Here is a 107,826-nt window from a genome sequence, read left to right on the forward strand (position 1 = left end):
GTGCCCCGTCTCACCTTGGGAATCAAAATCCCATCCTTAAAGACCAAGTGGCGAACTTCAGGGCCCCATCTGTGGGGAGCCCTTCCCAGCCCTGGCTGCAGGATGTACGAGGGAAATCAACCCTCAGAAGTTTGTCCCCCCACCCCCTTTGTGACACCCCCTACGAATGCTCAGTTTTGAATGCCTTGGACCCTTATCTGCCTTAAAGGACAAAACTAAACTGTGTCCCAGTGCCCATCAGGGGGCAGCAGCCACCCACAGTGTGATGCTGTGTCCCCCTCCGGGAGGACAGCAGCACGGTGAACCCTTTCTACCCCAGCTGTTTCCCACCCAACCCCCACCCCCATTCCTATCTGGGAGGTCACAGGGTTCTTCAATCAGAAATATTTGCTCATCCATCTAGCCTGGACACACGCGGTGTTCTTTATTAAATAGCAGGAGTTGTGGTACCCTGCAACGTGGCTTCCGGGGAAATAAACTGCTGGCTTCTAGCTCATCCATCACCGTGCAGGAGCCTGGGAAGGCAATCAGAGAGCCTGGGCTGCTCGTAGGCAGCCTTTCCCACCCTTCCAGCTCTGCCTACCCCAGCCCCTCCGCCGCAAGCCAAACTTCCTATAATACCAAATGGTTCTTGTTCTTAGCACTGCTCACAACTGCAGTTAATTACTGTGCCGTTGTGACTGTGTGATTAGCTGTTAAATGTCTGCCTGCCTCCAAAGGCACTCAACTTCCTAAACTCAGGGCTGGAGTCCACCTCATTCATCCTTGTATCCTCAGCACCTAGCACAGGGTGGGCATCCAATCAATATTTCTTCAAAGAGATTGAATGAACTAATGAAAGAGTGAAGATGATTTTGCCCCCTCAGTCCCCCAAAGAGGGAAATTTGGCACAGGAGGAGGCCTGCACGAGGATCTACCTGCACTTCTGGGGAAGCAGTAAGGAGACAAGATGGGAGGCTGAGATCGAAGGCTTGGCCCTTTCTGAAGTCAAGGGGCTGAGGTCATTCTTGCTGAAATCAAAGAGGTGTCAGATGGGGCCAGTGTTGTGGTATGGTGGGTAAAGCCACTGCCTACAACGCCAGCATCCCATATGGGCACCAGTTTGTGTCCTGTCTGCTCCTTTTCTGATCCAGCTCCCAGCCAATGGCCTGGGAAAAGCAGCAGAAGGTGGTCAAAGTGTTGAAGTGCCTGCCACCCATGTAGGAGACCTGAGTGAAGTTCTTGGCTCCTGGTTTCATCCTGACCCAGTCAGCCAGTGGATGGAAGATCTCTCTGTCTCTCCCTGCTCTCTCTCTCTCTTTTCAACTCTGACTTTCAAGAAAGTAAAAAAAAAAAAAAAAACTTTTTAAAAATGTTGGAGCCAGTGAACCCTGTGTTGTATTTCTTGTCTCCCCACCCCCACTCTGTTCCTTCTCCGCCCCATTTGGAGCTTTCAAACAGAAAGAGGGGGAGTTGGGGGGCTTGGACTGCTCTGCTGGGAGGTGTGTGCATGAAGCCAAAGACCTTTTGTTGGGGGGAAGTGAGAGAGCAGCTGGCAAGGATCAGAGCGAGGAGGAGATGGCAGAGAGGAGCTGAGTGTGAGCAGAGGCAGGTGAGAGGCAGACGGAAGGGGAGGCGAGAAAGAAAGGGAGCAGTTTCTCAGAGCAGTAAGCCACGCTTGCTCAACACAAAGCTGGGGAGACCACTACGGCCACTATGACAGCGGTGAGAAATGCCTGCAATTAGGAGGCTGGCAGTTTCCTGGGTCTCAGCCCAGAGTGACGATGCAGCAAGAATTTCTGAGCTCTGCTAAGCCAGGTGATGGAAGAGCCACGGTCAGAACCACTCCGGCCCCATCCCTCAACTGTGCCTGCACCACTCTCTTCTCTGCGCCATTTCTCTCCCCTGCTATGCCTCTCCCTCTCCCCCAAACATTGCCAATTCCTCTCCTTCCTCTGAGGTCCCAGGCCCCTGGTTGCTCCTCTCAGCCAAGACAGATCATCAGTAATGCTTGAATTCTTCCCCTTGTGCCTTGTTCTGGTCTGGGCCAGTCTGGTCTGGCCAAGGGCCACAGCCTGTCTGGGCTCCCTAACCTCCCTTCTCTAAACCCTGCTAGCTGGGGGGCAGGCAGAGTTAGATGAAAAGCACTTGGGTTTCTGTTTTTCCACTTTAAGCCTAGTGTGTGTGCCCTGGCAGGTGCTCGTGTACTGAGCAGGACATCTGCCAAAGTGCCGTCAAATTTTCATTTTCAAACCTCATCTACCACCCTGTTTTTGTGCCACTCTGAAGCAACGCACTTTAGCCAGATGATAAATGCACGCTCCAGAGCTCAGAGCCAAATGCTCAGGAGAGGCAGGGGTCAGAGCGCCTGCTGGCTGGATGTGTTCTTGGGCGTCTGCACTGTGCGTTCTGCGCTGGGAGCCAGGCTGGAGCTGGGGTTAGGGCTGGGGCAGGCTTTCTCCAGGGAGGATTTGCACCTGCAGGAGATGAGAGTTCTGAAGCAGAAGCAGGTGGTTGTGAGCCCAACCTTGAAGACGCCCCTTGGTAGGTAAAGAAGGTAGCTTCCTCCTTGTGAATCCCAAATCGTGGGGACATGGCAGGGGTCCCTTTTGCATGGGCATCATTTAGTACTAACTAGTCCCGAGCCAGCTGTCCACCAGGATCTGAGTCTCAGGCATGTCAGCAATTCTACCTATAGCTCAGTTTCTGTCTCAGCTCTCCCAGCTGCGTTCTGTCCCTTGAAAAGTCACTTCCTAGAGAGTCAGAGTGTCTTCTGGGGTCTCCAGGGCCCAGGCTCCCAGGACCCTCCCTCCTCCTCATCCCAGCCACAGACACAGATGCCTGGACCTTGTAGAAGGTTCCTAAAGTCTGAAGGGGCACCCCCACTCCCCATCCCAAAGGCTTCTCTTATCCAGTTCTATTGGTGTCACTGCTGCTGTTGTCCCATTTAAGCTTTTCCAAGAAGGTCAGAATGTTCTCCTCTGAAAATATTTTATTGATAAATTAACTCTGAATGCGTTCACCACCACCACCCCTACCCAACTGCTGTCAAGGCTGCTAGGTGGGCCATGGGGCATAGACCCTTTCCTGGGGAAGGTCCCTGGGAGGACAGGGAGTCTCACTCACACAGGTGTGGGATTCCTTGGCATGGCACAGGTGGGTATGGGCCCTGAGGTGGGTCCCCAGGGCTTCTGGGGACAGCCCCTCTGACTCAGCACCGAAACAGGGAGAGGTGGTCGGGAGTGGAGCACCTTGGGGCTTTATTGCTGGTGAATGCCAAGGACAGCAGGACACCTGCCAGCCTGGAATCGCAGCTGAAGGCGTCCGCACCCAGGGCTCCAGAGAGGGTGGCACTGGTTCCCAATCAACAGAGCCTGGCTGCTGACCTGCCCGCCCATGGGGCCCCCATAGGGAAGGTGACGGGAGAGAGGCATCTGAGCCAGGCAGGACTGGGAGAGAGTTACAGTGTGCAGGTCTCAGGCCGAGCAGGAGCCCAAGAGGGATGCTGGGTGGGGCAGCCAGGGAGGCGGCTGCCCTTCACAGGTCTATGGTGTCACTGCCCATGCTCAGCTCGTCGATCTGTCGGCAGGCGTCCAGGAACTGCTCCCGCAGCAAGGCCTCCTCAGCCTGCAGCTCGGCCGCAGGCTCTGGGGAGTTGCAGGAGGGCGGGGACAGGGCCTGGTAGGATCCTGAGGCGGGGAGGCTGGGGCTGCTTCCTGAGGCCCGCGGAGGGCCGAGGGCGCAGACCAGTGGGCACCTCGGGGGCCTGTCGGGGCAGGAGCACAGCAGCATGGACGAGCTGTCCCGCGAGAGTCCGCACAGGGAGCCAGAGGAGGCGCTGCTGCCCGGGGGCCAAGCCCCTGGGGAGGGGAGCTCCGGGGGTACCGGCGAGCCGGGGTCCTCCTCCAACCTCCCACTGGGCCCAGTCCGGATCTTCGCTCCCAGCGAGGCGGTGCGGTAGAGGCCGAGCCCAGGCAGGGCGTCCCCGAAGGCAGGGCCCTGGAGGAGGCCGGGAGCGAGCAGGGCCTCGCTGCAAAGGGCCTCCTCGATGCTGCGCCGCAGGTTGATTGGGGAGGGCGGGCGGAAGTCCACGGTGGCATCGCTGCAGGGGGAGGAGGCCGGGGATGGGCCCGGGTTGACCGCTGCGCCCTCGAAGCCCCGGCAGCCTGCGCCCTGGATCAGGAGATCTGGGCCCGGTCCTGCCAGCGCGCACAGCTGCAGCAGTTCCGCTTCGCCACGCGCAATGGCACTGCCCAGGGGCTCCTTATCTGGGGGCCCAGGGATCCAACCTCCGGGCAGCAGGGGCGCCGCGTGGCCAGGGGACAGGCGGAAGAGCTTGGCCCAGCAGCGTGGCGGCACTCTGGGGTTGCAGAGCGCCGGGTAGAGGCCCAGCAGCGCCAGCGGGAGCGCAACGCCCACCTCGCCCAGGCGCAGGCCTAGCTGGAAGGCCCACCAGGACCAGGGCCCCTCCAGGCCAGACTGGCCGCCATAGCCCAGGGCGTGAAGCACCTCATAGCCCTGCAGGGCCCCGCTCAGCAGTCCGAAGGTGCCAGCCACTGGGGCGGTGCGTGCCGCGCGCCGCCAGGACTCCCGCGGGGCGAAAGGGCTGCGCGCCTGTGGGAGAGGGGTGGCGCCCTTGAAGCCAGAGCCTCCCAGGGGCGCCCCAGCCCGGCGCCGCCGCCTGCCCCGCCAGCAGGAGAGCGCCAGGAGGAGCCCCGACAGCAACGCGGCGAGGAAGGCGTGCAGCCCGCGAGAGGCGAGGCGCAGGGGCCGAAGAGGGCGGTGCGCAGCGCTCCCCAGGGCTGCGGCGGCTGCCAGGCCCAGCCCAAGGAGCAGCAAGGCGGCCAGGCCGGCCGGGCACCGCGGCGGGCGCGGCCGGGCCAGCAGCAGGCAGGCCAGCCCCAGGCCGGCGGCCAGGCAGGGCAGCGGCAGGTCCTGCAGCAGTAGCCAGGCGAGCGCGGGCAGCCGCTCCCGGTGCCCGTAGGCGTCGTAGAAGAGAGGGAAGGCCCGCGTGGTCCCGGCCAAGAGCAGCAGCAGGTCCAGCAGCGCCAGGCAGGGGGCGCCAGGTGGGCAGCGCCAGGGCAGGAGGGCCAGGGCCAGCAATGCCAACAGGACCACCAGGCCGAAGAGCGCACCTACCCCGTACACGTGGGCCTCCCAGGCCAGCCCCCAGCGAGCCCTGGCCTCGGCCCAGTTGGCCTCCAAGGTCAGGAAGAAGAGGGGCAGCGTGGCGGCAGGAGGCTGCCCGTCGCGATCAGGCAGATCCCCCAGGCTGCAAGGCTCTGGTGCACACTCTGGCTGCAGCGAAGGGCTCCCCGGGCTGCCGGGAGAGGGGTCCTCTGGGCCAGAGGTGGGGGTGCTGGGGTCTGTGGGTTAAAAAAAAAAAAAAACACTTGGCTGAGACAGCTGTGCAGACCCCCTTGCCCTCCCCACAGCCAGGGCCTGGAGCACCAGTCAGAGGGTCTGCCAAGTACCCTGGCCCCTCAGGCCCTCCCTGCGTGATCCACCTGACCCCTGGGGCCTCTCACCTCTCCCTCCCCAGGAGGTTTCAGTTCTCACATGGCCCCTCCCCTACACCTGCTTTCTTTACTCAGTTTCTGTTTCTGCTGAGAAATCACAGACCTCCCCAACTAACCCCCCCCACCACCACCACCAGAAAGGCCGCTTTATGAGAACAGGCAGGCCTCTTCGCTTTGTGCACTTCCGAGTCTTCTGCCTCTGATGGTTCCTGGCCCACAGTTAGCACTGAGCAGACACTCATAGAGTAAGTGTCCCCACTGTGCCCGAGTCTCTGCAAAGGCAAAGTTGTCCAAGATCCACACTTGTCCAAGGTCACACGCTTATAACTAGAACCCAGACCCGAGCACCAGTCTGATCCCCTTTCCCTACCCCCAGAGCTCTTCCTAATGCTAGTTTGCTTACCTTTGTTCTGCATCCAACCCCCACCTCGGTGCTAAGTGCACCTCTGCCCTTGGTCAGCTGTTCCAGCCACCCCATGTCCCTGGCGTGCGCGCACGCACACACACACACACAGCAGGGGGAGCAGCCAAATACTCCTGTCCCAAGCACCCTGAGTACACACGCTGCATACTCACTGGCCTTCCCGCCCGCTACTCCCATCAGCCTATATACAGCTGTGGACCCCATCCTGCCTCCGTCTCACTTTAAGGTTCTGAAGATAGATGCTGCTTTGATTTGACACCCTGTCCCCCTTTCACAGAAGGGGGGACCCCCTGGGGGGCTCCCAGGCTGCCTTTAAAGCCCCAGGGAGAAAGAACTGGGGACACGGTGGTAGGACAAATTGTTGCCACCTGATTAAGTGAGCCCCTCAGGTTCTCTGGGATTTGCTAACTCAGGTCTCCCCATCTGTTAACATCTTCCTATACCCCTTGGTGAAAGAGACAGTATGGACTAAGTTCCCTAATTCTACTCTCCTGGAGCCAGAGAGGTTAGTTAGACCAAGGCTTCTCCCTGGGACCAGACAGCAAGGGAAGGTGCTAAAAGCTGAACCTCTCCCTCCCCTCACCCAGCAGGCTCAGCAAGACTGGGAAGAAAGGGTGATGGCAAAGGAGGATGAGACTACATGGCATTGAAGGGGAGGTGGACAGGAGACAGCAGCGGGACGAGCAGCGAGGGCCTCCTGACGGTCAGACTCCTGCCCCAACAGCCTGTGCCCCGGCCATGCTCCAGCCACGCCTCGGCTGGACAACACACAAAAAGCCTTGGAGCACTGCCACCCCTACACAGTGCCAGCTCAGGCTGCGGACATGCAAAATGCAATCATTCGGAGAACAAGAGAAAAGGCGTGAGGGGGCCGAAGGGAGGGGAAGGTGATGGGATTGAGCAACTGCAGAGGGCAGAGAGGGAGCAGCCAGAACTTAAGCCTACACAGCTCGCTGCTGACTGTGAACAACACCCTGGGCCCTGTTCCATCGCCTTCCTCAGATCTGACATGGGGACTTGTAGGATAAATGGGAAGCGAGAAGCTCCGCCCAGTGAATGGGAAGCTCCGCCCAGTGCGTGATCATGACCATGGCTGGTGTCGTTCCTGCAGGCCAGTGTTCACCGCTGACCACTCATCAGTTCCTCTTGTCTGACGGCAACCCCTTCTGACCTCAGATTTGATCTTGAATGAATGAATTAAAGGCTTAGTGCATCCTAACTTGCTTAGAAAGACCACAGTTAGACAAATGCGTGGACAGCGGCACTTCGTGTTGATTCACTTTAAGAATTCTGTTTATAGAACACCATCCTGATGGCCTAGCCGGCACTGAAGACCCCCTACCACTGGTTAAATGAGAGGCGGTTCAGCTGGGAGCACATGGCGTCAGAGGATTAATCCACATCCTCCCTCACCCCTCATTCTCTGGCGCCCTTACCCCACCCACTTCTCCGCTTGGTCTCTCTTCTGCCTTTGTGTGCAGAGATGCACGAAGACCCCGCCCTGCCTCCCCCCTACCCCCATCCCTGATCCTTGCTCACCCTCCGCCCTCATCCCTTCTCACCCAGGGGCCCCAGGAAACCCTGTCTCTCAGCTCTGTCCCCAAGCACTAGAGCAAATTTCAACACCCCTAGGAATCCAGAAAAAGGATTAAAAACCAGAAAACAGGCAAAGTATAGGAAGAGCTCATCTGCCAGGGAGTGCGCTCTGAATGACGGGCACTGCGTGGGGACAGCTGTGCGTGGGGACAGGCGGGTGAAAACCCAGCTTACTGCCTTGGAAGGGTACCCTTGATCTCCCGTCCCATCTCCCCATTGGAGGCTTTTGCAGAAAGTTTATGGCTTCCCCCAGAAGACAGTGATCTTCTGGTCCCCCTTTCCCAGGATGCCTCCCCTGAGCAGGCCTCCCCTCCAGGGAGGTCCCACCCTAGCCTGCGGCCCCCTCTTGACCTCAGGGCCGAGGGAGGAGACGGGATGTCAGCGTGAGTAATTGGCGAGGCTGGAGCTGGCTGGGGAGGGGCAGGGGAGAGGCCAGCTCGATTCATGGAAAAGTCAGGCCTGATTATCCACCAGCTGCTCAGATCAAAGGGCTGGCCTATCACGGCTCCACTCTGGATGCTGGAAGCTGCAGCGAGTTTAGTGGCCCCGCCCTATCCCTCTCCCCACCCCCACCACCAGGACCATGGAGGACTGGTACTCATTGGAAGGGTGAAATTCAAAACTTCTAACAAGTGGCACAGGTGGCAGCCATGCAGGACAGAGGCTGGTCATGGTGCTCAGAGAGTGGAGCTAACTCTCAGAGGACGAAGGGCAAGTGGGTGTCACCAAGGGCGAAGAAAGCCCCTCAATGTTCTATGCCCTGAATGGCAATTGTGGTGAGAAGAGGCTGGATGTAGGCTCTGCCCAATGCAAGGAAGCCCTAGGAGTTGAACACTAACAAGATTAGAAAAGCCCAGAAGGGTACGTGGAACCGAAATACTCTCTTTGGTCTCCAACAGCTTGACAGTACTCCAAACTCTTCTCTCTCTCTCTCTCTTTCTCTCCTCCCCCCCCCCCTTCTCTCTTTCTCTCTCTCCTTCTCTCCAGGAAACCCATAGCCCTCTGGGGTTTATCCAAGATGAACAACAGCCAGGAAGAGGCTGGGTTCCTGCAGCCACCAGCTAGGAGGGGGAGCGAGGGCGGAGCTGCCAGCCCTAGCTGTGGGCTGCCTGATACTGTCCAGACTCATTAAACCTGCCTGGCCAGCGCTGTCACCAAGGCCGACAGACCGCCAGCCAGCATCCTCCCCCCCGGAGGCACAGAGCCTGCCCCCATGGCAGCAGCTCCTGCCCTGCTGCACCCTGGGGTAACCAGGGGGACAGAGACTCCACACCCACCTGATGGGTGTGGAGGGGAGGGGTGCAGTGACCCATGCTGGGGTGAGCCAGAAAGTCAGGTGCTGTGTTATGTCTGGAGCTGGAAGAAGCTGGGGGACCAGTTGTTTCCACAGCTGGGCCTGGTGGAGAGGGGGCTGGGAGATTTGCAGCCCCAGTAAACCCTTTGCAGACCAGAGCTGCACATGGGAGTCCCTCCCCATGGCTCCCTTGGCCTCATCTACCAGAACCTCTCCCTGGGCACCCGTGGCCTCTGCCAGGCAAGTTTTGTGTCATCCCAGTGCCCAGGGCTGGGGCGAGGTGTCTGCAAAGGTAGGGTCTAGAAGTATATTTGGAGCACAGTGCAGGAGAGAAGCAAGGTCATCGAGTACTTAATGAGCTTCTACTTTGTGCCCAGCTTCATGTCAAGAGCTCGCATTATCTGGAAGCTTTACATGAACTCAATAAAATGAGTAATATTATTAAACCCTGGTGTGACAAGAGAATTTCGGCTCAGAGAGGTAACGTAACCTACCCCAGGGCACCCAGCTGGTACATAAGTGACTTGGCTCTCAAAGCCCAGGTCCTTTCCCTCTGCACCAGCGGTTCGTCTGTGTGCATGTTCTGAGCGGCCCCCTTGAACGAAGGTGGCATCTGTCTGCTCCAGGTTCTGCTTCCATGTCTTGTAGATGAGGGCCCCAGCTCTGCCCACATCTGACAGCATGTCAGCTTAGATCAGACAGCACAGGAGAGGGCTCCCAGGCCGCGGGAGGGGAGAAGGGCCAGGCCGCTGGGAGTTGGGGGTGGGGTTATCACGGAGACTGGAAATCATGAAGGAGTTCCTGTGTCTGTTTGCCCTGATCCATCTGTCTCCATCCTGCTCTGCCTGTGACTGCGAAACTCTCCGAGGCCCTCTGCTTAACCCTGTGTGGGACCTTACCCAGCAACACTTGTTCTCAGGCCAATGACATATGTCTCCATAGGGATGATGAAGAGTATGGTGGCTATGGTTACAGAAGGAACCGTAAGAGTCCCAGAACACTGACGAGGGACTAGCATGGAGTAAGTGCTCAATAAATCATTGTCAGACTCAAATGGATTGGATACCTACCTGGTGATGTTGCTCCTACTGAGGCAGAGCTTAGGGAAACAGCTGGGTCCAGCAGGCTTGGGCCTGAGAGCTCTCTCTGCAAAGGGGATGGGGGCGGGGACAGAGTGGCGCCAAAGAACCCTGCAGAGAGAGCACACAGTCAGGTGCCATCCTACCAGCCAGGCTTGGCCTCTGGGGTTTTAGAGAAAATCCTGCTCTTCCCTGTAGAAGTCACAGTCCCTGGAATTGTCCTCACATGCTCAGGTCCACTATGAGCTAAGCTACAAGTGTGGAACCAGACTCAGTACAGCAGAGAGAATGCTTCCGTGTGGACCAGCAGCTCCTGGCCCAGAGGCTGGGAGAGGCAACGCAGGCCTCCCCTGAGCCAAGACAGAAAGGGAGGTGCTGGTTCGGTCCCCAGCACAGCGCCTAGCATGGAGAGATCTTCCACAAACACTTGCTGCAATGAACTAAACACTCACCTGGAGAGCTGGAGGCAGAGCTGGGGGCTGTTGTGGCACCTGGGGGGCTGGAGCCTGAGAAATTCCGGAGCGGAGACAGAGTGGTGCCAAAGAACCCTGCAAAAGGAGCCCATGCCCAAGCTGCAACCTAGCAGCCAGCGGCGCCCAGCAGGGGCTCTCCTAGGAGGGGCAGGTACTCACCAAAGGGTCCCAGGCGCCCAGCAATCTCCGCCAGGCTGGCCCGCAGGCTGGGCAGCAGGGGCAGCGTCCGGTGCCCCAGCGTAGGGGCTGCACCTGCTCTCAGCGCCACATCAAACTTCAGCTCCAGCTCGCTCTGCTGGGGCCTGGGGGCACTGGATGGAGGCGCTGCAGCCGTCAGAGCAGTGTCCCAGGTCACAGTACCCGTCCTGGGCTGATAGGGAGCAGTGGGCCGGTCGGTGGGCCCAGAGACGCGGGACGTGGACTCCAGAGGTAGGGACGAGGCCCAGGGTGTAGCACTGCCTTCGGCAGAGCCCCACTCTGGAGGGGAGTTCCCTGGGGAGCCCACGAGCAGGTCCCAACGAGGATCGGTCCTCAGCCCACTGGCTACCTCTTCCCCTGGCTCCCGGCCTGGCCCAGGAGAGAGAGGCTGGGTCTCTGTGACAGGGCTCCCCCAGACAGCAGCAGGGCCCCGAAGATGGAATTTGAAGTTAAGTCCCAGGTTGAGAGACAGCACAGAGGCCTCACTCTGCGGTGGCGGGGTCAGAGTGGTGAGAGGGGCCACGGGGACAGAGGAGGCAGGCTGGGGGCCCACAGGGACAGCAAGCAGGACCCAGTAGAACAGCCCCAGCCCCAGACAGCCACGCCTTGCCATGGCCCCACCTGGCCTAGGGTGGCCTGGGTGGGCAGGGGGCTTGGTTCTTCAGCACCTCTTGGGCACCCAGGTCCTGGAGGAAGGAGAGGCCCTGTGAGCTCAGGCTGTTGCCACTCACCCTCTTGGGGGTCCCAGGATCAGACACCCCAGACAGCGCTTCTGTTGGCAGAGAAGCAGGTGCTGAGAGCAGGATGCAAAGTGCTGTGCCCCAGGGGAGAGACAGAGGGCTCTTCCTGACAGCTCCTTCCTGTACTTTCAGGCTCCTGCCCAATCCTGGCCCCACCTGCTCACCAGGAGGCTAGGCTCTGCCCGCAACCAAGGTCCCCCACCTTTCACGAGGAGCAGAGAGGATGGACTTGGGCTCCCAGACTCAGGCACCTTCCTCCCCACTCCCCACCCCCTCTTCTGCCCAGCCTTCCCTCCTCCCTACTGTGTGCCAACAAGCACCCTAAGGAAACACAGCTGCAAGCCAGCAAACAACCCTCCTGCCGGAGTCTCCCGCTCTAACAGGCCTGAGTGATATGGCAGAGCCAGAGAGGCCTCCCAGGCCCTGCCCAGAGAAACTGGGCCCCTCCACCGGCAGAAGCTCCCTCCCCCTCTTTCCCCAGGACCCTAGAAGTATTGGGGGGAGGGGCAGCTTGGTGATTTCTGGCTCCCTGGGGAGGAAGGGCAGGCTGATCAGACTTGGGGTGGCTGCAGCAGCCTGCCACTGCTCCCCAGGACTTGCCCTTCATGGGCACATCTGGTGGGGATGGGAGGCTGGGCCGGGGCACACGTGCACCCGGTACCCTTTCATCACACACGCACGCAGCCACACCTAGCGCCCGCCGCACACTCACCCTTCACACACCCCTGCACACATAGTCCGCCCTGCTGAGCGCCCTCCCTCCCCCATGGGTCCCGACCCCACGAGCTCTATGAGCTGCCACCTCCTCGGTCTCTCTTGCCATGCAGACACACACACACACACACACACCCCTACACACATGCACACACTCTGTGTAGACGCACAGCACGCACACACCCCTCGCGGGCACATATGCACACACACCCCCCGGCCGGCTCCTCTCGCACGCTGGGCTCCTCGGCCAAGTCCCTCGAGGAGGGGCGGTCGCGGCGGCCCAGGCACCCACCTGGGCAACGCCACGCGCAGTCTCGCCGGTTCTCCCCGCTGCACCCAGCGCCCGCACTGGCGATGGAGCCCTGCGCTCCCGACGCCCGCTCGCCTCGTCCAGCCACTGCCGCCCCTGCCCGCCCCCGGCCCGGTCCGCGGCCCGCAGCGCTCACACCAGGCGGGCGGCCGGCCCCGCGCTCTGCGCTCCGCGCTCCCTCCCCGCGGCGGCGCCGCCTCCTGGCTCCGAGCCTGGCTCCCCGGCGAAGCAGCCCGCGCCGGGCTCCGCGGCAGCCGCGCTCTCGCGGCCCTCCCTCCGCTCCCTCGCTCCCTCGCCCGCTCGCTCCCGCGCCCTCCCTCCTCCCACCCAGCCCGTCGCCGCCCGCGGGCCGCCCCACACCCGGGGACGGCGGCCGCACGCGCGCTCAGTCACCCGGCGCTGTCGCGGGCGCCTGGGGCTCAGCTGGCGCGCCTTCCCCGGGGGAACACACCCGCGCCAGAGCACCGCGCGCGCACACGCGTGTACAAACACACCCCTTCCCGGGGAAACACACCCTCGCCAGAGCACCGCGCTCACGTACCTTTGTGCACACACACACATGCCTTCCTTAGGATACAAGTTGACTCCAAGAGCATCATGTGCCCACACATATGTACGGGCACATACACAACCTGTGCCAGCATGGCTCCCAGGGCAATAAGGGACTTCCGTTCAAGATCTTATCACAATAGGCTCTTCTCCATCCCTTATCACGTTAGTCCTCACCACAACCCTGTGTGTGTCTCCATTTTACAGATGGGTAAGTTAAGACTCAGAAAATGTGCGTAAGACAGCACAGCTTGGTCGAGCGTTGGGTCCAGGCTCTCTGCTTGCCCTCTCCACCAGCTGTCAGTTTTCAACAGCTGCACAGCAAACACCCCCGTGCCTCCAGTGCCTGGCAGGTGAACTGCCAGATGCCAGCCCCTGTTGTAACATTACTTTTTTCCTAAAATGATCTCTCGGAAGCACTTAGAGTTGCAGAGCTGTCTGTCAGAAAGAGTGGGGAGCTAAGCTGCTGGGGGGGGGGGGGGCGGGGGATGGCAACTTCTGTGCCGCGAGAGAGGAGGGAAAGGCAAAACCAGAGACTGCACTGTGTGGCCAGGACTGGGGGGCCCCCGCTAAGGGATCGGGGGTCACTGTGGCTACTTCTTGGGCTCTGCCCCATGGTAGCAGTGAATGCCTTATGTGGCATTTCTCATTCATGCTGCTTTGAGTTCCAAATTCCTACACGGTTTCTTCCAAAAAGCTAGTGTTTAAAGTATCAGGCCCGGCGCTCTGCATGTAGTTGGTAAAGTTGCAGTGCCAACATCCCATATTGGCATCGGTTCGAGTCCCAGCTGCTCCATTTCCGATCCAGCTCTCTGCTATGGCCTGGGAAAGCAGAAGATGCCCCAAGTCCTTGGGCCCCTGCACCAACGTGGGAGACCCGGAAGAAGCTCCTGGCTCCTGGCTTCAGCTCCGGCTCGCGGCCATCTGGGGAATGAACCAGAGGATGGAAGACCTCTCTCTCTGCCTCTGCCTCTTTGTAATTCTGCCTTTCAAATAAATAAATAAATACATATTTTAAAAGTATCAGTAGAACATACAGCATAAAATGGAGGCTCCCTACATCATTTAAAGCTTCTTCTGGAAACCCAGACAGCTGCCCTACTGTGTGCGACCCCCATGATGGGTGCTGTATCAGTCTTCTTACTTAGTCCTCCTACAAGCCACAGAAAGAGGGAAATTGTCATCACCAAGTTGCGGCCCTGGATGTGACCCAGCTATCCCCTCCCTCCTGCCCTGGAAGGAGGGGGCGCTGCTCAAGTACCTGGGGCAGGTTCTGTCTCAGTTACCCAGTGCTAGCAGACTTTGCCCATGGCGCATGCTCAGGGACCACTTGATAAAATGAACAAGGAGGAGTAGTTCTGAGGCCCGCGCACGAGCAATGGGTGGCCTTTCAGAAAGGCATCCGGGCCTCACTCCCAGGTCCCAGAATCCCAACCCCCAGTTAGTAAGATCACATCTGTCCCCCAACGGAGCCCCTCTCTGTGTCATCAACAGGATTTACTCTGGGTCCCTAAACAAAACCCTGCAAAGGGTAACCCCTGGGTGCACCCTGAGGGGTTGCTAAAGGATTCACCCCCACACCCCACCTGCTGGGGGCTGCCTGGGGACTGCATGCTGGGAGTCGATCTCTGGTTTTCTCTCATATACTTAATAAAAGCTATCCTACTGGGGACATTTTCTTTGAATCTTCCTCATCGAAAGGCTCATTTCCTGCTAATCATGTTCACTTAAAGACTTCTAGATGGGAATACAGAAATAAACAGATCCCAGTACATTAAAATAGCAATCCTGCATGACCAAGTGGCGTTATTCCCAGGAATTATATTTTCAAAAATATATTGAAAAGGGAAGCTGGGGTTATGAGTCAAGATGGTGATTGAATGCCTACATCTAATTTCACTCTCACCCAAAATGCCACTAAAGCGTCAGTAAAAAGATTTTAAAATGAAGAGACAAACCTGCAAGGGTAGAGAGACAAGGAAAAGGGACAATAGCGACAGAATTTTTGAGACAGGGTGGCAGGCAGTCATGCAGTTACTAAGTTATGAGCCCCTAGGTAAAAGGCATCTCAAATTAGCAGTGGGGAAAACCGAAAGCCAGCTTCATGTACACTGCGGGGTTCTCAGGAGGCATAGACATTGGCTGTCCAAGGCACACCTGGAGCCGTGGGACTGTCCTTACCAGTGAACTGAGGACCAAGACGAAACGCAGGTGCATCCCTGGATTTCTTCCCTCATCCTTCCCGTGTGCCAGCCAGGATCTAAAGGATCTTTCCCTGAAAAAGGTTCCATAGTAGGCATCTGGTTTGGGGAAGCTGCAGGCACCGTTGTAAACAGAGATACCACGCAGACAACAAGAGGATTAAAGGGCGTGTCACAGAGAATGCTGAATGCAGAGATCCGAGCTTCTCCCAAGCCCGGGCTTTCAAAGTGGTGAGAGCAGGACCATTGCTCTCCAGGCTGGAGACTGGAAGATTCCACCCTGGGGCATTCACCAGCCCACGAGGAAAGATCTAGATACTGGTAGAGGGGAGCCTCTTAAAACATCTCAGCTCCATCACCCCACAGTGGCAAACCTAACCCAGGAGCTCAGAGCTTCTGACCACCTCTTACCCCTCAACCTTACTCAAAAAGGTTTCTAACACAGAAGAAAGACACAAAACAATCAAAAAAGTAACTCGCCGGAAACAGGCTAGGCAGAGGGAAGGCACTACCAAGACCATGGTGATGTTCTCAGAGACGTGAGAAGATATAGCATCTGTGAGCCAACAAGAAGTCAGAGAAAGCAGATCGTGAGACCAGCGGCGGCAGCCGCAGCCGCAGCCATCATGTCCTGGGAAATGGAAGCGTGACAGCAGAAACAAAAGTAGCAGGAAGATTAGAAGACGAAGTTGATTGAGTCTCCGGAGAAAGTAAAGCAACACACTACGGGAAAATACAGGAGACATAATCGCATTAGGGGATGATTCCAGGAGTTCAACGTCAAAATAACAGAAAGAAAGAAAACACACACACACACACACACACACAGAGAGAGAGAGAGAGAGAGAGAGAGATGAATACGGAAAGGAGGAAATAATTCATTAACTAATCCAAGGACATCTTCCAGAACAGAAGAAAGTTGCCAGATCACAAGGTGGGCCTACCAAACCCCAGAGCTGTAGATGACAATACAGCCTCATGGGCAACTTAAAGAGGAGAGTCTAGAAGCTTCCAAAAAGTTTTTTTTTTTTTTTTTTAAGAATTATTTTAGGCCGGCGCCGCGGCTCACTAGGCTAATCCTCTGCCTTGCGGCGCCGGCACACAGGGTTCTAGTCCCGGTCGCGTGCGGGATTCTGTCCCGGTTGCCCCTCTTCCAGCCCAGCTCTCTGCTGTGGCCAGGGAGTGCAGTGGATGATGGCCCAAGTCCTTGGGCCCTGCACCCACATGGGAGACCAGGAGAAGTACCTGGCTCCTGCCATCAGATCAGCGCGGTGCGCTGGCCGCGGTGCGCTGGCTGCAGCGTGCCGGCCGCAGCGGCCATTGAAGGGTGAACGAACGGCAAAAGGAAGACCTTTCTGTCTCTCTCTCTCTCTCACTGTCCACTCTGCCTGTCCAAAAAAAAAAAAAAAAGAATTATTTTATTTATTTGAAAGAGTTACAGAGAGAGGTAGAGCCAGAGAGAGAGAGAGAGGTCTTCCATCCACTGGTTCACTCTCCAATTGGCCACAATGGCTAGAGCTGCGCCAATCTGAAGCCAGGAACTTCTTCCGGGTCTCCCACATGGGTGCAGGGGCCCAAGGACTTGGGTCATCTTCCACTGCTTTCCCAGGCCATAGCAGAGAGCTGGATTGGAAATGGAGCAGCTGGAACTCGAACCGGCATCCATATGGGATGCTGGCACTGCAGCTGGAGGTTTTACCTACTACGCCACAGCGCCAGCCCCTCCAGAAAGTTTTTTAAAGTATTGAAGTTTATATATCCAGGACTGGTGCTGTGGCAAATGGGTTAACACCCTGGCCTGAAGTGCCGGCATCCCATATGGGCGCCGGTTCTAGTCCCAGCTGCTCCTCTTGCCATCAGCTCTCTGCTATGGCCTGGGAAAGCAGTAGAAGATGGCCCAAGTCCTTGGGCCCCTGCACCCACGTGGGAGACCCAGAAGAAGCTCCTGGCTCCTGGCTTCGGATCGATGCAGTTCTGGCCATTGCGGCCATTTAGGGAGTGAACCAGCAGATGGAAGACCTCTCTATCTCTACCTCTCTCTGTAACTCTGCATTTCAAATACATAAAATAAATCTTTAAAAAAGAAAAAAGAAGAAGTTTATATATTCCCAGCAATAACTTTCTATATACAAGGTGAGGGTGAGAATCCTGTGCAATATTGGCAATGTGCGGGGGCAGGCATGCGATGCACTGGTTGAGTTGCCACCTGGGACGTCTCCGTCCCATATAAGCGTGCCTGGTTTCAGCTCCGGCTCCTCTCTCTCCAATCCAACTTCCTGCTAATGTGCACCCTGGCAGGCAGCAGGTGATGGCTCCAGTTCTTGAGTTCCTGCCACCCATGTGGATAGAGTCCTGAGCTCCTGGCTTCCCCGTGGCCCAGCCCCAGTTGTTGCAGGCATTTGGGGAGTGAACCAGTGGGCGGAAGATCTCTCTCTCTCTCTCTCTGTGCGTGTGTGTCTTTATCTCTGTCTTTCAAATAAATGAAAAAATGTATATATGTGCAAAATGCATTAAAGAAAGATGTTTATCAATAAGTGAAAAGAACTTAGGTGAAAAAAAAATCCTAGAACTTTCTTGAGCGAGATCAAAGAGGCCTTGATCAAATGGAGAACAACTCTTGTTTCCTGATAGAGGCTCTCAATATTTTATAAGGTCCTTGATTCTCTCCAACTTCACTTATATTTCTAGTGCTAGTCCAATTATAATATCATCATTATTTTTCTAAAATTAAAAATAAGTATTCTAACGCTCATTTGTAAGAATAACAGGCAACATACTTAATGGTCTTTTGAAAAAGAAGAATGGGGCTGGCGCCGTGGCTCACTTGGTTAATCCTCCACCTGCAGCGCCGGCATCCCATATGGGCGCTGGGTTCTAGTCCCGGCTGTTCCTCTTCCAGTCCAGCTCTCTGCTCTGGCCTGGGATAGCAGTGGAGGATGGCCCAAGTGTTTAGGCCCCTGCAGCCTCATGGGAGACCAGGAGGAAGCACCTGGCTCCTGGCTTCAGATCGGCTTAGCTCCAGTCGTAACAGCCATTTGTGGGGTGAACCAATGGAAGGAAGACCTTTCTCTCTGTCTCTCTCTCTCACTGTCCAACTCTATCTGTCAAAAGAAAAAGAAGAATGGCAAATGGGATGGATGGCCCAGATCTGCTCCTTTGACAGTATATATTCACTCATTTACATAAATGCTAACCTGTTGGACAAAGCTACAGCATTCGTTGTTTAACTGTGATCTGGCACAAGAGCCAGTGGATAGGAGGGAGCAGCACTGCTCAAGCCACTGCCCCAGTTCCTCGCTCTCTCCATGGAGCTGTCTCTGCACCTGTGCTCCCCTCCTCCTTACCGCCAACTGCTCCCACAGCTCAACTGTCACAGCTCTTGTCAGGACTGCGTGACCTCTAGGTCGCCAAGTCCAGTGGGCTTTGAGTCATCTTCCTTCCCCTTGTTGAAACAGCAGGCACCACTGATCACTGCATTAGTCAGGGTTCTCCAGAGAAATCGGACTAATAGAATATAATAGATGTATAGAGGCAGATTTAATATGAGAGACTGACTCACACAGGATGGAGGCTGCGAAGTCCCACAGTCTGCTGCCTGCAAGCTGGAGACCTGGGCAAGCTCCTGGTGTAGATTTATTCCAACACCGAAGGCTGAGGACCAGGGATAGAAGTCCGCATCTGAGTCCAAAGGCCGGGGACACAGGAGCACTGATGTCCCAGGGCAGGACACGGTCCCAGCTCAGAAAATGCACTGTCCGCCTTTTTGTTCTGTTTTTCAAAGGACTGAATGATGAGAGCAATCTTGTTGACTCAGTTCACTGATTCAAATGCTAATGTCTTCCTCAAACACCCTTCCAGACACATCCAGAAATAATGTTTACCAGCGATCTGGGTACCCCTTAGCCCAGTCAAGTTAACACTAAGAAGGAGCCATCAAAGAAGAATGTACTTTTCTCTGAAGGGAGAAGAGAACTTCAACTTTGCTTATGGTCCTGTCTAAACACTGATGGAGATTGTGGACTCCAAAGGCTTCCATAGCCTTGGCAGCTCATGTCAAGAGCCTGACATCATACATAGAGTGTCAATTGTTAAATCAGCAACAGGAGCCACTGCACTTACTACCCAAGCAGGACCTCTGTCTTTAATGAGTTGTACTATGAAAATTAACTGTAAAACGTGTTCTCAAACAGTTCATTACACCTTGTGTGTGGGGGGGTGCAAATTGTTGAAATCTTTACTTACTATAGAGTTGGTCTTCTGTATATAAAGTTAATTAAAAATGAATCTTAAAAAAGAATGGGATGGGAGAGGGAGGAGGAGGTGGGATGGAAGTGGAGGGAGGAGGGCGGATATGGGAAAAGAACCACTATATTCCTAAAGTTGTGCTTAAGAAATTTATATTCATTTAATAAAAGGTTTCTTTAAAAAATGTTAGCATAAAAAGAATCTTCGCAATCACTGTCCACTCACGAGGACTCTGCAATTTCTTGCCTCGCCACTGCTGCTTTGCCTCCTCTACCTGTATCCTCCCCAGTAAGTTCATCTAGTAGCCAGCACCAGCTCTGGCCTCCAAGCTGCAGACTCACATTGTCCAGCAACATCTAACAGATGTGACTACCTCGTCACATCCAAAATAGATTTCTTGGGGCCGGCACTGCAGCGTACCTGCAGCACCAGCAACACATATGGGCACCGGTTCGGGTCCCGGCTGCCCTACTTTTTTTTTTTTTTTTTTTTTTTACAGGCAGAGTGGACAGTGAGAGAGAGAGACAGAGAGAAAGGTCTTCCTTTGCCGTTGGTTCATCCTCCAATGGCTGCCGCGGCCAGCGCACCGCGCTGATCCGATGGCAGGAGCCAGGTGCTTCTCCTGGTCTCCCATGCAGGTGCAGGGCCCAGGGACCTGGGCCATCGTCCACTGTACTCCCTGGCCACAGTAGAGAGCTGGACTGGAAGAGGAGCAACTGGGACAGAATCCGGTGCCCCAACCACAGGGACTAGAACCTGGTGTGCCGGCACCGCAGACGGAGGATTAGCCTATTGAGCTGTGGCGCCGGCCCCAAATCTTTTTTAAGGAACACTGCAACTGTGACTTCTTAAGAGAGAATGGTTCTGTTTACCCCATGACTCCTACTCCTCTCTTGGCCAATGGATAGAACAGAGTGCTTACTTGTGTCTTCCAGACTGACGGGGAAAGATAGTCTCCCCTTTTCTTTCTTGCACTTAAACTACCAAGAGAAGTTCCAATTTCCTACTTAGCAGGGGAAATGGGAAACTCATCACAAGCCACACCATGTTCCGGAAGTCACGTCTTAGCAGAGGACGCTTGTCCGCCGAGAGAGAAATAGAGACGATGACAGAAGGACAGACATCAGACACAACTGGCCCAAACACACACGGCTGTTCATCAAAGTCCTGTTTTCTTAGCTGACCCGAGCTCCGTTCCTTGCAATTAAATTGGCACTAACAATAATCGCCAGTCTTGGGCCGGCGCCGCGGCTCACTAGGCTAATCCTCCGCCTTGCGGCGCCGGCACACCGGGTTCTAGTCCCGGTCGGGGCGCCGGATTCTGTCCCGGTTGCCCCTCTTCCAGCCGAGCTCTCTGCTGTGGCCAGGGAGTGCAGTGGAGGATGGCCCAGGTGCTTGGGCCCTGCACCCCATGGGAGACCAGGAGAAGTACCTGGCTCCTGCCATTGGATCAGCGCGGTGCGCCGGCCGCAGCGCGCCGGCTGCAGCGGCCATTGGAGGGTGAACCAACGGCAAAAGGAAGACCTTTCTCTCTGTCTCTCTCTCTGTCCACTCTGCCTGTCAAAAAATAAAAATAAATAAATAAATAAATAAATAAAATTTAAAAAAAGTAAAAAAAAATAATCGCCAGTCTTTGTTGAGTATTGGGTTTGTATGGAACACTGTTTTAAGTATTTCATAGGTAGTAATGAATTTAATCTTCATAACGTCATCCTATGTGACTGTTAGATGTGGAAACTGAGGCACAGGGGTCAGGTGACTCGTCTAAGGTTTCAAATTAGGAAGCAGCAGAATCAGGCTGTGGGCCCAGACAGTGCAGCTCCAGGCCCTGTAGAAATGAGAGTACCATTGATTGCAGACACACAATGGCCAAGACAGGTGTAGAAAAGCATCCGACTTCATGGGTTCAAAGAAAGAACATCGAACCACATCATTTTCACCTGTCAAGTGGCGAAATGTTTTTTCCTCCTCTGATAAAACTTAGTGCTAGCAAATGTGTAGTGAAATGGGCATTCCCAAAAATGTGGCTTGGGCAGGTTAAAATGGCACAAGTGTTATGAGTATGATTTTTCTTTTAAAGTTCATTCCTCTGGCTGCAATAATTTCTCTCACAGGCATTAATTCCTTGTCACAAATCATATATTGAGGGAACATGCATGTGTATGCATATTTGTGTCAGCAGTGTGTGTAATAAAAGATTACTGGACATGACTTCGTGGTCTAGCAATGGGGGGTTAGCTAAACAAACGCTACACATCCCTAGCACAACTGTTGCAAATAAAGTTTTAAAGGTTGCAAGGAAATGAACAAAATAGTTATGTAACAATGTTAAATTTTCAAATCACATAGGGCTAAAACATCAGCCAAAGAAAGAAAAAGAGAGAAGTAAGACAGAAGAAAAAAAATTATATATATACACACATGGGCCAGCTAAGCCACCACCTGCAATGCCAGCATCCCATATGGGAGAACCAAGTTCCAGCTGCTTCACTTCCAATCAAACTCCTTGCTGATGCACCTGGGAAAAACAGCAGATGATGGCCCAAGTGTTTGGGCCACTGACACCCACGTGGAAGACCCGGATGAAGCTCCAGGCTCCTGGTTTCAGCCTGGCTCAGCTCTGGCCATGTGGCCATTTAGGGAGTGAGCCAGTGGATAAAAGATCTCTCTCTCTCTCTCTCTCTCTCTCTCTCTCTCTCTGCCTTTTTAAAATCTTTTTCTAAAGCCAATATATAATAATATCACAATTACATATGTATATATAATATACATGCCTAGAAAGAAGACAGAAAGGAAACACACACCACAATCAGCAGTGCTTAGCTTAGGTCACTACGATCACAGATGGCTTTTACTGTCTCCCTTACATTTTCTGCGGCTCCTAATTTTCCAGTCTAATCATCAATTTCTTTCTTTTTGAACATGCAATGATATTCTACCTGGGTTTGTGCTTTTAACTCACACAAATGGCACTGGGCAATTGGTTTCATTCTGTTTCCGTTACCTTTCACCCAATACTAGAAAGATGTTTTAATGGACTTTGTTTTTTACAGCAGCTTTAGGCTCACTACAAAATTGAGCAGACAGTACAGAGATTGCTCATAAGCCCCATGCCCCCCTCACCTTCCCTGGTATCAGCGTCCCCATCACAGGGCCCATTTGTTAGAACTGATGAGCCAATGTTGACATATCATTACCACCCACAGTCACACCTGGCGTTAGGGTTCTCGCTGGTGTGTGCGTTTTCTGGGTTTGGACAGATGTATAGCGACACCTGTCCACTGTCACTGTATCCTGTGGGATTGCTCATCCCCTCTGAAATCCTCTGCCCTTTCACCCCTCCCTCCCCTCTTGATTCCGACTACCACGCATCATTTTACGGGCTTCGCTAGTTTTGCCTTTTCTAGAAGGTCATCGAGTTGGAACCCTACAGATATAGGCTTTCCACATTGCTTATTTCAGTCAGAAGCATTGCACTTAAGGTACCTTTTTATGCTTGAGAGATATTTTCTTTTTAAATATGAATAATATATCTGGGGGTACCGGTTTGTTTACCCATTCACCTACTGCAGGACGCTTTGGTTGCTTCTCAAGTTGTTCAGTTATGAATAAATCTGCTGTAATATTTGATGTAAACAACTATGTGAGGACCAGCACCGTGGCACAGCAGGTTAAGCTGCCACCTGCAAAGCCAGCATCCCCTATGAGCACCAGTTGGAATCCCAGCTGCTCCACTTCTGATCCAGCTCCCTACTAATGGGCCTGGCAAAGCAGTGGAAGACGCCCAAGTGCTTGGGCCCCTGTCACCCACCTGGGAGAGCCACCTGGAGTTCCAGGATCCTGGCTTCAGCCTGGCCCAGCCCTGACTTTCCTGGCCCTTGGAGAAGTGAACCAATGGACGGAAGATTCTCTCTCTCTCTCTCCTCTCTCTCTCTCTCTCTGTAACTCTGCCTTTCAAATAAATAAATTATTAAAAAAGAAAAAAACCTAAGTGCTGGTTTTTGTGTGGACCTAAGTTTCAACTCGTTTGAGTAAGTACTAAGGCACATGATTGCTGGATTGTGCAGTAGGACAACGTGTCATTTTATAAGAAATCTCCAAATTGTCTTCCAAAGAGGCGGCACATTTCACATTCCCATCAGCAACGCTGAGAGAGTTCCTGTTGGGTCTGGCATTGTGGCGTAGTGGGTTAAGCTGCTGCCTGCGATATCAGCATCCCCTATGGCCACTTGTTCGAGTCCCAGATGCTCCACTTCTGATCCAGCTCCCTGCTAATGCACCTGGGAGAGCAGCAGAAGATGGCCCAAGTGCTTGGGTCCCTGTCAGCCACGTGGGAGACCTGGATGGAGTTCCAGGCTCCTGGCTTTGGCCTGGCCCAGCCCTAGCCATGCTGGTGTTATAGAACAGTGGGTTAAACTGCCACTTGCAACACCGGTATCCCATATCAGAGAGCCAGTTCAAGTCCCAGCTGCTCTGCTTTGGATCCAGGTTCAGCAGAAGATGACCTGAGTGCTTGGGACCCTGCCACCCATGTGGGAGACCCAGGAGGAGTTCCTTTCATAGCTTCAGCCTGTCCCAGCCCTGGCTGTTGCAGCCATTTGGGGAGTGAACCAGATAATGGAAGATCTCTCTTCCTCTCCGCCTGTCATTCTGCCTTTCAAATAATAAAGAAAAATTAAAGACAAGTTTATTTTTCTGTAAACAATTGAAATCCATAGTTTTTTCCATAACATGCATTTTCCATGAGCTTTTTGAAGGCTCCTAATGTATCTTCTCTGATCTATCTTTTCAGATATTTTGCCCACTTTTAAATTGGGTTTTTCACTTTCTTATTATTGAGGATTTTAGGATTATTTAAGGATTCTGTGTATATTTTGGATAAAAGTCTTTTATCAGATGTACCCTTTGAAAAAATTTTTTTCCAGTCTTGAGGTATACATAGATTACTTTTTTTTTTTTTTTTTTTGAAAGGCAGAGCTATAGAACAAGAGAGGGATGGACAGAAAGAGATCTCCCATCCCAGTTCACACCCCAGATGGCTGCATCAGGTGGGGCTGGATCAGACCGAAGCCAGGAGCCAGGAGCTTCTTCCTGGTCTCCCACATGGATGCAGGGGCTTAAGGACTTGGGCCATCCTCCACTGCTTTCCCAGGTGCATTAACAGGGAGCTGGATTGGGAGTGGAGCAGCTGGGACTTGACGTTAGAACCCGTAAGGGAAGCTGGCACAGCAGGGAAGTCTTAAACCTCTACACCACAGAGCCAGCCCCCATAGACTACTTTAAAAAAAACTATTAGCCGGCGCCACGGCTCACTAGGCTAATCCTCCGCCTTGCGGCGCCGGCACCCTGGGTTCTAGTCCTGGTCGGGGCGCTGGATTCTGTCCCGGTTGCTCCTCTTCCAGGCCAGCTCTCTGCTGTGGCCCGGGAGTGCAGTGGAGAAGGCCCAAATCCTTGGGCCCTGCACCCCATGGGAGACCAGGAGAAGTACCTGGTTCCTGCCATTGGATCAGCGCGGTGTGCCGGCTGCAGCACGCCGGCCGCAGCGGCCATTGGAGGGTGAACCAACGGCAAAAGAAAGACCTTTCTCTCTCTCTCTCTCACTGTCCACTCTGCCTGTAAAATAAATAAATAAATAAATAAATAAATAAATAAAACTATTTATTTACTTGAGAGAGAGAGAGAGAAGGAGGAAGAGAGAATCTTCCATCCACTGGTTCACTCCATGAATGGCCAGAATAGCCAGGTCTGAGCCATTTTCTGCTGCTTTCCCAGGCATAGCAGCCGGCGGCTGGACTGGTGGCGAAGCAGCTGGAGCTCAAACAGGCGCTCCCATATGGGATGCAGCGTCGCGAGCTGTAGCTTAAACGCCTTTGCTGCAATACCAGCCTTCATGGGTTACTTTTCAAACTGAAAAAAGTACTAATCAGAATGCAAGAGGAGTCATCCAGGTGTTTGTCCCAACACCTTAGTGCTGCCATCTAAGAATCATGTGATCGGGGCCTGCGCTGTGGCACAGCAGATTAATGCCCTGGCCTGAAGCACTGGCATCCCATATGGGTGCCGGTTCTAGTCCCAGCTGCTCCACTTCCCATCCCGCTCTCTGCTCTGGCCTGGGAAAGCAGTAGAAAATGGCCCAAATCCTTGGGCCCCTGCACCCGCATGAGAGACCTGGAGGAAGCTCCTGGCTCCTGACTTCGGATCAGCACAGCTCCAGCCATTGCAGCCAGTTGGGTAGTGAACCAACAGATGGAAGACTTCTCTCTCTGTCTTTCCTTCTCTCTCTGTGTAGCTCTGACTTTCAGATAAATAAATAAATCTTAAAAAAAAAAAAAAAAAAAGAATCGTGTGATCTTCCTGAGTGCCAGCCTAAGATCCCCTCCCCCAGCCAGTGGCCTTGGCCGACCCCTCCCCGGCAGCCTTCCATGTCTAGCCTGCCTGCGCTCAGCCATCTCTCCCATCCTCCCTCCCGCCCACCCCACCACCATATTCCAAGGCTTTCTGTCCCTTCCCGGAGGCACAGAGTGAGGTCACATTCCAAGGGTGTTCCCATGGGACTTGTGCACCAGCCACCAGGGTAGAATTTGGGGGAAGACCACTGAAGAGATTAGCAAGAGACAGGTCTGGGATGGGGCTCCTCAGCCCAGCCTTATGGGGCTGTTGGTTCCCAGGCTGGGCATAACAGCCACCCTGGCACTCAGAGGCCAGCGCCAGCAGTGACTGTGAGCTCTCTCCAGGAGCGATGAAGTGGGGGCGATCAGAAACAGAGGAGTGAGGGAAGGGGGTTAGTGGCACAGAGCTGGGAACCAAGGCTCCCTAACCCGCTCTGGTCCCCAGTCTCTCTCCGCAGCTGCCACTGGCTCTCAGGGCTGGGGGCTGGCACACTGGCTTCCTAGTTTTCATCTCTCTGTGTCTTAAGTTCTTGGGTCTTCTGGGTAGACAGGTCAAGGGTCAGGAGGTCTCCTGCCCAGATGTCTTTGTAATGAAAAGAACAGCAATGGTGTGGTCATCTTTTAGTGAGACAGCTGCTCCCGGGACCTGCTTTGGCGGTCTCTAGCTACTTGCTTCTTCAGCTGTTAGGCTTAACTCGACCTTAATTGTTCTCCAGTGTGTCAGGTTCCTCGTTTGCAAAATCGTCCCCCCCTCGCAGAGTTGCTGTGACCATGAACTGAGTCAACAGCGCCACACGTGGGAACACTGTGCTTGTTCGTCACCATCATTACTGTGGTGCTAGGACTGCATGGGGCGAAAAATAAAGCCCCTCGGTGGACCAGATATGGGGCAGTGAGCAGAAGAGATCGATGGAGGATACCGGGAGATGATGGAGACAAGTAAGAGACGAACGTGGCTAGGAGGCTTCTTAGGGCCGGTGTTGTGAGGCAGGGGGTTAAGCCACAGCTTGAGATGCCAACATCCCATACCAGAGCACTAATTTGAGTCCCAGCTTCTCCACTTCTGGTCCAGCTCCCTGCTAATGTGCCTGGAAAAGCAGTGGAAGATGGATTGGTGCTTGGGCCCCTGAACGTAGAAGACCCAGAAGAAGCTCCTGCCTCCTGGATTCAGGCTGGCCCAGCCCCAGCCACTGCAGCCATCTGGGGGAGTGAACCAGCGGATGGACATTCCCTTTCTCTCTGTCTTTCCCTCCGTCTCTGTAACTCTGATTTTTGAAATAAATAAATCAATCTTAATGGAAAAGAAAGAAGAGTGAGTTCATACCAGAGGCTGGGCTGCAGGGAAGGCCACAGAGAGAGGTGGCGGGCAGGGGCTGAACCACCATCTGCAAGACTGATCCTTTGGGGGTGGATATTTGGTGCAGCAACAGTTAAAATGTGAGTTGGGGGGCCAGCGCCGAAGCGCACTATGGTTAATCCTCCTCCTGCAGCGCCGGCTTCCCATATGGGCGCCAGTTCTAGTCCTGGTTGCTCCTCTTCCAGTCCAGCTCTCTGCTGTGACCTGGGATAGCAGTAGAAGATGGCCCATGTCCTTGGGTCCCTGCACCTGCATGGGAGAACAGGAAGAAGCACCTGGCTCCTGGCTTCAGATCGGCACAGCTTTGGCCACTGCAGCCAATTGGGGGAGTAAACCAACGGAAGGAAGACCTTTCTCTCTGTCTCTCTCACTGTCTGTAACGCTACCTGTCCAAAAAAAAAAAAAAAAAAAAAAAAAAAAAAAAAAGTGACTTGGGAGGAGCGCGCATCCCATATGAGAGTGTCTGGGTTCAAGTCTACAGCTCCGATAAGGCCCCCAGCTCAGCTCTGCAGGCCTCCCTTCTCCCTTCTCCCTGCAGCCAGGCAGAAACCTCATGGCAATCTCTGGTCTCCCCGCGCAGCCCTCCTCCCTGTCTCCCCGATATCGAAGACCTCTGTTAGTCTACCTCATCAGGGAAAGGGGTTGGGCTGGGGGAGAGCTGCGGCAGGCGATGCGGTAGGGAGCAGTTTGAGCAGAGGCCCTGGGAGAGAAGAGAAGCCCTTCAGGACGCCCCCAGTTCCTTTCCTCGCTCCCTCCCACCCCCGCCCCTCTCCCGGGCAGTAGGTAGGCAGTTTGTCCAGCGTCTGGCAGCCTGGCTACGGGGACCCGCGGCTCGCAGTCTGTGGTTGTTCCTGGTCGCGCCTGCAGGGGGCGCTGCAGGAACTCCATTTGCTCCCCAGTCCAGGGTTCGGGCAAACCAGGAATACGGGTGCCGCGTAGGCGCCACTTCTCAGGCCACACTCGCCGTCTTGCAAGGGTGAAGTAAGCCATGCACCGAACGCCAAAGGCCGCCGCGCTAGTCAGGAGCGTGAAGTCGCCGTACTGGGCTCAGGGCCTGCCCCCGCGTGAGGCAGTGAGACCAGCCCACGTCTTCCCTGGGCCAGGCTGCGGAGCCACGTCTGCCGGCGCCCAGGCCTGCGGCACGCGGAGGTGAGGCCTGCATGGAAGCAGCAGTGACCCCAGGGGCGAGGTGAGCACGGGTTCATCCCGAGGGGCCAGGATCCTGGGGCCTGGGAAGCGGCCGCTGCCCCCACCCCAGCCCTCGCTGGCTAGCGGCCAAGGTGGAGCCGCAAGGGCGGACAGAGCACCCGGTAAGGGCATGCACGCTGCAGATCCCCACCGCCGAACTCGCGCGCAGAACCTGAGAGGGACGCGAGTGGGCGTCCAGGGCCTCGGGGGCCCGCGTGCGCCGCGTGGGGGGCGGGGCTGCAGCCTCCCTAGCCCCAGCTGCATGTGCAGGCTGGCAAATGATGTCTGCCGAACTCGCGGGTGTAAGCAGAACCCTGCGAAGGGGAGAGCAGCGGGCTTAGCCACTCCCACCTGTGTCTTCTCGAAACCAGCCAGCCAGGGGGTCCCTGGAAGCTTCCCTGTGCTAGGCCAGGAGACCTGGGGGTCCTTCCAGACTGCAACAGGGAATGCAGGAGGCCAGTAAGGGACAAACTCCTCGGGCCACCCCCTCTCCCTCGCCTCCTCTGCCGTGGGCCTCCTCCTCTGGCTATACCCCATGCCAGGGCCGGGTGAGGATAGGGGCGGAACTCAGGGAGCTCGCAAGTTCAACGGCCTTGTGCGGCAAAAGGGACTTGGTGCATGATTAGTGGAAGGGGTTTGGGATTAGGCGATCACCCTGGCTTATCTGGTGAGCCCCGGAGCTGACTCTGTGAACTTACAGCTTAAGTCACAGAGTGTGAGTTCGAGTCCAGGCTGTTCCACTCCCGGTCCAGCACCTGGGAAAGCAACAGGGGATGGTCCTCATACCTGGGCCCCTGACACCCATGTGGGAGACCCAGATGGAGTTCTTGGGATCCTGGCTTCCATCTGGCCCAGCCCTGGCTGTTGCAGGCATTTGGGGAGTGAATCAGAAGATGGAACCTCTCTCTCTCTCTCTCTCCCTCTCCCTCTCCCTCTCCCTCTCCCTCTCCCTCTCCCTCTCCCTCTCTTTGCGGTTGGTTCTCCTCTCTGTCACTCTACCTTTCAAATAAATAAATGAATCTTTTTTAAAAATCGCCAGGGCCCTTGCAAAGGAGGCAGGAGGGTCAGACTCAGAGCAGATGTCAGAAGGCAGGGAGATTTGGAGACAGCACAGGGCTGGCTTGGAGGGGGCTCCAAGGGGGGCTCTAGGAGCTGGCGGGGGCAAGAGGAGGGGTTCTCCCAGGGGGCCCTTGAAGGAATGCAGCCAGGGACCCACTCCTGGCCTCAGAGCAGCCAGCCAATAAATGGGTGCTGTTGTAAGGTACAGCAGCCACAGGACACCCTGGGCCGGCGCCTGCTGGGGGGCAGCTGTGGGGCAGGGACGGACTGAGCCTGTGATGCGAGGGGGGAGGGGTGGGCGCAGAGTGCTCAGTCTGTGACCTCACCCTTGGCCGGCCACAGCTGCCTGTCAGCACGCGGTTCTATGCCTGACTGGGCCAGAAAGGGAGCCCTGTGGAGCCAGTCCTGAGGCAATGGTGGGGGTGTGGCCAAGGGGGCTGGGGCCAGGGGAGGGGGCCCCTCTGCCCTAGGGTGGCGATGGACACAGGAGTGGAGGGAGGCGGCTGGCAGAGGGGCGGCCAAGGTGCCCTGGCCCCTAGGGCCCCTGGCAGATAGGTTCTCCCCTTCCTCTCTCCTGCTGGACACGAGACACCCCGCTCCCTGTTTCCCTTCCCGGGCTCTCCTGGGAGAGCAGAAGCAGCAGGGACCTGATGGTAAGGACAGCCTCCCAGCCTCAGCCCTGCTCCTGGGCCTCTCTGAGCCTGTCCTCCCCCTCCCCCTCCCCCACCCCAGAGATGAGCATGGTAGTCGCTCCCACTTCATGAGGCTGTATAAAACGACTCAGCCAGCCTCCACGTCCTCACATTATTGTGCTAAACATGCTGTCTTGGTCACAAACTTCAAGTGGGTCCCTGCTCCAGGGAGCAGGGCTCCTCCCTGCAACAGCTGTCCAGTCTGCACCCTCAGCACTGGGTGTACCGGGGACGCCCGCGTGTCCCGGGTCTTCATCCACTCATTCATTCACCTAGCAAGTAGTCATGCTGTTTGAGGGGGTAAAGTCAGATGCGGGCAAACAGATGGTGCACACGTAAATGATAAAGCAGGGAAAGGGGGTGCCAGGAGGGGAGTGAGAGGGGCTTGCTCTTCTGTGGGGGCAAGGCAGGGAGGGAAGAGACCAGGGAACGGGGGGGGGGGCAGCAGGCCATGCTGGGGCGGGGGGCGGACACAGATGAAGCTGGCATGGTGGGAGCATTTGAGGCCAGCAAGGCCAGCATGGGAAAGAGCTGGCAACAAGGTCTGAGCCAGCAGGGGGTAGGGGTGGACCTTGGAGTGTGGTGACTTTTGCATCAGCACCAAGGAGACTCTGGCTTACATATTAAAAGCATCGGAGCACAGCAGGTTAAAGCCCTGGCCTGAAGCGCCAGCATCTCATATGGGCACCGGTTCGAGTCCCAGCTGCTCCTCTTCTGATCCAGCTCTCTGCTATGGCCTGGGAAAGCAGTAAAAGATGGCCCAAGTCCTTGGGCCTCTGCACCCATGTGGGAGACCCAGAAGAAGCTCCTGGCTCCTGGCTTTGGATCGGCAGAGCTCCAGCCATTGCCGCCAATTGGGGAGTGAACCAGCGGATGGAAGACCTCTCTCTGTGTCTCTACCTCTCCTGTAACTCATCTTTCAAATAAATAAAATAAATATTTTTTAAAAAAGCATCAACCTGGGCAGGTATTCTTAAATGTTTATTTATCTTTATTTGAAAGGCAGAGTGGCACAGAGGGACAAAGAGATCTTCTATCCGCTGGTTCACTCCCTCAAATGCTTGCAACAGCCAGGGCTGGGCAAGCTGAAGCCAGGAGCCAAGAGCTCCATCCTGGTCTTCCGCAAGGGTGGCGGGGACCCCAGTGCCCAAGCCGTCACCTGCTGCCTCCCAGGGTGAGCACTAGGAGACAGCTGGATTGGAGGCAGAGGAGCCGGGACAAGGGACAGGAACCAGGCAGTCTGTTAAGGGATGCAGGATCCCCAGCTCCACTTCCCATCCCACAGACAAGGAAATCGCCCTGGCTGCTGTGTTGTGAAAACTCCGGAGGGAGGCAACCAGGGAGGCTGGGAAAACAGGGCCCAGGCAAGAGGCAGTGGAGGAAGTGGTGAGGCCGAGGACAAGGCGTGAAGGCAGTGCCGGCTGATGGACTGCAGGTGGAGTGTGAGAGAAACGCAAGATTTCGGTTTGGTTTAATCATGGCGATTTGAGGGGTGGAGCTGCTATCTTTTGGGATGGGGCAGATTTAAGGAGTGAGCAGACCTCTGCTGCCTTTGGACTTGGCCCCACGGCTCTTGCTCCCCAGGCCTTCATACCTGAAGCACACAGGGGCTCTCTGGGGGCCAGGTGTGGAACTAGGGGTGTACAGGCTCATAGCCACGTGAGCCAACTCCTGGGCGAGCCAGCCCTCTCCTCCCTCTGTTTGTATGCACATCTTTGGTCTGTCCTTCGGGAGCACCCAACCTCCCGTGCACGGGGTCGCAATTCCAGTTACTGGCGACGTTCAAAGTGAGACGGGGAGCAGGCAGGGAGATGAGGTCTCCGGGAGTAGAGATTAGACACTTGAACCTGAATCCTCGGCACCTGCCCCTTGCCCCACCGGAAGTGCTTCTCTCCTGCCCATAACTCGAGAGAGGGAATTCTCCCCTGCGGCTGGGCTGCCGCCTTGAGTCCTCCACGGAGGGCGCCCCTGCCCCTGGTGTCAACGGGGTCATGGGCCCTGCAGAATGTTCCTTAGAGCTTGGTGGGCCTGTGGCCGAGGGGAAGCCCCGTGTGAGGTGGGGAGGGGGGCTCTCGGCAGGTTGGAGGAGACCTGCGGGCATCGGGCAGGTCCGGTTCCGGCCGGCTGGCGAGCTGGGTCTTCCCGTCCCTGGTGGACGGGTGTGCGTTACTGCCGGGTGGGGTTGCTGGGCGGGGACGCGCCCCGCACCGCAGCGGGGACGCCGCCCTAAACGGCGAGCAGAACATCGAGCGGTCCGGGCAGCGGCCCCTCTCTCCTTTCCGAGGGATGGTCTTCCCGCCGCACCCCCTTGTCGTTCGGAAGCCGAATTCTGGCTGACCAGCGAGCGGTTGCCAAGCGCAGGGCTTGCAGCGGCGACTGCCTGTTGCCTAGGAGACTGCGCCCCTGTGCGTCCCCAGGGTCCCGCGGGTCGGCGGGGTCGGGCGCCATCTGCTGGAGGCGGCTGGGACCCGCGCGCCCCGCCTGCAAAGGGAACGCCCTCGACCCCGGCCCGCTCTCCGCCAGCGTAAAAGCCCCGGGTTTGCTCAGAGGCGGGGACTGGAGTCGGGCGCGCTGTGGGCATCGCCGAGGGCTGGGAGCCACGGCCTTCGTCCCAGGGGAGGAGACAGCACCCAGAGTGGATGTGCTGGCGTGCGGGGTCTGCAGGAAGCCCTTCCCCGGGATTGATTTCCCGAAGCTGCGAAGCCGCAGTGCAGACGCGCGATGAGCGTCCCACGAGCCGATTCCGAGGGCGCGGGCGCGAGGGTTTACAGCTGGGGGGTGTGGGCGACCTGCCCGGTGGCAGCCAGGTCCTTACCAACATCTCCTCCGACTCTGTCGCCCCTGGAGCCCCGAGGGAGCATTCCTCCCAGCTGCCCCAGTCCTCAGGCACGCCTCCAGGGAGCTGAAGCTCATCCTGGCCCCGGGGCAGAGGAGGGAGAAGCTGGAGGCACCTGCCTTGGTTGGCCAGGCGTCCTGGCGAAGCAGCACCCGCCCTGAGCGCTTGTCCCGAAAGCTGACATGCTGCCTCTGAGGCTGGGGGTGGGAAGCTATAGGGTTGGCTGTGGCCGGGGTGCTCCCCACCCCTGTGTAGGATCGCAGGTGGAGAGGCCGGGGTATAGGGCCGGGGCAAGGCTGGTCCCCCACCCCCACCGCGTGCCAGGCTCATGTGCCAGGCTGGGACAAAGCTGACTGGGGAGCCAGACACCATCTGTTCTGCTCAGCTGCTGGGCTGAGGGGTGGGGCAGGGTTTCGAGGACTCCTGGGTCCCGGACCCCACCCAGCTTCTCTCCTGAGCTGGGCTGTTAGGAGAGTTAACAGGAAGAACTAGCGGCACCCACCCTGAGAACCATGGGTTTCAGGAGGGGCCGGCACTGTGGCATAGCAGGTAAAGCCATGGCCTGCAGCACTGGCATCCCATACGGGCACCAGTTCGTGTGTCCGTTGCTCCACTTCTGATGTAGCTCCCCGCTAATGTGCCTGAGAAAGGAGCGGAGGATGGCCCAAGTGCTTGGGACCGTGCATCTGTGTGGGAGACTTGGATGAAGCTCCTTACTCCTGGCTTTGGCCTGGCCCAGCCCAGGCCATTGCTGCAGAGTGGAACAGGGGATGGAAGATCTCTCTCTCTCTCTCTGTAACTCTGCCTTTCAAATCAATAAATCTTAAAAAATAAAAAAGCCCAGGAGTGGTTTGCTGGGCTGGGGCCTGAGTGTGTAGGGAGCACGAAGCTTCTGCCTGCTGCTCCTTTCTCTCTGCCTGCATCCCCTAAGTCTAAACTCTCCTCAGCCGGCGGCAGATGGGGTGTGGGGAGAACTGGAGCTACAGCTGCCTAATAAAAGGGGGGAGGGGTCTGTGTGCAAGGCTGGGGTGGGGCAGAGAGGCGGAGGAGCTGGGAGTTGGGCCCTTACAGGCCACAGGTATCCTGAACAAATAAAGCCCAGCTACAGCTCCCACAGCTGGGACCGGGCTGCACTGGGTGACTGTGCCGAGGACAGAGGGAGGGTGCACCGGGCCCCACAAACCTCAGACTGCAGGTGCACACACAATGCCATGCCAACTGCATGTGACCCGGGTCTGTCCCACAGCCAGCCCTGGGTGGCCTCTGGACGTCCACCTGATGTGGCCTTTCCACCTGCAGCGTCTGTCCCCTCGTCCCACCCGGGCCTCAGCCACTGTGGCTGACCTGCCACCCCGAGTGAGCACGTACTCGCTGGGTCCAGACTTTTATGTGCATTAATCCCCAGCGCCATTCACCTGGGCAAGGGGAGGGCAGAGAGAGCGCAGGTTCCTCTGAGCACCTAGAACCTTCCATATGTTCTTTCCTCTCCAGATGGGGCCGTGGCATAGGAGCTGCATCATTTGAAATTCTTTCCTTAGGACACACACCCGATTTTTCTCTGAAACAGTGATTCTCAAACTTTGATATCAGAAGCCGGGACCAAGTTAGAGGCCTGAAGCCATCCCAGCATCAGTGAGCCGGGGGCCTCTGTGTGTTCTTAGCTCTGCAGGTGGCCTGGACTGGGCACTGGGCAAACCCCACGCGAATGCTAACATACCTCAAGCAGTGGCCAGGTCACTGATTTGCAAGGTAAGCCATTCTGTTGGCCAGCACCACTAATTAGTTCCCAAAGGAAAATTCTCTGGCCCACTCACTCACACTTCAATCAGAGGCACTTGCCATTCATCTAAAAACCTGCAGATCTTTTCCTTGTCAACCGCCGGTCATGCTGCTCCCTGTTTGGTGTTTGCCATTGAGTGGACAGGACAACCAGGTAACGTGCACTCACTTTGGGTCCCCCCTCCTGGGACCTGGGTACCCTCTTCCCCCCAAGCTGGGTCACTGTGGACTGGCAGGTGCTCACTGAGACCACAGACTCCAGGGTCCCAAGGCCTCTGGGGAAGCTCCCGAGCCACACCCATGCCAGTAGCTTTGAGTTGACCATGTCCTGCTGTCCACCTCGTCACAAAGCTGGAAAATACCATGTGAAAGGCTGGCCCTGCCCAAGTGCCCTTCCCCCACCCCATCAGATGGAACCTGGGGGAGGGCAGCTATGGGCACAGAGCCAACAGGGGGCGTGACACTCCCTCAGGAATCGTGGGTGTCTCCAGATCTCCATTAGCCATCTCCACTTCCTGCCTGCCTCCCAGGCCAACTGCCTTGCTCGGCAGACGGTTCCATGCCCATGCCCAGCCACCACAGAGGCACAGGACAGCAGCGTGACTGTCCCAAGAGCCCTGGACACCAGCAGGTATGCGGCAGCCCAAGGGGTGGAGCTGTCTGCGCCTGCAGGGCTTGGGGCCCGAACTGCATCTCAAGGGTGGGAGCTCACCCACAGCCGTGCCCAGCTGATACCACCACACTGCACTTCCACCCATGCCCGGGGCTACGCCAGCCAGCACTGCAAGGTGCGGTGGTACCCTCTGGCAGCCATCCGGGAGGGCCCTGACGATGGTGGTCCTACAGCCTTGCTGGCCCCCTGCTGTGACACTGCCCAGCTGGGGGAGCTGCCAGTGTGGGCACAGGCCCACCATGCAGCTGCACCTCCGCAAGTTCCTGACCTCCTTAGTCTCCCGCTGGGAAGGCTGGGCCAAGCACCTCCGGCCTGGCTCTGATGGGGGCCAGCCGTTCAGTGGCCAAGGGACACAGACAGGTTGGCGGACGCGTTGAGACCTGCTTGATTTATTCCGATTATTTAATATACAATGATGCAACTGTGACCCCAAAGTGTGCAAAGTTAAAGCCTTCAACTGCAGCTGAGAGGAGAGGGCGGGACCGGTGCCCTGGGGATGGTGGCGAGTCAGGAAGCCAGGCAGCCTCCTCCCCAGGGCCAGGGACAGGGCAGGGCAGGGGAAGGGGGCAGAGACCTCCCCCTAGCCTGGTCAGGAGCCCGGAAGTGCCCCCACGGCGTAGCGGGCAGGGCCAGGAGAGCACCATTTCCTGGGGCGGGGCAGGGAGGGAGGTGCCCTACGGGAGAAGCCAGGAGGCCCCAGGCGCAGGAGCCGGGCCAGCGCAGGCTGCAGCGAGAAAGACCTGAGACAGGCACAGGGCCCTGACAGCCCGCCCGGCAGGGCCCCCACACCCCGGGGGGCGCCTAGGGGGAGAGCCCCTCAGGGCCGCCTTCCTCTCGCCCGGGAAAGGAGCTGGGGAACCCGTAGTGCAAATCTGTGGACCGCTCAGCCGTGGAGGGAGGCCGCGCTGGAAGGGGGGCCCGGGGGCACGCCCCCGCCCCCGCCCCGGCCTCCGCCGCTGTCCTCAGTACAGCCGCTTCTCGTAACTGTGGGGACAAGGCAAGAGGTGGCCCAGAGTGGGCGTTTGGACCCTGCCACCTTCCCCTAAAGCCCTCACCCAGGGTCCCATGGAAACAGGTGGGGCAGAGCTGCTGAGCCGCTGCCTCGCAGGCCACAGGGCCAGGAGGAAGGCAGTGAGCTGGCCCTGGGCTGCTGGGCCTCCCCGGAGAACCGAGCCAGGGCCACCACCACCACACCTGAGCCGACAGGGCTGGGGCCCGGGAAGGCACAGCCCACGAAGTAGCTCACACCAGGAGCCAAACCTCTGTCGCCCGCATCGCCACCCCGAGGCGCCCAGGCCACTGGTGGTTGATGGGGCCATCGCAGGCCTCTGACCACAGGCACCTCCCTGCACCGGGTAGAGGAGGCACTGCTGGCTGCCTCCACGTGGTGCTGGGGATGCAGGCCTAGGAGGGCCCAGTCCCAGGGCCCACGTCCCAGGGTTGTCCCTGGCTCCGTCCCCACCCCAGCACCCACCCCTCCCAGCCCAGGCCCCGCCCGGACTGCCCCTGCTCTACTCTAAGCTTGGCCCGGGCAGCGCGGTTACTTACACGGCAGAAAGGTATAGCTACGGGAGGGCGGGGCAGAAAGAGACACAGGTTAGACGCCCGCCTAGGCCTGGGGAGCTGGGACACATGCCTGCCACTACTGCTGCCAGCTGGCACTGCCCCCGCCCACGGTCGCCCCAGCACCGGCCCTAGTATCCGTCTCTCTGCTCTTCTCCCTCTAGGGGGCTCCTGCCCCTATCATGTGCCCTGCCTGGCCGGGGCCACCATCAGCAAGAGTCCAGCGCCACCAGTCCCCTGCCACCAGCCACCAGCCACCAGCCACCAAGCTTCCTGAGCGGAGGGGAGGGGCCTGTCTGCACTGGGCGGCCACAGAGTGGGCTGGGAGCGGAGGGAGAGGGTGACGTCCATGGGGTCCCTGGAACCTCAGCCTGGCCTCTGGCCCCGGGTGCCACCTGCCTGGCCCAGGGCCAGCCCTTAATGCCAGCGGCCGCCACACTTACGAGTGCAGGCCGTGCACGCCGCCCTCGATCTGGGCTGACATGGTCCGCTTCTCGAATTTGAGCTCTCCTGAGTACATCATGGACCTGCAGGTGGTGCAGGGGGGGCGGGAGGGGAACAGGTCAGGGGCACCTGGGCTGGGGAAAGAGAGACAGGATGGAGCCGGGCACCGCCTCCCCTCCGCCCCGGCCCCCGCCAGGCCTGGCACGCACCGCAGGACGGACAGGCTCCGGGCCCCGATATCCTGGCAGCCATGTTGGATCCCGGCAATGAGGTAGGGCACGAACTTCTGGATGGAGCCTTTGTCCTGGACGGAGCCTGACACACCCTGCGCGATCTTCACCTTGTCGCCCTCGCTGCGCGGAGTGGGGGGAGACTCAGCCTCACAGCCCCAGGCTCGCGAGACCCCTCCCCACTGCTGGGTGTGGGGGGTGCCAGCAGAGGGGCGACCACGCAGAAGGGCCTTGGCATCGGGGGGGGGCCCAGGTCTGGTCCTGGCTCTCCCCCCTTCGCCCTGGATCTCGGTTGCCAGGCGAGCATGGGGCGTCCTCTGGGGAGGGGGTTTGGGTGGAGGCTGGCGGGGGGTGGGGCGTGGGAAGGGCCGGCACCTGAAGTAGCGCTTCTGGCTGCTGCTGCTTTTCTCCATGGCGTCCAGCGAGCCCATGCCCCGGTACTTCTTGAGCCTCACGCCATCCGAGAAGAAGTACTCGCCGGGAGCCTCGGTGGTGGCCGCCAGCAGGGAACCCATCATCACTGCAGCGTCCGGAGGTGGGCGGGGGGAGGTCAGCGTCACCTGCCCCTGCCAGCTCCCAGCCCTCCCTCCCCCGCCCCACCATGTGCCCCGCCCCTCACCTGTGGACGCTCCAAGGGCCAGGGCCTTGACCACGTGGCCCACGGTCTGGATGCCACCATCAGCTATGACGGGCACACCGAAGCGCCGTGCGTACTCAGCCACCTTGTACACCGCAGTGCCCTGCGGCCGCCCGCAGGCCATCACTGGGGGAGGAGGGGGCACACGGGGTCAGCCCTTTCTCCTTGCCTGCCTCCACTCTGGGTGGCGCGCCTGTCAGCTGCCGGCCGGCCAGGGACACCAGGGAACTGGGCCACTCCACCAGCAGCAGCACTGCACAGGATTCGGGGGGGTGGGGGGCTCTGGGCACAGCACCAGCCGGCGGCCCCAGCCTCACTGACACAAGCCCAGCTCTGAAGCATCCATCCGTTTGCATCTCCTTAAATGTAACCGTTGAACCCTGGGACTTCAGGGTCTAACAGGGGGTTATTCTTTTTTTTTTTTTTTTTTTTTTAAGATTTATTTATTTTACTTGAAAGAGTTACACAGAGAGAGGAGAGGCAGAGAGAGAGAGAGGTCTTCCATCTGCTGATTCAGTCCCCAACTGACCATAACGGCTGGAGCTGCGCCAATCCAAAGCCAGGAGCCAGGAGTTCCTTCGGGTCTCCCACATGGGTGCAGGGGCCCAAGGACCTGGGCCATCTTCCACTGCTTTCCCAGGCCACAGCAGAGAGCCGGATAGGACGTGGAGCAGCCAGGACTGGAACCGGTGCCCATGTGGGATGCCAGCACTGCAGGCGGTGGCTTTACCCTCTACGCCACAGCGCCAGGCCCCTAACAGGGGGTCCTAAAGCACCAGCACTCACCAAGGAATGGCCTTGGGCTGGACACCTGAGAGAAGGGGCCTGGTGTTTTCATCTCGGCCACACCCCCAGGCCGAGAACACACAGCAGGTACTCAACACACAGCTGTTACGGGGTGAGAGGGCCCGCCCGTCACCACAGCGGCCAGCAAAGGAGAAGGAAGCTTAAGCAGCCAAGGCTTATGGCCCAGGTCACCTGGGAAAGCAGAAGACGGCCCAAGTGCTTGGGCCCCTGCCACCCACGTGGGAGATGAAGCCCCCGGCTCTGGCTTGGTCCAGTGCTGCTGTTAGGACCACTTAGGGAGTGAAGCGGCAGCTAGATCTCTCTCTGTCTCTCCCTCTCTCTCTGTTGCTCTGCCTTTCATATAAATCAATCTTAATAAAAATAAAGCAGCACCCCTGAAGACCAAAAGGGGAGATGCTTCCGGTGTGGAAGGCCCAGCGGGCCCCTCTGTGTTCTAGATAAATGACCTGGCCAAGAGGGCCCAGTTGTGTGCCCTCAGGCCACGCCAGGACCCAAATGCCCCAGGTCAGACCCCAGCACTGTTCCACCATGCGCTGGTCTCCTCCACCCCCCAGCCTCAGGAGCATGCCTGCGAGAGGTCTGTGTGAGTGGAGCCCCCTCCCCACTACTGCAGAACATGGTGCTGTGGGTGTCAAGTATCTCTTAACCGAACCCAAACCCTGAGCCAGCTTCCAACAAGTCACACCAATCAGACTGGGAGAAGCAGGCTGCCACACACCCCAAGCCCACCATCCCCTGACCCACCTGCTCCCGTTTCACCCCCACTTGGCAGGTGGGACACAGCCTGGGCCTGGGCCACCCCTGAGCCCACCACCTCAGGAAGGCGCCTGGCGTGTGCAGAAGAGCAAGGCCCCGCGCGCAGCCTCCCATCCTCCTCCCGACACCCACCTTCCTGGGTGATACAGATGGAGCCGCAGCCCATGCCCACGCGCAGTCCGTCCACACCGGCGTCAATCAGGTTCTTGGCCTGGGCTGCTGTCACCACTGGGGGTGAGAGGCAGAGGACGTGTGTGAGCCCCCTGCCAGGCGCTTCCTGGGACCCTAGTCCAGCCCCCACCCTCTCCTATAGATGACCAAGGACACGGAGCAGGAGCAGGAGGGACCCGCACTCACCGTTCCCCCCAATCACCTGCAGGTGGGGGTACTTCTGCTTGATGTAGTGCACCATGGCGATCTGATACACGGAGTTCCCCTGGGAGGAGTCCTGGGGAGGGCACAGAAAGCTTGGGCTTAGATGCTGAGTCTGCATGGGGCTGGGGGTCGGGGGGGCTTGAGCAGAGGGACCCCTGGGATCACAGAAGAAACATTCTAAGAATGTGCATTCTCAGGACCAGTGCTGTGGCACAGTATATTAAGCCTCTGCCTATGGCACCGGCATCCCATATGGGCACCGGTTCGAGTCCCGGCTGCTCCACTTCCGATCCAGCTCCCTGCTACGGCCTGGGAAAGTAGCGGAGGGAAGCTTTAGGTCCATGCCACCCACGTGGGAGACCCAGATGGAGTTCCTGGCTCCTGGCTTTCTCCTGGCCCAATTCATTTAGGGGATGAACTAGCAGATGGACGATCTCTCTGTCACTCTTAAATAAAAAGAAAAGAAATCTTTAAAAAAAAATGCCCTTTTTTCTAGAAAGGCACTTGCCAACTCTAAGCTAATTCTCAAAGGGGCCTGCTTCCCCCCCCAAAGGTTAAACACCACAAATGTACAGACTGAGCCTCCCAGCAAGGAGACCCTGCCTGGGGTATGTCCTTTCCCACCACCTCCCTAACCCAATCAAATAACTTAATCCGGGTAAGCCTAGGGGCCCTCATCTGACAACAGGGAATGCCTGTTGCTAGGATCTGAGCTAGCTGCATCGGTGCCTGGCAAGTGGGTGGGTCCGGGTGCATGGGAGCCACCACCATCAGGGTCCCATCAGGAGTGAGGAAGCTCCTAGGGGGACCCAGGTTATCCCTGGGACCCTCCCAGTCCTGGCATGGCATGCTGTGCCCCAGAGCGGCAAGGGAGGGTCACAGGTTTAATGAGAGGCACCGGGGACTGTGTCTGTGGGACTGTGGCCTCCTCACCAGCACTATGACATCGGCCCCTGCCTGGGTGAGCAGGTCCAGGCGGTACTTGTCATCCTCACGGGTGCCCACAGCAGCCCCGCACAGCAGCTGCTTGTGGGAGTCCTTGGAGGCCAGAGGGTAGTCGCGGTTCTTCTTCAGGTCGGTGCGGGCAATGATGGCCACGAGCTCGTCCCGATCATTCACGATAGGCAGCTTCCCTGGTGGTAAGCGCAGGGGTGAGATGAAGGGGCAGGTGGCAGGGTAGGACCAGACCAGGGATTCTTTTTTTTTTTTTTTTTTTTTTTTTTTTTTTTTATTTTTGATAGGCAGAGTGGACAGTGAGAGAGAGAGACAGAGAGAGAAAGGTCTTCCTTTGCCGTTGGTTCACCCTCCAATGGCCGCCGCTGCAGCCGGCGCACCGCGCTGATCCGATGGCAGGAGCCAGGATCCAGGTGCTTTTTCCTGGTCTCCCATGGGGTGCAGGGCCCAAGCACCTGGGCCATCCTCCACTGCACTCCCTGGCCATAGCAGAGAGCTGGCCTGGAAGAGGGGCAACCGGGACAGAATCCGGCGCCCCGACCGGGACTAGAACCCGGTGTGCCGGCGCCGCAAGGTGGAGGATTAGCCTATTGAGCCACGGCGCCGGCTCAGACCAGGGATTCTACTCAAGTACCCAAAGCAGCCACTAGGTGGCAGCACCACCCAGGAAGTGTTCCCGGGGACCTGGACATCTTCCCAAGGAACAGGAAGCAAAGGCACCTCCCAGCCAAGCAGGTTCCTAGAGCCCTTCCTGCCCTGTGGCCTGGCCAGGCTGGGAGGGGCCGCCGCGGAGCACTAGCCGCCTTTCACCTGCTGGGCCACGGGCCACAGTGGTCAAAACTCCCTGTCAGAGCACAGCAGGAACACAGGGCCCGCTCAGGATGAACACCAAGAACCCTCTGTAGAGTATGAACTAGGGAAGCCTCCCCAGGGTAGCCCACGGGCACCCAGGAAACATTACATACACAGCCCCAATGACCCACTGCAAGACTTCCCTGAGCCTTTAATAAGCGAGTGCACCCTTCTTTAAGCAAGAAGAGACAAAGGGTGGGGCCGGCATTGGGGGACAGCAGGAAAAGTCGCCGCCTGCGATGCTGGCTGCTCCACTTCCAATCCAGCTCCCTGCTAATGGCTGGGAAAAGCAGCAGAAGATGGCCCAAGTGTTTGGGCCCCTGCACCCATGTGGGAGACCTGGAAGAAGCTCCTGGCTCCTGGCTTCGGCCTGGCCCAGCCTTGGCCACTGTGAGCATTTGGGGAGTGAACCAGCAGATGGAAGATCTCTCTCTTTCTCTCTGTAACACTGCCCTTCAAATAAATAAATCTAGGACGAGGCCTCCGGGAGTCACTTTCCAGCTTCCCCGGGCTTCTCAGACCCTGGGCCAGGCCCTGAGAGGCTGCCGGGACAGCCTGGGTGGCCATGCAGAAACTGGGGCTCTTGCGGACCAGAGCTCAGGCTGGGGTTGAATTCTCCGCCTGCTGCAGGTACCTTTCTTGCTTCGCTGCAGGATCTCATTTGCCTCTTTCAAGGTCACGCCCGCCGGAGCCACCACCAGCTCGATCCGCGGAGTCATCACCTGTGGGGCCAGGGAGATCGGCCTGCAGGTTGGCAGGGGAGAGGGAAGGAGCCGGGCCTCCCTCTGGTCCCTGGCCACAGGCCGTGCACCGTCCTCGCCGTGCCCCAGCCTGGCGGCTACCTCACTGAGGAGCGTGGTGTGATCCTTCTCCGCGAGGAAGTCGATGTCGCGAGAGGTGACGATGCCCACCAACTTGCTGCCCATGGCGCCCGTCTCGGTTACGGGGATGCCGGAGAAGCCGTGCCGGATCTTGGCCTCCAGCACGTCGCCCACGGTGTGAGAGGGGCTCAGCACCACCGGGTCTGTGATGAAGCCCTGTTCGAACTTCTGCAGGCAGACGGGCACACAAGAGGCTGGCAAGGGAGTCCGGAGCATGGGGCTGCCTGGCTGCAGGGGACAGACGGGGGCCTGCAGGTACCACCCAGGGAGCCAGGCGCTCGGTGGGCAGAGGGGCCCAGGGGAAAGGGAGAACTTGGCCCTGTGCCCCCCATGGTTAGGGTGGGCAGTCAAGAGCCCACCGCCACCACCAAAGAAGGCATCGGCCCACAGGGCTAGGGGAGGGGCTGCCCCTGGCATCTTCCTGGAGCTGGGCCTGGTACTTGCCTTGACCTTGCGCACTTCGTTGGCCTGGAACTCTGGGGTGCAATTGTGGTGGATGAAACCGATGCCTCCCATCAGCTGTGGCAGAAGGGAAGTGAGGTCAGAGCAGGGGCCCCCGGCCCTCTTCAGCCCCGCCCCTGGGTCCCACCCACCCAGGCGCAGGACTCACAGCCATGGCGATGGCCATGTCAGCCTCGGTCACGGTGTCCATGGGGGAGGAGATGAGTGGCGTCTTCAGCGTGATCTTCCGAGTCAGGGCTGAAGTCAGGTCCTGGGGACGGAGCACGGTTGATCACACGCCAGTCACCCGGACATCCGGCAGCCAAAGAGGCCGATGGGGTCCCTGCCAGCCTCACTCAGCCCACACTACTGGGACAGGGAGATGCCAGAGGGGCCAGCGCCATGGCACAGCAAGCTAAGCTGCCACATGCAACGCAAGTAGCCCACATCAGAGAGTCCTGGCTGCTCCGCTTCCGATCCAGCTTCCTACTAGTGTTGTCTGGGAAGGCAGCAGAAGATGGAGCAGGTATCTGGACCCCTGCCACTGCGTAAGAGACCTGGATGGGGCTCCTGGCTTCAGCCTGGACCAGCCTGGGCTGTTGCGGCCATTTGGGGAGTGAACCAGAGCATGGAAGACCTCTCTCTCTCTGATATCACTATCTTCTCCAAAAAAAAATTAAAAAATGACAGAGACAAGATGCATGGGTAGGATGTGTTCAGTCAGGGTGAGGCTGTAAGGGAAACCCCGGGCAGCAGGTGGTGACGGGAGTGGGGAGAGGCATGGGAGGGAGTCTGTTTCCTGGACGCCCAGGAAGGCCGATGTGATGCCACAGTGGTAGCCGTCACACCCGACCCAGGTGACAGTCTAAAGCAAACACGCTAAAAACACCTATAAAAGGACCTCGGCTATGTGTCTAAGGTGCACATCAACCATAAGTGAATTTCACGTTTTGATCGGGTCTCGGGGGCCAGTGCTGTGGCATAGCGGGTAAAGCCACCACCTGCAGTGCCAGCATCCCATATGGGCGCGGGTTTGAGTCCCGGCTGCTCCACTTCCGATCCAGTTCTCTGCTGTAGACTGGGAAAGCAGCAGACGACGGCCCAAGTCCTCTCCTAAGTGGTAATTCTATAGATAGACCTCTCTCCTTCTCTCCATATGTACACTTTTTAGTAGACTAGAATTTATGCATATCTATGTTTATGTATATATAAAGAGAAATAAATACATACAAATATTTTTTAAAAAAGAAAAAAGATGGCCCAAGTCCTTGGACCTCTGTACCCACGTTGGAGACCTAGAGGAAGCTCTAGGCTCCTGGCTTCGGATTTGCCCAGCTCCGGACATTGCGGCCATCTGGGAAGTAAACCAGCAGATGGAGGACTTCCCCCCCCCTCTCTCTGTAACTCTAACTTTCAAATAAATAGATAAATCTTAAAAAAAAAAAAAAAGGGCCGGCGCCATGGCTCAATAGGCTAATCCTCCACCTTGCGGCGCCGGCACACCGGGTTCTAGTCCCGGTCGGGGCGCCGGATTCTGTCCCGGTTGCCCCTCTTCCAGGCCAGCTCTCTGCTATGGCCAGGGAGTGCAGTGGAGGATGGCCCAGGTGCTTGGGCCCTGCACCCCATGGGAGACCAGGAAAAGCACCTGGATCCTGGCTCCTGCCATCGGATCAGCGCGGTGCGCCGGCTGCAGCGGCGGCCATTGGAGGGTGAACCAACGGCAAAAGGAAGACCTTTCTCTCTCTGTCTCTCTCTCACTGTCCACTCTGCCTGTCAAAAAAAAAAAAAAAAAAAAAAAAAAGACTTGGGTGTCATCCCCAAGATGACCTCATGATGTGTATGCAAATATTCCAATACCCAAAAAAGTCTGACATCAGAACACTCTGGTCCCAGGCATTTTGCTAGGGGTCATCTGTCCAGGAATGGCGCATCTGGTCAGATCACTGACCCCTCTCAGATTCAGACTGACAGCTGCCAATAACCCTAGCCTCCAAAACACTCGGCCGCACCCCTTATACATGATTTTTGAGGTTCACAGGCCCCTTCAGTCTATCACAGACCCAGGCTCAGAACCCTCACCCTACAGCCTAGAAAATGTTATCTTCTTCTCTCCCTTCATGCCTCAGAAGAGCCACAGCCTTTTTTTTTCTTTTTTAAGATTTATGTATTTATTCATTTGAAAGGGCAGAAGCATAGAGGGAGAGATGGAGGAACATTTTCTGTGTTTACTCCCCAAATGGCCACAATAGTCGGGTCTGGGCCAGGCTGAAGCCAGGAACTCCATCTAGGTCTCCCATATGGGTGGTAGGGGCCCAAGGAATCAGGTCAACAGCTGCTGCTTTCCCATGTGCATTAGCAGGAAGCTGGATCAGAAGCAGAGTAGGGGGCCAGCGCTGTGGCGCAGCTGGTTAATGCTCTGGCCTGAAGCGCTGGCATCCCATATGGGCGCTGGTTCTAGTCCCGACTGCTCGTCTTCTGATACAGCTCTCTGCTATGGCCTGGGAAGGCAGTAGAAGACAGCCCAAGTCCTTGGGCCCCTGCACCCACGTGGGAGTCCCGGAGGAAGCTCCTGGCTTTGGATCGGCACAGCTCTGGCTATTGTGACCAATTGGGAAGTGAACCATTGATGGAAGACCTCTCTCTCCTCTCTCTCTCTCTCTCTCTCTGTAATTCTGACTTTCAAATAAATAAATAAATCTTAAGGAAAAAAAAAAAAGAAGAAGAAGCAGAGTAGCCAGGACCTAAACTGGTGCTTTGATATGGGGTGCTGGTATCACAAAGTGGTGGCTTAGCCCACCGCATCACAACATCAGCTCCCGCAGCCTTCTATGAAGGCCATAGACAAGGAGACCCTGGACAGCTGGGCAGGTCTTTTCTACTCTTCTCTTGCTAACAGCCAGCTCAGGGTCTGGCACACAGCTCTAACTACTGCTGAACTGAACAGCTGCAGCAGGCAGGCAGGCAGTCTGGCAGTTAAAACACCAATGACAACAACCGCACCCCGCATCAGAGTCTTTGGGCTCCATTTCTGGCTCTGGCTCCTGACTCCAGCTTCCTGCTGAAGCAGACCCTGGGGGGCAGTGGTGATGGCTCCAGTAATTGGGTTCTCGCCACTCACATGGGAGACCTAGGCTGAGTTACCACCTTTGGACTAGCGCAGCCCCAGCTGTTGTGGGCATTGGGGGAGTGAATCAGTGGATGAGATATCTTTCTCTCTCTCTCTCTCTCTCTCTCTCTCTCTCCACCCCACTGTCTAATTAATTAATATTAAAAAGAAAAACTGAACAGCTGAACCAAGAAAGCTTCCTGGTTGCTGTCATAAAGGGCCATGTTCAGAAGAGCCTGAATTTTCCCTAAAACTCACGCTGGGTCACCTCTGGCTGTGCACCGGCTGCACACAAGCTTCCCCGGCACACTCAAGCCCGCTGGCCTTCCGTGAGAATCAGACCAGAATAAACAGCCACGAGGACAGCAGGAGCAAAGGAATGACATTTTTTTTTTTTTTGACAGGCAGAGTGGACAGTGAGAGAGAGACAGAGAGAGAAAGGTCTTCCTTTTGCCGTTGGTTCACCCTCCAATGGCCGCCGCGGCTGGCGTGCTGCGGCCGGCGCACCGCGTTGATCCGATGGCAGGAGCCAGGTACTTCTCCTGGTCTCCCAGGGGTGCAGGGCCCAAGCACCTGGGCCATCCTCCACTGCACTCCCTGGCCACAGCAGAGAGCTGGCCTGGAAGAGGGGCAACCAGGACAGAATCCAGTGCCCCGACCGGGACTAGAACCTGGTGTGCCGGTGCCACAAGGCGGAGGATTAGCCTAGTGAGCCGCGGCTCCGGCTAGGAATGACATTTTTGAACATGTCTATGAATTCATCACAGACCCATCCAACTTCCTGTCGAAGTGACTTCCACTGTCGTAATGACCCATACCCTTGGCATCTGTGAGTGGCTCAGACATGCATGGTCATTGGTCTGGCTCATTTGCTGAGCCCCTTCTGGACAGCAAAGCCCTGCACTTCCTTGGACTCGGCCCAAAACCGACTCCTTCCAGATCTCTTGGTAGTGCTTGGGCACTGTGGATCCGGGAACAAGTCTGCCCACTGGATTCAAAGTCTCAGGATTTTACTGGCTTCCACGGCATCCTTGCTCAGCATTCTCAACATCAGCCAGTCCTTACAGCTGACATCATGAGGAGCCACAGCCAAGCGCCTCCTCCCAGGCCTTTCCCACCCCACCCCCCACCCCCGCCCAGAGCACCCTCTGGTCATGCCCCCAGGCCGGAGCCCCCTGAGAGCCCACAGCAGCCTCTGTCCCATCAGGCACAACCCTTTGCAATGCTCCGCTTTCTCTGGCAGCCACAAGCAGTCTGCACCACACCCCGGAGAAGACTCCCCCTGCTCTGCCCGCAGCAAGTCCGCCCCCCAACAGCGCCTCTGCCACCCCCCACAGCGCCTCTGCCACCACCACCCACCCCCCCAGCACCCCTGCCCTAGAGCAAGGAAGAGGTACTCACCACCTCGTCAGCTATGAAGTCGATGAAGCCGGGGAGGATCAGGAAGTCGCTGTAAAGACAGACACATGTGCGTTACTGGCAGGGAGATGGCCGCAAAGGGGGCAGCATTGGGTGAGGGGGTGGTGGGGAGGCAGAGGAGCAGCAGGGGCCAGGGGCCCCCTGATGCCTGCTGCTGCCCCATCAAGGCAAACCCCCTTTGCCTGGCAGACTCCAGCCCAGACAGCCAGAGCCCAAGACAATGGGTCCATGGCCCTCGGGGGCCACCAAGGCAGGTGGCCCGAGATGCTCACTGCCTTCAGGGCTCAGACCTTGCCAAGGGATACCAAAGTCTCCACATGGCCACACACGGCACACACAGTGCCTGCCCTGAAAAACTTCTCAGTCTTGATGCAGGAGACACTCTGTGAACACGAACAGGGCCGGAGAACAACTCGGTAGCATAATATATAACACGAACGTGACCCAGCACAAGCCAAGCTGCCCGCCCAGGCACAGGGCTGCTGAGTCACAGAGGGTTCAGAAGAGCATGCAGGGGACCCCAGGGGGCTGAGTGCAGGGCACACTCCGACCGGGCAGGCTCTGGGATCGGAAAAGCCAACAGACGCGGCCGGGATGGCAAAGGGGAGCATTAGGGCACAGAGGACCCCAGCCAATGCTAGGGTGCGCCACGGCCACAGTGAAGCCCGGTGGGGGAGTGCAGGCCTTCATGGGGTATGTCCAGATAAAATACCACAGCCCGAGGCCCAGCAGGCTCAGCATGCCTGGACAGACACGCCCAAAAGCAAATGACCCACACTCAGGGAACACGCTGAACCCGGCTATGCAAAGCAGCAGTCCCCCCCACCCCCACCCCCAGTGCAGGAAAGAAAACCCACAGAGAAGATGAGACTGGGATCGTTCATTTGCCCCAAGGCCTAGAGAAGCTCCTCTGAGTGCCCCTGGACAGTTTCCAGTAGGGACTCAGCGTGAAAGACAGCAAACGTCCCTCTCCCATCACCAAAGACACAGAACTGCAGCTGCCCCTGCTTTTTGCAACCCTCCTCTGCAGACAGCCAGGCTCCTGCAGCTCCCTCGGAAACGCCGGAGCCTGGGCCTCTGGGCACTGCCTAGGGGTCGGTGTACCCCACAGCTAGGATCGGGCAGGCGGAGCGCAGCAGGGGGTCCTGTCTGGTGCTCAGGAAAACTGCCCGCAGGCTCCAGCCAGGCCGGGATGGCAGCGCCCGGCAGGGATGCTCTCTGCCCCAGTCCGGGGTTCCGGGGCTCCTTCCTGGCAGGCACATAGTGCTGCAGCCAGGCCCGCACAACTGGCCCAGGGCCCACGGAAAAGGCAAAGCGAGCCAGAGGTAGGTCTCCATCCTCCTTCCAAACTCCACGCGGGTGGGCTTGCAGCTGGCAGGCAGAGAAGGCTCCGGCCTGGGAGACGCAGTACCAACCTGTGAGCAGGCAGGGGCACAGCGGAAGGAGGGCTGGACAGGCTGGGGGTGGGGAGTCCTGCCAAGCGCCCACTGGGCCTCTCTTAGGGGACCACACTCCAGCAGCCACCTCGGCGGGGAGCTCCAAGGGCTTCCGCTGCCTTCCAGGTGCGGCTGGCAATGGGAGGGCGTCTCGGACCAAGGTCTGGGAAAGTCTCCCCAGAACTCCCACGTCTCTGGTTCCCACCCATCCCAGGGCCCCTCCATGTGGCCAAATGCCCACGAGAAGAGGCAGGCACAGGCCAGATCCGGCTCCGGCCCAGAAACGGGTCACAGCACCGAGAGCCGCGATGTCGCTGTGCCACGTCTGTCCCTCGCTCGGGCCTCCTTCCTTCTCCTCCCCAGCAAACCCCCTCCCGCCCCAGCCTGCGGCCGCTCGCATTGGGCCGGGAACGCGGGCGTCAGCCAGGGGGAGCCGCGCACGTGCAGGGCCGGCTGGGGTCGCGGTGCGGCGGAGGCGCGCGCGGAGCCAGGTGGGGCCGCGCACCGCGCTTACTTGTAGGTGAGGCCGTCGGCGCTGGCGAAGAGCTGCTGCGCGGTGAGCCCATCCTCGGGCACGTAGCCGGTGCCGCCGCTGATCAGGTAGTCCGCCATGCTGCTGGGAGCCGCCGAGACCCGACATAAACACCGCGCGGGCAGCCCCGCCGCTGCCGCTCTCGGTGCTGCTGCTGCTGCTGCCGCCGCCGCCGCTGCTGACGCCGCGCCGCGGCCACGCTGCCGCCGCCGCGGGCCGGGCGGGCCGGGGGCGGGGGCTGCGGCAGCGGCGGGGCGGCCGGGGCGCCGCCCTCTCCGCCCGCCCCTCCCTCGGGAGGCCGCCGCCTCCGCCCCGCGCCGCACAAAGGGCCCGGCCGAGCCCTGCGCGCGGCAGCACGCACGCCCCAGGCCTCCCGCAGCGGCGCCGCGACCCCGCGACCTGGCCCGGGGCACGCCCCCCCTCGGCAGCTCCCACCTCACGCCTCCCAGCCTGGGACACCCCAGGCCACTGAGCCCCCCTGTTGCCCTCGTCCTCACACGGGGGTGGGAGCGTGTGTGTGGGGGGGTGCCTCTGACATGGTTTGCGCTTCCTCAGCACCGGCTCCCGCACCCTGGTGCAGATCCTGACCCAGGCCCGCACACCTGAGACAGGGGTCAGGGCTCCCAGGAGGCTGGGGCTGAACAGACGCCCGCGACCCCAGCCTTGAACATCACTGCCAGGGCACAGGAATTCTTCACAAGGACACTTCTTGACCTTTGGGTGGCCTTGGAACCCGATGCAGTTTGCAAATGGTCTTAAATGCTCACATTTACCCCATGATCTGTGCATTGCCAGTTAGGGTTCCGCCTGTGGCTCTGGTGGGGTGGTGGAGGGGCGAGACCTCAACCTGGTGTGGTGTGGGCGCCAGGGGCTGTGGCCCTGGTGGGGGGGGGGGGCACACAGGCCTGGCTTGGACAAGCAAGTGTGCATACCAATGAGGACAGAGACTAGGGAACTTTTGAAAATTTCCCAAAGCAGAAGTTGGGTGGCCCTGGGTGCCCAGCAAAACCCAGATTTTTCAGTGGGGCTGAGAGTGAGATTAGGTGCCAGTGGATTCAAAACAGGAGGGAGAAAGGTAGGGTGGCCCCGGGGGCGGAGCCTCCCTGCTGTGGGACCAGTGCTGCCTCTGACCAACAGCTGGCCTGGGACTCCCACCTAGACCCCGCAGCTTCCTCACTGCCCTGTGGCTTCCAGTAAGGGGAGAAATGAGGCGGGCAGGGCACGGGGCTCTCCCTGCGTGGTGGTGGTGGCTCTGTGGCAGGAGCGCCCTGCCTCCCAGCCCAGGGGACCCTGAGTTTGTTTGCCTCCCAGTGCTGTGGTGGCAGCCAGGCCTAGGGGAGGTTCCGGGCTCCCTGGGATGCCCAGCCTCCCTGCCAGGAAAACAGACTGTTCCATCTGTGTGCAGAGGGGAGGGAAGGTTCCCACAGAGCCAGGGCCAAGAGGCCAAGGGTGAGACTCACGGCTGTTGCCCTTGCCCTCACGGTGGGGGGCAGACACTTCTGAGACCTCAGAGCGAATGCAGGCCCAGGAGGGGTCAGCACTTACAGCTCATCCAGGGAGTCCCAGGCCCACTGGGGCAGGGGAGTGTGCTGAGGGGGACCAGCTGGAACAAAAGGCCTTGGCCATGCAGAGCTGTGCCCAGGGCACCTTTCTGGCTGTAGGGCAGGGCCATCATGCCAACCGCAGGCCCAGAGCACAAGCTGCCCTCTGGTCTCTTTAGGAACCTAAGGGACCTGCTCTGCGTCACTGTGCTGCAGGGACAGCACGCGTCAGGCCCCACCAGGGCTGGGGCCCAGGAGAGCCACTGGCCTCTTTGCCCTTCCAGGTGGCCTTTATGTGACATCTGCCCCAGCCTACAGCACTGAGACCCAGGGGAGGAAGCTGCCAGGCCCACTGTGGGGAGGGTCACTTGCCCAGGGATAACCCACTTTATGGCCTGACCCCCGTCCCCTCCCCGCCCTTCCCCAGCCACTCCTGCTTTGACCTGTGTCGGGGCTCCTCATTACTCTAAGCTGCTGGGCTCAGCCCTGGGTTAGGCTGTCCTTTTCCAGTGGCTCTGTTAATCCCTCCCCCCACCTCCGCCTGCCACCCCACCCCCAGCTTCCCTCCTCCCTCTTCCTGATCGTCCCCAGCTGCTTCCTCCGTGGGGAGGAGACTCAGAGGCAAGCAGGGGCCTGGGCCCCAGGAAGGGCTGTGGGTCCCCTGGGATTCCCCCACCTGGCAGCTGCCAGGGGAGGGAAGCAGCTCTAAGCTCCTTCCTCAGCAACAGTGGGCAGCTGGGCCCCCGAGGTCCAGACAGGGAGCCAAGAGGTCGCTGTCTGCTCTGGGGCCGTTTGAAGCAGATTTCAGAACACTTTCGAGGAGGGAGAAAAGGTAATGCGCAGAGTAGCACTGTTGAGCTGTGTGGGGAGCCCGGCTTGCTCACGACACAACCAGAGAGCACCCACACTGGACGCAAACCCAGGGCTTCACATCAAGCCCCCTCTTCTCACAGCCCACGTTGGTGGAGGCCGGGGGAAGTGTAGCCAGAGGGTTTTGAATCTCATTATACCACCTGGCTGGGGCTCAGGCATTCACCTGCTCCTCTAAGTGGAGGATGGGGGGGGGGTGTGACCCCATGATGCAGAAGTACAGTCTGGGGAAGGGATGCTCCTGCCTAGTCTTGGCTGGGGCTCTGAGTGACAACTTCTGCAATTCTGTACCCGCTCTAACTGCCCCCCATCAAACCCCAGGCGCCCCAGCCTGCCCCCACCCTTCCTGGGGCCCTGAACCCCAGTGGCTGGATTTCTAGCAGAGGAGGAGTGACAGGGATTGCCCAAGCTTGAGTCCATTCTAGAGGGGCAGGCTGGCACACAGCGGGAGGGGGCCAGACTACACCTTGCAGCCCCTTAAGCCGGTAAAAGTTCTTACATAAGCGGCCACCCCTGGGGCTAATTCCCCAGACCACCCCCCCATACACCCCACCCCAGCTACCAGGTCACCTCCCCAAGCTGCCAAGCACCAGCAGATGGGGCAGAGAAAGGAGTCCAAATCCTCTGGGCCGGAAATACAGTGGGATTGCATTTCAAGCTGCGATGCAATCCAGAGATTAGCGCGGGCTCCTTTTCAGCCAGTTTCCTGGGGCCCAGCTCACCCCCCACCACACACACACTCTGCCTCCGACCCCCTCATGGCCTTCCACACTCCAGCATGGAGTCTTGAGTCTTTGGAGAGACCCTGAGGTGAGCTGCACCTGCAGCTTCATCAGCCCTCAACGCGTGGTGAGGGCAGAGCAGTTCCATTTGGACACCTACACCTGCCTGGAGGGCGACAGAAGACAGTTCTATGAGGACACAGCCACGGAGGAGGCCGCTAATGGGACAGGGCTCCAGCAAGCCCCGTGTGAACACCCCGCGCGCGGCAGCCGCTCGCGACGGATGTCGTCGAGGGCGGAGGCGAAGTTCCCTCCAGGGCTAAGATTTCAGGCGGCGATTTAACGTCCTGCTCCCTCTCCCTGCCACCGGGGGCACGACGCCCGCCTGCCTCCCCAACTCCAGACCCAGGTGCGTGGCGGCTGGAAGTTAGTTAGCGGGTGAGGCGGAAAGAGGGGGAGGCTGTGCGGGCCTGCCCCTCCCTGCCCCCGCCGGCCGCCTGGTTCACGGAGTCGCCGCGCCCTCCTAGGCCGCCCGCCCCGGATGCGCCCCGCGCGCTCTGCCCTGGGCGTCACCTCTCGGGCTCGTAGCCCGCTTGCAGCAGGCGGGCGCTGTACCGCTGCGCCGCCGTCTCGTGTCCCGGGTGCTGCCGGGCTCCGGGCTCCGGAACAGCGGCGGCTCCGCCTCCCTGCAGCGGCGGCTCCGCCGGCGGCGGGAGCGGCCCCTCCATGCGGAGGCCGCGGCGCAGGGCCGGCCGCAGCCTCTCCGCCTGGAGGCTCCCGGGCCCCGGCTCGGGCGGTAAAGCGCAGCCCGGACGGGTCCCGGGGCGGGGGCGGGGCCGGGGGGGCGGGGCCTGCGGCCGGGGGCGGAGCCGGAGAGGGGCCGGAGCGCGGCGGGTGGGGGCACCGGCGGTGGGTTGGGCCCCGGCCTCGGCACTGGGCTCTCCCGGGCCCCTCGGCGCGGCGCCCCACGCACGCCCCGCCTGCCTCCCCCGTCCCCGGTCGGCGCGGGCTTGTCGGGGATTGCAGTAGATGCTGGTGGGTGTATCGTTGCTGGGCGGAACTGGAAAGGACCCCCGCCCTGCGCTCGCCGTCCGGTGCTCCTGGACTGCTCTGAGGAAAGCCTCCAGGGAACCGGAGTGCGGAGGAGCCGCAGGGGCCGGGTTTCCCTCGCTCCCGTGTGGGTCCTGGCGCGCCTCCTACCGGCCGGCCGCAGACCTCCGTGCCCGCGCGAGACAGGTGGGGCTGCTGTTCGTGCCCCGCACCTGCCCGACGGACTCCACCTCGAACGCAAGGCCAACGGACTGCACACAAGCCCCGAGGAGGGAGCGGGCAAGCCTGCCAACTGCTTCAAGAAAAGAGCCCAGTCTTGCCTCACTCGGGGAACCCCGAGAAAAGGGAGCGCACGATGCCCACACCTATCCACGTCCCGACGAGGACGCACACCTTTCCTGGTGCCGTCATTAGCAGCGTCCGGAGTACCTGAGCACCTGGCCCTCCCCTCGGGCTGCTTATTTGAGGCGACAGAGTGGATGGGAGAGAAGCAGCTTGACAAGGCTTTTTGAAATTCTGGCGCTGTGGTGGAGCGGGTAAAGCCGCAGCCTGCAGTGCCGGCATCCCATATGGACGCTGGTTCGATCCCGGCTGCTCCACTTCCGATCCAGCTCTCTGCTGTGGCCTGGGAAAGCAGTGGAAGATGGCCCACGTCCTTGGGCTCCTGCACCCACATGGGAAACCCGGAAGAAGCTCCTGGCTTCGGATCAGCGCTGCTTGGGCCATTGCAGCTGACTGGGGAGTGAACCAGTGGATGGAAGACCTCTCTCTCTCTCTGCCTCTCCTTCTCTCTGTGTGTAACTCTTTCAAGCAAATAAATCTTTTTTTTTTTTTTAATTTTTTGACGGGCAGAGTGGATAGTGAGAGAGAGAGAGACAGGGAGAAAGGTCTTCCTTTGCCGTTGGTTCACCCTCCAATGGCCGCCACGGCCAGGGCGCTGCGGCCGGCGCACCGCGCTGATCCAATGGCAGGAGCCAGGTACTTCTCCTGGTCTCCCATGGGGTGCAGGGCCCAAGTACTTGGGCCATCCTCCACTGCACTCCCAGGCCACAGCAGAGAGCTGGCCTGGAAGAGGGGCAACCGGGACAGAATCCGGCGCCCCGACTGGGACTAGAACCCGGTGTACCGGCGCCGCAAGGCGGAGGATTAGCCTAGTGAGCCGCGGCGCCGGCCTCAAGCAAATAAATCTTTAAAAACAACCAAAAACCGAGGGAGCAAACGGTAAACACGGACGGACTGGAGGCAGAGTGGTGGCTCAGACTTCTCAGCGGCTGTTTCACAAAGGAAATGAATTTATGCAACAGTGAGATCTCAGACTTTATCTTTCGCGGTGCCTTTTCCTGTGCTCACAGCAAGCTGTTCCCAGCACCAGGAGTAAGCAGCCTATCCAGCTCCCTGGAGGCTTTACAGACGAGGTTTTGTGTAACAAGGTCATTACCATGTCTCTGGAAAGGCAAAGGTAGACTGATCTAACGTTTTTGTGGTCCCAGCCCACAAAATGCACGGGCACGCAGGCTTATGGCTGTGGATAGGAGAAGTAGACAAGGCAGGCCAGGACCAAGAGGAGCAGTTGGGAGGTTATAGGTCCAAGTCTGGGCTTTTCACCGTCCAATCTCCCATGTCACCATTGCTCTGAACTTCCATTGCCTCATCTTTCAAATGGGGTTCATAATATCTAGCTTACACCGCGGCTCTGTGATCAGCGAGGTGACACACGGACAATTCCTGGCTCCTAGAAAGCTCTTTAAAAAGAAGCAAGGATTCTTGTAAAGCTAAGAGAGCTACAGCTAAGTTCTGTATTCCTGACTCACAGCTTTTAAGAAACGTGGCCATTCCTATGACATCTCCTTTTCAACAAGTGTTTATTGGGTACTTCCCTTGTGCCCACTAGATGCTGGGAGTTCCGTGGGGAACACAATGGCCATTGTCTCTGCCACCCTGGGCCTACAAGTCCAGTGGGGGCAGAGAGACAAACAGGCAACCAGGGTGAGTAGGGCTGGGACACAGAGGAAGTCCATCCACACAGTCCGGACGCCTGGGCAGGGCAGAGCCTGCCAGATGTTCTGAGACATGAATTGAGACCACTTCTAAGGCTCGCAGACGTAGGCAGAGTAGGTGGCAAGCACACATCTGTAAGCAGTGGGCCCCAGGAGTGACCGAGACCTGGCACTCACTGCAGAGTGGCTCTGTCTTATCTCCAGAGCTTGTTGGCTACAAATGAGATTTGCTAGGCAACTATTCATTACAACAGTCACATTGCGTGGGATAGCCTGAGGGGCTGGGCCTCTGCCATGAAGGGATTGCACCTGCAGTAGCATCTGGACCCATGATCTTCTGCGGGACATGTGGCAGTATCTGGAGATGTTTTGACCATTGTGTCCAGGGGGGCCTGGGCTGTATTCCTGGCAACTGGTAGCGAGAGGCTAGGGACATGCTTGAACAGTCTCCAGTGGAGAGAAGGGCCCATCCCAGCGAGGAACTGTCCAGCCCCAAACGTCGGTAGTGCTGAGATTGGGAAATCCCGGTGCAGAGGCATGGTGGGAGAAACGGGAACTAAAGCAACATTCCCTGATCGCCGGGCAGCTGGCAAGGCAATAGACTCTTCCAATCCTTGTGCGAGAAAGAAGCTGTGTGTCTTCGTGGGCATCAGTTTCCTTGTCTGAAAATTCAGAGTCGGGTCAGCTGATACAAGTCCTCTCCAGCTGCCAACATGGTGTTGTAACAAAGTGCTGTGTTGTTTAGTGCAAGGACTGAACTGTGTAAATAAGGACATAGGAGTCCAATACACTTACAGAGTTAGGATGCAGTTAGCACAGGGCTGGAAGACTGTTGGGGGCGGGGGGTGGCCAGGTGCTTGTCCGACAGCACTTGTCTACTTCGGCTTCCTGGAGTCAAGTGCTGCCTATGTTCATCCGAAATAGGAGGAGCACTTGGGACAGCAAGCACTGTGCGAGGTGTCTGGGGTGCGAAGGAGGAGTAAGCACAGCTCTTGCCCTGCAGTCACCCATGATGTGGGAGAAGTGAAAATAACAAGGAACGGAGTGGGCCAGGGAGGAGAAGACCAGCATGAATGGTGTCTGTGGACGCGAGGATAGCCACTCAGCATGTTCTTCATTCCTCACTGCCCTCGGTGTGTATGGCTATTTCCCAAGCAAGGAAATGGAGGCTCAGAAAGCTTAAGCACTTGCCTACAGTCGTGGAGTGGCGATTGGTGGGGCCCAGGAGAGACCCTCAGCCTATTTACTCCAACACCTGAGACTTTCTTAACAACTCACGGAGGCCAGCATGGTGGTGCAGTGGGCTGAGCACCGCGTGGGTCACCTGCATCCCCAAACCAGAGTGCTGGTTCAAGTTTCAGTTACTCTGCTTCCACGCCAGCGTCCTGCTAATGCGCTTTGGAAGCAGCCGATGATGGCTCATCCACCCGAGTCCCTACCACCCGCGCGGGGGACCTAGATGGGGGTTCCTGGCTCCTAGGTCCTGGCTTCAGCCTGGCCCAGCCCCAACTGTTGGGGCCATTTGGGAGTGAACCAGTGGATGGAAGATCTCTCTCCCCCTGTCTATGTCTCTGTCTCTCTCTTAGTGTCACTCTATCTTTAAAGTAAATTAATTAATTTAAAATAAAATAAAAAACACCCTCACACTGCCTGGTAGTGCCAAAGAAGGGCACAAGTCCATAGATCTGGATGTTGAAGGAGGGAGACAGACTCAGCTGGGGGAAGACAAGACAGTCTAATAACCCGTCTCTCCTCTTGCAACCCTCAGAACCTGACACCATCCAGCAGAGAACCTAATACCACTCACAGCCTGTGGCAGTGGCCTTCAAAACGGGGTTATTTTGTGATTCAGATTTTGATCTGAGTAGGTATCACTGGAAGTAAGTGGGCGTGGGTGTGGAAATACTTTTGTTGTGGGTTACAGATATTGTCATGAAATTTCTGCAGCAAACATGACAGGGGCCCTCCCTCGCTCAAGGGTGTTGCTCGAAGTCTGATGTGGGAGGAGAGTGAATTGACCTCCTGGGAACAGACAGGAATTATACCCCCATAGAAGTACAGCTGAAGGGCCGCCTGCAGTGCTGGCATCCCATATGGGCGCTGGTTCGAGTCCTGGCAGCTCCACTTCTGATCCAGCTCTCTGCTATGGCCTGGAAAAGCAGTGGAGGATGGCCCAAGTCCTTGGGCCCCTGCACCTGTGTGGGAGACCCAGAAGAAGTTCCCGGTTTCAGATAAGCGCAGCTCTGGCCATTGCAGCCATCTGGAGAGTGAACCAGCGGATGGAAGACCTCTCTCTCTCTCTCTCTCTCTCTCTCTCTCTCTCTGTGTGTGTGTGTGTGTCTCTCTCTCTCTCTCTGCCTCTGCCCCTCTATAACTCTGCCTTTCAAATAAATAAATAGATCTTTTTTTAAAAAATATATAACTGAAAGCTAAAGGTAGCTATTACAGCTCCTGTTTGCACTTTTAATGCTGATTGGTTTAAGATGACAACCTGTAACAGGGCGTCAGGTGCAACAAGGCATTCAAAGAGGCCCAGCTGGAGGAACGGAACACGAAAAGCCAAATACCTGGTTCCCAACTGGAGGCAACCTTGCCCCTCAAGGGTCATTCGGCCATGTCTGGGGACATCTTTCGGGTGGCATCTGGTACACTGATGGAGGCCATGGGCACTGCTGAACATCCCCCCAAACAGAGTCATCCCTACAAGAGAGCTAGCCACCTTTTCCAACGTGTCGGCCATGGTGAGGCTGAGACATCCTACCAGAGTAAGCTCGTGCTCACTGGGTAGTGCCCACTAGGAGTGTTCAGGAGTTGAAAGAAGAGACCAACACTCTCAGCCAGTGGAGTCGGGGAGGCTCTGTAGAGGTGAACAGAGTAGGGTGAGTCCTGGAGGGTTCTGGAATGGTGGGCCCTGGGGAGGATGTCCCCGGGAGGGAACAGGGCACTGGCAAACGTTGGGAGCAGCCAGCCAGCCTTCCTGGAGAGGAAGTCAAGCACAGCGCACTTGAGAGAGGAGCCTGTGACTGTCCCTACTGGGGCGAGACCAAGACCTTGGTCTTTGCGCAGTGTGATCCGGGTGCTGAACACCCTGGCAACCATCAGAGGCATCACTCAGACCTAAGTAAGCCTCCTCTTGCCCCAAGGCAGGCTGTGCTGCTCTGGACACCCACCACACACACGCACACACACACACACACACTTCTCACACACGAAGCGGGGCGGGGGGAGGCGGGTAGTAAAGGCAGTTGTGTGATAAAGGCACAGATGCCTCGTCAGTGTGGCACCTGGGTTAAGACGAATCTGCTGGTGCCACAGACACGTGGCAGCATCTGGCCAGCCAAGGCTCAGGCTCTGGGAATGCAGGGGCCAGAACTGTGGGTGCAGGAAATGGGGTGAAAACTCTCTCACCGGGTGCAGCTCGTCCCTGAGACTGGGGCAAACTTGGCCAAGGCAGGTGCACATCTGAGAAGGTGCCTGGGGAGCTATGTCCAGCTTCAGGTCCCGCCAGCCCGCCCTGAGTCACTGTGGCATCTCTCCGCTCCATTCCACATACTGGGACCCTCGAGTGCCATCAGAAAAGGAGGAGAGGAGACAAGGACAGAGGAAAGGAAAAGCGATGGAGGGATTTTAGACCAGAGAGGATGCAGGACATGGGATTGAGGGAAAGAAGCAGGTGGATCGTTAGGGCTGTGCTGCACTGTCCCAGGCAAGGAGCCATCTGCCTGGAGCAGACTCCAAGGGGGGGGTGGTGGTGAGAGCAGGTGAGAGGAGCCACAGACAGAACCCCAAACCCAGGTCCCCTCCCATCCCTGCCAGCCACTCACGTCCAAGTGATGGGGGCGGATGGGAGCAAGAGGCACCCAGGCCCCAGCCCACGCCTCTTCCGCCTCTCCTCCTATGCCCACCCTGTCCTGTAGGCCCCCAGGCTTTGTCCCAGCTGTGTGTGCTTTCGCATCTTTGTGTGGAGGAGATGGAGTGGGGGGGGGCTGGTCCCCAGAGCATCCAGGCAGAGACCACAGCAACCCTCTCCACCCACGCCCCAACATCCTCGGAGCTGGATCCCCACTGAGATGCCCTTCCTCACCCCCCACCCCCGGCCAGGGGCAAAGGCGCACTGAGAGTCTGCCCTCTCCCCATCGCTTGCTTTCATTTCCAACATTTGCCGCAAAAGAAAAATGTAAGCAATGTGCAAGCTGCACTTTTCTCTGCCCTGGAGCAGCTGATATTACCAGAGCCACAACAAACCCCGGCCTTCACCCCAGCCCACTCCCGTCCCTCGCCGAGGGCTAGGAAGCCCAGGGCCGCTGGGCGCTGGAGCTCAGTGTGGCCCCGGCAAGCAGGCAGGCCCTACCCTGGCCACAGCATGGCTCACCTGGGGATTTGCTGTGTGGGTGCCTCTCCATCCCCAGCGAGCCAGGAGGGCAGGGAGGGGAAGAAGTGCCCACAGGTCCAGGTCTGGGAGGACAAGGGCGTCCCAAGTTCAGGAAGAGAGCCACCCTCCCTCCTGCCCGCCTAAGCCCCTGCCTCCTGCCAGGTCCCGGGGCTAAGCAGGCCACTGCTATTTAGAACAGAGGGCAAGGGACAGAGAGAACTGGGGCTCCCCAGGTGGCAGAGAGAGAGGAGGGCCACAGGCAGTGGGGAGGTCGTCTGGGCCACCCCCCGCCACTAGCCCCCAGCCTCCCTCTGCCTCCAGCTTGGTCTCCTGCTTGCCTGGTTGACAGCAGCACCTGCTCCCGCCCCTGGGCCTGCCCCTAAGGCGACCTCCACCCCATGAAGGCACAGAGGGGGACCCGAGGACCCAGGCCAGGGGAGATGTTTTAGGGGGTACAAGAAGTGCCCCTCCCCCCAGACCCCATGGGGGACCTCACTCTGCCCAGCATGGCTATGGAACCTGGACACATGGCAGCCTCAGAATGTGTGTGTGTGGTGTGTGCTGTATGTGTGGTGCGTTTGTGACATGTGCATAGTATGTGTAGTGTGTATGTTTTGTGATGTGTGTGACGTGTATATTTGTGTGTGTGGTGTGTATGTGTGAATGTGTGTATGTGGTGTGTGCTATATGTGTGGTGCATTTGTGACATGTGCATAGTATGTGTAGTGTGTATGTTTTGTGATGTGTGTGACGTGTATATTTGTGTGTGTGGTGTGTATACGTGTTGTTTGGTGTGTGTTGTATGTGTGGTGTGTGTTATGTGTGTTATATATGTTGTGTGTGATATGCATGTGTGTTGTATGTGGTGTGGGGGTGTGGTGGATGTGTGTGGTGTGTGTGACATGCGATGTGTATATTTGCATGTGTAGGGTGTATATGTGTTGTTTGGTGTGTGTGTTGCACGTGTGGTACATGTTATATGTGATGTATGTATTGTATGGGGTGTGTGGTGGTCGTGCGTGGTGTGTGGTATGTGTTACATGTGATGTATATTGTGTAGTGTATGTGTCTCTGTGGTGTGTGGTGGTCATGTGTGGTCTGTGGTTTGTGTTACATGTGATGTGTATTGTGTGGTGTGTGTGTGACTGTGGGGTGGTGGTGGTCGTGTGTGGTGTGTGGTATGTGTTACATGAGATGTGTATTGTGTGCTGTGTGTGTGACTGCGGGGTGGTGTGAGCATGCATGGTGTGTGGTATGTGTTACATGAGATGTGTATTGTGTGGTGTGTGTGTGACTGTGGGGTGGTGGTGGTCGTGCGTGGTGTGTGGTATGTGTTACATGAGATGTGTATTGTGTGGTATGTGTGTGACTGTGGGGTGGCGTGAGCATGCATGGTGTGTGGTATGTGTTACATGAGATGTTATTGTGTGCTGTGTGTGTGTCTGTGGGGTGTGTGGTGGACGTGTGGCTCTGTGTATGGGATGCTGGTGTTGCAGGCTTAGCCCATGGCACTGCAATGCTGGCCCCAGGAATATTAATTTTATAAATGAGGAAACTGAGTGAAAAAGGACGAACCCACATTCACAAATTGCAAAATAATTCACATTCATAATTTCCAGCATTCTCAAGTGCACCGCTCAGTGGTTTGCAAGGTTATACAAGGTTCCCAAGGTTATACAACCATCAGCAGTGTCTACTTCCGGAACGCTGCCCCACCCCAACAGAAACCCCACAGCCACCTGCAGCACTCCCCATTCCTGCCCCCGCGGACACCCCCCCCCCCCGCCCCCGCAGGTGGCTGTCTCCTTTCTTTCTCATTGAATTTGCCTATCCGGGACTTTTCATACAAATGCAATCCAGCAATATGTGACCTTTTACGTCTGGCTTTTCACTTCCTTTACATGTTTTATTTACGTGCAGTAAAAGTCACACTTGGATATACAGTTCTGAGTTTCCATGATGTGTGGGGTCGGTAACAGAGATCCGGAAGCATCCCCAGGGCCTCATTGCGCCCTCCCCCAGCCAGTCCCTGCACCCCCTACTGTGCTGGCTGCTCCTAGAACTCTCTTTCCAGAGAGGCCTACAAATGGCACCGCAGGAGATGCAGCTTGGGGTCTCCTGCACTCAGCACAAAGTGCTTGCAATTCATCCCGGTGCCTCCTTTTTCTTACTGAGCCAGGTGCATTTTATGGACCCCCCCCCATAGGCTATTTATTCCCCCCACCCCCACCTGAAGGGCATCTGGGAGCTGTTATGAATAAAGGCAGAGTAATAGACAAAGAGAGGGAGAGACAAAGAGAGAGAGAGAGGTCTTCCTTCCACTGATTCACTCCCCAAATGGCCACAATGGCTGGAGCTGAGCTGATCTGAAATCTGGAGCCAGGTCCTCCACGCTAGTCTAGGGGCCCAAGCACTAGGGCCCCCTTCCACTGCTTTCCCAAGCCATTCGCAAGGAGCTGGATCAGAAACAGAGCAGCCAGGACTCCAACCGGTGTCCCTAAGGGATGCGGGTACGGCAGGCGGCGACTTAGCCCACCACGCCACAGCGCCGGCCCTGCAAGTCCACCTTACCTCAGAGCACACGGCCCATCAGGACGGCCGAGGACAGCAGCGAAGCTCAGTTCACAGCGGCTTAAAGTAACAAAGGTTTGCTCTCAGTTACTGTGTGTGTCCATTATGGGTGAGATGGAATCACTACCAAGCTTGGGTGCAGCCGCATCGGGAACCTCAGCACCGGCGGCGATAGAGGGGAAGACAGCTCTACAGCTCCCGGAGGCGAGAGGCGCTCCAGCCAGGGAGGGACGCCGCCCTCCGCTCGCCTCTCGCTGGCCACCACCAGCTCACAGCTACACCCAAAAGCACCAGGACCAGGAAGCAGAAAGCAGGGGGAATTCAGTGACTAGCTCTGGTGTCTCCCCCTCCCCTCCCCTCCCTTTCCCTCTCCCCTCCCCTCCTTTTTCCCCTCCCCTCCCCTCCCCTCCCTTCCTCTTCCCTTCCCTTTCCCCCTCCCCTTCCCCTCCCCTCCCTTCCCCCTCCCCTCCCCTCCCTTTCCCTCTCCCCCTCCTCTCCCCTCCCTTCCCCCTCCCCTCCCTTCCCCTCCCTTTCCCCCTCCCCTCCCTTCCCCCTCCCCTTCTCTCCCCTCCTTTTCCCCCTCCCCTACCCTCCCTTTTCCCCTCCCCTCCCCTCCCCTCCCTTTCCCCCCTCCTCTACCGCACCCTCCCTTTCCCTCCCCTCCCCTCCCTTTCCCCCTCCCCTCCCTTCCCCTCACCTTCTTTTCCCCCTCCCCTCCCTTCCCCTCACCTCCTTTTCCTCCTCCCCTCCCTTCCCCTCACCTCCTTTTCCCCCTCCCCTCCCCTCCCCTCCCCTTCCCCCTCCCCTCCCTCTCCCCCTCCCCTCACCTCCCTTTCCCCCTCCCTTCTCTCTCCCCTCCCCCTCCCCCTTCTTTTTTTTTTTTTAAATAAGATTTATTTATTAATGTGAAAGGCAGAGAGAGAGAGAGAGAGAGAGAGAGAGAAAGAGATCTTTACCCACTGGTTCACTCTTTAAATAGTTGCAAAACCCATTGGAGCCAGGAGCCAGCCTCCCACGCAGGTGCAGGGGCCCAGGGACTTCGGCCATCTTCCACTGCTTTCCCAGGCCACCAGCAGAGAGCTGGATCAGAAGTGGAGCAGCCAGGCCTCAAACTGGTGCCCATGTGGGATGCCAGCACTGCAGGCGGTGGCTTAGCCTACTATGCCACAGCACTGACCCAGTTATTGTTTTTATTACATGTGCATGCACGATTTGTACAGATGAAGTGTGAACTCCATATGAATATAAAAGTAAAAATTCATAATTAAAACAATGATGAAGGAGACGAATCTAGAGAAACTAAGATCTACTGCCAAAGAACCTTAAGCAAATTAAAAGTTACTTTAAAAGTTTTGATTTTTATATTGTACTTCTGGTTTTAATTCTTGGATTTGTAATTAGTTTCTGTGCGATGGTCCAGTGGTTAATAAAATTCAATTAAATCTGTAAACATTCACTAAGCTTTTGCAGAACAAGTTGGTAGGGCAGGAGCTGTGGCACAGTAAGTTAAGCCGCTGCTTGCATCCCATGTCGGAGCACTAGTTCAAGGTCTCAGTTGCTCCACTCCCAGTCCAGCTCCGTGCGAATGCACCTGAGAAAGCAGTGAAAAAGTGGCTCAAGTGCTCGGACCCCTGCCGTCCACACAGGAGACCTGGATGGAGTTCTTAGCTCCTGGCTTCAGCTGGATCCAGATCTGGCTGTTGTAGCCATTTGGGGAGTGGAACCGTAGATGGAAGAGCTCTCTCTGCCTCTCCCTCTCCCTCTCTAACTCTGCCTTTCAAATAAATAAGTCTTTTTTTTTTTTTTTTAATGGCTTGGGAGAGGAAGAATAGAGAAGGGTTGGTTGATTAATGAGTAGTAAAATAGGAGGATTAAGGTCTATTGTTCTGTAGCACAGTGGGGTGACTACAGTGAACAATAATTACTGTGCATTTCAAAATGGCAAAGAAAGAGGATTTTAACTGTCTCCAACAGAAATAAATTGGAAGTGATGGAGATGATAATGACCCTGATTTGATCATCACACTTGGCACACATGTGTGGAAACATCACACTGTACCCCATGAATCCGTACAATTATTTTGTGTCAATTAAAAATCAAAGTAAAAAATTACTTAAAATGATTAGTATTTTCACTTTCAAAAAAAAAAAACCCACCAAATTGGCTTGGGGCTGAAACAAGGCTGCCCCCTGCTGGCGCTTTCCAGTACTGCAGTGACTCCTTAGGCGGACTCCCGGGGTGAACCCCGCCTTCTCTTTCCTTCGGGGTGGCTGTGGGTGAGCGGCGCACAGGCGGGCGGAGGACCGCGACCCTCAGTGTCCTGGGCTTTCAGAGGCCTTGCTGCTACTGTTCGAGGGAAGAGATCACATCTGCCCCTTCCCAATAATGCCTTATATTGGTAGGGCACTATATGAGGGTACTTCAAAAAGTTCATGGAATATTGAATGAATTGAATTGAATATGAGATGCCGGCCTCGCAGGCAGCAGTTCAGCCTAAGGCACCATAACACCTGCCCCTACTTTTATTTCCAAAATACCCTATTTCCTATGTTCTGGGCCAGCGATTCCCCAGCCCAGCAGCTCATTAAGACGTCCCGGGTGTTTTGTAAACAACTCCTGTGCCTGGCGCCTTTCAGAACGGGGACCTCGCAATCCGCGCGCAGGGACCCCGGGAGGCAGGGTCGGGCTCCCTGGCGGCCCCGGGCGGTTCTGAAGCCGAGCGGCTTCCTCGACGCCTGCTGCCTGAAGCCGCGTCTCGAACCCCTCTTGGGGTGGGGGTGGGGGGCTCGGCAGCCGTGTGATAGGCGGGGAAACCAGGCACGGAAAGAAAGCGGGAACCGCGAGAGACCCCAGCCCCGCAATTCCCAAAGTGGCCGCAGAGGCGCCGCAAGTGCGGACGGCGAATCCAGGAGGGGCGCCGCAGTTCACCGTTACCCCAGTAGATGGCGCTGCTCTCCTTCCAATGACGCCATACCTCCCCAAACTGGGTCGTGGCGGAGCTGATTTTAAAGTTGGGGAGGCAGGCAGGACACTCCCACTAGTAACAATCAAACGTAGCTGCTGCTTCTTTTCAATGCATGTGCATTTTCCCTTAAACCGCTCAGCTGTTAGTACAGAAATACTTACTGGTTCTTTGAACCTAACCACTTACTACGGGTACGTTTATGGTATTTTTTGAAAAATAAGGTACTGACTCCCTAAGGGCACCTTTGTGATGCCAGGGCCACACAATGGAGATGCAGAGGTGGAAAGTGAGTGTGACCACTTGCTCACCCCTGGGCCTGGCCACTGAACCATCCTCTGAACTGGGCTCCGTACTGTGTCCTCCGTTGATGTCACACCCTACCTGTGGAGTTAGGGATCCGCCTGGAAGCAGAAGAGCGGATGTAAATTAGACATCACTCTCAGGACCACAACTCGTTATGACCTCTGTTCTGATCCTCAGCTTCCTTGTCCACAAAGCAGGAGTAGCAAAATCGATAATACAGGGTTGTCAGGAAATTTATTATTATTTGAAGGACAGAGAGATAGAGAGAGGGCGAGATAGAGAAAGAGACCTTCCACTGCTGGTTCACTCCCCAAATGACTGCAATAGCCATGTTTGGGCCAGGTTGAAGCCAAGAGCCTGGAGCTCCGCCTGGGTCTCCCACACGGGCGCAGGCACCCAAGCACCCAGGCCGTCTTCTGCTGCTTTCCCAGAAGCATTAGCAGGGAGCAGGTTAGGAGCAAGAGCCCCAGGAACTGAAACTCATGCCAGCATCGCAAGCAGCTTAACCCGCTGACCCCTGTCATGACGATCAGGCGACGGGAAAATCGGGCAGGACCTGGAACAGAGCAGGGGCTCGGTTAGTGTTTGGTCTCTCCCTTTTCTTCTCTCATTTCCAAGAACGACCTGGAGATACAGGGACACACGAGTGTGACAGAAGTGCAAAGCTCACACACATATCCAGTGGTGTGCCTGTGTCCAGTCCTCAACCTCAAGCACATTCTTGCAAACACACCCTCATCTCCATCACCATCATCACCATCATCACCATCACCATCATCACCATCATCACTATCACCATCATCACCATCATAATTACCGTCACCGTCACCGTCACCATCGCAGCATCTTGGCTGGTTAAACCAGCACAGAACAATGAAGCAAATGAAATTTGTCCTTGGCCGGCGCCGCGGCTCACTAGGCTAATCCTCCGCCTGCAGCACTGGCATACCGGGTTCTAGTCCCGGTCGGGGCGCCGGATTCTGTCCCTGTTGCCCCTCTTCCAGGCCAGCCCTCTGCTGTGGCCAGGGAGTGCAGTGGAGGATGGCCCAGGTGCTTGGGCCCTGCACCCCATGGGAGACCAGGAGAAGCACCTGGCTCCTGCCATCGAATCAGCGCGGTGCACCGGCCGCGGCAGCCATTGGAGGGTGAACCAACGGCAAAAGAAGACCTTTCTCTCTGTCTCTCTCTCTCACTGTCCACTCTGCCTGTCAAAAAGAAAGGAAGAAAGGAAGAAAGAATTTCGTCCTTGAACGGGCCCCCCCTTCTGCGTGTGTCCTCCATGAACTGCTACCTTGACTGAGACCCTGCAGCCCCGCAGTGACGCGTGGATCGAGCGAGTCCACGCCGGCTTCCTTTCCAGGCTGTCCATCACTTCAGCATCAATTCAGCCATGGGACCGAGGGGTACACAAGACGCAGGGATGTTCCCCGCTGCATCCCAGCACACACACAACCCCTGCCATTGGTTCTTTGTTTTTGTTTTTAAAGTTTTGTTTATTTGAGAGAGAGAGAGAGCGCGCGCGCGTGCGTCCGAGAGAGCACCCTCATCCGCTGATCACTCCCCAAATGCCTGCAACAGCCAGGGCCGGGCCAGAGCCAGAAGCAAACAATCCTGGTCTCCCACAGGGGTGGTAACGACCCAGCTAAGTGAGGGGTCACTTGGAGCCTCCCAAGGGCGGTGTTGGCAGAGGGCGGAGTCAGGAGCCCAGTTTCTCTGATATTGGATGTGGGCGCCTGGCCCCTGCCATTGGTTCTTAGCAACACCAACCCCAGAACACACTCTCACGCCCCTCAGGGGGATGGCCTGGGTTTTCACCTTCGGATGTTGTTTCTATGGGCTTATAAAAATCAGCCTTTCTCTGAAACAGGTAAATCTTATGACTCATCCGGCAGGTGGTTGAACTCAGGATTGGCTAACGAGCAGGAAGTGGAGAAGGTTCGGTCTCCCTACTTATTCATCTCATAGATATCCAGTGAGCATCCACTACGTGCCAGGCACAGGGGCACGGGCGTGACTGGGAGCCCATCACCGCCCTGGAGGCCTGCGATCCAAGGAAGGACCCAGACAGCAAACAGGCAATGACAAAGCCCCGGTGACGCGTGTTGAAACGAGAAGAAGGCAAAGGGGTCGCGGGCACGCAAAGGAGACACCAAGGGCCAGTAAGCACTTCCTGGAGCGAGTGGCCACTAGACTGACACTGGAAGCAGGGAGGAGTTAGGCCCTGAGCAGGAGGGGCACATTTCAAGGGGAGAAGACAGCACAGGAAAAAGTCCAGGGAGGAAAGCGCATGCTGCGGGGCCGGCACTGTGGTGTAGAGGGTAAAGCCACCGCTGCCTGCAGTGCCGGCATCTCATATGGGCTCCGGTTCAAGTCCCAGCTACTCCACTTCCAGTCCAGCTCTATGCTATGGCCTGGGAAAGCAGTGGAAGATGACCCAAGTCCTTGGGCCCCAGCACCTGTGTGGGAGACCTGGAAGAAGCTCCTGGCTCCTGGCTTCAGATCAGCTCAGCTCTAGCTATTGGCAGTCATTTGGGGAGTGAACCAGAGGATGGAAAACATCTCTCTCTCCTTCTCTCTCTGCCTCTGCCTCTCTGTAATGCTGCCTTTCAAATAAAATAAATAAATCTTAAAAAAAAAAAAAAGAAAGAAAAGAAAACGCATGGTGCGTGAGACTCAGGTGCATGTCTCAACGAAGCAAAGGATTAGGAGATGGATATGACTTCTTTTTTTAAGATTTATTTATTCGAAAGGCAGAGCAAATGAGAGAGACAGAGAGAGGTCTTCCATCTGCTGATTCACTCCCCAAATGCCTGCAACAGCCAGGTCTGGGCCAAGTTGAAGGCAGAAGCCTGGAACCCAGTTTGGGTCTCCCCCTTGGGTGGCAGGGCCCAAGCACTGGAACCATTACCGGCTGTCTTCCCAGGCACTTTAGCAGGAACTTGGGTTGGAAGTGGAGCAGCTGGGACTTGAACCAGTGGCAGCTTGATCTGCGGCATAACAATGCAAGGGGTTTTCAAGTCCAAAATTTGGCAAAATGTATTTTTTAAGTGAGCCGTTTTTTTTTAAACCTTGAAAGACATTTAGGTTTTTTTTTTTTAAGATTTATTTATTTATTTATTTGAAAGGCAGAGAGAGAGAGAGAGAACAAGAGAGAGGGAGCTTCCATCCACTGGTTCACTCCCCAACTGGATGCAACAGCCAAGGCTGGGCCAGGCCAAGCCAGCAACTTCATCTGTGTCTCCCAGATAGGTAGCAGGAGCCCAAGGACTTGGGCTATCCTCCACTACCTTCCCAGGCACATTAGCAGGGAGCTGGATTGGAAGTGGAGTGGCCGGGACTCGAACCTGTGCTCCTGTGGGATGCCAGTGTTGCAAGTGGTTGCTTCACCAGCTGTGCCACAATGTTTTCAGTTTGTATTTATTTCCATATCAACTAGTTACAGAGCTGTCCTCTTGTTGCTGCTGTGTGGTCGTGGAGGTAGGACCCTGCCCACGAGGGCCAGCTGCCCTGACCACACCCCGGCTTTCTCAGCCCTGCAGTGGGCAGCTAGTGGAAACACACCAGGACCGGTTGGGTTGTTGGCTGTCATATGTCCTCACCGGCGACATGCTTCGGATTCCAGCAGCCCTGGTGAGAAAGTCAGCTTGCTGAGGCTGTCCGGTCAGAGGTCAGGCCACCTGGGAAGGCAGCTCCGCCTCTGCTCTGGGTTTGCCGGGAGATTCCTCTCATCAGAATCTTAAGTGTGGGGAAATATGTGTTTCTCAGCTGCGGGTTGAACACCAGAATTCTTTAAAAAAAAAAAAAAAAGAAAAAAGGATTGGTTTATTTATTTGAAAGGCAGAGTTACAGAGAGAGGAAGACAGAGAGAGAGAGCGAGAGAGCAATATCTTACATTTGGAGGTTCACTCCCCAGATGGCTACAACAGCCAGGACTGGGCCAGGCTGAACCCAGGAGCCTCCCACGGGGGTGCAGGGGCCCAAGTCCTTGGGCCATCTTCTACTTCCTTTCTAGGTGCGTAAGCAGGGAGCCGGATCAGAAGTGGAGCAGCCAGGACTCGAGCCGGCACTCATTTGGGATGCTGGCATTGCAGGCAGTGGCTTATTCCGCTGTGCCACACCACTGGCCCAGAAAGCCAGTGTTACTATGCTTACTACCGAGTGTCCATGTGGAGACACAGGGTCCTGGCCAGTTTTGATGCCCACTCCCTGAGACCTCAACCTCACTACCTTTTTAGAAACTATTCGATGCAACATGAACACTAAGTGACATATAAAGATGCATTAAAAGTTTAAAACAAGTATTAAAGCAAGACGGGGAGGATAGAAACGCTCCCGCTGGGACACTGCTTCAGGGGAGCTTGGCAGTGGCTGCTCAGTGCCTGGCCCTGTCACCGGGGCCAGCCCCACGTACGTCCCAGCTCTGGGGAAAGACTCAGCCACTGGCGCCCTCCCTGCCCCGCCCAGCCCGGCTTTGCTGACCTCATGGGCGCGGGCGGAGGCTGAGCTGTTGAGGGATCTCTCATCTCCTTCCTGCCCACTGACTTCCCTGTCACAGCCGCGGGTCCCTGCAGCGTGCCGATGGTCACCTTTCCCACAGCACTGCCTCCTCCCCACTCTGTGGGAACCCGACCAGGCTCCAGCACCTCAAGGGCTGTGTGATTCTCACTGGCTCTGGGTCTTCCTAGGGCTTTTTCCAGGGCCACAGCAGCAGCCAGCACAGGTTGAGGTGCTGTCACCCTCAGGAAGGTGCAGCAGCCGCTTCCTGGTCTTCTGGGACCTGCCCTGTATGCTGAGGACAATCTACAGCAAGCCCCCACTAAGACCTGAGAGGAGGGGGGCTTTCACGGTGATTGGGAGACTCCCTGTCTGCAGGACAGGACAGAGCCGGTGCCGCCCGCATCCCCCTCCCCAAGTCACCTGCTAAGGCTCCATGAGCAGGGACTCCAGCCTCTCCCTGATTCGAGGTCGGAGGGTAGAGGTGAGGACAGACCCCTTGCAGCAGCCCAGGGCGGTGTCCCACGGAGCCAGCCTGGTGGAGGGCTCAGGGCTGCTATGCGGCACCTGGCCCCTCGCCTGCTTGCGCACATACGCCGGCCACCACTGGTGCGGGCTGACCCCAGGTGAGTGCACCTGCCCGGATCTCCTCACCTCCCTGACGCAAACCTACTGTCATCCAGGCATCACAGAGGGATGCTGCCCCCCACCCTGCAACCCCCCGCCCCGACCTTGGGACCTTCCATAAAAACAATGACTTCTTTGACTTTTTGCTTAGAGGGAGGGAGTCTCCGAGGCTCTCTTCCGGTCTCAAGAAGCCACGGCAAGGGTTTGAACACAGACAGTCTGGCATCCTTAACTGGGCTTGGATCGCAGTTTCGTCCTTTTTTGAGCTGTTACCCTAGGTGAGTTCTTCTCAGAGGCCAGTTTCCTGGTGTAGCCATTATTACTGCGCAGTTCTTAGGATTTCTGTGAAAGTTAAAGGGGAACCTGGGGCCGGCACCATGGTGTATTGGGGGACCTGCAGTGCCGGCATCCCATATGGGCACCTGTCGCTCCCCCTCTTCGTGGAGGAACGACACAGGACCCTGCGCTGTTCTTTCGTCTGCTCGGCCCTCCCCGGGTTTGCTGCTGGTTCTTCCTGGGTTGGCTACCGTCCCTTCCACCTCTGTGGAAGGGCAGTTCCCCCTGGCCACATTCCCCACTTCCGCAGGGGAGCGGCACACCACCGGCCGGTTCTCTCGGGGGCTGCACAGGTGTTCCCCTTAGATGTTCCCCTTAGATGTTCCTGGTGCATGCCGTCTCTCTCCTCCTTTATAGTCCTCCTCCGCCAATCCTAACTCGGCTGCCCACACGCCGAGTACGCTGCTCTCCTCCAATCAGGAGCAAGTCCTACAGTTTATTGGTTGAACTGGAGGCAGCTGTGCGGAAGCTGTTTACTTCTCTCCCAGCGCCATATTGTGGGAGAGCAGATGCATAGAATAAGTCTTAATTCCAGTAACTTAGTCTAGTCCGAGTTGCTCCCCACAGATCCCCCTTTCTTTTTATTTTTTGGCGTTGATACGCGCCTGTCTTCGGTGCCCCGCGGCACACACTCTGCTCTGCTTGCTAGAGTTGCCACAGGTTCTTACAAGTCCTATCAATCAGGCAAACCGAATCCGGGTCCTCTCTTCGCCATATTGTGAGGAGGTTTATAGGCGCTGATGCGTGCCTGTGTTCGGTGCCCCGCAGCGCATGCTCTGCTCTGCCTGCAGGGGCTTACAAGCCCTAACAATCAGGCAAACCAAATCCAGGCCTTCTCATTGCCGTATTGTGGGGGAGACTTATTAGTGTTGGTTCGTGCCTATCTTCGGTGACCTGCAGCTCATACTCTGGTCGAGCTGCTTGCTGGTGCTTACCGCCTTAATCAGGCAGACCGAATCCAAGCTCTCTCATTGCCATGTTGTGGGGTGACTTATTGGTGTTGATAATGTGCCTGTCTTCGGTGACCTGCGGCGCATAAGCTGCTAGCCGCCCGCAGGTGCTCATCGCCTCACTTAATCAGGCAGACCGAATCCAAGCTCTCACATTGCAGTGTTGTAGGAGGCCTTTCTATTTCTCTATCTCCGGGCATTCCTATCTCTCCCATTTTACTTCTATCTCCCAGCATTCTTATTTCTCTCATTTTATTTCTAAACTTCTATTTCTCTTATCCCTGCAGCTTCCCGGCGCCTCGCCCTGCCGGCAGCTCCGCCCCGAGGCTGCTTCTCGGCGCCTTGCCGGCTCTGAGCCGCTTCAGCCCGCGCCTCTCTCATCTGCGCAGCTTCCCGGCTTTGCGCGGCTTGGCTTCGCGCGCTCCGAGGTCTCCACACCCTTCGCGTCTGCACCACGGCCTACGCCAGCCCCGTTCCCTATCTATTCACGCCCCGTGCTCTCTCTGCACGCGGCGGCCTCCGCGAGTAACACAGCGTAGCTTACGTGTCCGCCACTAGCATTCAATCTAAGTTCCCCGGGCTAGCCTGGCGAATTCAACCCAGCATACGTCTCCGCCCCACGATCTGGCTTCCCGTCCTTTGCTCCCCGGGCTAATCAGACGGATCCCAATCTCGCTTACGTTTCAGCTTCTGGTTTCAACTTTTCACCCCCCATTCCCGGGCTAACTTGAGAATCCCAAAGTGGCTTTCGTTTCAGCCTCGGCCTGCCCCCCGCGGCTTCAATTTCCCTAACACTTTTCTCCACCCGGTATGCTTCCCTAAGTTTTCTTCCAACAATATTCCTCCCTCATTTCTCCTGGCCTCTCCCCACAGTCCGCGTCCGAGTCTGTTTGTTCTAGCTTTCACTTTCGCTTTCGACCTTAGAGATTTCTCCCAGCTTCCCCCCGTAGTCCGTATCTGAATCTATGCCTAGGCTTTCAATAGCTTCTTCCGGCACCCTTTTCGTCCGGCTTTTCCCTAGGCTGTTTGCTAGTCTCTCTCTTCGATATTTTCCCAGTTCTTCCCGTTTCTTCCCTCCTAAGTTTGCTATCCGTTCTAGGTTTCCTATCCGAGTCACGGCACCACTATGTCGCTCCCCCTCTTCGTGGAGGAACGACACAGGACCCTGCGCTGTTCTTTCGTCTGCTTGGCCCTCCCCGGGTTTGCTGCTGGTTCTTCCTGGGTTGGCTACCGTCCCTTCCACCTCCGTGGAAGGGCAGTTCCCCCTGGCCACATTCCCCACTTCCGCAGGGGAGCGGCACACCACCGGCCGGTTCTCTCGGGGGCTGCACAGGTGTTCCCCTTAGATGTTCCCCTTAGATGTTCCTGGTGCATGCCGTCTCTCTCCTCCTTTATAGTCCTCCTCCGCCAATCCTAACTCGGCTGCCCACACGCCGAGTACGCTGCTCTCCTCCAATCAGGAGCAAGTCCTACAGTTTATTGGTTGAACTGGAGGCAGCTGTGCAGAAGCTGTTTACTTCTCTCCCAGCGCCATATTGTGGGAGAGCAGATGCATAGAATAAGTCTTAATTCCAGTAACTTAGTCTAGTCCGAGTTGCTCCCCACAGGCACCGGTTCTAGTCCGGCTGCTCCTCTTCCAATCCAGCTCTCTGCTATGGCCCAGGGAAGCAGTAGAAGATGGCCCAAGTCCTTGGGCCCCTGCACCTGCATGGGAGACCTGGAAGAAGCTCCTGGCTCCTGGTTTCAGATCAACACAGTCCCAGCCGTTGTGGTCATCTGGGGAGTGAACTAATGAATGGAAGACCTCTCTCTCTCTCTCTCTCTCTCTCTTCCTCAGCCTCTCTGTAATTCTGCCTTCAAATAAAATAAATAAATCTCCTTAGATGGTGCCTGGAATGAGGTATGACCTCAGCATGCCATTTCCAAAATGTGAGAGATACATAGAGTACACACACACACACACACACACAGAGAGAGAGAGAGAGAGAAGGAGAGAGGAAAAGAGAAAGAGAGATGGACCTTCTGTCTGCTGGTTCACTCCTCAAATGGCAGCAACATCTAAAGCTGGGCCAAGTGGAAGCCAGGAGCCAAGGACTCCATCCAGGTCTCCCATGGGGGTGGCAGGGGCCCAAGTCCTTGCTCCATCCTCCACTGCCTTCCTCAGGCGTATTAGCCAGGAGCTGGTTCAGAAGTGAAGAAGCCGGATACGCACACCAGCACACTGATACAGGACGCGGGCATCCCAGGCAGGGTTAATCCGCCGCACTGCACCGCTGGCCCCTAAAATGTGCTTTCCTGGGACAACTCTGCTAGGATTGAGAGCGACGCAGCAGGTGAGGCTCTGAGGCTCCACCTGATGCCGTGTTCTGCGGAAGAACCGACAGCTCCGTGCACAGGAAGCCACGTGCAGGCTGAGCTACACAGCACCGTAGCTTAGCACACACGCTCGGGGGCCATGCTGCCTGGGCTTGGATCCCAGCTCCCTGAATTAGCGGCAAGTTCCTTAATGTCTCTGCGCCTCAACTATAAGATGGGACCGGACAGTCCCCACGCCCTCCGGTAGCTGGGAGGCTTTAAGAAACCAGCCCACGGAGAACAGTGCTGGCACAGCGGAAGGGGCGCATGCACGTTAGCTACCACCCCTCCCAACCTGCGGTGAGCTTCGGGGCAGCCCCACCCCTTTCCTTTGCCGTTCTACTCCAAGTTCACCCTGTTCCGGAAGCTCTCCGTGACTGATCTGCATTTTCTGTCCATGGCACAGTACCCCAGTGCCCGCACCCTGCTTTCCTGTACGGACAATTTAACCAACTTCGCTCCAACCCCGTAACCTCAACACAGAGGGAAGCTTACGACAGTCAGTGAGTCGTCTCGTGACACGGTGACTCAGTTACGCACTCAGCATCCGCTCATCGAATATTTGTTGTCCATGTCCTGTGTGCCAGGCACCACGTTCCACGGGGCTTCCCCTAGAGCCCCACGTGGAAGAACCAGGTGGAAGGTGATGGACTGAAACATCTCTCTTCCTGTCTCCTAGCACCTACTTTTCCTTCCTTCCTTCCTTCTTTCCTTCCTTCCTTTCTTGCTTCCTTCCTTCCTTTTTAATTTATTTTTATTTACTTGAAAGAGTTACAGAGAGAGGTCAAGACAGAGAGAGAGAGAGAAGTCTTCCATCCGCTGGTTCACTCCCCAGTTGACCACAACGGCCAGAGCTGTGCTGATCTGAAGCCAGGAGCCAGGAGCTTCTTCCGGGTCTCCCACGTGGATGCAGGGGCCCAAGCACTTGGGCCATCTACTGCTTCCCCAGACCATAGCAGAGAGCTAGATTGGAAGAGGAGCAGCGGGGACTCGAACCGGAGCCCATATGAGATGCCGGTGCTTGAGGCCAGGGCTTTAACCCGCTGCTGCACCACAGTGCCGGCCCCAGAACCTGCTTTCCATCTTCAGACTCCGCGGAAGGGTGATGCTTTTTCAATAGTTCAAGGTTCTTAAAGAACCCCGAGAAATTGCACACCAGATACCTAGCAGTGTAGGGATTCCCTTCATCTGCTTAACCCAGCCACTGGGGACAGGAACCCACAAAGAGGCTCAGTGGGGAGCTGTGAACACCAGAAACTACCTGTTGGCATATTTATATCCCCCCCCCCCGGGGGGGGGGGTTCAATTCCAGGAAATATTAAGGGCTAGATAATAGGATAGTTTCCTAACACAAAATCTAAAACATGACAAATATTTCTTTAAATACATAGCAGGTCTTAAAGGAAAGGGAAAAAAAAGGAAGCGAAATCTACAACAGAGAAAGCTAAGGCAGCCAGCAGCCTGAGGCCAGAGCTTCCGTCAGGGCTCTGAAGCTGGGGATGTGGCTCATCTTGATAACCTTGGCCCCGGGCCCTCACGGCTGTCCTCTCCAGAAAGGACTGGGCCAGGAGACGTGTGTCTGGCAGCAAGAAGACGTCTCTGCACCTGAGGTTGGGCCTGTGCCAGCGGGAACACAGGGCAGCCTCTGCCCGTGTCGGGGGTGGGCCCCCCTGCCCCGCCCCTTCCCTCCCTGGCACTCAGAGGAAACAGTAACAGAAGTTGCGAGTGCATTGGTACATCCCTGCAGAAGTCTTGCCCAAGGTTTCTCTGCAGGGGCTGCCTGCCTCTCAACCCAGGCTTTGTAGGGTCTCCCACACCAAAAGGATAGATGACGGTGTTGTGGGTAGCAGGTGAAACTGCTGTTTGCTACGCCGGTATCCCATAGCACCTGTTAGAGTCCCAGCAGCTCCACTTGCTATCCAGCCCCCTGCTGGATTAAAGCAAAGCTGGGGAAGCAAAGGTGATGGCCCAAGTATTTGGGTCCCTGCCACCCATGTAGGAGACCAAGATGGACTTGGCTTCCCTCTCCCCCTCCCTCTCTTTCTGTAACTCTGCCTTTCAAATAAATAAATTTTTAAAATAATAAGGACAGAAAGTGAAAGCTCAAATACACAAAAATGAACAAAATCAGACAAGGCAAAAAGTCTGTGTGAGCAGGCATCCGCATACCCAACAAACAGCGCGTGGGCTCCATTCCATCCTCCCGTGATGGAATGTTTAGGTCCAGTGTAGCACACAAGACTTTCAAAGATGTTTAGAGAAAAATAAGAAGCAACAGAAAACACAGGAAAGAAACCATATCCCATGAAAAGCAACGCGGGAGGGATATGGTCCTCGGCTTACTCCTTTCTGCCCGGCAGGCCGCAGGGGAAGCGTGGTCAGTCTCGTCCCACCACGGTCCCGCTGTGCCATAGCGCCGGCCCCATCACAAGCTTTTCTAAGTGAAATATTAAAATGGGCAAATCCCAGGCCAGCATTGTGGTATAACAGGTAAAGCCAGCACACGTGATACCATCATTCTTTATGGGAGCTGGTTCCTGTCCCGGCTGCTCCGCTTCTGATCTAGCTCCCTGCTAATGACCTGGGAAAAATCAGAGGAAGATGGCCCAAATGCTTGAGCCCCTGCACCCACATGGGAGACCCAGGTGAAGCCCTTGGCTTTAGCCAAAGCCAAGCTGCTGTGGCCTCTTGGGGAGTGAACCAGTGGATGGAAGATCTGTCTGTCTCTCCCTCACTAACTCTGACTTTAAAATAAATAAAAATAAAATCTTTAAAAAAAATAGTAGGCAATCCCTGGAGACAGAAGATAGGTTGCTGGTTGCCGAAGAGAGAGGGCAATGGGGAAATGATGCTGGTGGGTATGGGGTTTCCTGGGGGTGATGATTTGTTCTCAAATCAGAGGTAACAGTTACACAAGCCTGTGAATATTAGAGCCGTTGAGTGGTTCTTTTCAAGAAGTCTTTATTTATTTGAAGGTAAAATGACAGAAAGATAAAGATCTTCCATCTGCTGGTTCACTTCCCAAATGGCCACAACAGCTGGGGATGGGCAAGGCCCAAGCCAGGAACCAGGAACTCCATCCAGGTCTCCGATGTGAGTGGCAGGGGCCCAAGTACTTAGGCCATCTTCTGCTGCTCTCCCAGGCACATTAGCAGGGAGCTGGATCAGAAACTGAGCAGCCAGAACTCCAACCGGCACTCCAAAATTGGATGCTAGTAGGCAGAGCTTAACCCACAGCGCCTCAATGATGGACCCTTGTTCTTTTTTTAAAAAAGGCAGGGGGCAGCTCTGTGGCACAGCAGGTTAAGGCCCCGGCCTGCAACGCCAGCATCCCATATGGGTGACGGTTCGTATCCCGGCTGCTCCACTTCTGATCCAGCTCTCTCCTAGGGCCTGAGAAAGCAGTGGAAGATGGCCCAAGCCCTTGAACCACTGCACCCACATGGGAGACCCAGAAGAAGCTCCTGGCTCCTGGTTTCGGATCAGTGCAGCTCCAGCCATTGTGGCCATCTGGGGAGTGAACCAGCGGATGGAAGGCCTCTCTCTCTCTGTGTAACTCTGTCTTTCAAAAAAAAAAAAAAAAAAACTTAAAAAAAAAGACTTGAAGGCACAGTGACAGAAAGACAGGCAGAGATCCACCTTCCAGCTACTGGTTCACTTCCCAAATGTCTGCAACAGCCAGATCTGGACCAGGCCGAAGCCAGGAGCCCAGAACTCCATCCTGATCTCTCACAAGGGGGGCAGGGACCTAAGGACTTGGGCCATCTCGTGGTGCCTTCCCAGGAACATTATCAGGGAGCTGGATCAGAACTGCAGCAGCCGGGACTCGAACCAGTGCTGCAACATGGGATGCTCACATCCGGAGCAGCAGGGTAACCCACTTTGCAACACCCACTCCTCCAAGGGAAAGAAAAAGTAACAAAATGAACTAAAACCCCTGGTAAGCACTTAAGGTCAGGCAGGGGGCAGACATAAAGTTGAACAAGTCTTCAGTTGGAGGAGAGCAGATACTGATGGCTGTTGATGAAATCTTCGTATCAAAATGTGAAGGGTCCCTTTCTCCCTTCCCTTCCCGAACAATTCCGCCTTCAGGCCCTCGGGGAGCACCAGGTCTGTTGCCGAGGGGCCAGAATGGAAGATCTCGTTCATTCACTGCTGTATCTTCAGGGTCTTGAGAAAAGTTCAATGAATATTGGATGAATGGAGGACTCTTGTACTCTGTCACTTCCATCTGGGCCCTGATCAAATGTCCTTTCTCAGGGAGGCCTTCCTGCCTGTCCTGTATAAAGCAATACCCGATATCGCGTCCGTCTCCCGATTCCCTTATGTGGCTGCACGTTTTCTTCATGGTCCTCGCCGCCACCAGCCTATCTTATGCTGAGTATCTTATGCTGAGTATCCCCCCACCCCAAATGTAGCCCTTGAGAACGAGAACATGACCTATCTTACCAATAACTGTGTACCTAAATCCAGACTGCTCAACGGATATTCACTGAATGAATGAATCATTTTTGTGTATTTGAGATATTTAATAATTTTTTGGAAAAAAGAACAGCTGCCCAATGAGTAATCCTATTTATTGGTATTTGTTGTGCAACAATATTTTATCAGTGATCGCTTCTGGCTGACAGGATAATGAACTTTTCTCCCAAATTTTCTCCCATGTGCAGCTGCTACTTTTATAATTAAAGGAAAAATATTTTAATTTACTTGCATTTTGTAAATAGATGGCTTGAGCAATGTTGTGAAAACAGGCAATCGGGGAAAACAAACATGGGAGTTTATTGATGAGGAAATTGGGTCAAAAGGTTGGGGCAGCCATGAGAGGCCAGAGGGAGCGAGACAGCTCTGGCCGTGTGTACAATGAAACCGGAACAGGGTGTCCCGTGGAAGGTGGCCAGAGGGCACCCACGGCGAACACCTGGGCCACAGGCCTCAAATTTTTTTTTTTTAAGATTTATTTATATATTTGAAAGGCATAGTCGCAGAGAGAGGGAGAGAGGTCTTCTATCTACTGGTTCCTCTCCAGATAGTTGCAACAGCTGGGGCTGGACCAGGCCAAAGCCAGAGCCTTGGAACTCCATCTGGGCCTCCCACATGGGTGACAGGGACCTAAGGACTTGGGCCACCATCTGATGCTTTCCCAGACACATGAGCAGGGAGCTGGATCAGAAGCAGAGCAGCCGGGACTCAAACTGGCGCTCTGATGTGGGGTGTCGACTTTGCAAGCGGTGGCTTAGTCTACTAGGACATGATGCATTCCCCAGAGGCCTTGATTCTTCATCTGCCGCTGGCACTAACCACTCACCTGGCGTGAGCTACAACACCTGGCGTGAGCTATAACACCAGCCCCTTCGAAAACTTTAAAAAGGCACAAGAAAAATTAATGGGAAATATGACACATGTTAGCTGGACAAATTCAGCTCAACACAGCAACTTCTAATGTGGGCTGTGGGTGCATTTTAATGTGACAGAAGTATCCTAAAACAGCTATAGCTAGGGCTTGTGGAAGGTCTTAAAGTGAGAACAGGTGCATTGTGGAAGTTTTTTATGTTCTTGAGTTTCAACTTTTATACAATTTGTTTCGGGAACCCCTCATTCCCTCCCCCTTCAGATAACAAAATCTGCAGCTGCTCAAGTCCCATACAGAAAATGACCTAATGTTTGCATGTAGCCTTATGCACAGCTTCTTATATACTTTATCCTTTATTTTTATTTATTACTGACTTGAAAAGCAGACAGAGACAGAAAATACCTGTAACATCCAGGACTGGATGTTAAATCCAGGAGCCCAGAACTAAATCCGGGTCTCCCACAGAGGCGGCAGGGACCCAGGTACTTAAGCAATCACCATTGCTTCTCAGGCTGGGCATTGGCAGGAAGCTGGGAGTGGAACTGAGCCAGGACTTGAACCCAGGTACTCCAGTATGGCCTTCTTACCAATGCACCAAACACCCACTCCACTGGCCACACTTGAAGTCATCTCTGGATTACTGAGGATACCTCACTTTAAATTGCTTTGGTACCCTTGAATACAATGCAATACTATGTCAATAGCTGTTATACCACATTGTTTAGAGAATAATGACAAGACAAAAAAAAGTGCACATCTTAAGTAGGGACCCATCTTTAGTTTTTTTGTTTTTTAATTTTTTGACAGGCAGAGTGGACGGTGAGAGAGACAGACAGAGAGAAAGGTCTTCCTTTGCCGTTGGTTTACCCTCCAATGGCCGCCGCGGCTGGCACACCAATCCAATGGCAGGAGCCAGGTACTTATCCTGGTCTCCCACGGGGTGCAGGGCCCAAGCACCTGGGCCATCCTCCACTGCACTCCTGGGCCACAGCAGAGAGCTGGCCTGGAAGAGGGACAACCAGGACAGAATCCGGCGCCCCAACCGGGACTAGAACCCGGTGTGCCGGCGCCGCAAGGCGGAGGATTAGCCTAGTGAGCCGCGGCGCCAGCTCCATCTTTATTTTTTTCCCAAATATTTTCGGTCTGTGGTTGATTGAATCCATAGCTGCTGATTCCACGGACACAGAAGCACCAAAGATATTAGAAAAAAGGAACTCCATGAATGTCTTGAAAAAGCTTGTTCGTGAGAAAGAGAAATTCGGCATGAGGAGGTTTTAAATGGACCACCCCTCTCTCCTGTCAATGACAAGACTCCAAAGGGAAACACCTGAAATGCGGACTTCAAGTTCTCTCAGCTCAGGGGCGCCTGGCTCAGCTGGGGGTGGGCCAGGCCTGGAGTGAGCTTCGCACCACTTGGCGAGGAGCTGCGGGGCTGTGGGAGGAGCTGTGCTTCTTGCGATCCTGGCAGGGAGGCTGACGCTGGGGCCCAGGGACTGGGGGGCAGTGGGGTTCTCCTGGGCTCTGGGCTTTGTTCATCTGTAACCACTGCTTTACCCCGCCCCCAAACACACACACACACACAAACACAAACATGCCCTGCATTTGCACACCCTGTGTGAGCGTGGGCGCCTTGTCCATCATCCCTGGCTGGCACCTCTCCCCCAGACACAGAGGGCCAGACGTTTTTGCAGCCAGCTGACCAGCTCTGTGGGCTCTGCTCCAACATGTCCTGTTGGCCGATGGAGGGCACAGCTCATCTTTCTGCCTCGTAACCTGGCTGGAAGGATGAGAGGGGCTGCTGGGGGAGTGGAAAGGAGGGAAGGGGACCACTCACCTTTGAGGAGAACTCCAACCTTCCCGTCTCCCTAGTAACTCCTCCCACACCCTTGGACAGTAACTAAAAGACCAAAGAGAAAGGCTGTCTCCTGACCTCAACAGCAGTGGCCCGGTCCCTCCCAAATCCTCCCCCACCAGCCACAGCCTCACCTACCGGTCCTAAAAGGCAGCTAAAATCCCAGACGCCCAGCTCTCCCATTTGGCCCTGGAAACCCCCAGCCCTCATCGTGGTGTTTGGCCTGTCAAGGTGTCATTTGCTGCTATCATAGTGCTGTGCACAAGGTAGGCAGCCAGGGAGGGACAAGGAGCTAAAGACAGCCAGCACCCAAGACATGTGCACTGCCCAGCTGCCATCACCCGCCTCGGCACACACCACGCCTCGTCGTGCAGCTAAGCCTCACTTTCCGTCATGCACCTGATGCTGTGACAGCTACTTGGAGACCTCCACGGGGGCTGTGGACCCTCTCCAAACACTGCCTCCTTTGGGTCTTAAGTCAGGCCCTGCCCTAAGCCCCTCCTCTTATCCTATAGAAAAAGACAATGCTGGGGTAGGCGTCGTGGTGTACCAGGTTAAGCTACCACTTGTGATGCCAGCATCCCCTATGGCGCCTGTTCATGTCCTTCTCCCCCTATGGCGCCTGTTCATGTCCTGACTTCTCCTCTTCTGATCCAGCTCCCTGCTAATGTGCCTGGGAAAGCAGCAAAAGATATGGCCTAAGTGCTTGGGCCCCTGCACCCATGTGGGAGACCCAGATGAAGTTCCTGGCTCCTGGCTTCAGCCTGGCCCAGCCCCAGCCCTGGCCATTGCAGCCATCTGGGTAGTGAACAGAAGATGGAAGATCGATTCTCTCCCTCTCTCCCTCTCTCTCACTCTCCCTCTCTCCCTCTCTTTCTCTCTTTCTCTCCATCCCTCCCTTCCTCCCTCTCCTTCCTTCCCTCTCTGTAAATCTGCCTTTCAAATAAATGGAAATAAATCTTAAAAAAAAGGCAATTCATGGGGCTGGCACTGTGGCACAGCAGGTTAACGCCCTGGCCTGAACTGGCATCCCATATGGGTGACGGTTCAAGACCCAGCTGCTCCACTTCCGATCCAGCTCTCTGCCATGGCCTGGGAAAGCAGCATAAGATGGCCCAAGTCCTTGGGCCCCTGCACCCGTGTGGGAGACCCGGAGGAAGCTCCTGACTTTGGATTGGCACAGCTCCGGCTGTTGCGGCCAATTGGGGAATAAACCAGTGGATGGAAGATCTCTCTCTCTTTCTCTCTCTCTGCCTCTCCTTCTCTCTCTTTCAAATACATAAATAAATTTTTTTTAAAGGGGGCAATTCTCTCTCATGAGGTTAACATACTCATGTCTGTGTTTCTTATGCTTTTGTCTTTCAGTAAGTTGTGCTTTTCTGCTCATCTCTATTTCTCCTGCTGGTATTCTTACATGTGGGAAGACAAGAACCTGTACTAAGTCTATCTGGGGGTCTCTTCAAGCCCAGCCATGGCCCCCCATCCCTACAATGTAATTTGGGGTCCTGTTCCCCACAGCAAGTCCCCAGAACAAGTGTTCATGCCTCCCCGTTGGTAAGCTGTTCTGTGGAGGGAGGGAAGCTTTGGGGCTGTCCTAGAAAGCGGTTACAAGCATCCTGCTGATGCATATCCCCTCTGCTGGATTTTTGCTGGTTGTCTGCGTATCCCTGGGGGATGGGTTCCAGAATCTCCTGCAGATACCAAGATCTGAAGATGTTGAAGTACCTGTGTAGCATGGCACAGTGTTTGCAAGAGCCACTGGTGTTCTGGGTACTTTGTATCAAAGTATCAAAGATGACTGATAATCCCCAATACTATCTAAGTAGTTTTAACTTAGATAAAACTACTTTAACTACTTAGTAGTTTTAACTACTAACTGTATTGTTTGAGGGAATGATGACCAAAGTGGGGGAACTCTGTATGTTCAGTACAGATGCATTTCTTCACATATTGTTGCTCCACGATTGCTCATGGAACCCACAGATCTGGAGGGCTGACTATATGCTTTAAGATTTAAGAATACATTATCGGGGGGGGGGGGAGGCTGGCATTGTGGCGCAGCAGGTTAATGCCCTGGCCTAAACCACCGGCATCCCATATGGGCGCCGGTTCGAGACCCAGCTGCTCCACTTCTGATCCAGCTCTCTGCTATGGCCTGGGAAGGCAGTGGAAGATGGTCCGAGTCCGTGGGTCCCTGCACCCACGTGGGAGACCCAGAAGAGGCTCCTGGCTCCTGGCTTCAGATTGGCGCAGGTCTGGTCGTTGCGGCCAGTTGGGGAGTGAACCAGCAGGTGGAAGACCTCTCTCTCTCTCTGCCTCTCCTTCGCTCTCTGTGTAACTCTGACTTTCAAATAAATAAATAAATCTTTAAAAAAAATACATTATCGGGGCTGGTGCTGTGGCATAGTGGGTAAAGCCGCCACCTTCAGTGCTGGTGGCCCATATGGGTGCCAGTTCAAGTCCTGGCTGTTCCACTTCCAATCCAGCTCCCTGCTATGGCCTGGGAAAGTAGTGGAAGATGGCCCAAGTCCTTGGACCCATGCACCCATGTGGGAAGACCCGGAGGAAGCTCCTGGCTCCTGGCTTCAGATCAGCACAGCTCTGGCCATGTAGCCATTGGGAAGTGAACCAGTGGATGGAAGACCTCTCTCTCTGCCTCTCATTCTCTCTCTGTGTAACTCTGACTTGCAAATAAATAAATAAATCTTTAAAAAAAATACATCATCAGGGCAGGGGTGTGGTGCCACAGGTTAAGCTGCCTTTGGGACACCTCTATCCCATATCAGAGTGCCTAGTTCAAGCTCCACCTCCCCTTCCAATCCAATCTTCTTGGTAACATGCACCTGGGAGGCAGCAGGTGATGTCTGGAGTATTTGTGTACCTGCCACTCACATGAGATCAGATGGAGTTCTAGGCTCCTGGCTTCAGCATGACTCAGCCCTGTTTTGCAGGCATTTGGCGGGGTGGGGGTGGGGAGAAGGTTGTGAACCAAGGATGGAAGATTTCCCTCTCGCTCTCTCTGTTGCTTTACCATATATGCATACAGGTGGGCTTTGTGGCACTGTAGGGGACACCGTAGGGGACACCGTATCCCACATCAGAGATCAGAGTTCCTGGTCTGAGTCCCAGCTACTCCACGCTTCTTATCCAGCTTCTTGCTAAAGAACCCTGGAGGCAGCGGAAGACGGCTCAATGACCTCGGTTCCTCTCACCCATGCTGGAGACCCTGACAGAGCTCCTGGCTCCTGGCTTCAGTCTGGCCCAGCTCTACCCCTGGCCATTGCAGCCACCTGGGTAGTAAACCAGAGATGGAAGATCTCTCCCTCTCTCTCTCTCTCTCTCTCTCTCTCTCCATCCCCTGTCACTCTGTCTTCCAAATAAATCAAGAGATCTTTTATATATATATATGTGTGTGTGTGTATATATATATATATTTTAAAGATTTACTTATTCATTTAAAAATCAGAGTTATACAGAGAGAGAAGTAGAGGCAGAGAGAGAGAGAGAGAGAAGTCTTCCATCAGCTAGTTCACTCCCCAGATGGCTGCAACAGCTGAAGTTGCACCGATCCAAAGCCAGGAGCCAGGAGTTTCTTCCTCGGTCTCCCATGTGGATGCAGGGGCCCAAGGACTTGGGTCATCTTCCACTGCTTTCCCAGGCCATAGCAGAGAGCTGGATCAGAAGTAGAGCAGCCAGGACTCTAACCGGCACCCATATGGGATGCCAGCACTGTAGGTGGCGGCTTTACCCACTACACCACAGCGCCGACCCCAATATATATTTTAAAGTTTATTTTATATTATTTTAGAATTTTACGTATATGTATATGCATATATATAGTCTCCTTATTCTGTGCCTTGAGCAAACCAGATGCTCAGTGGTTATTTGTGGATCAGCCCCTTACCACTCACAAGTACTAGGAATCAGTAAACCCCTTTGGCCACACTGAACCTGGCCATCCCACCCATATCACCAGATTCAGACTCAGTCCCTGCCTGTAAGTAAAACGGCGTTGTTTTGTCTGCGGCGTGATTTACGTCCCAGACACCATCCTAGGCTCCAGTCCCTGCTGCTATGGCTGGAAACCAGGTGACCAGATGGCCCAGTCAGAGATGTCAGCGCCACCCCCACCCAAATGGGATTTGCTATAGTGAGAACCAGCTTCCCAAACACGTTCTCTCTCATCAGATCTCTTTCTCTCTTTCTTCTTCACCCTCTCTCTCTGTTGATTCCCTCTCTCAACCCCCACCCCCTTCTTCTTTGCCCTTTCCCTCCGGCTGGTTGGATTTTCTCCATCAAGAAGCCCTTTCCCTTACTCCGGTGTTTGGCGTGTTTTGTCGTGGCCTTACGCTGCCCAGCCTGGATCACAGGGCAAACCCCTTCCCCTTTCCAGCCTCCGACCCCTCATGGTGACAAGTGAGCTCAGTGGTGGCTCTAACACGTATTCTAGCTGATTAGATTCCACAACTAAGGCCAACGGCCACTTTGGGACTCACTTGAGATGCAGGCTCGACCCAAAATAATGAGTGGGCCGTGTTGAGCCCAGCGGACTCTGAGCACGTCAGAGGACAGGTGACTCTCCATGAGGGCAGGTGTGTGTACACTGGCAGCCTCCACACCTGTCCGTGACTCTGAGCCGTTGTGCTCACTGTCCGTGTTGCTACTGGACATCCTGGAGGGCCTGGCCTGGGCCCGCAGCTTTCACAACCTCCTGGTGCAGGTCTCTGAGTCAGGCACCATGTGATTGTTGGCTTTGTGTACCCAGGACCATGTGCAGTGTCGTCACTGCGGGAAGTCCAGGTTCCTCGATTGGATTAGTGAACTACTTAGGAAACAGTGGACATGGGCTACCTGAGACCCCCTACTTCTCCCGAGCTGGGCAGAGGGGCAAGTGCCACCCCGTCCTCACTCCCAGGAAGCTCCCACTCCCTGGGCTGAGCGTCTGCTCAGCTGCTGCTTACAAAGCCCACATCCTGAGTGCCAGCTCAGGGCCCAGCTACTCCACCTTGCCACCCTGCTTCCAGCTGGTGCACCTGGGAAGGCAGCAGATGATGACGCAGGGACTGGGGTCCCTGCCACCCACATGGGAGACCCAGATGGAGCTCCTGGCTCCTGGTTTCGGGCTGGCTCAGCCCCCAGCTGTTGTGAGCATTCAGGGGATGAACCAGTCAGTGGTGGAGGAGCTCTCTCTGTGTCTCTCTCTAGCTCTGTCACTCTGCCTTTCAAATAAATAAATAAATCTTAAAAAAAAAAATGGAGAAAGGATTTTCCGTGAAAATTTGCCCTGGTCTCCTGTGGGGGAGGGGCTTCTAAACGCAGGAGGCCCCTGGAGGGAGAGGCGTGAAGTCAAGGTGATTCCAGGATCTGGAAACAGGGGAGGGGCAGGTACAAAGTACAGTAACCAAACCTGCAGTCCCTAAGCCCTGGTCACATCACTGTGTGAGAAGTCAGACCGGTTAACAGACAGGTTGGTCCCAATGGAAACTGAGGGTGCAAAATGCTGCCTTTCCCCAAAAGTTGTCTTTTTTAAAAAGATTAATTTATTTGTTTGAAAGGCAGAGAGGGAGAAAGGTCTTCCATCTGCTGGTTCACTTCCCAAATGATCACAATGGCCGGAGCTGGGCTGATCTGAATCCAAGAGCCTAGAGTCTGGAGCCTCCTCCAGGTCTCCCATGGGGGTGCAGGGGCCCAAGGACCTGGGCCATCCTTTACTGTCTTCCCAGGCCATAGCAGAGAGCTGGACTGGAAGAGCAGCAGCCAGGATTTGAACTGGCACCCACATAGGATGCCAGCATGGCAGGTGCCTCCCCACCAAAAAAGTTATCTTTAGCAAGGTCAGAAGTGCATGCCCCATTTTGGGAGCTTCCTATCTTATCATGAGACCAGCGAGGGAGTGGCGATGCTGCCTCCTGATCTCAGAGTTCATTGTGAAAACAAGTTACCTATCCCCCCTTTTTGTTTTATGAGCAAGACAGACAGGGTGAATAAGATTACAAATCATGTCTTTTGATGGGCTTTGCCCCGCCCCCCCGCCCCCGCACCTTGTAACTAATAATTATCTGTGTGTGTGTGTGTGTGTGTGTGTGTGTTTTTCCCAAAACTTGTGCTTAAAAACCCCAGTACCACCAGCCCCTTCAGGTTTTGCCTCTCTTGGAGGCCTCCCCCCACCAGGCCTCCCTGGCTGGAGGCCTCTGATGTAAATCAGTCTTGCTGTCCTCGCTGCCTTGTCTTTCCTCCGCCACCGTTTCACCCGTTACAACCGGAATGGCCAAGGAAAGCCATTCTCTTGTGCCAGGAAGGACTGAGAGAAGTCGTTGCTGTCCTGGGGACCCAGGTTTCTACTCACCCTCCTCCTGTGGCTGGGCCTCCCAGGGCAGAACGCAGCCCTGTGTATGGGAGGACGTGCCCCCTCTGCCAGCTGTCTCCCCAGCACTACTGTTACCCACAGAGCTGGACTTCCTCCCCCACCCCCCAAAGCCATATTCCTGCTTCCGGAGCAGGCACTCACCAGTACCTCCTTCCTGATTTTCCAGTCTGGTCTTCCCTACCTGGGACATCTGACCATCCTGGTGGGCCATGCAGATTCCAGTCCTGCCCACCACCCCATCTGAGAAAAGCTTAACTCAGCGAGCTCTGCATTTTCTAACCAGACCCCAGACCCCTTCGCAGGTCTGAAGCCCACTTGTCCCCACAGGGCCCTCAATGGTCTCTTGCAAAGTTATCCTGCTCTGTTTCAGGAGAAAAATCTCTCCAGTGGCCCCCACTCAACAGTCACTGATTCATTGTTTCATTCACCCATTCATTCTCCATTTGTTTAGCATTGCCACTCTCCTATTAAAGATTTCATGTGCCATGGTGCAGCCGGTAAAGCTGCTGCCTGCAGTGCCGGCATCCCATATGGGTGTAGGTTGGAGTCCCGGCTGCTCCACTTCCAAACCAGCTCTCTGCTATGACCTGGGAAAGCAGTAGAAGATGGCCCAAGTCCTTAGGCCCCTGCAGCCATGGGGGAGACCTGGAAAAAGATCCTGGCTCCTGGATTTGGATCAGCCAAGCTCTGGTCATTGCGTTCATTTGGGGGGTGTGAACCAGCAGATGGAAGAGTTCTCTCTCTCTCTCTGCCTCTCCTTCTCTCTTTGTGTAACACTACCTTTCAAATAAATAAATAAATCTTTTTAAAAATTTCATGTTTTTCTTATCAATTTTCCAAGTTCTTTTTAAAAATGATTTTTTTGACAGGCAGAGTTAGACAGTGAGAAAGAGAGAGACAGAGAGAAAGGTCATCCTTCCGTTGGTTTACCCCCGAGATGGCCGCTACGGCTGGCGTGCTGTAGCTGGTGCGCTTGCGCCAATCTGAAGCCAGGAGCCAGGTGCTTCCTCCTGGTCTCCCATGCGGGTGCAGGGCCCAAGCACTTGGGCCATCCTCCACTGCCTTCCCGGACCACAGCAGAGAGCTGGACTGTAAGAGGAGCAACCGGGACAGAATCTGGCACCCCAACCGGGACTAGAACACAGGTGCCAGTGCCGCAGGTGGAGGATTAGCCTAGTGAGCCACGGCGCCAGCCTAAAGTGATTTATTTTTATTAACTCAAAAGGCAGCCGCGGCTCACTAGGCTAATCCTCCACCTTGCGGCGCCAGCACACCGGGTTCTAGTCCCGGTTGGGGCGCCGGATTCTTTCCCGGTTGCCCCTCTTCCAGGCCAGCTCTCTGCTGTGGCCCGGGAAGGCAGTGGAGGATGGCCCAAGTGCTTGGGCCCTGCACCCCATGGGAGACCAGGAGAAGCACCTGGCTCCTGCTATCGGATCAGCGCAGTGTGCCGGCCACAGCGCACCAGCCATGGTGGCCATTGGAGGGTGAACCAATGGCAAAAAGAAGACCTTTCTCTCTGTCTCTCTCTCACTATCCACTCTGCCTGTCAACAACAACAACAACAACAAAAAAGGCAGAGTTACAGGAGAGAGATGTTCCATCCACTGGTTGACTCCCTAAATGCTCAACAACAGCCAGGAGCCAGGGACTCCAACCAGGTCTCCCAGGTGAGTAGGAGGGACCCAAGTATTTGGGCTATCTTTCACTGTTTTCTCAGGCACATTGGCAGGGAGCTACAACGGAAGCAGAGCAGCCAGGACTCAAGCTGAAGCTCTGATACAGGATGCTGATGTTGCTGGTGATGGCTTAACCTGCTGCACCCCAAACACCAGCACTCCTTTCCCTCTAAGATCTCGATATAGCAAGGAGTTGAGCCCCTTCGTGTTATATTTATGACAATATTTCTCTTCCTATTTGCTTGTAATTTTGCTCATGGTTATTCTCTTTTTTACAGTTATGTGCTAACAACTTTAAGTGTCAACTTAAAAAAAGCAATGGGTGAGGCATTTGGGAGACTCCTCTGCCCTCCATCCCTCAGTCATTCCACTTACAGGTCTAGAAGCCTGATAGTACAGCCACACCCATAAATCACTTATATTTGACTCACTTATATAAAGTTCAAAAAATTTAAATTGAGTACTGTATAATATATAGTTATGAAAATAGTTCATAAAATCAGCAAAACTCATGCAAAATTGTTTTATAAATAATAAGTAATTGCCTGCAGTTTATTAAGTTGCAGTGAGCGATACACCTGCCAGGCCTCGTGCTGATTGGTCAACAAGCATTTTCTTTTGCACAAAGGCCCGAGCGAGGACCCGAAAAACAACAACAGGAAGCACGGGGGAGAGGAGTCCAAGCTGGTGCGGCCGACCAGGGACTCACAGGGGCCAGCGTCACCCAGCCCCCGCACTGCGCCGCCCTCGCCATTCCCGCACGAGGACACACTAAGAGGACCGGATCTCTCCTGTTGACATTTCTCGCTGGCCTACTCGCGAGCCATGGCTTCCAGGACTAGACATCTGGGTGGAAGGCCGGGCCACACCTGCAGGCTGAGTGGCCCTGGTCAGTCTTCCTGAGGCTCCATTTTCCAGTCAGTTATCTGTCCATGTGATGCAGGTGCACACCCTGGGCAGTTCTGAAGATGAAATGAGATGAAGTAGGCAAAGCCCTTGGCACAGCAGTTGGCAGAGAAGGGCTCGGCAGATGTTAGTTATGTTTTATTGTTATTATTAAAGATTTATTTTAATTATTTGAAAGGCTTGAAAGGCAGAGTTGAGAGAGAAAGAGAGAGAGATCAATCTTCCATCCACTGTAACAGCCAGGGATGGGCCAGGCTGAAATCAGGAGCCTAGAACTCCATCAGGGTCTCCCATACGGTGACAGGGACCCAAGACTTGGGCCATCTTCTGCTGCTTTCCCAGACCCATTAGCAGGGAGCTGGATGAGAAGTGGAGCAGCCAGGTCAAACCAGTGCTCACATGGGCTGCTGGCTTCGCAGGCGGCAGCTTCCCCACTCGCTGTGCCGCAATGGCAGCCCCTAAGAGGGTGCACTTCTTCCTGCTCTTCTCCTCTCTCCTTCTTTTGGGATGTTGCCAGGCACAAGATTTCCCACCCGGGGGTATTACTGAGCAGTGTTACAGGACAGAAGGGTTATCAGAGAACCCTCTCCTCCTGGGAATGTTATTGGACAGGAAGATTACTGGGGACCAGATCTCCCCAAGATTGTCTTTGGGCGGGAAAGATAGACAAAGTTACAGAGAGAGGTAAAGACAGAGAGAGGTCTTCCATCTGCCGGTTCACTCCCCAAATGGCCATGGAGCTGAGCTGACCTGAAGCCAGGAGTCAGGAGCTTCTTCTGGGCTGCCCACATGCTTTCCCAAGCTCATCAGCAGGCAGCTGGATCAGAAGCGGAGCAGCCGGGGCTTGAACCGGCACCCATTTGGAATGCTGGTGCTGCAGGCAGGGCTTGAACCCACTGCACTACAGTGGCAGCATACTTCTGAGACTTCTATGTCTCTTTTCCTATTTAACTGCATGAACTTCCCGGTTTCTTTTCTCTCTCTCTCTCTCTCTCTCTTTTTTTTTTTTTTGTTTACACACACACACACACACGGGCTTATACCTGTAACATGACAAGCCAGAGTTCCTACTGGGCACTGGAGATACAGCAGTGAACAAGACAGACAGGTTCCCCGCCCCACCCCACCCCTGGGAACCTAATCCCCTGATTCAACTCCCCGTGCTTCACACCTGATCAACGGGGCTGGCACCCGTCAGCAACCTTGTTGTAGGCTTTCTTGCACTGCCTTTTGTAGACATCACTTGGAATCGAGGAAACTTAGACAAAGGTTCCTACTCTTCCTGCTGGGTAGGAAGTTAGCCTAGGTGTGTGACAGGGGTCTGAGGAAAGCCAAGCACCTGTGGAGGGGAATGCAGCAGCCTCGGCAGCTCCCTATTTTACACTAGGAAGTCCTGCTTATACCCCAGTCACTTCCCAGGTGGTCCCAGCCTCCCCTCAAGGGGAGCTCCCCAGAGAATCCTGTCTGCCTAGTGCCAAATGGGCCATCGGGTAATATGACCTTCACAGCCCTCCCCCAAGGAAGGCACCCTTGAGGGGAATCTCTCTCTCTCTTTTTTTTTTTTTTTTTTTTTTTTGACAGGCAGAGTGGACAGTGAAAGAGAGACAGAGAGAAAGGTCTTCCTTTGCCGTTGGTTCACCCTCCAATGGCCGCCATGGCTGGCGCGCTGCAGCCGGCCCACCGCGCTGATCCGATGGCAGGAGCCAGGTGCTTATCCTGGTCTCCCATGGGGTGCAGGGCCCAAGCACTTGGGCCATCCTCCACTGCACTTCCGGGCCACAGCAGAGAGCTGGCCTGGAAGAGGGGCAACCGGGACAGAATCCGGCGCCCCGACCGGGACTAGACCCCAGTGTGCCGGCGCCGCAAGGTGGAGGATTAGCCTAGTGAGCCTCGGCACTGGCGAGGGGAATCTCCTCTACTCTGCCACGTGAGCTGCCCAGCTTAATAGCACTGGGTAATAAAACCTAAGGAGGCATTTTACCTGCTGCACACCCAGCAAGCCCTTTGTCCAGAAGAAGAGGGTCGGGGGAAGGAGAAATGGCAGGAGGAGCTGGACCCCACTCCCTTATAAACCCCCATGTGAGTATAAACTGCGCCCAGCACTCCCTTCCTGAGACTCTGGCCTGGTCCGCCGGGTGTATTTCTCTCAGCTCAACTCTTAGTCCTTAACTGAGATGCCCAGCCTGCCTGTCAGGTGTAGTCTCTCCATTAAACTAGGTAACCTTGCTTTCCCCAATCTGAATGATGAGGCTCTCGCTCTCAGAAACGTCTGGATTGGTGCCCATCTGTTGTGACGGATGCCCTACCCCATTAAACCTTGCCACCTTGCCAACCGCTACTGTGTCACGTCAGAATTCTTTCTTAGGCAAAGACAAGATCCTATCCCACTCCACGTCTGCTCACATTCTCACACCAGGCCCCTTCAATTACTCTTCATCCATGCATCCACATACTGCTCTTGTCTCCAAAAACGTATTTGCCAGAGATTCAGATTAACGCACGAGAACAAGACGTTCACTCCTTTACCTCAATATTTGCCATCCAGCACACGCTACCATTGCAGGAAACGTGGGGAGTTGAGGCCTGGTGTCGATGATGACCGGACACGATGGTGAGAGCAAAAGTGAAGCTGTGTTCCAGTAAGAGAAGCTCCGAACGGTGTGATCGGAGGGGCTGGTGGAAAGATAGACTAAGCCAGTGAGGTCTCGCAGTCTAGGGGCATCTTCAAGGAACAAACGGGGTGGTTATACGTTAGTTACTGTAAGGCCAGGGGCGGCCTTAATGGAGGCCTTTCTGGCTTGTTTACTTGTAAACCTAGATCTTGTCATGGTTGGTAGGGATCTGTTACAAGGCCTTCCACCCTGTGCTGTGCTGGGAGGCACTGCGGGATGGTGTTATTCTGGAGCTGCCTCACTGCTAAACAGGGATAAACTGTAAAGGCAGCTCCCTGTTAATGCCCTGGAGAAAGCAGCAGACCCAAGTGCTTGGGCCCCTGCCACCAAGCGGGAGACCCTGAAGGAGCTCCTGGCTCCAGGCTTCAGTCTGGCCCAGCTCTGGCCTTTGTGGCCATTTGGGGAGTGAGGCAGTGGATAGAAGATCTCTGTGTCTGTCTCCTTGTCGCTCTGCCTTTCAGATAAATAAATTTAAAAAAAAATCTTAAAAGAAAATAAAAAACCTAAAGCAATGCCTGCTTTACGATTAAGCAACCTAACTGTGATTTAAATAATCCCAGGTCAAATTTAATCACTTGCCTTTTCAGTTAGCCAGAGCTGTCCCACGGCAAGTGGCCGTGCTGCCAGAATTGTCCTGCAGCGGGCTGCCACGGAGCTGTCAAACCCAGAGGAGCCTGGCGCTCTCCCCCCCAGCCACCTTCTTCCACATCATCTGCTCCAGCCAAGCACTTCAACCCAAAGGATTGCTCTCAGCAGTGTCTGGTGAGAGGGGTGGAAAATGCTTGCCCATTCACACACACATAAATACACACCTTTCAGGAGGTATTCTGGGCATTTTGTACAAAGTCACGTCATAGAGGGCTTCTGTGTTTGGCTTCTTTCATGTTTTTAAGGTTCATTCACGTAGAAGCTTGTATCAGAACCTTGCATCTTTTTACGTTCAGATAATATTCTGCTCTATGGTTATACCAAATGTTGTTTGTCCATTCATCAGACGGTAGACATTTGGGTAGTATCCACGCCTTGGCTATTATGGACAACACTTATATGAGTGTTCACGTACAGGATTTGTGTCGGCGTATATTTTCAATTCTCTTGGGTATATATCTAGGATAGAATTGCTAGTTTCTGTGATAACTTTGTTTAATATTTTGCAGGAACATTTTATGCTCCCACTAGCAGTGTACAAGCCTTGGTATTGTCCTTTTTTTTTTTTTTTTTAAATTGTAGCCCTCCGAAGGGTTGGGATGCATTTCATGGTGGTTTTGATTTGTATTTCCTTAGTGGCCATGATGTTCAATATCATTTTGTGTGCATATTGACCAGTTCTAAGACTTCTTTGGAGAAATGTCTATCCAAATCCTTTGCCCATTTTAAAAAATAATTATTATTTGCTTGAGAGGCAGAGCGAGACAGAAAGAGACAGAGACAGAGACCTTCCATCTGCTGGTTCCTTCCCCAAATGGCCACAACAGCCAGGGCTGGGCCAGGCCAAAGCCAGCAGCCAGGAGCTCCTTTTAGGTCTCCCATGTGGGTGGCGGGGACCCAAGCACTCGGGCCATCATCTACTGCCTTCCCAGGTGCACTAGCAGCCAGGACTCAAACTGGTTCTCTGATATGGGATGTCAGCGCCATAAGCAGTGGCTTAACCCGCTGCACCAACATGCTGGCCTGTGTTCATTTACTTCTGAGTTATAAGAATTCCTTTTGGGGCCGGCACTGTGGCATAGCGGGAAAAGTCACTGCTTGTGGTGCCAGCGTCTATATGGTACCAGTTTGGGTCCCTGCTGCTCCACTTCCAAACCAGCTCCCTGCTAATGTGCCTGGGAAAGCAGTGGAAGATGGCTCAAGTATTTGGGCCATTGCACCCATGTGGGAGACTCAGAAGAAGCTCCTGACTCTTGTTTCAGATTGGCCAGCTCCAGCTGTTGTGACCATTTGGGGAGTGAACTAGCAGATGGAAGATCTCGCTCTTTGTCTCTCTCTCTCTCTGTAATTCTTTCAAATAAATCTTTAAAAAAGAGAATTTTTTATACAAATCCATTATTAGATATATAATTTGTAAATATTTTCTATTACATAGGTGCTCTTGCCTTTAAATGTTGGTTTGGCTAAGTGTACCATTCCAGCTTGCTAGTTATTAACTCTTAGACATTTAAAATTTTTATTCCTCAGGGCCAGCACTGTGGCAGAGAGGATTAAACCTGCTATCTAACTTGCCCATCAATTTTATAATTTTGGTTAGCATAGCTTTCATTTTCAGATGTTCTATTTCTTTTTCTTTTTAAGATTTATTTATTTGAAAGTCAGAGTTACACAGAGAGAGAAGGAGAGGTAGAGAGAGTCTTCCACCCACTGGTTCACTCCCCAATTGGCCACAACGGCTGGAGCTGCACTGATCCGAAGCCAGGAGCCAGGAGCTCTCATGCGGGTGCAGGGTCCCAAGGACTTGGGCCACCTTCTACTGCTTTCCCAGGCCATAGCAGAGAGCTGGATCGGAAGTGGAGCAGCCGGGTCTCGAACCGGCACCCATATGGTATGCCGGCACTGCAGACAGCAGCTCTCCCCCCTACACCACAGCAGCGGCCCCTGTGCATACATATTTGTATGAACGTTTTCAATCCTCTTGGGTAGTCAGGAGAGGAACTGTTGGATCATACAGTAATCCTATCTTTCTGAGGAACTGCCAAACTGTTTTGCAAAGTGATTGCACCATTTTACATTCCGAACAGCAGTGTATGAGAGTTCCCCCTTCACATCCTCACCAACACTTGTCCTTTTCTGGCTTTGGGTACATGATCATCCTAGTGGGTGTGAGGCCATAGCTTGTCGTGTACATTGTATTTTATGTGTTTGCTTTCACACAAGTTATAGCACACCACAGATATACTGTGCACTTAGCATTTCTCATATATTGTGGAGATCACTTGTTTCTACAAAACTGTGTATTCTTTTTTGCTGGCTTTATAATAAACCACTGTACAGATGTACCCTAACTTATCTAACTAGATTCCTATTTTATTATGACTTAGAGAAGGAGAGATGGAGAGAGGTCCTCCATTGGCTGGTTCACTGCCCTGATGGCTGCAAAGACCCCATCTGGGCCAGACAAGCCAGGAACCAGGTTCTTCTGGGTCTCCCACCGGGGTGCAGGGGCCCAAGCACTTGAGTCATCTTCCGCTGCTTTCCCAGGCCATTAGCAGGGAGCTGGATCGGAAGTGGAGCAGCCAGGATTCGAACCAGCGACCAGAAGGCAGGCGGCAGGCGGCGGCTTAACTCGTAGTGTTTCAACGACAGCCCGTGGAGTCCTATTAAGGGTCCCACCCCGGCCCCGCCCCAGTCCTCTGCAGTTAGGCACGGCACCACCAGGACCACCTCTGCACGCTCCATTCTCCACGTGCGAGTCGGTAAGGACAATTCCTAGAATTGGGTTACAGGGCACAGACGGAACAGTGAGACCAAAAAAGGCCCACAGATAGCCGCGGGCTGCTAGGGAAGCCGGTTCCAGGCGTTCCAAACGCGTGCCTGCCTGCACGTCTGGATCCCAAACTTTCTCGGGGCCCCGCCCCCGCCTTCCCGGACCGCAGAAAGTAGGGGAAAGGGGACGGCGGGGACGTGGCTCCTCCCTCCCGCTGGCCCCGCGCCCAGCTCGGCCTCCCAGGCCGCAGCTCCCGACCGCTCCACTCCGACTCCGCGCTGAGGCCAGGCCGCCTCAGAACAGCACCCCAGCCCCCAACTCCGGGCGTGAGGCTGGACCGTTCACCCCGAAAGCGCCCCCTCAGAATCAACCAGCGGCCAATGCTCTCGCTTCAGATGAGGAAACTGGGGCCCATCGACTACAAAGAGACTTGCCGACCTGCTGCGGGGTCTCACCCCCGGAGCCCGCTGTGTTTCACCTCTTCCGACATACTGCTAATCCTACGCCGGCTCGCACCCGCCGCGACTCAGAAGCGCGCCGCGACAACTGGCAGACGCAGCGTCCAATCCCGGTCCGCTCTCGCCGCGGTGGGGCGGGACCGCGGACGTGCGCCGGGGGGGGGCGTGCGCGTGCGGGCTTCAGTGCGCGTGCGCGTGCGGGCCTGGCGGCGCCCGAGTGCGCGGCCTGCGGGGGCGGGGCCGCGGCTATAAGACGACGATCCCGGGCGGCCTGGCGTGGCGGTTCGCTGCATTCTGGGCTTTTGTCTCCGAGAGCCGTGTTCCCCGAGCTCCCTCGCTGCCGTCGGTGGGGGGACTTCCTCCCGACTCCTGCGCTACGTGCTGCGGCAGCGAGCGTCCGTCCTCGGCTCTTCCTCTCGAGGTGAGTGGGCCCGCGGGCTTCCCCCGCCTAGACCTGAATCCCCGGCTCCCTGCCCGCAGCCTTTCGCCCCTGCCCCAGCCGGGGGTCTGCAGGCCAGCCGCCCCGGCGTCTCTCCCGGAGAGCCTGACGAGGATCCACGTGGCCGCCCCGCGCTGGCCAGAGCAGGGCTACCCCACCAAAGCGCCCCTGGCGCCGCCTTCTCCTCACCCCTTAGCGTGCTGTGTAGTGACTGCCCACGAGGCCAGGGTTCCTGTTCCAGGGCTCAGCGCGCTGTCCTGGTACCTTCCAGGGCGCCTGCCTCATTGTAAGTGCCCAGCCCGGTGCGTCTGATCCTCCGAGTTATCGCGACTTTTCAAGAGTTTTGTGGTTACTTCTGTGATGCGTTTTGTTGTTGTTGTTTTGTTTGTTTGTTTGTTCGTTTTTCCTGCGGCTGACTTTCTCTAGGACATGTTTTTAAATTCTACCTCTTCCTGCAAAAGGACTGGGCCTTCACTTCGCGACTGTTAACTGGTGCCTGCGCATAGCACAGGGCTGTACGTCGCGCCCTGCAGCAGCAGCGTCTTCCAAAGAAGCGTTTTTAAGGCGTGCTCTGGAGTTAGTTCACGAAACAAGACGCACAGCTGTAGCGTTTGCAGTGTAAATACGGTGGGGGGTGCTGCTTGGAAGAACGCCCACTCGTCCCCCCGCCTCCTTGGAGGACGGCACGGTCGGCCAGGCCCGCGCGTGCGTATCCCCAGGGGCTGCGGATTGACTCCTGCCTGTCTATCCCCAGGACCCAGGGGCCCTCCGGAAGCAGAAGGCAGCCCTGCTGCTCCGTGGAGGAGTGGGATCCTCTCGGCCATGAAGCATGTGCTGAACCTCTACGTCCTGGGCGTGGTGCTGGCCCTGCTCTCCATCTTCGTGAGAGTGATGGAGTCCCTGGAAAGCTTAGTGGAGAGTCCGTCGGCCGGGAACTCCTGGAGCACCAGAGGCCAGCTAGCCGGCGCAGAACCTCCCAAGGGCCTTCCGGACCCCCCGTCCCGAGGGATGCGGTAACACCCTGCTCCGCGCCGGCTGTACCTGGGAACACTGACCTAATACAACGGCCAGCGGGCTGTCCCTTTGCTAGCCGGCAAGCTCTGAGTGCAGCCAACCGGGTGCTCCAGGCCCTGGAAAAGACCTGTTGAATGTGCAGGGGTGAGCAGGTCGCCTGTGGCTATGGGACAGAGTGGTCTCCTTTTCTCCCATCGTCTGCTCTGTGCTTTGGAGTCCTCGGCAGTGGGCTGTGGACACCTGTGCTGCATCTCTAGCTGTTGGCGGATGGTCACCTTTCTGGCCACACTTCCAGAGCGTCTGCCGGAGGTTCCTTTCGACTTGTGGGTCTTCGGGGTCAGTTTATTTAGTGTTCAGCCTCTTCTACAAGAGCTCCTCTGGGTGTAGAGAACAGTCAGCGGGGAGGGGGAGCGTGGCGCTCTCATTGTTCCTTGTCCAGTTCCCCCTCCAGCGTCTCGTGCGTGTGTGTGCACCCGCACACGTGGTGGGTGACAGAGCCTGCTCGGGACCTGAGCATTAATGGCCACCGTGTGGCTCAAATGAAGTTTTCTAACGTAATAAAGGTGAATGTGCATTTCCACCACGTGTCGTTTTCCTCCATTGAAATTACTCCCGGGGGAGGCTTAACATCTTGAAACTTTGGAGCAAGAAAGTGCCTGAAGCACTTCATCGAAAAATAATATCAGTGAACCTCTGAATGCCGGGGCGGGGGCAGTTGAATCTCAGTTGCCTGCGTCTGGGCCAAAACCGAGACAATCTCCATGTGACTGTCCCCTACAGGAGAGTGATCACCTCCCCCTGAGTCTGGGAGACGGGCACAGTCAGACCAGGAGGCCTTGGCATCTACCCTGGGGCTCATCGAACCTGTTCTCCACCCGACGACTGCTTAATTCTGATTGCAAAGTCAGCTGGTGAAGTGGCCACACCTCACAGACTTGAGCCCCCAGACCTAAGCAGCTTCGCCTTTTCCCAAAAATGGAAGCTTTTGGTTGTTGCTGTATTCACTGCTCCCCAGTTCCCTGCCCCATATACAAGTGGGTCCACTCCTGGGCCTCTGGTTAGGGTGTATTTGCATTCTGAGTGTATCCATTGTTTTTATGAATTTGGTTTACTTTTTCTGAAGGTGAAAGAGGAGAGCAGCTGCCCTCTGAAACCAATTGTGCCTCCCGAGTGTTCTTTGACATCAGCGGTTTAGGCATCATGTTTATCTATAGCTCTGTATGGCCCGGCCATCAGTGCTGTGCGCTGTTTCCACTTCCTTGGCTTCTGAGTGCATGTATGTTGGTCCCTTTGTGATTGGCTTTTCATCTCACAGGCAGATTCACGTACTAGGGGTGCCCTTTTTTTTTTACCCCCCCTTTTTTTTTAAAAGATTATTTGAGAGATAGAGTTACAGATAGACAGGGGGAGAGACAGAAAGGTTTTCCATCCACTGGTTCACCCCCCAAAAGGCTGCAACAGCCAGAGCTGATCCGATCTAAAGCCAGGAGCCAAGAGCTTTTTTATCTTGAAAGATTTATTTGAGAGGAAATATTTATTTGAGAGGCAGAGAGAGAGATCTGCTGGCTTACTCCCCAAATGGCTGCAACTACCAGAGCTGGGCCAATCCAAAGCCAGGATCTTCTTCCAGCTCTCCCTGGGGGGGTGCAGGGGCCAGGCACTTGGGCCATCTTCTGCTGCTTTCCCAGGGCATAAGCCGAGAGCTGGATCGAAAAAGGAGCAGCTGGGACACGAACTGGTGCCCATATGGGGTGCTGGTGATGTGGGGAAAGGCAGGGAGATGGATTAAGTTCCAGAGCTGGAGGCCACACCTACCCCACCCCCATGTAATCCTGTCATCATCAGATGACCCCTCCCCAAGATACACCCCCCCTGATCTGGGGGCAGGACAAAGTAACCACTCCCCTTTTTGAAGCCCAGTGAATGGGGAGGGGGCCGTTTTTCTCTTGCTCTATCTTTACCTCGTGGACCCAGGATGAACAGAGCAGGCTGTGAAATCCCGCTTTTACCATTCCTGGCCCACTGTCCCTAAATGAAGCCCCCATGTGCCTGTGTATTCTCACTTTCTAAATAAACCTCACCATGCTGCATGCGTGTTTGTGCCTGTGTTTAGAATTCTTCTCTAAGTAAAAGGCCTGGGATATTCATTTTGGCCCAACCTAGCCCAGAACACCAGCTTTGCAGATGGAAGCTTAGCCTACTACGCCACAGCACCGGCACCCCCTCACCCCGACTTTTTTTTTTTTTTTTTTTTAAGATTTATGAGATTTTGGCTGGCGCCGTGGCTCACTAGGCTAATCCTCCACCTTGCGGCGCCGGCACACCGGGTTCTAGTCCCAGTCGGGGCGCCAGATTTTGTCCCGGTTGCCCCTCTTCCAGTCCAGCTCTCTGCTATAGCCCAGTGGAGGATGGCCCAAGTGCTTGGGCCCTGCACCTCATGGGAGAGCAGGAGAAGCACCTGGCTTCCACCTTTGGATCAGCGCGGTGCGCCAGCCGCGGCAGCCATTGGAGGGTGAACCAAAGGCAAAAGGAAGACCTTTCTCTCTGTCTCTCTCACTATCCACTCTGCCTGTCAAAAAAAAAAAAAAATTATGAGATTTCTTAAATTTGGCAGATTTTCTCATTCTCATGCCTCTCAGGCAAATTTGGGCATTTTTGAAACTTGAATTTTTTTCAAGATTTGTTTATTTGAAAGGCAGAGAGAGAGGTCTTCCAACTGCTGGTTCAGTGCCTAAATAGCTGCAATGGCAGGAGCCAGAAGCTTCTTCCGGGTCTCCCATGTGGGTGCAGGGGCCCAAGGATTTGGGCCATCCTCCACTGCTTTCCCAGGCCATAGCAGAGAGCTGGATCGGAAGTGGAGCATTTGGGACTCAAGTCAGCGCTAGCCCCAAACTTTGAATTGGAGAACTGCTTCTTAAGTCTCTTCTCCAAGTGGTTTGGTTTAATTGAAATGATCTGTGTGTGCTGTAACTTGAGCAAGGTCTTTGCTCTAAGACAATCCATTCGGGCCAATGGCCCTTGTCGTGGCTGTGCTGTTTTCATCTTTCTTGCGAGTAGGGACAACAACCGTTCTTGTTTGCCTGGATGGAAGAGGGATTTCCTGGGATGTAGACTTTTCAGTGCTAAAACCGGGCCAGTCCTGGCCAGCCCCGCAGCTCACTAGGCTAGTCCTCCACCTGCTGCACCTGCACCCTGGGTTCTAGTCCTGGATGGGGCGCCTGATTCTGTCCCGGTTGCTCCTCTTCCAGGCCAGCTCTCTGCTGTGGCCCAGGAGTGCAGTGGAGGATGGCCAAGTGCTTGGGCCCTGCACCCGCATGGGAGACCAGGAGGAAGTGCCTGGCTCCTGGCTTCGGCCTGGCCACGGTGCGCCGGCCATAGTGGCCATTTGGGGAATGAACTAACGGAAAAGAAAGACCTTTCTTTCTGTCTCTCTCTCTCTGTCTAATTCTGCCTGTGAAAAAATTAAAAACAAAAGCAAAAAACCAGGCCAGTCCTGGGCAAACAGATCTGCTGATCAGCCACCCCAGCAAAGCTAGGTTGGAATTGGCTGTTGTACTCTCTGGGAAGCAAGCTGCCATTTTTCAGTTTCTGTCGGCCCCTTAGGCCTGTGGGCAAGCTACCCCAGTTCTCTTCTGAGCTCCTCTCTTCTGTTGCGACCAATTCTTATGCTAAGATTTTATTCTCCTAATCTGTCTCCTAGATCTAAAAGCTTCTTAGGTAAGCTGCCTGCCTTCTAAGTTGCTGTAGGTAATAGTTGTACCAATTGCTGGCTACTGCTTAGCGAGGGTTGCCATTCTACCATCATCTCCATCTCTCTGCCGCCCTCCATGCAAGTTAATGTCACACACGTTACGGGTTGTATTTTTTGTTTTGTGGTTTAATATATAACACCCCTCCCTGCCCTGATTCCAATTTCTGTATCAATGATGGACACATTCTGTTAGGTTAAGCTGCAGCAAGGACCCTAAAATGTCAGTAGCTTAAACAAAGCAGTTGCCTAAGGATTTCCTCCCAGGGGCCCCCAGGGTAAGAGGCTCTTCCCACCCCTGCTTAGTGAGCTATCATCATCCCTAGGCTGTTGTGGTCCGTTCTTCCCCCCACCCCAATGCATTTAGCTTGTCCCTATTGCATTACTTAATGTGAGAGGTGGAGTACAGGGCACAGCCTGTCTCAGTTTTAGATCTCCACCTGAGCAACCTCCGAAACCAGTATACGAACCATCGTGTTGTGGCACAGTGGGTTAAGCTGCACTGTTTGAGCTCTGGCTGCTCTACTTCTGATCCAGCTCTCTGCTGATGTGCCTGGGAAAGCAGCCGAAGATGGCCCAAGTTCTTGGCCCCCAGGACCCACATGGGAGACCCGGATGGAGTTCCTTGCTGTGCAGCAAACTAATTTGGACAGTGAACCAGCAGATAGAAGATCTCTTTCTGCACCACCCCGCCAATTCTAGCTTTAAAATAAAAACAATAACAACTTGTTATTCAGAGTCTTAAATCTCAATTCAATGTTGTAGCTGCTTGTGGACAGAATTCTTGGGTTGTTTCCGGGGAGTACATGGAGGAGAGGTAGTGAACTGCGTGATTACTGACCAGAAGTGTTGTTAGTGGTTATCACTGATGTAATCCAAGCATTTCTGCTCGCACCTCCTTGCCGCCTTGTGGTTGGCTGGGGCCGTGTACTGAGTCCTGTCCAGTGCAGTGTGCGTGGGAGTGACCCACCTCAATCCTCCATGAAAACATTTCAAGTGCCGCTTCAGAATCCTGCAAGGCCCTCCTTTCCCTCTGCCACAGTGACACGCAATGCTGTGTGGGAACTGTTCCACCTGCACAGGTCCTGGAGTGAGAATGCCCCAGCGCAGGGCCCTCCCCCACCCCTGAGGCATGGGAAATGCTCCTTTATTGTGTTCAGCTGCTGAGGCTTAGGGTTTTGGTTTTGTTTTTTTTTTTTTGTTTTTGTTACTCAGGCGTGGTAACCCAATCTGATGGCTGTGTTGCACACAGCACCTATTAGATGGCAGACATCAACTTGGACCTGGTCATGAGCAGTGCACTAGGCATGAGACAGGAGGGAGGCCTGTACACAAAGTGGCAGATTGTGTGATAGAAATATGTGTACAGGATGGTGAGGGCCTACAGTTATTTGCAGGTAGAAGAGGGAATGTTCTGGAAAAGTTTCTTAGAGGGTCTGAAATTTCAAAAATCAGTAGTAGGTTTGGAGCCAGTGTTATGGAGCCACGGGTTAAGCCACCTGCAATGCTGGCATTTTATACGAGCCCTGCTTTGAGCTCAACGCTGCTCCACTTCCTATCCAGCTCCCTGCTAATGTGCCTGGGAAACAGCAGGTGATGGCCCAAGTAGTGGTCCCCTGCCACTGACATGGGAGACCCGGATGGAGTTCAGGCTCCTGGCTTCAGCCTGGCACATCCCCAGCCATGGCAGCCTTTTGGGGAGTGAACCAGCAGATGGCAGATCTCTCTCTCTCTCTCTCTCTCTCTCTCTCTAACTCTGCCTTTCAAATAAATAAAATAAATGTTTTCTCTTTTTTTTTTTTTTTTGACAGGCAGAGTGGACAGTGAGAGAGAGAGACAGAGAGAAAGGTCTTCCTTTGCCGTTGGTTCACCCTCCAATGGCCGCCACGGCCGGCACACCGCGCTGATCCAAAGGCAGGAGCCAGGTGCTTCTCCTGGTCTCCCATGGGGTGCAGGGCCCAAGCACCTGGGCCATCCTCCACTGCACTCCCGGGCCACAGCAGAGAGCTGGACTGGAAGAGGGGCAACCAGGACAGAATCCGGTGCCCGGACTAGGACTAGAACCCGGTGTGCCGGTGCCGCAAGGCGGAGGATTAGCCTAGTGAGCCACAGCACCGGCTCTCTCTTTTTTCTAAGAAGTAGGTTTGTGGGCTGCTAGACAAGTGAGGGAAGCTTTTCCCAGTAGAGGGAACAATGGAAACAAAGGCAGGGAACCGCGTACCATTTTTTAATGTCCAACCTTGCCCAGAGGCCTGCTCCGGCACCCTCTAGTGGACTGTGAGGGGAAGGGATGTTTGAGTTAACTACATGCGCCTCCCCAGCTTTCTGGAGTGAAAGGCTGTGTCTTTAAAGCCCGACCTATTCTGTCCCATTGTCCTCTACACAGGGCACCCACAAAGACTGAAATTGAGCAATACATATACCACTGATGGTAACTTTGAAATCAATATTATGTCGTTGAAATATTTGCAGAATTGAAAACTTGGGTTTTAAGAGGTTAAGATATCAGAATGTCAAGGCTGGACAATTTGATTCAGTCTAGCAATGTCCAGTAGAAATACAGTGCAACCTGAGTGACAGGCATCTGACTTACTGGGTTAGATGCACCCCTCACGGTGCCTGGGTTCCAGCCCCAGCCCCAGCCCCAGCTCTACTCCTGATTCAGACTCCCTGCTGGTGTACACCCTGGGAGCAGCAGGAGATGACTCAAATAGTCTGGTTCCTGCCACCCACATGGGCAACCTGGATTGAGTTCTTGGCCTGGCCTTGAACTGGCCCAGCCCTAACCATTGTGGGCACTTGGGAAATGAGTCAGAAGATGGAAGCTCTGTCTGTCTGTGTCAGTCTGTCGCTCTACATTCTAAACAAACACTCATCCACACATACATATACGTAACGCAAACCACACACATAATTGAAAGTAAAAAGAAAACAGGAGGAAGTATTTTTAACATATAATACATTCAAAATATGATCATTTCAACCTATAGTCAACCCCCAAATTATTTATGATATATTTTGCTTCTGGTACTGTGTGTATGTATGGTGGGCATGCACTTGGATTAGCTGCATTTCTTTTTATACGTTTTTTTTAATCTATGAACAATTTTTTTAAAAGATTTATTTATTTGAAAGTCAGAGTTATATAGAGAGAGGAGAGGCAGAGAGAGAAAGAGAGAGAGAGAGAAGTCCTCCATCCGTTGGTTCACTCCCCAAATGGCTGCAATGGCCGGAGCTGCGCCGATCCAAAGCCAGGATCCAGGAGCTTCTTCCGGGTCTCCCACATGGGTGCAGGGGCCCAAGAACTTGGGCCATCTACTACTGCTATCCCAGGCCATAGCAGAGAGTTAGATAGGAAGAGGAGCAGCTGGAACTAGAACCAGTGCCCGTATGGGATGCCGGCACTTCAGGCCAGGGTTTTAACACACTGCAGCACAGTGCCAGCTCCCACAATTTTTTCATAATATGTATTTTGTATATATTATTTCCTTTATTGATGGTAAAGCAACATAAAGAGAGAGGGAGGCAGAGAAAGAAAGAGGGAGAGGCAGAGAAAGAAGGAGATCTTCCACCTACTGGTTCACTCCCCAAATGGCCCCCAAGAAGCCAGGAGCCCATAACTCCCTCTGAGTCTCCCACCTGCATGGAAGGAGCCCAAGTATTGGGGCCATCTTCTGCTGCTTCCCCAGGCACGTGAGCGGAGAGCTGGACCTGCCAGGACTTGAACCGGATTAGCCACATTTCACGTGCCCAGGCGTCCGGTGTGGTGGGGAGGTTGCTGCTGCCAGCTTTCCCCCCGACTGCGAGGACACGGGTGGAAGGGGCTCAGCGGCCTGCGCAGCTCAGGGAGCAGAGTGCTGGGCGGCTCCCTGCGTGCAGCTCAGTCTCCTGCCATCAGACTGTTTTCTGCTTCTGCTGGGACTCTGAGTGCAGCGTAACAGCGTGTGAGCAGTGAGCTTTTCTCACTCCCAGGGCAGTTCTTAGGAGGGAGCATGTGCGATTTTGAAAAAGAAAACCTATTGCAAACAAATTCAGAATTGCAACACGGGCAGGACTTGGAACGCTGGCTTGCTGCTCGGCCCATAGACCATCAGTGATGCCTGTAGCCCTGATTTGCTTTCTGTGGCCAAGAGCATGCCACATCTATAACTCATAATTCATCGCTTCAGCACCAGCTGCTTTGTCTCCTGGAGCGGGGCCGCCCACACGGGGCAGCTCCCTTATCCTATAATATGAGTGCAGTTTGATTACCATTACACATGCAGAATTAAACAAGCAATCAAAGTACCTGGCTTTTTGTAATTCTCAGGGTATATTATATTCATAACATATTATATTATATCCAAAATAGAATATTAAATACATAAATACCATGTAAAGTTTGCAGGTTTTCACAGATTTTAGGCACCCAAGGGTAAAGGAAATTAATAATTGGTTGGAAGGATCCAGGGAAGGCAAGACTTTGCCGGCTGGGAACATGGTGAGTGTGTGTCAGCAGAAAGTTGAACTGTACCCAGGAACCCTCCCTTAGCGGAGAGTGCAGTCCATCTGATGCCCATTACTGTGTGACAAATTACCCCTAAGCTCAGCAGCTTCCAAGGTCATTGTCTCATGGAGTAGCCGCGGGTCAGGTGCTGGGGGGGAGCGGCTGTGCTCGGGAGCCCTGGCGAGGCTGCAGACAACTCCTATGCAGGCTTGCTCGCGGCTCTGGGCAGGCCTGGCTGGAGGGTAAGCTCTTTCCCGGCAGCGTCTGCACAGGGCTGCGTGTGACATGACGGAGACGTGGTGACTGTACCTTGGAAGTGATCTGTCCCACACCTGGGTATGTCATTTGATGGGGTCTTGGGGACTATTCAAAGACGGGAGGACCAGGGACAGGGATGATGGGGTCTCGGAGGCTGGTGCCTGCCAGTTGCCTGTCCCTTTTCAGGTCACTTACAAGGACATTGTTGCCAGGGGAACGGTCCCTGTTGTGGAGGTCTGCAGGCTGCAGCCCCTGCATTGAAACAATGAATGGATTGTTGCCCAGACGACCTGGAGCC

At 55.5% G+C, this 107,826-nt stretch overlaps 3 protein-coding genes and 1 long non-coding RNA gene across 16 annotated transcripts; 1 reads left to right on the top strand and 3 right to left on the bottom strand.

Moving 5' to 3' along the window:
- Window positions 1–2,953: 2,953 nt before the first annotated feature.
- On the bottom strand, window positions 2,954–12,653 carry PRRT4 (proline rich transmembrane protein 4). Of its 4 annotated transcripts, none has more exons than XM_070071578.2 (6): window positions 12,309–12,648; window positions 10,524–11,248; window positions 10,344–10,439; window positions 9,883–10,002; window positions 5,119–5,345; window positions 2,954–4,593 (listed from the first exon to the last, which is right to left on the bottom strand). In XM_070071578.2, the coding sequence occupies exons 2-6, from the start codon at window positions 11,173–11,175 to the stop codon at window positions 3,517–3,519; spliced, it is 2,172 nt and encodes a 723-aa protein (XP_069927679.2). In that variant the 5' UTR covers window positions 11,176–11,248; window positions 12,309–12,648; the 3' UTR covers window positions 2,954–3,516. The 4 variants fall into 4 exon arrangements, with proteins under 4 accessions (XP_069927679.2, XP_051705726.3, XP_051705724.3 ...); XM_051849766.3 differs by having other exon boundaries at window positions 2,954–4,081; window positions 12,309–12,646; XM_051849764.3 differs by having other exon boundaries at window positions 2,954–5,345; window positions 12,309–12,653.
- A 23,014-nt stretch (window positions 12,654–35,667) lies between these two features.
- On the bottom strand, window positions 35,668–53,681 carry IMPDH1 (inosine monophosphate dehydrogenase 1). 5 transcript variants are annotated; one of them, XM_070071579.2, is made up of 16 exons: window positions 53,434–53,681; window positions 49,710–49,811; window positions 47,742–47,790; window positions 43,404–43,505; window positions 43,238–43,312; window positions 42,755–42,961; window positions 42,547–42,634; window positions 41,040–41,239; window positions 40,089–40,179; window positions 39,864–39,959; window positions 38,151–38,294; window positions 37,907–38,051; window positions 37,511–37,654; window positions 37,301–37,384; window positions 36,843–36,859; window positions 35,668–36,278 (listed from the first exon to the last, which is right to left on the bottom strand). In XM_070071579.2, the coding sequence occupies exons 1-16, from the start codon at window positions 53,586–53,588 to the stop codon at window positions 36,178–36,180; spliced, it is 1,800 nt and encodes a 599-aa protein (XP_069927680.1). In that variant the 5' UTR covers window positions 53,589–53,681; the 3' UTR covers window positions 35,668–36,177. The 5 variants fall into 5 exon arrangements, with proteins under 5 accessions (XP_069927680.1, XP_069927681.1, XP_051705727.3 ...); XM_070071580.2 differs by having other exon boundaries at window positions 49,710–49,808; window positions 53,434–53,680; XM_051849767.3 differs by lacking the exon at window positions 36,843–36,859 and adding an exon at window positions 52,983–53,078 and having other exon boundaries at window positions 53,434–53,680.
- Window positions 53,682–66,334: 12,653 nt separating this feature from the next.
- Window positions 66,335–97,705, bottom strand: LOC138849064 (uncharacterized). 5 transcript variants are annotated; one of them, XR_016231015.1, is made up of 4 exons: window positions 97,564–97,676; window positions 93,562–93,708; window positions 69,719–69,906; window positions 66,335–66,675 (listed from the first exon to the last, which is right to left on the bottom strand). It is a non-coding gene; the product is annotated as an uncharacterized LOC138849064 (long non-coding RNA). The 5 variants fall into 5 exon arrangements; XR_016231017.1 differs by lacking the exon at window positions 69,719–69,906; XR_011387445.2 differs by lacking the exon at window positions 66,335–66,675 and having other exon boundaries at window positions 69,205–69,906.
- Window positions 97,706–97,844: 139 nt separating this feature from the next.
- HILPDA (hypoxia inducible lipid droplet associated) lies at window positions 97,845–99,616 on the top strand. 2 transcript variants are annotated; one of them, XM_008258232.5, is made up of 2 exons: window positions 97,845–98,004; window positions 98,777–99,616. In XM_008258232.5, the coding sequence occupies exon 2, from the start codon at window positions 98,845–98,847 to the stop codon at window positions 99,037–99,039; it is 195 nt and encodes a 64-aa protein (XP_008256454.1). In that variant the 5' UTR covers window positions 97,845–98,004; window positions 98,777–98,844; the 3' UTR covers window positions 99,040–99,616. The 2 variants fall into 2 exon arrangements, with proteins under 2 accessions (XP_008256454.1, XP_089184676.1); XM_089328550.1 differs by lacking the exon at window positions 97,845–98,004 and adding an exon at window positions 98,501–98,640.
- Window positions 99,617–107,826: the final 8,210 nt, after the last annotated feature.

Source organism: Oryctolagus cuniculus, chromosome 3 (assembly GCF_051225735.1).
Source record: "Oryctolagus cuniculus isolate XC-2025 breed Fujian yellow rabbit chromosome 3, ASM5122573v1, whole genome shotgun sequence".
NCBI lineage: Eukaryota > Metazoa > Chordata > Mammalia > Lagomorpha > Leporidae > Oryctolagus > Oryctolagus cuniculus.

What these genes read in the sequence shown, in the direction of transcription:
- HILPDA (XM_008258232.5), top strand. Translation starts at nt 98,845, where the DNA reads ATGAAGCATGTGCTGAACCTCTACGTCCTGGGCGTGGTGCTGGCCCTG.
- PRRT4 (XM_051849764.3), bottom strand. Translation starts at nt 11,175, where the DNA reads ATGGCAAGGCGTGGCTGTCTGGGGCTGGGGCTGTTCTACTGGGTCCTG. An exon ending in TGGGCGCCTGGGACCCTTTG is followed by an intron (nt 10,440 to 10,523) that starts GTGAGTACCTGC and finishes CTCCTTTTGCAG; the next exon opens with GGTTCTTTGGCACCACTCTG. An exon ending in CTCTGCCTCCAGCTCTCCAG is followed by an intron (nt 10,003 to 10,343) that starts GTGAGTGTTTAG and finishes CTCTCTCTGCAG; the next exon opens with GGTTCTTTGGCGCCACTCTG.
- IMPDH1 (XM_070071579.2), bottom strand. Translation starts at nt 53,588, where the DNA reads ATGGAGGGGCCGCTCCCGCCGCCGGCGGAGCCGCCGCTGCAGGGAGGC. An exon ending in GCAGGTGATTGGGGGGAACG is followed by an intron (nt 39,960 to 40,088) that starts GTGAGTGCGGGT and finishes TCTCACCCCCAG; the next exon opens with TGGTGACAGCAGCCCAGGCC. An exon ending in AGCCAGAAGCGCTACTTCAG is followed by an intron (nt 37,655 to 37,906) that starts GTGCCGGCCCTT and finishes CACTCCGCGCAG; the next exon opens with CGAGGGCGACAAGGTGAAGA.